At 45.5% G+C, this 144179-nt stretch overlaps 1 protein-coding gene across 1 annotated transcript; it reads left to right on the top strand.

The window, feature by feature from the left end:
* The first annotated feature begins 64111 nt into the window (after window positions 1–64111).
* WASF3 (WASP family member 3) lies at window positions 64112–119776 on the top strand. The gene is made up of 9 exons (XM_088460165.1): window positions 64112–64294; window positions 96310–96452; window positions 99271–99405; window positions 101328–101481; window positions 103422–103539; window positions 103995–104170; window positions 105834–106091; window positions 115767–116128; window positions 117956–119776. Exons 2-9 carry the CDS (start codon window positions 96320–96322, stop codon window positions 118111–118113), a joined length of 1494 nt encoding a protein of 497 aa, XP_088316291.1. The 5' UTR covers window positions 64112–64294; window positions 96310–96319; the 3' UTR covers window positions 118114–119776.
* The last annotated feature ends 24403 nt before the right edge of the window (window positions 119777–144179 follow it).

The following is a 144179-nucleotide window of genomic DNA, read 5'->3' as shown; positions in this document are numbered from 1 at the left end:
TAATTCATATGTGGATACATTTTTTCCACTTTTCATATTTTTGGATGTGCTGGCTCCTTTCTTTACATGCCTCTAGTTTTATGTGCCCTGCACTCTGAACTGTACTGATTAAGTGTGTGCTGCCGGTCTCATTGGAACATATATATATATATATATATATTATATATATATATATTAGGGGTGTGCACCGGCCACTTTTCGTGTTTTGTGTTTTGGTTTTGGATCTGGATCTTTCTTCGTGTTTTGGATCTGGATTGGTTTTGCCAAAACCACCCTTCCGTGTTTTGGGTTCTGGGTTTTGTGTTTTGGATCTGTATTTTTTTTAAAAAAAGCATAAAAACAGCTAAAATCACAGAATTTGTTGGTTTCTCTGCTCCTATGCTATTATTAACCTCAATAACCTTAATTTCCACTCATTTCCAGTCTATTCTGAACACCTCACACCTCACAATAGTGTTTTCATGTCCAAAAGGTTGCACCGAGGTAGCTGGATGACTATGCTAAGCGACACGAGTGGGCGGCACAAACACGTGACCCATCTAGGAGTGACACTGCAGTGGCAGACAGGATGGCAGTTAGAAAAACTAGGCCCCAAACTGTACATAATGCAAAGAAAAAAAAGAAGTGCAAGATGGAATTGTCCTTGGGCCCTCCCACCCACCCTTATGTTGTATAAACAGGACATGCACACTTTAACAAATCAATCATTTCAGCGCCAGGGTCTGCCACACAACTGTGGCTGAAATGATTGGTTCGTTTGGGCCCCCACAAAACAAGCTGGCAATTAATGTGTCCCTGCACAAACTGGCTCTACGGAGGCAAGATGTCATCCTCATCCTCCTCATCCACCGATTCCTCACCCTCTTCAGTGTGTACATCCTCATCCTCACAAAGTATTAATTCGTCCCTGCTGGAACCACAGGTCCCTCTGTACGTTCTGGAGGCTGGTCTCCCTGGAAGAGTTGATAATTCATTTTATGAACATCATCTTCTCCACATTTTGTGGAAGCAACCTCCTACGCCTTTCGCTGACAAGGTTCCCGGCTGCACTAAACACTCTTTCGGAGTACACACTGGAGGGGGGGCAACTCAGGTAAAATAGAGCCAGTTTGTACAGGGACCTCCAAATTGATTCTTTTTCCTGCCAGTACAGGTACGGACTGTCTGACATGCCTACTTGGATGCTGTCACCGATGTAATCCTTTAACAGACAGACGCACGCTTGTTGCTGCTGCTTTGAGGATTCAAGTGCGGCTACAGCCCACACAATTCACAAAGACAGAAAAAAAAAAAGAATATTTTTATTGTTTGTGGAGCACACTTTGAGGGTTACACCACCCTTTAACAGACAGACGCACGCTTGTCGCTGCTGCTTTGAGGATGCAAGTGCGGCTACAGCCCACACAATTCACAAAGACAGAAAAAAGAAGAAGAATATTTTAATTGTTTGTGTAGAACACTTTGAGGTGTCACCACCCTTTAACAGACAGACGCACGCTTGTCGCTGCTGCTTTAAGGATGCAGGTGCGGCTACAGCCCACACATTTCACAAAGACCGAAAAAAAAAAGAACAATATTTTAATTGTTTGTGTAGAACACTTTGAGGTGTCATCACCCTTTAACAGACAGACGCACGCTTGTCGCTGCTGCTTTAAGGATGCAGGTGCGGCTACAGCCCACACAATTCACATAGACAGAAAAAAAAGAACAATATTTTAATTGTTTGTGTAGCACACTTTGAGGGTGTCACCACCCTTTAACAGACAGACGCACGCTTGTCGCTGCTGCTTTGAGGATGCAAGTGTGGCTACATCGCACACAAGTCACAAACACATTAAAAAAATAGTTTTTTATTTTTTGGAACACTTTGAGAGTTACACCACCCTTTAACAGACAGATGCACGCTTGTCGCTGCTGCTTTAAGGATGCAGGTGCGGCTACAGCCCACACATTTCACAAAGACCGAAAAAAAAAGAACAATATTTTAATTGTTTGTGTAGAACACTTTGAGGGTGTCACCACCCTTTAACAGACAGACGCACGCTTGTCGCTGCTGCTTTAAGGATGCAGGTGCGGCTACAGCCCACACATTTCACAAAGACCAAAAAAAAAAGAACAATATTTTAATTGTTTGTGTAGCACACTTTGAGGGTGTCACCACCCTTTAACAGACAGACGCACGCTTGTCGCTGCTGCTTTAAGGATGCAGGTGCGGCTACAGCCCACACAATTCACAAAGACAGAAAAAAGAACAATATTTTAATTGTTTGTGTAGCACACTTTGAGGGTGTCACCACCCTTTAACAGACAGACGCACGCTTGTCGCTGCTGCTTTAAGGATGCAGGTGCGGCTACAGCCCACACAATTCACAAAGACAGAAAAAAGAACAATATTTTAATTGTTTGTGTAGCACACTTTGAGGGTGTCACCACCCTTTAACAGACAGACGCACGCTTGTCGCTGCTGCTTTAAGGATGCAGGTGCGGCTACAGCCCACACAATTCACAAAGACAGAAAAAAAAAGAACAATATTTTAATTGTTTGTGTAGCACACTTTGAGGGTGTCACCACCCTTTAACAGACAGACGCACGCTTGTCGCTGCTGCTTTGAGGATGCAGGTGGAATCTAGACGGGATTTGGAACCGAGGACACACTACCTCCATCAATTGTCTAAATCCCACTGCACTAATGTCGGATACCGGACGCACGTCTAACACCAACATAGCAGTCAAGGCCTCAGTTATACGTTTTGCTTCAGGATGACTGCTGTCGTACTTCATCCTCATCGCTAGGGACTGTTGGAGGGTCAATTGTTTAGTAAAAGTAGTGATGTTCCTACTTCCTCTCTGGGATGATGAACAACTCCCAGCAGCAGCAACAGCACTAGGAGGAAGAGGTTCTTGATCTTTCCCTATTTTATTTTTATCGGAGAAAGTTTGGTCCTCCATTTATGTTATATTGATATATATACGTGCGGCTAAAGCGCACACAAACACAGAAAATATTATTTTATTTTTGCTGGAGAGTAGTGCACTTTGTGGGTTACACCACCCTTTAAGAAATGAGCCAGCCGGCTCTTTACTTATGGGACACAGGCGCACGCTTGGCGCTGCTCCTTTGTTGATGCACGTGCAGCCACAGTGCACACAATTCACAAACACAGAAAATAATTTTTTTTTGGTTTGGACTGGAGTGTACTTTCGGGGGTTACAGCACCCTTAACGGTCAAGCCAGCCGGCCCTTTACTTATGACACAGGCGCACGCTTGGCACTACTTTGTTGATGCACGTGCGGCTACTGCGCACACAATTCACAAACACAGAAAATAATTTTTTTTTGGTTTGGACTGGAGTGTACTTTCGGGGGTTACAGCACCCTTTAACGGTCAAGCCAGCCGGCCCTTTACTTATGACACAGGCGCACGCTTGGCACTACTTTGTTGATGCACGTGCGGCTACTGCGCACACAATTCACAAACACAGAAAATAATTTTTTTTTAGGTTTGGACTGGAGTGTACTTTCGGGGGTTACAGCACCCTTAACGGTCAAGCCAGCCGGCCCTTTACTTATGACACAGGCGCACGCTTGGCACTACTTTGTTGATGCACGTGCGGCTACTGCGCACACAATTCACAAACACAGAAAATAATTTTTTTTTTGGTTTGGACTGGAGTGTACTTTCGGGGGTTACAGCACCCTTAACGGTCAAGCCAGCCGGCCCTTTACTTATGACACAGGCGCACGCTTGGCACTACTTTGTTGATGCACGTGCGGCTACTGCGCACACAATTCACAAACACAGAAAATATTTTTTTTTTAGGTTTGGACTGGAGTGTACTTTCGGGGGTTACAGCACCCTTAACGGTCAAGCCAGCCGGCCCTTTACTTATGACACAGGCGCACGCTTGGCACTACTTTGTTGATGCACGTGCGGCTACTGCGCACACAATTCACAAACACAGAAAATAATTTTTTTTTGGTTTGGACTGGAGTGTACTTTCGGGGGTTACAGCACCCTTTAACGGTCAAGCCAGCCGGCCCTTTACTTATGACACAGGCGCACGCTTGGCACTACTTTGTTGATGCACGTGCGGCTACTGCACACACAATTCACAAACACAGAAAATATATTATTTTTTTAGCACTTGGGGGGAGCACCCCTGATGGACAGAGCACCCCCTGGACAACACTACAGCACCTCTTTAGGACTGGGACACTGCACAGGACTTTGGAGTGGACACAGCCCCTATGGAGAACTGACTGCACAACACAGTCCAGCCAGCCCCTATGGACTTTGAAGTAGTGGACACAGCCCCTATTAACAACAGCAGCACAGCACAACACAGCCAGCCCCTATGGACTTTGAAGTAGTGGACAACAGCAGCACTACACTACACTACACAGCCCTAACTCCCACCCTCCCTCTTCACTGTCCACAGCCGAGTGAGAAAATGGCGCCGACGTGGGTACCTTATATAGGTTCCAAAACCCGCGAGACTCGGAAGGCGGGATGATGACGTTTTGCCTCGATTTCAGATCCGAGTCAGGCGGGAAAAGTCGAGCATGACTCGGATCGGACTCGGATCGGGGGGGCTCGGGGGGGTTCGGATTTCAGAAATCCGAACCCGCTCACCCCTAATATATATATATATAATCAGCTATAGTCATGACCAATTATGAGCATATTGTAAAGACAGTGTCATCCTTTACATTTTGAGTGTGAATACAGTACAGATAGACACTTTTCTTATAACACATTATGCTTATGACACATTTAGCCTGCTCTTGTGAAGCACATATAAGCCAGTTTGGGTACTGCTGGCTCGGAAGGTGTCTACTACACTCGTGGAAATGAATAGGATCAGCCTGGAGGGAGTCACACGGAGCTTTTCCTGCTTTCACAGCTTTTGAAAAGCTACAAAGGCGTTTAGTGCTAGATTAAAGGAAAGTGCTTTAGCTATTAGTGCTACTGCTCGAAATGTTATTTTGCAAAATTGGATTTCAAATTCTTCTCCTTCATTGCAGATGTTTCAAAATAAATTATTCCATATTTTCAATACGGACTGGATAGAAACCTCATTAAATAAGGAGCGTTTGTCCTCACAATTTTTTGACACATGGGGGAACTACATCTCCACTTTGCCTGGGGAACTTCAACACAGAATTGAGGATGCTTTGAAAAATACCGTGTGGTACAAGCAACGGCGACTTTTGGGAGATCTTCCATTTAGTACGTAGTGGATACGTTGACTTTCTCTTCCCATTTGAGATAAATTTTGGAGGTTGGGTCCTGTTGTCCCGCGCGGCTCATGTCTTTTTTTGTATTGTCTCTTTCTTCCCTTTTTATATAGGTAACAAATTGGTTACTGCCATATCAACTGTTTCTCTGTGCTAACTTAGGGCATGATTCACTACCAATCGCAACTACGATTGCAATAGCGATTACGCACGCTGTTCAACTGCGATAGTATGCTAATCCATTTTAATCGCTATGCCGCCGCAGCACTACATAAGGACGCCAACTTTACCTTACCCACATCCGTAATCCTTAGCAAGACTGCGAAACCATTAGTGCCATCGAGCACCATCGCAGCCTCACGCACACTTGCACAAGCTCTGACCTGACTCAGGAATTGTTAACTTCATCGCACGCTATGAGCCCTCAGGCTGCGTATGGCATCTCAGTGGCTAATTTATGCATGCCCCTGCACTGACGTTCAAACTCCCCAGCACACCTGCGTTTCCCCGACCACCCCCTCGTCACCACCCCGAAACGGCGCTTCCTGTCAATCACTCTGCGATGGGTTTGCGTGGTCATTGTGATCGCAGACCTGATCGCAGTGGCCGGCTCGCACACTGCAATGCATACACATGCGCAGTACGCAACAATCGCCCGATTGCGTGCCTAATCACAGATGCGATCGGTAATGAATCAGGCCCTTAATTATTATTATTATTATCCTTTATTTATATGGCGCCACAAGTGTTCCGCAGCGCCTTACATGGTACATAGAACTAATAGGTGAACAAAAAACAAGTAACTTACAGTACATTACAGTGCAGGACAAGGACACGACTTATATACATTGCTGAAATAGTGATTAAGGAACTCACAATAAGCAGCCGGGAGTTAGCAGTCCCGTGTTAGGTGCCCTATGGGGAGTAGAGAGTAGAAGAAAATGTAAAGAGAAGCACATGAGGGAAGAGGTCCCTGCTCATGTATTCAATCACTATTTACATTGTTTTAAATTCTACTCACCATGACCATTGATAGATGGTCAGTATTGTTTATATTAGGGGTGAGCGGGTTCGGATTTCTGAAATCCGAACCCCCCCGAGCCCCCCCGATCCGAGTCCGATCCGAATCAGGCTCGACTTTTCCCGCCTGACTCGGATCTGAAATCGAGGCAAAACGTCATCATCCCGCCTTCCGAGTCTCGCGGGTTTTGGATCCTATATAAGGTACCCACGTCGGCGCCATTTTCTCACTCGGCTGTGGACAGTGAAGAGGGAGGGTGGGAGTTAGGGCTGTGTAGTGTAGTGTAGTGTAGTGCTGCTGTTGTCCACTACTTCAAAGTCCATAGGGGCTGGCTGTGTTGTGCTGTGCTGCTGTTGTTAATAGGGGCTGTGTCCACTACTTCAAAGTCCATAGGGGCTGGCTGGACTGTGTTGTGCAGTCAGTTCTCCATAGGGGCTGTGTCCACTCCAAAGTCCTGTGCAGTGTCCCAGTCCTAAAGGAGTGCTGCAGTGTTGTCCAGGGGGTGCTCTGTCCATCAGGGGTGCTCCCCCCAAGTGCTAAAAAAATAATATATTTTCTGTGTTTGTGAATTGTGTGCGCAGTAGCCGCACGTGCATCAACAAAGTAGTGCCAAGCGTGCGCCTGTGTCATAAGTAAAGGGCCGGCTGGCTTGACCGTTAAGGGTGCTGTAACCCCCGAAAGTACACTCCAGTCCAAACCAAAAAAAAAATTATTTTCTGTGTTTGTGAATTGTGTGCGCAGTAGCCGCACGTGCATCAACAAAGTAGTGCCAAGCGTGCGCCTGTGTCATAAGTAAAGGGCCGGCTGGCTTGACCGTTAAGGGTGCTGTAACCCCCGAAAGTACACTCCAGTCCAAACCAAAAAAAAAATTATTTTCTGTGTTTGTGAATTGTGTGCGCAGTAGCCGCACGTGCATCAACAAAGTAGTGCCAAGCGTGCGCCTGTGTCATAAGTAAAGGGCCGGCTGGCTTGACCGTTAAGGGTGCTGTAACCCCCGAAAGTACACTCCAGTCCAAACCAAAAAAAAAATTATTTTCTGTGTTTGTGAATTGTGTGCGCAGTAGCCGCACGTGCATCAACAAAGTAGTGCCAAGCGTGCACCTGTGTCATAAGTAAAGGGCCGGCTGGCTTGACCGTTAAGGGTGCTGTAACCCCCGAAAGTACACTCCAGTCCAAACCAAAAAAAAAATTATTTTCTGTGTTTGTGAATTGTGTGCGCAGTAGCCGCACGTGCATCAACAAAGTAGTGCCAAGCGTGCGCCTGTGTCATAAGTAAAGGGCCGGCTGGCTTGACCGTTAAGGGTGCTGTAACCCCCGAAAGTACACTCCAGTCCAAACCAAAAAAAAAATTATTTTCTGTGTTTGTGAATTGTGTGCGCAGTAGCCGCACGTGCATCAACAAAGTAGTGCCAAGCGTGCGCCTGTGTCATAAGTAAAGGGCCGGCTGGCTTGACCGTTAAGGGTGCTGTAACCCCCGAAAGTACACTCCAGTCCAAACCAAAAAAAAAATTATTTTCTGTGTTTGTGAATTGTGTGCGCAGTAGCCGCACGTGCATCAACAAAGTAGTGCCAAGCGTGCGCCTGTGTCATAAGTAAAGGGCCGGCTGGCTTGACCGTTAAGGGTGCTGTAACCCCCGAAAGTACACTCCAGTCCAAACCAAAAAAAAAATTATTTTCTGTGTTTGTGAATTGTGTGCGCAGTAGCCGCACGTGCATCAACAAAGTAGTGCCAAGCGTGCGCCTGTGTCATAAGTAAAGGGCCGGCTGGCTTGACCGTTAAGGGTGCTGTAACCCCCGAAAGTACACTCCAGTCCAAACCAAAAAAAAAATTATTTTCTGTGTTTGTGAATTGTGTGCGCAGTAGCCGCACGTGCATCAACAAAGTAGTGCCAAGCGTGCGCCTGTGTCATAAGTAAAGGGCCGGCTGGCTTGACCGTTAAGGGTGCTGTAACCCCCGAAAGTACACTCCAGTCCAAACCAAAAAAAAAATTATTTTCTGTGTTTGTGAATTGTGTGCGCAGTAGCCGCACGTGCATCAACAAAGTAGTGCCAAGCGTGCGCCTGTGTCATAAGTAAAGGGCCGGCTGGCTTGACAATTAAAGGGTGCTGTAACCCCCAAAGTACACTCCAGTCCAAACCAAAAAAAAAATTATTTTCTGTGTTTGTGAATTGTGTGCGCAGTAGCCGCACGTGCATCAACAAAGTAGTGCCAAGAGTGCGCCTGTGTCATAAGGGCCGGCTGGCTTGACCGTTAAAGGGTGCTGTAACCCCCAAAGTACACTCCAGTCCAAACCAAAAAAAAAATTATTTTCTGTGTTTAGCCGCACGTATATATCAAATCGATATAACATAAATGGAGGACCAAACTTTCTCCGATAAAAATAAAATAGAGAAAGATCAAGAACCACTTCCTCCTAGTGCTGAAGCTGCTGCCACTAGTCATGACATAGACGATAACATGCCATCAACGTCGTCTGCCAAGGCCGATGCCCAATGTCATAGTAGAGGGCACATACAATCCCAAATGGCAAAGTTCAGGAAAATGACCTTGAAAAAGACATTTAAATCAGCTGAAGAGAAACGTAAACTTGCCAATATGCCATTTACGACACGGAGTGGCAAGGAACGGCTAAGGTCGATCCCTAGTATGTTCATGACTAGTGGTTCAGCTTCACATGACGATGGAAGCCCTCCTCCCACTAAAAAAATCAAAAGAGTTAAGCTGGCAAAAGCACAGCGAAGAACTGTGCTTTCTAAGAAGATATCACAAATCCCCAAGGAGAGTCCAAGTGTGGTGGTGGTTGCGATGCCTGACCTTCCCAGCACTGGACGGGAAGAGGTGGCTCTTTCCACCATTTGCACGCCCCCTGCAAGTGCTGAAAGGAGCACCCACAGTCCACTTGCTGATATGCAAATTGAAGATGTCACTGTTGAAGTACAACAGGATGAGGATACTGGTGTAGCTGGCGCTGAGGAGGAAGTTGGCGAGGAGGATTCTGATGGTGATGTGGTTTGTTTAAATCAGGCTCCGGGGGAGACAGTTGTTGTCCGTGGGATGAAAAAGCCCATCACGGTCATGCCTGGGCAGAAGACCAAACATTCCACCTCTTTGGTCTGGCAATATTTCTATCCAAATCCGGACAACAACTGTCTTGCCATATGTACCATATGTAAAGGTGAAATAAGTAGGGGTAGGGACGTCAACCACCTAGGAACATCCTCCCTTATACGGCACCTGCAGCGCGTTCATAAAAAGTTACTGTCAAGTTCAGAAACTTTGGCTAAGACCGTAAGCAGTCCAGGGACACCTAAATCCCGTTGTCCTGTTGTATCCAAGCGCCTGCAAACCACACCGTCAACTCCCTCCTCGTCAATTTCCTCCTTAGTCAGGATCGGAAGTAGTCCTGCAGGCCATGTCACTGGCATGACTGACTCTCCTATCCGGGATTCCTCTGGAGGATCCTGCATTGCTACGCCTACTGCTGCCGCTGCTGCTGTTGCTGCTGCTGGGAGTCGTTCATCATCCCAGAGAGGAAGTAGGAACACCACTACTTTTACTAAACAATTGACCCTCCAACAGTCCTTAGCGAGGAGGATGAAGTACGACAGCAGTCATCCTGAAGCAAAACGTATAACTGAGGCCTTGACTGCTATGTTGGTGTTAGACGTGCGTCCGGTATCCGCCATTAGTGCAGTGGGATTTAGACAATTGATGGAGGTAGTGTGTCCCCGGTTCCAAATCCCGTCTAGATTCCACTTCACTAGGCAGGCGATACCGAGACTGTACAGAAACGTCAGAAAAAGTGTCCTCAGTGTCCTGAAAAATGCCGTTGTACACAATGTCCACTTAACCACGGACATGTGGACAAGTGGAACAGGGCAGACTAAGGACTATATGACTGTGACAGCCCACTGGGTAGATGTATCACCTTACGCAGCAACAGCAGCAGCGTCACCAGTAGCAGCATCTCAGAAACGCCAGCTCGTTACAAGGCAGGCTACGCTGTGTATCACCGGTTTCAGTAAGAGGCACACCGCCGACAACCTCTTAGAGAAACTGAGGGAAATCATCGCCCAGTGGCTTACCCCACTTAGACTCTCCTGGGGATTTGTGATATCTGACAACGCCACCAATATTGTACGGGCATTACATCTGGGCAAATTCCAGCACGTCCCATGTTTTGCTCACACAATAAACTTGGTGGTGCAGAATTTTCTGAAAAGCGACAGGGGCGTGCAGGAGACGCTTTGGGTGGCCCGAAAAATTTCTGGCCACTTTCGCCATTCAGCGACTGCGTGCCGAAGACTGGAGCGCCAGCAAACACTCTTGAACCTGCCCCGCCATCACCTGAAGCAAGAGGTTGTGACGCGGTGGAACTCAACCCTCTATATGCTTCAGAGGATGGAGGAGCAGCAAAAGGCCATACAAGCCTATACATCCACCTATGACATAGGCAAAGGAGGGGGTATGCACCTGACTCAAGCGCAGTGGAGAATGATTTCCGTGTTGTGCAAGGTTCTCCAGCCCTTCGAACTTGCCACACGTGAAGTCAGTTCAGACACAGCCAGCTTGAGTCAGGTCATTCCCCTCATCAGGCTTTTGCAGAAGCAGCTGGAGAAAGTGAAGGAGGAGCTAAGACGGAGCGATTCCGCTCGGCATGTGGGACTTGTGGATGAAGCCCTTCATTCGCTTTGCCAGGATTCCAGGGTGGTCAATCTGTTGAAATCAGACCACTACATTTTGGCCACCGTGCTTGATCCTAGGTTTAAAGCCTATGTGGTGTCTCTCTTTCCGGCCGACACAAGCCTGCAGAGGTGCAAAGACCTGCTGGTGAACACACTGTCAGCTGAAGCGGAACGTGACACGTCAACAGCTCCTTCTTCATTTTCTCCCGCAACTGGGGCTGCCAGGAAAAAACTTAGGTATCCTAAGCAACCCGCTGGCGGTGATGCAGGGCAGGCAGGACCAAGTTTGGACATCTGGTCCGGACTGAAGGACCTGGCAACAATTTCTGACATGTCAACTGTCACTGCATATGATACTGTCACCATTGACAGAATGGTGGAGGATTACATCGGTGACAGCATCCAAGTAGGCATGTCAGACAGTCCATACCTGTACTGGCAGGAAAAAGAGGCAATTTGGAGGCCCCTGTACAAGCTGGCTCTATTTTACCTGAGTTGCCCCCCCTCCAGTGTGTACTCCGAAAGAGTGTTTAGTGCAGCCGGGAACCTTGTCAGCGAAAGGCGTAGGAGGTTGCTTCCACAGAATGTGGAGAAGATGATGTTCATCAAAATGAATTATCAGCTCTTCCAGGGAGACCAGCCTCCAGAAGGTACAGAGGGACCTGTGGTGGTGGATTCAAGTGGGGACGAGTTAATACTTTGTGAGGATGAGGATGTACACACTGAAGAGGGTGAGGAATCGGTGGATGAGGAGGATGAGGATGACATCTTGCCTCTGTAGAGCCAGTTTGTGCAGGGACACATTAATTGCCAGCTTGTTTTGTGGGGGCCCAAACGAACCAATCATTTCAGCCACAGTTGTGTGGCAGACCCTGGCGCTGAAATGATTGATTTGTTAAAGTGTGCATGTCCTGTTTATACAACATAAGGGTGGGTGGGAGGGCCCAAGGACAATTCCATCTTGCACTTCTTTTTTTTCTTTGCATTATATACAGTTTGGGGCCTAGTTTTTCTAACTGCCATCCTGTCTGCCACTGCAGTGTCACTCCTAGATGGGTCACGTGTTTGTGCCGCCCACTCGTGTCGCTTAGCATAGTCATCCAGCTACCTCGGTGCAACCTTTTGGACATGAAAACACTATTGTGAGGTGTGAGGTGTTCAGAATAGACTGGAAATGAGTGGAAATTAAGGTTATTGAGGTTAATAATAGCATAGGAGCAGAGAAACCAACAAATTCTGTGATTTTAGCTGTTTTTATGCTTTTTAAAAAAAAAATACAGATCCAAAACACAAAACCCAGAACCCAAAACACGGAAGGGTGGTTTTGGCAAAACCAATCCAGATCCAAAACACGAAGAAAGATCCAGATCCAAAACCAAAACACGAAAAGTGGCCGGTGCACACCCCTAGTTTATATATATATATATATATATATATATATATATATATATATATATATATATATATATGTAAGTTTTTGCTATTTTTCTCTTGTTACAAGATAATTATTTGCAAAGAGAAAAAAAAAGTGTTTTATAACAGTCTGGGATATTTTCCATACACCTGTCACATAAACAAACAGCTGAGGGAAAACTTCTTCAAGTCCTATTATCCTGCCCACAGAAAAATCCCTCTGACAGTTTTCACAAACTGTCTTTTGCAACAAGGGGACGTCCTCAAAAAGCCATTGCGGAATGTGTTTAGAAATCTTTCACCTCATCAGATGCTCCCATGCATCATATTACCTCAGGGCTTGATTCAGAGCTGTACGCTATGCACAGAGCAGCTGCGACTTTGGACGCAGCTGCTGTATGCAAATATGCTAATGCTGCAGGAGGCATCTGAGGACAAAAGACGCCTTCTGCCGGCATCGTAGATCCGAGTGACGCAGCATCGGATCAGCTTCACGACCATCGGTCACAATGGTTGCATCATCGGCACTAGAGAGCTAGATAGCTATGATGCTAGATCTAGATAGATGCTTTTGATTGGCTGATTGAAGTCATGTCTATATATTTGAATTTTTTAACTGATAGTTCTATTTATACTGCAGCAAGAATACAGATTCCTATTGTATTTCTAGGGGAAACCAACAGATGTTTGTATTTGATTGAATTTACTTTGCATTTTTATTTTGTACTTTTGTAAGTGATTAACATTTTATATTGAAAATGTGACTTGCATCTACATACTAATTCACTATGGCATGTACTGAGAAAATTCATTCTATGAGGGTAGAGAAGGAGGATTATACAGAAATGCTGCTTAGCCCTAGTTTATATTCCAAGTAAAGCGGGCCACACATCTAAAGATTATCTGTCCAACCAGCCAACTAGTTGATTGGTTGGAATTAAAATCTGGTAACGTATGGGAGTAAATGATGATCAGCAATTTGCTCCTAAATGCCAGAAAACAGATGAAAATGGTCACAGACAAGTTTGGTAAATGTTTGATCCAAACAATTTGTTCAAACAACAGTTTTTATCCATTTTCTGGCGTTTGGGAGCAACTTGCTGATTGTCATTTTCTTTCATACCTTACCAGATATTCATTCCAACCAATCAACTAGTTGGCTGGTTGGACAGATAATCTTTAGATATGTACACAGTTTATGGGTATTTAATCCTCATCTGCTAAAAGGTGGTGGGGGATCTATTCACCTGAGGAATATCTCTTATCTAATGAATTCACTATTTTATGCATTTGGGTATTGAGTGCTAACTCATTTTTTTGTTTAGTTGCAGAGAGTAGGGTGCGCTGACAGAATAACATTGTATATTATGTTAGTGTTTACATTGACCGCGTCTACCCACGAACCCTCTCACACACCCACAACGGGGGGCAATGATGTGATTCGCTCTGAAACATGTCACCATAACCCCGCCCCGTTTCACAATGTTGGTAATCTCTGCATTGTGTAACGGGGACAGGGCCACGATCACGCGAATGCGCAGTCACGCTCCCCACTCCACTCCTAATGCCGGGTAATGTCCTGGCCATGCCCCCTCTATTTCCCAGAGGGGGCAGTCAGAGTGTCGGCAAGTATGATCCATACCATGTCATAATGCTCATGTCGACATTCTGAGTGTCGACATAGTGAACTCGTATACCACACCCGACCTTGAAGTGTATCGTGTACTTGGTTGGTGGGCAAATCACTGCAATATCATCAATGAGTTTGGCTACTAAATAACTAAATCAGTGTAATTTTTCCCTCCAGGTGTGTGAATTATATGTTGTATAATATGCTTTTCTGTTTAAGCATCAACAAGCAAGGAAAGATTGTGGGATAAACTTAACTGCAGGGGTAGCCAACCTCGGTCCTCAGTACTAACAGTTCACGTTTTCCAGACCACCTATCTGGTGCACAGGTGTAGTCATTACTCACTAACACATTTGAAAAGATTCACAGGTGGAGCTAATTATTTCACTCGTGATTCTGTGAGGACAACTGGAAAACATGCACTGTTCGTAGCTCTCAATGACCAGGGTTGGGTACCCCGGTTTACTGTGACCAGAACAGCTAAACTTCAATATAATATTACATAACATAACATGGAGGATATGAACAGGATGTAAGGCAAAAGAGTGTTCACAAACACAACCATAGAGAGACTACACAGTGATAAAGTATGATACATCGCCATCTACTGTCCCTCCAATATATCTTTAAAGCAACAATCCGCCTGCAGGTGATGCTATACTCCAACAATGCACACATTGGTTGTTCCACAATTTGGCCAAACAACTGGATTGCAGCATGTGTGAGCTGTTAATTTACAGCCATGACAGCTGCAAGGCTAATAGATATAGATGCATTCCATTGCTTCACAGTGTATAAATGGACATCTATATACGGAAACATGGTTCCTTCCTGTGGAGAAAATGACCTAAGTTGTCAACTTTGAGTGATATTTATTGTTGCCAGGAGAGAGAATTGGATATTTGATGTTTAGAGCCTTTTAAAAAGAAAATGATAGGAAATAGCCCAGTAAATGCGCCCTTTGCATGAATTCATCAATTCTTAATCACTCTGCTGTGTATGTACAAACAGCTGGCAATTTAGTCTAATTACCAGCAATACCAGTTTCTTCAATTAGGATACCTAAATTTAACTCTGCTATTTAAATGGGACCTGAGCTAAATGTCAACAAGTCCTGAGTGATTGAATCTCTTCCTCTCCAATCAAGTTTTCATTGTGTGAAATCCCGCAAGATATTTTAGTGGTCTTGAGACAACTTAAAAATAGACAGAATCAGGGCTACATTTTATACACTGAATAATCTCACAATTGTAATCATATAAATTTTTTTGATTGTCTGTACGATTCCAGTTTTAAATGTTATTCTTGATTTTCTGAGTTAAAGCCTCATACTGCTTTCTGCACCCTCGATTTTTAAAAATCAAAGTAAAAGTGGAAGTAAACACTGATAAGACCTAAACCATCTACCTATGTCATTTCTCCTATAACTAGGATGGACACCTGTCAGAATCACGGCACCGGCATCCCGACCGATGGCAAACCCCATGGTAAGCACTAGGGTTAGGGGGGGGATAGGGGTAGGGAGAGGGTTAGGATACTGACCGACAAGTGTCGTTATCCTAACCCTGACCGCCGTGATCCCGAGTGCTGGAATCCCGTACCCAACCCCTATAACCTTATCACTAAAAGAAAAACTGGGTCATTAGCTATAGTTTTATATGTATATGTCCTAATCTAGATTCTAACTATAAGTTTCTATACTACAGCAAGGAATCAGTATGTAATGCCAAATACTGACAGCAGCAGCCAGATGGGACGGAATCCCGACACCATCAGGTAAGTACCCTAACCGTCCCCTCTCCCCCCCTAACCCTAACCCTCCCTTAGCGGTGCCTAACCCTAACCTCCACCTTAGTACCTAACCCTAATCTCCCCTCGTTAGTGCCCAAACCTAACCCCCCCTAAACCTAACCCTCCTGGGGGGTGCCTAACCCTAACCCCCCTAGTAGTGGAATTTAGTAGTGGGGCTAATGATAGGCGTCGGGATTTCGACGCCTATCTTTAGTCCCATGTAGAGATTTGGCTGTCGGGGCTGCAATGGTGCCTCCCCCAGGGCCTTGGGCGATGGACCTGCTTGTACGCCCATCCCTGTGAACCTGGGGCCATAACATACAATATAAAATGTTTGCTCAATTTGGTTGTTTTGTTGTTGTAGGTTTGTTGTAAAAGCGTACAGGCCAGTGCTCGAAGTGGGAATTTAGAGGAGGGGGTATGGACATTTGAATCACAATTCATTCTTTCTGCTTTTCCCACTTTTCTTTTCTAGTTTTCCTCTTTCTCTTTTCCTGTTTTTTCTAAATATACTTTTGTTAACCCCCCCCCCCACTTGAAGTGGCGGTGTGTCATACCGCCGTATATCGGCCCACTTCGAGCACTGATACAGACAGTGGCGTCCAGAGATTAAGTGGGTGTGGCCAGTGTTTAAGAACTGTAGCATCTCTCCCCGTCGCTCTCTGCTCGCACATGCGCAGTCATCATATCACGCATGTGCAGTATCATAAAGAAAAAAATATGGTGCGCTTTCTGTTTAAATAATGTCTGGTACCAACACCTGCAGCTGACACTAAAGGGATTCCTGCAGAATACCCTCCCAAAAGAGCATACCGTATATACTCGAGTATAAGCCGAGTTTTTCAGCACAAAAAATGTGCTGAAAAAGTACCCCCTCGGCTTATACTCGAGTCAAGTGTAGAGCTGACCTGACGGAGTTCGGTCAGCGCTACACACTGCCAAACACACAGCCGCCGGAGCCGGCAGCTGCGTGTTTGGTGTAATCAGCAGCCGCTGAGAGTCTGTCAGACTCTCAGCGGCTGCTGCTGCTCCCACTGTGGGAGCCATCTTCCGGCTCCCGCAGTGGGTGATGGGAGACACGTCGTCATGACGACGTCTCTCCCATGCAAAGCGGCCGGAGGAGCAGACAGCGGCGGGACCAGGAACGGGAGTTACAGGTAAGTGATTTTTTTTTTTAATTCTTGTCACGTCTCTCTCTACTAGGGGGGGGGGGGGGATTACAGGGGGCACTACCAGGGGGCGATTACTACAGGGAGCACTAAAAGGGGGGATTACCACTGGGGGAACTACCAGGGGGGATTACTACAGGGGGCACTACCAGGGGGGGATTACTACAGGGGGCACTAAAAGGGGGGATTACCACTGGGGGAACTACCAGGGGGGGATTACTACAGGGGGCACTACCAGGGGGGGATTACCACTGGGGGAACTACCAGGGGAGGATTACTACAGGGGGCACTACCAGTGGGAGATTACTACAGGGGGCACTAAAAGGGGGGATTACCCCTGGGGTACTACCAGGAGGGATTACTACTGGGAGCACAACCAGGGGGAATTACTACTGGGGGCACTGCCAGCTGCTGCTATTTCCCACACTAGGCTTATACTCGAGTCAATAAGTTTTCCCAGTTTTTTGTGGTAAAAGTAGGTACCTCAGCTTATATTCAGGTCGGCTTATACTCGAGTATATACGGTATATAGAAAGAAGGTGTCTGTGCTGATGTCAGTACAAAAACACAGTACTTATAGGTAATATGAATGGTATTTAATAGACATATAAAATGAACTGCAGTTCAATGAATAAAACAAATAGATATAATCACACAATTATACAAGCCTATGATAAATTCCTAACATCCTTGAGAGAAGAGATATTGATCTCAAGGTGAAATATCTAATTGCAAACAAATGGAAATTAGATTCCAATAGGGCAAGGTCTAAATGAAATAGCACAAATGCAGACACAAAGTATATATAGGCGACCAGATGAATATTAATCCAATGTGACAAACGCAGATGCAGTCATGAATTGTGTGATCACAAACAGTGACCCAAGTAGTAAGCAATCTCGCGGCAAATATGTCATATGGTGAATCGCTGATAATTAATCCAGTAAGACTGGACTCGATCCTGCAGGTTGGTAAGAAGAGTTGGCAAATTGCCCCCATCATGTCGTGTGTGAGGGCATTTACTGAGTATTGAATAGGGTAACGTATGCAACCAATTAGCATTCCAGTTTGATTTGCAAGTTTAGTACAGGCAATACTCCATTTAAACAGGTGATAGTCATTCGTTTAAATAGTAATGTAAATGTTTAATGTTCAACATATGCACTTGTACATGGTTTACAAATGCAATTTGTACTCCATCATCCTAATGGGTCCAACTGTTAGAACCACAACACTCAGTTTAGCAAAGTGCCACTTACATTATTACTGATTTTCTCTATGTGAGATGTAAATAGATAAACAAGATTAGTGTTAACTTCATGACTTGAGGGTTTTTAGTTTTTTTACCCTTCATGACAAAGCTGTTTCCACATTGTTATGCGTTGGATTAATTAAAAATAATAGACTAAAGGTGGGTACTACACACTATACAGATATATCTGCAGATGATGGTTGTTCGTACACACTGAACAACCATCATCTGTGCCTGCCTGCAGGTCCCAGCAAACAAGGGGAGTGTCCCGAGGGCAGGGGGCGTGTCCCACCCGAATCCTCGCGGCTGCCGCTGTGTGTGTGCGGGCGGTCTGCAGACATATCTGTCCATCGGCTGTGAAGCACAGCCAATGCGATATGTCAGTGAACGCCGACGTCCACCAACATATCGCAAGTACACACTGCCTGACGGGCAGCAGATACATTGGCCGATCAATTGATCAGCTAATATATCTGTCAGTGTGTACCCAGCTTTAGAGGGGAATTGCAACGGCAATATGCTGCATGCTAATTGATCCCCTGGGGCTACTCAATTATTCCCGAAGGCAGCTGGCAGGCTGCACTTATCGGAGATTTTTTTTCGGGTCTGATTAGACCCGAAAAAATATTCCCGATAAGTAGCCAATTAACGGTTGAAGCGAGGTGAACTTCTCACTAATTCTATGTGTTTACGCCCATTAACACGTTAATTTAACAGGCGTTAACAAGCCCCTCAAGTGAAAAAGGGACACTAATTGAATAGCTCTAAGGACCAAGGCTGTCATCCTTTTTCACCCCCGTTAACTTAACGGGGCTATTGAATGTGGCCCTAAATATCCTATTTCAAATGAATTAACTAATAAAAAAACTGGGTTATTTTAGAGAAAACAATTACACTTTTTACAAGATCTGGTTTATTTTAATTTTTTTTATTCAGTTAAGGCAGGGGTGGGGAACCTTTATTCTGCCGAGGGCCATTTTGATATATATAACATTATTCGTGGTGTCGGTGCAGACCACGCCCCCTCTGTGTGATGCCACAATCACTGGTGATTACAGCAATGTCCGGAGCATCCTGAGGATGCTCTGTGGAGCTCTAAGGGCAGTGGTGTGACCATCTGAAGCATCCTAAAGACTCATCAGGCTACACTGCTGCATAGATTCTGGCTGCAGGGTGCCATTCTAGGCACCCTGCTAGCAGTGGCGGGCTGGGCCGGGGGGCAGGGTGCCATCTGCCCCCCGGGCCGGTATAATTCTCATGTTCCAGGGCTGTCAGGCTGCGGCAGGATGCGATGCTCCTGCTCCCGTGGCCGTGCTGCTGTCCAGAGGACACATCCGATCCGATTAAAATAACAGGGGCTAAAAGAAAATGGCTGCCCCCATATCAGGCTACAAAAAAATGGCCGCTGTCGACCAATGGGGAGCCAGGTTTCCCTACCCAGAATTCCAAGAGGCTGGAGAATGTGCGAAGGGGCGTGGCTTATCGGAGGAGTTGGGAAGAGCCTAAAAGGAGTTGAATGGCACCCATGGAGGAGAGAGGGCAGAGTATGGGAGTGCCTGCCTCCTGTCTTCACCCATACCAGGTAAGTGGAAGGTGGAGTGGGGCATATATATATATATATATATATATATAAACTAGATATATCTATATATATCTCTCTCCATCTATATATATATATATATATATATATACACACATATATATATATATATAATTTATATTAGTGTGTCACAGTGGCATAAAGTTTGCATTGTTTTGTTATTTAAAATGTGTGTGCTGACTAAGTGTGCCTGTATGTGTGTGTCTGTGTGAGAGCGTGTATGTACATCGTACTTGCCTACCCTCCCGATTTGGTCGGGAGCCTCCCGAAAATTGGGTGCCGCTCCCGACCTCCCGGGAAGGCAGGCAAGTCTCCCGGCAGCTGCCGACCCCTCCTGCCCCCCACCGCAATTACAAGAAGCTCCCCAGCAGCAGGGGGCCTGTGACGCGATTCACGCCGAATCGCGTCATTTTGGCCCCGCCCCCCTGCTTCACACTGCCTGTAATATCGGCAGTGCAGCGGGGCCAAAATTACGTGATCGCGTGGCTCCGCCCCCCGCTCCGCCCACAAACTCTTGTAGTCTGGCCGGCCCCGCCCCCATTTGCTGGCTACGCCCCCCCAGTCAAACCGATCTGGCTGCTCCCTCCCGGAAGGGGCAGCCAGATAGTCGGCAAGCATGATGTACATACATATATATAGTTGAAGTGGAATCTTGAAGTGGGGGTATGGAAATATCAGGGGGGCTTTACTTAGGTAGGCCCAAATCCTGAGCCCCCTGATACTTCCATACCCCCACTTCCTCCTACCCACAGCACACCTTCCCTCACAGTCACAGCACAGCACACACCATAGCTCATAGCATACTTCACACCGCTCACTTCACCCTGCTCTGCTCTGGTGTCCGCGCTCTCTTCCCTGGACCCTTCACCAATCTTTGTCCTAGGTGGCACTGGCATTTTGAATTCAGTTCCGGCTGTGAGCAAATGACGGCTCGCGGACCAGCAGCCAATCAACGGGCGGCCACGTGACCGCTCCTGATTGGCTGCCGGTCTGCTAAACGTGATTGGCTGGCGGCCGGAGCCAAATTTAGACTTGCAGCTGCTTGGTGACCGGTGCTGAGACAATGATAGTCCCAGCGCCGGCCTCCCTTGATTGGCTGCTGCTCCACGAGCCATGATTGATTCGCGGCCGAAATCAAATTTAGACGAGCAGAGAGCAGCCGCTTGTCGACTGGCGCTGGGACAGTGACAGTCCCAGTGCCGGGCGGGTGCCGAAGTGAAGTGATGGCATGACATACCATTTCATACCAGCACACTTCAAGCACTGTAATAATAAAAAAAAAAAATTATATATATATATATATATATAGACAAGAGGTCGAAAACAAGCGCCTTAAGCTGGCCACACTAGTTGATTGGTTGGAATGAAAATCTGGTAACGTATGGGAGTAACTGATGATCAGCAATTTGCTCCTAAATGCCAGAAAACAGATGAAAATGGTCGGTCAGACAAGTTTGTTAAATGTTTGATCTAAACAATTTGCTCAAACAACAGTTTCTGTCCATTTTCCGGCGTTTGGGAGCAAATTGCTGATTGTCATTTGCTTTCATTCCTTACCAGATTTTCATTCCAACCAATCAACTAGTTGGTCTAGTGTGTGGCCAGCTTTATAGTGTAATGGTGGGTACACACTAGACGATATGCTCCATGAGCGATATCGTGTAGTGTGTCCCTGGCAGGCTGTGCTCAATGTCGTTCATGACATTGAGCACAGCCGCTGAACGATATCATTAACGATATCGTTCAGCACCGGGCTCTCTCCCCCATTCCCTGACATGCAGCAACCTGACGAGGTCGTCAGGTTGGCCTGCATGTCAGCCCGATGAACGATGATGTGGAACGACTCGCGGGAACGCGCGTCATCATTCATCTTTTTGGGGTTAAAAATGGACGATAAAGTGGACGACTGAACGATAACGATATCGTTATCGTTCAGTCGTCCACTTTATCGCCCAGTGTGTACGCACCTTTATATATTCAGTCATTGAAAAAAAAAAGGAATTATTATGTGTACCACATAGGATCAAAAATCAGGCATGTAGTAGTTTAATTTGTCATCAGGCCGTGGTGCACACTCCCAACATTATTGTCACGCCCATTTTTTAAATTGCATTTGCCAGTAGAAAAGCCGGGCCACTTGCTTTGGTTTGCCCCCCAGGCTGAAAGTTGCCAGCCAGCCCCTGCCTGCTAGCCAGATGAGGCTAGCAGAAAAAAGCTCAGAGGGCCAGACCAAATCATTCTGGGGGCCTTTTATGGCCCCCAGACCTGAGGTTCCTCATCCCTGATTTAAGGTAATCCATTAAATTACCTAAAATGGATTAGCTAGCTCTGTCTACTATATAGTGAAGCCAATATGTAAATACATTACTGTAGGTTTGAATAAATAATGGGGTTCTTTAATTTCATTTGTATTTTTTTTGTCAGTTTCTTTTTTTTCATGAGTATAATTCTATCCTGCTTAGTTTGATGTCTTATTTTTATCAACACTAAAAGATTCAGGGGCTCATGTAAAGTTCTAGAGATGAATTGAATTAAGTCCTGTGATAGCCATTCAGCTGTTTTCTCTAGAGTTTTCAATGATTGCAGGGCAACAAATATAGCCTTTATTACTAAAGGGGCGATACAGAGATGCCGGGTTGCAGGATTGGTGAAATCCAACATGTTGGATTTCACTGATTTGGCGATCACGATCAAGATATGATTGTGATTTGCAAATCGGTGAAATTTAACATGGAGAATTTCACAGAGCCTCCAACAGTTAGTGGAACATCGATGGCCGCAGGTTGGCATTTACTACCGACGAATCAGTGTTTCTGACCTGATCGCAGGATCGTGCAATCTGTTGGTAGGTGTATGGGGGCCTTAACACTGCCAAGCCAGACCTCCAGGTGCATATACTACTGTTGGCCTCTAGCCAGCATATGTTATATTAGACCAACTGGACGCATCTACAACCGACACATTTTTTTTGGGGCCTGTTTTTTTTTAATGCAAAATGCACCCAAAAAATGGCACACGTCGGAAAAAAAACAAGTTTCACATTCTGTGTTATGTTCAGTGGTTTCTCAATGCTCCTTTAAACTTTGGTCCAGGCATGTATTAAATGAGGTTGCCCAGATGCTATGGGTTCTCGGGTGTTCAGCATCATTGCTTGGCGCTGTGGATAGAGTGGAAGTGTCAGGATGCGGCCTGGGATCGGCTGCTACTCACCTGTTCAGTCGCTGGGAGTGGAGGTGAGTGGCGTCTGAGCATTCTCCCTGGGGTCTGCTAGGGCTTCCGTGCATGCGTCCTGGTTTCCGGGGTGCCGGGCATGGGTGCAGCCATGTTGGTCCATATCACCTGACTAGTCTCTCCCAATGGTAGTCCTATGGTCACTCAGATGATCCAGAAACAGGAAGCTGCTGTTCAAGTTTGCTGTTCCAGTGATTATTATGCTCTCCGGTGTTTTCCACGAAGTATCTACAATGTGTTGTTTCAGCCCTCACACTGACCACCAGTGTTACTTACATTAGCTCCCATGCTAATTCCCTGGGTATACAATTGGGAAGCCGGCTGCCTTAATACCGGCAGCCGGCTTCCCGACTGTCATATCCCGCCGAGGGTGAAATGCAGGGCGTCTAGATGTAGACCCCTGACATTTCCCCGACGCCGGGCGCCGCGAGCGGACAGCTGCGGGTTTAGGTTTAGGGCACCCGGGGGGGACTTAGGGTTAGGCACCCCCCCGGGAGGGTTAGAGTTAGGCTAGGGGGAGGGAGGGTTAGGGTTAGGCACCCCCGGGGGCTTCTTATGGTTAGGCACCCCCCCGGGGGACTTAGGTTTAGGCAGCGGGGAAGGGGGGGTTAAGGTTAGGCACTTAGAGGGGGGATTAGGGTTAGGCACTTGGGGGGCGGTTAGGGTTAGGCACCCCTAAGGAGGGTTAGGGGGTTAGGTTAGTCAATACTTACCTATCGACGATTGGGATTTCCAGCGCTGTCGGGCTTCCGCTGCCGGGAACTCTGCTGTGGTCGGCCAGGCGCTGCCGGCGGTATTTCATACCGATTCCATTCCCTGTGTATTACTTCAGCTCTCACAGAACTCTTGTGTTTCTTGTAAATTCCTATGTTGTTTTTTAGTGTGCTGCTTGGTTCTCGCAGCCTCCCTGTGTTACTGTGGTGTCAGCTTTCATGCTAATTGCTAGTTAGCTTTCAGCTGGACCTCTAGCAATTCCAGTACATTCTTCTGTGTTCAAGTATTCAGTTCATCTTCTGTGTTCAAGTATTCAGTTCATCTCCTGTGTTCAAGTATTCAGTTAATTTGCCGATTTCCTGTGTTCAAGTATTCAGTTCATTCGCTGATCTCCTGTATTCAAGTATTCAGTTCATACCCTGATCTCCTGTGCTCAAGTATTCAGTTCATGCTGATCTCCTGTGTTCAAGTATTCATTCTAATATAGTTCCGGTCTTCCTGCCACTCCCAGGTACCTGTCCAGAGGGCCGCGAAACCCATATCCCAACTGGAGGGGTCACTGGTGAAGACCACCAAGTGAGTTAGACTCCGCACCTCTGGGCAAGTCTAGCCAAACCTGGGTTTGGTTGCAATAGGGAGACCTAGCTGTCACTCACCTGTTTGTGCCCTAGCCACCCTACCCCCTGGATTTTTCCATACGGTTTGTGACAGGAAGTTCCCAGTATTGTGGTCTTCAGTGCGAAGTTGGCAGTCAGCCGAACTTATAGCTGCTCACCCTATAACAACTTTGGAATTGACAGGGCACTCAGTGCCAGTGGCATCCCTACCTGTCTTTGCACCCGGTGCAAGGAGCTTGTACTGTGCACGGCGGTGCCACGCGCCGGCAACTAAGGGGAATGGCCTCATGGGTGGGGCATGGCCTCACAGCCCAAACACCCATTGTTTTCACACCAGGGGTGCTGGAGGTGCAGGCTGCCCCCAGGGACCAGCCTGTGTGGCATTTGGAACAGCCTGTGTGAAATGCCAGCTCCCTCACCGTGCTAGGAGCCGAGTGCTGCACTTAATGCAGCACCCAGCTCCTGTCACTGAGGCTTAGCCAGCACTTTGGTGTCACCCCCCGGCTAGTGACACCTGAGTGTGGCCCACACCCCCTTTGTGACACCAGTGCTCAGTGAAGATGTTTACTTTGAACCGTGTGAACCTTGCTTGTATGTCTGACACCTGTTACCAACTCTTGGCTTTCCATTAACTTCCCCTCTGTTCTGCCATGCCAACTTGTGGATTCCTTGTGTACCAACCAAGCAACATTATGTGGACTTCTTCAGTGCTAACTTGTGGATTCCTCATGTACCAGTCCAGATGCATTATCTGGAATTCTGCAGTGCTAACTTGTGGATTCCCCATGTACTGTCCCAGTTCCATTTACCTGGACTGATATATTGTGTAACCTGGTGCTTGAATTTGACTGTCAGTGTACCCGACCTTCTATTGTATTTGCATTTACTATGCCTTCTCCTTGTTGGCTCTCACATGGCCTTCGCTGTACCAGACCAGAATAGCCTGACCACGAGGCTCACCGCACTGTCTCCCTGCAGGTGAGCAACGCACATCATCTATATATACATATACAGCGCTACCATCAGTCCTGGTTAATGCCAACAGTAAAGCATCCTGAGACCATTCAAGTGTGGGGTTGCTTCTCAGCCAAGGGAGTGGGCTCACTCACAATTTTGCCTAAGAACTTAGCCATAAATAAAGAATGGTACCAAACATCCTCAAAGAGCAACTTCTCCCAACCATCCAAGAAAAGTTTGGTGACGAATAATGCCTTTTCCAGCATGATGGAGCACCTTGGCAAAAGTGATAACTAAGTGGCCCGGGGAACAAAACATTGAAATTTTGGGTCCATGGCCAGGAAACTCCCCAGACCTTACTCCAATTGAGAACTTGTGGTCAATCCTCAAGAGGCAGGTGGACAAACAAAAAGCCGCAAATTCTGACAAAAAATGTGCGTCCATCGGTCAGTATGTAGCCCAGAATTTGATTGACAGCATGCCAGGATGAATTGCAGAGGTCTTGAAAAAGAAGGGTCAACACTGTAAGTATTTACTTTTTGCATAAACTTAATGTAATTGTCAATAAAAGCCTTCGACACTTATGAAATGCTTGTAATTTTACTTCAGTATACCATAGTAACATCTGACAAAAAGGTCTAAAAACACTGAAGCCGCAAACTTTGTGAAAACCAATACTTGTGTCATTCTCAAAACTTTTGGCCATGGCTGTATATTGTGGTAACTTAGTGTTTACTACTGATATAACATGTCTCTGCTACTGGGGTTTCACTTGTAAAACTGAAAAATAATGGACTTCGAGTGGGATCCAAGTTAGTTTTACTGAGGCAGCATTTATCAAAGCTGAACAGGCACAAAGGTGTAGCAGCATTAGAATTGATGAAGTTTAGGCTGTTCACAGGGCTGCCATCAGAAATTGTGGGGCCCAGGACTGACAGAATAGGCAGGCCCCCCCCCCCCATTATTCAATGCAGTCTGTTTGCGGCGTGCCTGCCTTTTTTTATATATATGTCACCTCACTCCCCCCCCCTTGAATGCACCTCACTCTCTCCCCCTGAATGCACCTCACTCTCTCCCCCTGAATGCACCTCACTCTCTCCTCCTCGAATGCACCTCACTCTCCCCCCTTGAATGCACCTCTCCCCCCACCCCCCCTGGCGGCCGGGCCCTCTTCCCTCTCTTCAAGGGGGTAATTCAGGCTGCAGGCTCTGCAAAGGTGTGGTAGTGGTGCAACCAGAGGCTGGGCCCAGGACTCCAGTGTCGGCAGTCCTCCCCTGATGGCGGCCCTGGCCGTTCAAGTTGCATAAACTCCAGCTGTACCTGCCATGATAGAAGCTGCATTGCCCACACAACATCAAGAGCCAGAAACAGTCATATAATCAGAATATTTAATGGAGATCTTTTATTTTCATTTATTTAATGATCAATGTGTTAGGACTCACTTGGCCATGAGCAGTGCCAGATTAAGGTCCACATGGGCCTGGAGCTGAAATTTATGAATGGCCTATTGTGTGGCGCTGCAGGGGAGTGTGATAACTTCTGTGGCAGTGTGACCAGTGATGTGGTCTACACAGGGGGCATGGCTATGTCCATGGGGGCAAAACTTGCGCCTACCTTTAACAAATTTATAGTGGAGCTATAACAAAAAAGTTTTGTTTCTTTTGTGAAAGTGCAAACACAGCTGCCATCCGCGGCCTGCGGCACCTCTGGAGGTTATGATTGATCATAATCACCCCTCATAGATGCAGCAGCTCCCTATATGCATACACACAGAGACATATATATATATATATATACACACACACTGTATATAAACACTAATATATATATCAATGGGTTGGGTATGGGTTTCCAGCGCCGGCATCCCGCCAGGGTTAGGATAACAACACTTGCTGGTCAGTATCCTGACCCTCCCCCCTAGTGCCTAATCCTATAGTGCCTAATCCTAACCTCTCCTCTCTGCACCCGTAAACCTAACCCTCTCTACTTAGTGTCCAACCCTCCCCCTAATGCTTAACCCTAAGCCCGGTACTTAGTCAGAATGCCGGCGGTCAGGATGCCGGGACCAGCATTCTGACAGGTATCAGGATTCCAGCGCTGGCATTGTAAGCACCGGAATCCCGACTGTCGGTATAATGACCGCATCCAATACCAGTGAAGGCGACACTCTGACTGCAGTTGTGGATCACACAAGACCCCCAAGATGCTTTCAATGTTTCAGAATTCTTTACTTAGGTTCTTTAATCATGAAAGAACCTAAAGCCAGGTACACACTAGGTCGATGTTGGACTGACCCGCGACCTGCTGATTTTTAAGTGTATACACACTTGCCAATCATCTGCCCGATGACCCGGCCTTGACAGCTGCACAGCAGATCGGATATGTCTGTGAACCATGTAGTTCACAGACATATCCGCTGTACACACACGGTGATGCACTATGGATATATCACCTGTTCAGTGAAATGGGGGATATATCTATCAGTGTGTACCCAGCTTAAGTAAAGAGTTATTGTATTTTGAAAGCAATTGGATGTCCTGTGTGGTCCATAATCGCCATCAGGGTCGCATTTATTGGCATAATTGTGTGGATGCCAACCTATTGCAGAAGTTGGCAATTAAGGAGGACACTGGCGCAAATTCTATTTACGAGCATGCAGGGGCGTTTTAAGAGAGGAGGGGGCCCGTGTGCACTCCTCGTGCGGGGCCCCCTCCTCTCTCCCTGGTGGCTGGCCGCCGACTGACGCGGCTGGCTAGCCACTGGAGCATTAGTCGACTCCGGGCACTAGAGTGTGCCCGGAGTCTACTACAAATGCGCAGAACGCCGAAAAATGGGCGGGGCAGCCATTTTTCCGGTGTTCTGAGCAGCAGTGACCCCCGACGCGGGACCTCGGACAGGTAAGTTTAAAAAAAATATGGGTGTAGTGTGTGCAGTGCGGGGCCCCCCTGGACCCGGGGGCCCCACACCGCACACACTGCACTCATTATAGATACACCACTGCGAGTATGGGAGTGCCAGGTTCAACAACTGATCTATATATATATATATATATATATATACCCACACATATACAAAAACATATACATATATATATTTACATACATGTGCACACATATACAAAAACATATACATATATATATACACACACACACATTTTATATATATATATATATACATACACACACACATTTGTGTATATATGCACATATATACATACACACACATACACACACTTAATAGATGCCAGACATTACACTGACCTGTGGGAAGGAACGCTGGTTATGCATGCTGGCTTCTTCTCACAGCAGCTCAGCCTCTGCACTCTGCTCAAAAGGCTAACCTTATAGTTTAATTTCATTGCGCAGGGAGGAGGGGAGTAGTGGCCCCTTGGGTGAAACGGCTGAGCTTCAGATGACCCAGGGAACCGAAGCCAATTTCACATGGTCAGGGAAGCTAGTACGACTGGGGGGCGGAGCTTCGGGCGGCATGGGGGCGGAGCTTCGGGCGGCATGGGGCGGAGCCTCAGACTGCAGGGCCAGGGAGAGAAATTGGACAGTCAGTGACGGAGCTTCGGACTGCCGATGCGCGGAGGGGGGTGAATGGACCAGACTTCGAATCCTCCATCACTGCAATGTCGGATTCAAAGTAGTGCAGACAGTGTTCACAGGGATTTTTTTTTCCTGTCTGCACTGCGTTGGGCCTATTTGAATGGTTGGCCTGGAGCTGGAGCTCCACCTGGCCCATTAGTAATCCGGCCCTGGCCATGAGTCATCTTGGATTACCTTTACAAGTGTGTATTTCAAAGTGGCGATGCAGAAGTGGAATGAAGCTGTAGCTGTTTTATTATACACTTGTGGGTAAGACAGAGACCAGGGATTACACAGGACAATGATCACAAAAAAAATCAATATGAGAAGTCCATGAATAACACAATACTGTAGGCTGGGGTAATAGCGGAGCAGAAATAACTTGTAATGCAGTATAACAGGTAGACATGACTTGAAATGCAGTTTTACAAAATAGCAGACTTGACTTGAAATGCAATATAACAGGATGACTTGCAATGTAATGTACAAGGTAGCAGACTTGACTTTAAATGCAATATACCAGGATAGCTTGCAATGTAATATACAAGGTAGCAGACTTGACTTGAAATGCAGTATATCTATGGCAATAAGGCAAAGTCCCGTAACATGACAAGTACTTGCAGTGCTAATGAGAACAGCCACAGATACTCACTGGAAGAGCAAGGCTTGCAAGAGTGCAGACTGGCCTGTGAGACAGTATGAACCTGTAATAAACTGCAGGCTCTGAACAGCATGGGAGTTAAACTGGTAGCCAGGAATATATTCAGGTAGTTAGAACTAATTATCGGGCACTGAGTGCTCAGAGAAGCAGGGTAATAAAAAAAGGTGCAGCCAGTGTCGGACTGGGGCATGAAGGGCCCACCTGGGAAATGCATCCACTGAGGCCCAATAAGGGGCGCAGCCAGTAGCTGGAAGGCTGTGACCATCCAACCAGCAAGGAGTGGCCAGCCATTATATGAGCACCATAGTATAGTAAACTATAGTGGGGACCCTCCTCTCTTTCATGCTCTTTTGCTCTTTCCCTCACAGCCAGCTTTTACACTGACATGATACACAGAGGCGTGTATGTGGGTGCATGTTATTACATATATATGTAATTTAAAATAATATAATAGAGGGGTGCACAGCGGACAGTCACATTGGGTTCAGTCTCTCCAGATGGAGTTAAGGACAGTGGGGGTCATTTAGACCCGGGCGCAAGCGCTGAGCGCTTGCAACCGGGTCGATGTTTCCCCACTGGGCATGCGCACGTCGGAGCCGGCTCCGACGTGCGCATGCGCGAGACCCGGCTAGCGACGGGCGCTCCGTCGCTATGGGTCTCGCACCAAAGGGGGCGAGCTGTCGATGCTGAGTGACAGCTCGCCCCATTTGGGAGGCGGGCAGGGGGCGTGGCCGGCCAAACGGAGGCGTTCCCGATGGAATGCTTGCCGTGTGGGGGCAGCCCCACCGACATCAGCAATGATGTCAGTGGGGAGCTTCCTGCTCGATCAGAGCAGGAAGCTCCCCGGGGCTTGCGGTTGACGAGACCCAACCTTGGGGTCTCGTCGCAAGCCCCAATGGTCGCGATGGTCTTGACCATCGCGACCATCACCCTGGTCGATCGAAAGAGCTGTGGGTGGTAACCTGCAGCCTAGCGATCGACCAGGAGGCAGCACTTAAAAAAGTAAACGGCTGCCCTCATTCAGAGCGATTGCTTGCAGCAAGTGATCGACTCTGAATGAGGTCCAGTATGTGCTCACAATGCATATAGCTTACCCCACATCCTACGCCTCTATAACATACAGTAGTGACAGTAGGGCGCAGAGACAGCTCATGTCTGCATACAGGTTGCCTTGCAATCCAGATGCCAGACCCTGCTAACTTGACCTTTCTACACAGAACCCTAACAAATTAAAAATAATACAGTGTAGGCCGACACACAGAACTGCTGACTAATATAAGTCAGGTGTCGATACAGGATACAAAAGGGATGCCGAAGGTCAGAATGCTGACTTCGGAATCCCGACACTTGTCAGAATCCCGGCGCTGGCATTCCGACCCCCAGCATCCCAAAGGTAAGTAGTTGAGTTAGGGGGAGAGTTAGGGTTAGGCACTAGGGGGAGAGTTAGGGTTAGGCACTAGTGGGAGAGTTAGGGTTAGGCACTAGTCGGAGAGTTAGGGTTAGGCACTAGTGGGAGAGTTATGGTTAGGCACTAGTGGGAGAGTTAGGGTTAGGCTCTAGTGGGAGAGTTAAGGTTAGGCACTAGTGGGAGAGTTAGGGTTAGGCACTAGAGGGAGAGTTAGGGTTAGGCACTAGTGGGAGAGTTAGGGTTAGGCACTAGTGGGAGAGTTAGGATTAGGCACTAGTGGGTGAGTTAGGGTTAGGCACTAGTGGGAGAGTTAGGGTTAGGCACAGGAGGGAGAGTTAAGGTTAGGCACTAGTAGGAGAGTTAGGGTTAGGCACTAGTGGGAGAGTTAGGGTTAGGCACTAGTGGGAGAGTTAGTGTTAGGCACTAGTGGGAGAGTTAGGGTTAGGCACTAGTGGGAGAGTTAGGGTTAGGCACTAGTGGGAGAGTTAGGGTTAGGCTCTAGTGGGAGAGTTAGGGTTAGGCTCTAGTGGGAGAGTTAAGGTTATGCACTAGTGGGAGAGTTAGGGTTAGGCACTAGTGGGAGAGTTAAGGTTAGGCACTAGTAGGAGGGTTAGGTACTAGTGGGAGAGTTAAGGTTAGGCACTAGTGGGAGGGTTAGGGTTAGGCACGATGGGGGAGGGTTAGGTTTAGGGTGCGGGGAGGGGGAGGTTAGATTTAGGCAGTGGGGTAGTGGGTTAGGGTTAAGCCCTGGTGAGGAAGGGTTAGGGGTAGGGAGAGGGTTAGGATATCGACTGACAGGTGTTGGTATCCTAACCCTGTAGGGATGCCGGCTTCGGGATTTTGACCACCTGGACCCATCCTGTCTATACTACATATAAGTGATGATACAGAGAGAGGAAATATACACAAGTACCTTACTTTCAGATTACTAGACACAAATATCATGTACATACATTACTGACTATGGGCCTGATTCATGGAAGGATTGCAAGTGCGATTACGCACGCAGATGTGCATTCTGCACATTCGCGAATAAGCCACTGCGATCGGGACTGTGACTACGCAGACCCAGAGTGATTGACAGGAAGTACCATTTGTGGGAGGTGATGAAGGGTGGTCGGTGAAACGCAGGCGTACCAGGGCGTATGAACACCGTTAGAAGCAGCTGCTGCACTGAAAATAGCCGCCGGCAACCTGCGCTAGGCAACGCCCTCCCATGAGATAGAGGGCGTGGTTATGAACCAGCAGGGCCCACCGGGGATCACCAGCGGCCCAGTCTGACCTTTGGTGCAGCTCATTAGCCAACTGTAGGGAGACAAACTACAGAGTGCTAGCACCACTGGTAATAAATTACAATGCAGGAATCAGCACTGGGAGAAGAGTGGTACTGCCATGGTTTGTAAACAGAGCCCCCCTCTTAATGAGCGGATTGCAGACGCTCACAAGAATACAAACTCTGTAGACTCATATGGCAGTAGCATCAGGCATACTTCAGAGATCACCTCCATCCAGACTTTTCCCTTTGTGTTTCTTTTTCTTGGAGGAAGTAGATCTTACTGGAGGTACTGGGACTTTCTCTCGGGAAAGGAAATGGGGAGCAAACATTGCACCCTCAATAAAATAGTTTGAATCATCCACAATTTTGCTATCGGAGTCCAAGTCTAAAAGGGCATACACACTAGACGATGTGCTGAAAGATATTGGGGAAAGATATTGGGTGTACACAATGGACCTCATTCAGAGTCTCTCGCAAGCGGCCGCTCGCTCGCATCCAGCGTATGCCCATTTTTCAAAGTGACGCCATGGGATGCGATCGCTCGCCAAGGCATAAGCACACCCACTTTGGCTGTGCAAGCGATCGCTCTCTGTATGCTGACACCCATTAGCCTATGTTGAGACGCCCACTTCCGCACATCATCTCCTGGAAGTTTATTAAAACATTGGTAGATCGAGCACCATCGGTAGCGAACGCAGCGCTTGTGGTTGCCTTACCCTGCAGCAAGCACTGCGAGGACTTCAGTGTGAAAAACAAGCATGTGACGTGTACTATGACACTGCCTGTTAATTATGCACACCTTAAAAATGGCTTTGAAACACTCAGGCACACCTGCGTTCGCAACCCCACTCCCCTGTTATTAGTGTCCTGCCCCTGTTACCACCCACAAAGGGCTTCTCCTGTCACTCATTTCACTGGGCTGTCTTTGCTGGGCGAGCGAGCGGGCTGCGCTTGCACAGAGTAGATCATGCACGTGCAGAATGAAGCGTGCGCATGCGCGTTCGCAAACCATCGGGCCGCTCGCAAGTACACAGCGCTTGCGAGAGACTCTGAATGAGATCCAATAAACGATATTGTTCAGTGAAGTCATACTGCCACATCCCTGAACAGGCAGATTGGGCTGTATGTTTGCATGACAGCAAACATCGTTAACGACCCATGGGAGATTGCATCGTTGGTCGTTTAGTGCAGAAACACTGGACAATATGAACGATATATCGTTGAACGATATTGTTATCGTTCATATCATTCACTTTTATCATCTAGTGTGTATGCCCCATAAGTCCAAAATTAAAATTGGGCACTTGATCTATGAGAAAGCCTCATGGCCATGTAGCAGACTATATGCAGGGGTGTAGCGAGGGTGGTTCCAGTGGAGAATGTGCTCCGGGGTGCCAAAATGGTCAGAGGGCGCCATCCAGGGTTCTGAAATTCATGGGGCGCTGCACAGTGTGACGGCCGCCTGTTATTTTAATTTCGGTTTGTTTGCTCTATATCCTAAATACGTTATGAATCTGAGATTTCATGCTCCCTCAAGCAGCCCAGATTGCCTCCCCTCTGGCCCTCCCTCCTCTGTGATCATCTTCTGTCACCTACCCTTAAGGTGCATATCTACTTGCCGACTGAGGAATGTTTGAACTAGGGATGTGCAGGCTCGGATAGGTTCGAATTTGCACGCAGAGTTTGGATTTTTCCCTCAAAAAACGGGACTCAGAATGAGGCAAAATGTCATCTTGCATGGACAAACATCATCATTCCTGAACTGATTTAATGAGGCATTCACAGTTTCACTGTACTGGCTGTGTGTACTTACACGTGCATGGCTTAATCTTTGAGACAAGCATATGCTACTGGCAGTATCAACCAGGTAGCTCTCAGTCCACGAATGATGATGTTTGTACATGCAAGATGACGTTTTGCCTCATTCGGCGTGAAAATTCGAACCTATCCGAGCCTGCACATCCCTAGTTTGAAAAATTACGACATCATAATCGTTCAGTCGTTCCTCATTCTGTAGGTGCCCACACTGAACGATATGTTGTTCAGTGCAGGCACCCTCCCTCATCCCCGAACATGGTCAATTTGTCGTTATCGGAAGATTGACCGTCATATTCAGGTGATGATTGATGTGGGAAACAAACAGCGGGAACTCGCATTGCTTGTCGTTTTTGACATTATACTGCCAGATTTATGCATGATTAATATGCGATTGTAATGATTACGATGTTGTAATCGTTCAGTCGTTCTGATTGATTGGCAAGTGGATACGCGGCTTTACCCGTCAGATTGATTCACTTCTCACTTCTTTCATTCCCTCCCCTCTCTACCCTGTGATTGGCTCTTAACCCCTGTTCACTCCTTTCTTATTGGCCTCTGTCACAACCCCTCTCCTCTCCTTGTTTAATTGGTTTCTGTCACCGGCCCTCTCTGATCGGCCCTTTGCCCCTCCCCTCTCATTTCATACCGGCCTCTATCACCTCCCCTCTCTGATTGGCACTTTCCTCACCCTCGCCTCTTTGATCCCCTCCCTCCTTCTCTCCTCACTGCTTTCCTATTAAAGTAATGGAGCTGTTCCCAGGCATGACCACACAGTGTTATTTTAAAGGTTTTTTAAAAAATATTAGGAGACCTGAAATAATAATAATGGTGGTAGGCAGAACATGACATGATTATTAGTAGGGGTGAGCGGGTTCGGATTTCTGAAATCCGAACCCCCCCCGATCCGAGGCCGATCCGAGTCAGGCTCGACTTTTCCCGCCTGACTCGGATCTGAAATTGAGGCAAAACGTCATCATCCGCCTTCCGGGTCTCGTGGGCTTTGGATCCTATATAAGGTACCCGCGTCAGCGCCATTTTCTCACTCGGCTGTGGACAGTGAAGAGGGAGGGTGGGAGTTAGGGCTGGCTGGGCTGTGTAGTGTAGTGTAGTGCAGTGTAGTGTTGTGCTGTGCTGTGTTGTGCTGTGCTGCTGTTGTCCATAGGGGCTGTTGTCCACTACTTCAAAGTCCATAGGGGCTGGCTGTGTTGTGCTGTGCTGCTGTTGTTAATAGGGGCTGTGTCCACTACTTCAAAGTCCATAGGGGCTGGCTGGACTGTGTTGTGCAGTCAGTTGTCCATAGGGGCTGTGTCCACTCCAAAGTCCTGTGCAGTGTCCCAGTCCTAAAGGGGTGCTGTAGTGTTGTCCAGGGGGTGCTCTGTCCGTCAGGGGTGCTCCCCCCAAGTGCTAAATAAATAATAATATTTTTTCTGTGTTTGTGAATTGTGTGCACTGTGGCTGCACGTGCATCAACAAAGGAGCAGCGCCAAGCATGCGCCTGTGTCCATAAGTAAAGGGCCCGCTGGCTCATTTCTTAAAAGGGTGGTGTAACCCACAAAGTGCACTACTCTCCAGAAAAAATAAAAAAATATTTTCTGTGTTTGTGTGCGCCTTAGCCTCACGTATATATCAATATAGGTAATTGTGGATTTCGCGCTATTGAGTAGTACCTCTAGCAGCTAAGCACCGGGAAGGTATCCCCACCTTCCTTTATTGATTGGAAATAGTAGGATATGGTGTCTGCGCTCTGAGGTGCTATTGTAGCATGGATTGTTATTAAACTTAAAGATGTTTATGAGGTATGTTTGTTGTGATCCGTGAGGGAAATTGTGGATGTTAGTTGATGTCTATGTTCGATTGGGGAACTCCCCAAATACAAGACTTGATTAGAAATGTCCTGGTGTAATCCACCTCATGAAAGCTGTAGGATGGTAGTTCTTAAAAACAGCAATCCTGGTGGTATTTGCTGGTGGGCAAAAACTTTGGGCAGCTTTTTCATCTGTATGTGAATATAGTTAATGTGGTTGTTGTTTTCAAAGTTCTTGTATACTAATTGACGTGTATACGGTAGGTGTAACCTCCCCTCTCCAATTGGTCTCTGTCCCAGGAAACAGCCACTCCACCTCAGGAATTCACAAAAAACACAAACGCAGTATCGGGTGCTGGTGGACACTATGGTGCAGAGGTAAGTGAATAGTAGGACTTACCTAGGTCCCGACGTACTCCTGCTGGTCCACCGGATGTGCCTCCTTAAGCGTAGTGCTAGAGTGATGGGTGTAAAGGGCAGCCACTGCTAGCCAATATGCCTGGACAGAACACTAGTATATGGAGTATGGGTAAAAAACTATTTATTATGACACCTAGCCCAGAAGGGCAAACAATCGGTGTCAGAAAATTGATTAAAATAACATAACATTGATAAGGCTTAGAACAAATGATGCATATGGTCTATGGAGAAATCAAAAGTCACATCAGTCAGTAGCCCCAACGCGTTTCATCCCATGTGGGGACTTTTTCAAGGGTAGGTGATCTGTTATTTCCAATAGCAGGGTTTAAATACCTTGTAAATTGAGTCCATCTGTTAATCGCTCCCTTACTTCGTTTTCACTGTGTTTGCGCCCTCTGCGTCATCCGCTAGAGCGCGATCTCCTCCTGGATATCACAATGTGTGTTGTGTCATGCGCATGCTCTGAGGACAGTGTGCAGACACAGAATAACATGGCAAGATGTTCCTAAGTGTGGCTATAGCGCTTAGGTGATCCTGATCTCCACTGTTGGTATAGGTGGAGATAATGTCTCCTATATGCGGGCGGCCATTTTTGATGAGTTTTTTTGTGAGTTTTCTCAGGCATTGTTCCAGTACAGCGTCGTGTAATGCTTGCTGTGTTTACAATAAGCTTAATGGTGTTAGCTAGACCTACTAAGCGTTGGATTTAGTAAGATGTTGTCACTTAGAGTTGTTTTCTACAGTTGTTCTTTAAACAAGGTTATAGTGAGTCTAATTGTGCATGATTAATGCATTGATGTAACCCTCTATTGATAGGTTAATTAGTCGCTGCATTTTTTCAGCGCTAGTAGTTGGATATAGATTATTATAGATTACAGTATGATCTATTTCTGAACTATTAGATAGAAATTTTGTTTGATTAGTTATTTATAATATTTTAATTCCCATCTTGAAGTCATCCCAATATACTATTCCCTCATAATATATGGATGTAATTTGATACTGATAAGCAGATGTTAAATCTGAATCCCTCGTTATTCAGAGCTGATGGATGTTTACATTGGCTCAGATGTACGGAATTCTTACAGGGATGTTAACCTAACTTCATGGGTCTATATTTAGACCTTGTGGTTGTAATGTCTTCAATTCGAAGATCCAACGACTTTCTCTGTCATCAATCTTGTTGGAATGGTCTCCCCCTCTCCAGTTGGGTTCTACTAGTTCTATTCCTATGAACTTGAGACCGGCTGGTTCACTGTTATGGGTGCACCTAAAATGATCTAACACACTATGTCCAATAAAGGATTTCTTTATGTTATTAATGTGCTCGTTTATTCTCACTTTAAGTGCCCTCGTTGTCCTTCCTACATATTGTAGTTTACAAGGGCATGTTAAGACATAGATGATATTTCGACTGTCACAGGTGATCATATTTTTGATATCATAGGTCTTTCCAGTGTTCATCTCAACTAATTTCCTCCCTAAATCTGGAGCTTTTCTGAAAACTAAATCTGGTCGTGTTGGTAAAAGTGTATTTAGTTTTTCATCCATATGTAGTAACGGCCAATGTTTTTGCAGGATTCTAAGTGCTATAGCCACACTTAGGAACATCTTGCCATGTTATTCTGTGTCTGCACACTGTCCTCAGGGCATGCGCATGACACAACACACATTGTGGTATCCAGGAGGAGATCGCGCTCTAGCGGATGACGCAGAGGGCGCAAACACAGCGAAAACCGGAAGTAAGGGAGCGATTAACAGATGGACTCAATTTACAAGGTATTTAAACCCTGCTATTGGAAATAACAGATCACCTACCTTTGAAAAAGTCCCCACATGGGATGAAACGCGTTGGGACTACTGACTGATGTGACTTTTGATTTCTCCATAGACCATATGCATCATATGTTCTAAGGCTTATCAATGTTATGCTATTTTAATCAATTTTCTGACACTGATTGTTTGCCCTTCTGGGCTAGGTGTCATAATAAATAGATTTTTACCCATACTCCATATACTAGTGTTCTGTCCAGGCATATTGGCTAGCAGTGGCTGCCCTTTACACCCATCACTCTAGCACTACGCTTAAGGAGGCACATCCGGTGGACCAGCAGGAGTACGTCGGGACCTAGGTAAGTCCTACTATTCACTTACCTCTGCACCATAGTGTCCACCAGCACCCGATACTGCGTTTGTGTTTTTTGTGAATTCCTGAGGTGGAGTGGCTGTTTCCTGGGACAGAGACCAATTGGAGAGGGGAGGTTACACCTACCGTATGCATGTCAATTAGTATACAAGAACTTTGAAAACAACAACCACATTAACTATATTCACATACAGATGAAAAAGCTGCCCAAAGTTTTTGCCCACCAGCAAATACCACCAGGATTGCTGTTTTTAAGAACTACCATCCTACAGCTTTCAAGAGGTGGATTACACCAGGACATTTCTAATCAAGTCTTGTATTTGGAGAGTTCCCCAATCGAACATAGACATCAACTAACATCCACAACATCCACAATTTCCCTCACGGATCACAACAGACATACCTCATAAACATCTTTAAGTTTAATAACAATCCATGCTACAATAGCACCTCAGAGCGCAGACACCATATCCTACTATTTCCAATCAATAAAGGAAGGTGGGGATACCTTCCCGGTGCTTAGCTGCTAGAGGTACTACTCAATAGCGCGAAACCCACAATTACCTGTACCTGTTTTAAATTCCCTGAGGTTTTGCAGCTTAGAGAAAAACTGACACCCAACCCATATGGGGATTCTAGATTCAAGAAAAACACGTTTAGATAGGGCAGACATACTACTAGTAGAACTAAATAACAGGAATACCACAGCTTCCCCTAACCACACATTTTGCCATGCATTTATGAAACTAGAGAAATTATTAGATAAAGAGAATAGAGTATGGTGGGACAAACGAACCATACAATGGTATATTGCAGAAAATATTATACCTAAGGGTTTGAGAATAAAAAAGAAACCTACACACAATAAAAACAACCCTAACTTTATGAAGCAATGGGAAGCTATATTGCATGAATGTTCGACACAATTGATGAAGCTCATCGTTAAGGAGAGAGAGCTAGAGTTAGAGGAGTTAGCAAGAGAGATCTGTACACTGGATACCACTTTGGAACCACATAAGGCTGATTTAGAATACAAAACCTTAGAAAAATTAATCAAACAAAAATTAGATAGAGAGGAAGATGCCATTATTAAAACCAAAAAATCCAAAATTCTAAGGGATAAGTACGGCATAAAGGACCTAACCAAAAGGAAAGCAAAAAAAGCGACTACAACTACATTTAAAGGCGCTAAAAAATCCACAAACATAGGACAAGGACAATCGCAGCCCGTCCCGCTAAGAATAACCAACACCATCAATCAGATACCCATCTATAAAACCTTAAATTTAACTTATCAAGAATTTATGACCAGGTTGCATACCATACAAACCGACAATGATGAAGTGATTGACTTATTGGACCCATATTGAGGAAGATTTAGACGAATTTTCCATACATTCAATCAAAGATTTGAGCCCCAACACAGACCACTACACTAACATTGTTAGACAGTCCTTCGAGAGGGGGTGGAGGGACTCTCTACACATTAGGGACACGTCAACGGAAGATCTTAACCACACTATCCCTCTCCAAATTAATATCGATACAACAGAGTCCCTAATTAGTGCAGTACAAGAGGATTTAACATCCGCAAATAAATGGGGGGAGAATTTTTTAGAATTAGGGACCCAGATACCAATACTAAAAACCAGAATACCACTAACACAAAAAAGAAAATTAAACACGGTAGAAGAGGATGTAGAGGTGGACAAAGGAAACAACAACAAAAAAAACAAACAAGAGACAACCTAGATAACCAACAACCAATAGGTATATTTAATTTAAGCAGCAAGACATTAATGCAACCTCAACTGTCAGTATTAAACAAGGGCTTGAAATTTGCACCAGATAATCATTTAGACAAATTTTCCGTTTATAAAGACCTAAAAAATTTCACAAGAAAACTCAGCCTTAAAAAGTATTTTATGGAACAGAAAATAGTGACCACATCAAATACTGAGATGGATGAGTACAAACACACATCCCTGAGACCTCAATCTCATTTCAACCCCACACACTTGAAAGGACACTATATACACACCTTCGAGAAGGCAGTAATGAGGGATATTGACAGTATTCAAATAGGACAGAAACACATTAAGACCAATATGACCAAAGCAGAAAAAACAACATTGATTAGTCTGTAAGAAGATACAAATTTGGTCATCAAACCTGCCGACAAGGGGGGGGGGAATAGTGTTACTGGACAAGGAGGATTACATCAAGGAGGCAACCAGAATCTTGGGGGACACCAACACCTACATGAAATTGAGGGGTGATCCGACAAAACAATACCATGAGGAATTACACCAATTACTAAAAGAAGGTTTCAATTCAGGGATTCTAAAGAAACATGAATTTGATTTTCTAAATACAGCCCACCTTGTAATACCAGTATTTTATTATCTCCCCAAACTGCACAAAAACAACACAACCACCGGGACAACCAATCACATCTGGGATTAACTCATTAACATCTGCACTTTCCCAATACATAGACCAGTATCTACAGATTTATGTTAAAGAGCAAAGATCATACTTGAGGGACACCACTCAAGTTTTGAACATATTGCAGAGCATCAATTGGGCTGATGATTACTGGCTAGCGACAAGCAATGTTACATCACTTTACACTATAATAGATCACAACCAGGGCCTGTCCAGCATTAAGTACTTCCTGGACCAGGATCCAGAAATAGGAACTGCCCAATCAGACTTCTTACTCCGGGGAATAGACTTCATCCTCAAGCATAACTACATGTGGTTTCAGGATGAATTCTATTTACAGCAATGTGGGACAGCGATGGGGACCAAGTTTGCCCCGAGCTACGCGAATCTCTTCATGAGTCATTGGGAGGATAGTAACATCTGGTCCTCCAATGAGCTTGGGGCAAACTTGGTCCTATGGAGGCGCTATATAGATGACGTGCTCTTTATTTGGCAAGGTAGTGAAACATCTTTACAGGTCTTTCTGGAGCACATTAATACCAACAACTGCAATTTAGTGTTCACCACACAATATAGCAAAGAACGGGTACAATTCTTAGATCTCGACATCTTCATTCAAGACAATGAGATACACACGAAAACACACCACAAAAAAGTAGATGTGAATAGCTATATTAGGGCTGATAGTAACCACCATCCCAATTGGCTGAACAGTGTACCCCTCAGCCAGTTCATACGAGTGAGGAAGAACTGTTCTAATATAGAGGATTTTAAAGAACAAGATAAAGATCTAATACAACTGTTCCATGAAAAGAATTATGACATGGCTAAGGTGGAAAAAGCTTTCACCAAAACACTTGAGAACCCACGAGCCCCACTCCTAGAATACAAAGATAAAACATCTAAAGCGGATAATGAGAAAGTATTCTTCATCACGAATTATACGAAATCTGCTAACCAATTTAAAAGAATCCTGCAAAAACATTGGCCGTTACTACATATGGATGAAAAACTAAATACACTTTTACCAACACGACAAGATTTAGTTTTCAGAAAAGCTGCAGATTTAGGGAGGAAATTCATGGTGAACCACATAAAAAACAAACATCATTCTAAACAATCCACCTTAGACAATAAGATAGTGAAGGCGGGGTTCTACCACTGTGGATGGTGTAAAGCCTGTCGACAATTAAGTTACAGAAGTACAACACCAACACAACAATTAGTTGCGTTGAACACTGGAAAGACCTACGATATCAAAAATATGATCACCTGTGACAGTCGAAATATCATCTATGTCTTAACATGCCCTTGTAAACTACAATATGTAGGAAGGACAACGAGGGCACTTAAAGTGAGAATAAACGAGCACATTAATAACATAGAGAAATCCTTTATTGGACATAGTGTGTCAGATCATTTTCGGTGCACCCATAACAGTGAACCAGCCGGTCTCAAGTTCATAGGAATAGAACTAGTAGAACCCAACTGGAGAGGGGGAGACCATTCCAACAAGATTGACGACAGAGAAAGTCGTTGGATCTTCGAATTGAAGACATTACAACCACAAGGTCTAAATATAGACCCATGAAGTTAGGTTAACATCCCTGTAAGAATTCTGTACATCTGAGCCAATGTAAACATCCATCAGCTCTGAATAATGAGGGATTCAGATTTAACATCTGCTTATCAGTATCAAATTACATCCATATATTATGAGGGAATAGTATATTGGGATGACTTCAAGATGGGAATTAAAATATTATAAATAACTAATCAAACAAAATTTCTATCTAATAGTTCAGAAATAGATCATACTGTAATCTATAATAATCTATATCCAACTACTAGCGCTGAAAAAATGCAGCGACTAATTAACCTATCAATAGAGGGTTACATCAATGCATTAATCATGCACAATTAGACTCACTATAACCTTGTTTAAAGAACAACTGTAGAAAACAACTCTAAGTGATAACATCTTACTAAATCCAGCGCTTAGTAGGTCTAGCTACTTGTTTAACACCATTAAGCTTATTGTAAACACAGCAAGCATTACACGACGCTGTACTGGAACAATGCCTGAGAAACTCTCCAAAAAACTCATCAAAAATGGCCGCCCGCATATAGGAGACATTATCTCTCCCTATACCAACAGTGGAGATCAGGATCACCTAAGCGCTATAGCCACACTTAGGAACATCTTGCCATGTTATTCTGTGTCTGCACACTGTCCTCAGAGCATGCGCATGACACAACACACATTGTGATATCCAGGAGGAGATCGCGGTCTAGCGGATGACGCAGAGGGCGTGAACACAGCAAAAACCGGAAGTAAGGGAGCGATTAACAGATGGACTCAATTTACAAGGTATTTAAACCCTGCTATTGGAAATAACAGATCACCTACCCTTGAAAAAGTCCCCACATGGGATGAAACGCGTTGGAAACTACTGACTGATGTGACTTTTAATTTTTGATTTCTCCATATACCATATGCATCATATGTTCTAAGCCTTATCAATGTTATGTTATTTTAATCAATTTTCTGACACCGATTGTTTGCCCTTCTAGGCTAGGTGTCATAATAAATAGTTTTTTACCCATACTCCATATACTAGTGTTCTGTCCAGGCATATTGGTTAGCAGTGGCTGCCCTTTACACCCATCACTCTAGCACTACGCTTAAGGAGGCACATCCGGTGGACCAGCAGGAGTACGTCGGGACCTAGGTAAGTCCTACTATTCACTTACCTCTGCAACATAGTGTCCACCAGCACCTGATACTGCGTTTGTGTTTTTTGTGAATTCCTGAGGTGGAGTGGCTGTTTCCTGGGACAGAGACCAATTGGAGAGGGGAGGTTACACCTACTGTATACACGTCAATTAGTATACAAGAACTTTGAAAACAACAACCACATTAACTATATTCACATACAGATGAAAAAGCTGCCCTCAAAGCGCGCTCCACAAAAAATAAAAAATTATTTTTTTTCTGTCTTTGTGAATTGTGTGCGCTGTAGCTGCACGTGCATCAACAAAGGAGCAGCGCCAACCGTGCGCCTGTGTCCCATAAGTCTGTTAAAGGGTGGTGTAACCCCCAAAGTGCTCCAAAAAATAAAAAAATGGGATTTTGGTACCTACCGGTAAATCCTTTTCTCTGATTCCACAGGGGACACTGGAGGTGCTTACGCTGGGGTATAGAGGCATGGATAACTGGAGCCGGCACTTTAAATAATTTAGAAGTGTGAAGCTCCTCCCCCTCAATGCCCCATCAGCCCTCAGTTTAGAAAATGAAGACCGAGAGGAGATGGAGAACAAGCGGAGTAAGAAAAGGAGAGAAGAACACACAATAACTGTATCACACAACATACGGAACAAGCCGAACAGGCAGGCTAAGAGCGCAGAGGTGGGTGTCCAGTGTCCCCTGTGGAATCAGAGAAAAGGATTTACCGGTAGGTACCAAAATCCCATTTTCTCTTTCATCCACTAGGGGACACTGGAGGTGCTTACGCTGGGGATGTCCCAAAGTTTTTTCCCCACGGGCGGGAGCGCTCTGAGGCACCTGCAGAACTAGGCTGCCAAACCGGGATGCCGAAGAAGGAAACATATCCACTTTGTAAAACTTGACAAACGTGTGAACTGAAGACCAAGAGGCCGCACGGCACAATTGTGACGAGGAGGCTCCTCTACCGGCTGCCCATGACGCACCCACAGAACGTGTGGAATGAGCCGAAATGGACGAAGGAGGCAGACGGTCGGCACTAACATAAGCCAGATGAATAGTCAGCCGAATCCAATGTGCCAAAGTCTGCTTAGACGATGGACAACCCCTCAGAACAGCATCATAGAGGACAAAAAAAAACGACTCAAACTTAAGGAGGGACGCTGTCCTGGCAACATAGTTGCGGAAAGCCGTAACCACATCCAAGGCAGAAGAGCCACCAGAGTCCTCCACCAACGACGGTACCACAATAGGCTGATAGATATGAAAAGCCGACACAATATTGGGAAGGAAAGCGGCTACCATCCGGAGTTCCGCCCTATCAGCATGAAACACAAGGTAAGGTGCTTATCAGATATAGCCCCCCCATTCTGAAACTCTACGAGTCGAAGCAAGAGCCAGGAGGAGGACCGTCTTCCAAGACAGGTATCAACATCCTCCAAAGGTTCAAACATGGACGACTGAAGAAACAGAAGCACTAAGATTAGATCCCAGGGAGCTATTGGAGGTACGAAACGGTGCTGCGCGCGCAAAACCCCTTACAGAATGTCAGCATCTCAGGAAAGAAGGCCAAGTTCCCTTGAAAGGAAAATGGAAAGGTCAGAGACTTGCACCTTTAAGGTTCCTAGACGAAGGTCAGAATCCAGACCTGTCTAAAGGAAAGCAGAAACCGTGGATAAACGAAAAGTCCTAGACAGAAGACCCCGACCGGAACACCATAAGATATAAGCACGCCAGAAGCGATGATCATGAGAAGCCGAAACTGGCTTCCTGGCACGTATCATGGTGGGGATAACCGCGTGTGGGATGCCACTGCGTCTTAGGATATCGGTTTAAAGAGCCACCCCTTAAACGCAGTTGCGCTAAGATGGGGTGTATGAAAACAAAACCTGCTGTAGAGGATCAGGGCGCATAGGATAGGACCACGGATCTTCTGTCAATAGAGACCGAAGGTCCGAGAACCAACTTCTCCGAGGCCAGTTGTGAGCCCCGAGAATTACAGAGGCTGTCTCTTGTTTATTCCCTTTTTAGAAGTCAAGGAAGACGCGGAATCGGAGGAAAAAGATAAACAAAGTTGTAGATCCACTGACTTGTCAGAGCGGCTACTGCTTCCGCCTGCGGATCTCGAGTTCTTGACATGTATACTCTGAGCTGACAATTCAGTCGTGATGCCATGAGGTTCACCTGAGGACATCCCCATCGACGTATCAGTGCGCTGAACACGTCTGGATGAAGCTTACATTCTGGACCTCCTGTCGATTTAGGTAATCTGCTTCCCAGTTGTCCACACCTGGGATGAATACCGCCGACAGGATTACTTACTGGTTCTTGGCCCACCGGAAGATCTCAGTTACTTCTCGCATAGCCATGCGACTCAGGCCGTTGATGAAAACGACTGCCGTCGCGCTGTCGGACTGAACTCTTACCTGATGAGCCCTTTAGAAACTCTGTTGCATATCAGAGCATTGTTCGCTCCGAGTTCCAACGCCTTTAAGGCCCACTTCCGTTCTAGAGGGGACTCTTGAACCTGAAAGTGGTAATCGAGGACTACTGCTCTCCATCCTCGGAGGCTGGCATCCGTAGTTACGATGATCCAGTTCCACGCTCCGAATCTCTGGCCCGCTAAAAGATTTGGTGGATTGCGTCCATCAGAGAAGGCCACTCTGGTAACCGGGCTCAGACTGATCTGTCGTTGTAGAAGCAGATGAGACCCTGACCCCTGGAGTGAAACCAGCCGAACTGTAGTGCCTCGAAAGCAGCTACCATCTTTCCTAAGAGACGCAGACAAAGAAGCATTGACACCTTCTTTGGTCTGAGGACCAGCTGGACTAACCTCTGTGCTTGATCTGATAGAAGAGATACTGAAAAAACAGATCGTCCAAATAATGGATTATGTTCACTCCTGATGACCGATGGAGAGCGATCATGACTGCTATGAATTTGCTGAATATGCGGGGAGCCGAGGATATGATCTTTCAATATGGCAAAATGCAGAAAATCTTGGTGTGGTTCCCATGGGAAAATGGAGGCAATTATCCCTGATATCCAGGGATAATAGGAACTCCCCTGGTTCCAAGCTCGCAACAACAGACTGCAGATTCCATTTTGAAATGATACATCTATAGATACAGGTTTAAGGACTTGAGGTTCAAGATGGCCCTGACCGCACCCTCCGGTCTGAGCACTACAAACAGGCTTGAGTAAAGCCCCTACCTCGCTGATGCTCCGGAACCGGAACCAACACAGATGACACTACTAGAGACCTGATAGCCTCCTGTAGAACTTGAAATTCTTGCAAGTGGGCTCCCACCGCAGGAGACCCCAGGTGGGACGGAAAACCGTCATACCACCTGTTTCTCAGCTGAATTAGACTCTGGTCTACGTGCAACCATGTGTGGACGACCTCTACCTCCTCTCAGTTGCGTAGGAGCACCTCTGGCTCTACCATGAAAGGAATGAGGTCCAGTATAAGGTCTTCTGGGAACCGGAGCAGTAGACGGGAGGAAAGAGAACTTACCGCCCCGTGGCTTGGGATATCCACTTGTCCAATTCCGGGCTAAAAAGCATGTCACCCGTGAATGGTAAACCCTCAACTGCATGCTTGGACTCAGCGTCCGCCTGCCAAGCGCGCAACCACAGAGCTCTAATCTGACTAATATCCTTTGAAGCTTCTCCCAAGTAAACTGCAGACTCATGGATGTGTTCTGCTAATAGACGTAATTCTGCTCTGGAAGTACCTGAGTCCAAACCTGAAATCAGCTGGTCAGCCCAGCAAACCACAGCCTTGTTAACCCCGGCGGTAACAAGGTTAGGACTAAGTTGAGCTCCCATTGCGGTATATATAGATCTTAGTGTTGTCTCCAACTTACGATCCGAAGTGTCCTTTAAAACAGTAGCTCCCGGCACCGGAAGTGCTGTTTTTTTAGTGAGATGGGAAACAGACATCTACAGAAGGAGTTTCCCACTTCTCCATCATGGATGATGGAAAAGGGAAGCTAGACGGAAAACTACGCCCAGATGCAGAACAGGTGCTTTACCCTCTGCACCATCTCTGGATACACATTAAATAGTCAGTGGACGTGGGATCTGAACCCAGGTCTTGTTAATTTCTTGTAAAACTTCCTCCAATTCACCCTCTACGGTATCCTCTGTGGCGAGGAAATCTATGTCCGTCTCTTCTGACTGGAGAACCGTCATTAGAGTACGCTTGTGAGACGGGCTTTGGTAGGAAGTGGAGGGTGTAGGCATCTGAACCAGGGTGTCTAGAGACTTGGTGAAGTCAGCTACCCCAGGAGATTGAGACCTGCACGCCTCATGCCAACTCCGATGTTAAATTTGACATAACTCCTACCATGTCAGTGACCCATGGCGGAGCAGGAGAGGTAGTAATCGCCATCTGTGAATCCATTGTTATACAAGCATCACATAACGTGGACCCCGTGGCATGTGGCTTGGTCTGTTTGTTGTTACACTTGCAACAGACAAACAGCCTTTGAGAAGCCTTGGTTCTGTTGGACATGGTACACACAGTCACTCAGAGAAACACAGCATAAAACAGAAAAGACACAGACAGATAAAAACAAGAAGGCTGCGGGACACAGAGGAAGAGGAGAAACCCCCCTCCCACAGATCAGATTCCCCTGAACTTACACGCCAGTTACTTACAGCCTCTTTACCAGAGATGTAATCAGGGGATGTTGTCCTGCAGCACAGGAATGGCAGCAGAGGAATCCAGCCTTCTGTGTCTTACACTGCAATCTCCTATATAGAGATGCAGTATGTGCTGCTGTGTAATGAAGAACGGCAGCCCTGCTGTTATACAGCCGCTTGCCGTGTAGGGGAGAGAGACCCGCGCTGCCTTTAAGCTCCGCCCCCTTCTTTATGCCCTAAAGGGCTTTACAAGATGGCTTCTGTGGCCATTAACCTCCCCCCCGCGCGCCACACCGCGTGTACAGCGGTCCGCTTTACCGCCTCTCTGCCCCGCGTGTAACAGCGGGGAGAGGGAGAGCCGGGCGGAAGGAGGGAGAGCAGGCGCCTGGTCACGCTTGTAGCGCACATATCCCCTGTCCTGCGCTACTGTAACAGCGGGGAGAGAGCCGGGCTGAAGGAGGGAGAGCAGGCGCCTGTCAGCTGTCCCGCGCGGGTAGGAGGGAGAGCAGGCGCCTGGTCGCGCACATATCCCCTGTCCCACGCTACTGTAACAGCGGGGAGAGGGAGAGCCGGGCTGAAGGAGGGAGAGCAGGCGCCTGTCAGCAGCCCGCGTGTAGCAGCGGGGAGAGGGAGAGCCTGGCGGGTAGGTGAGCAGGCGCCTGGTCGTGTAGTCCCACGCTCGCACTTATCCCCTGCCCCGCGCTAGAAACAGCGAGGAGAGGGATAGCCTCGGGAGGAAGCAGGTGCTCGCGCTTGTAGCGCACTTTATCAGCCCCGCACCAGGCTGAGCCGGGTGCCGCGCTACCAGCGGGAGGAGGGAGAGCATAGTGCTCTGCATTAGCTGCCCAGCATTCTACTGGAGCCGGGGGATGTGCAGGTGATTACTCACTGCGTGGTCCCCGATGGAGTCTCTCTGCATTCAGCGCTTCTCTCTTCTTCCATGTGAGAATGTGCTGTGGCGATAAGGAGCTGTCAGTGCTTTTCATATAAGCGCTGCGCACTCCTTCCTGCCTTCTATAAGGACAGGGCGCCAGGTACCCGGACCCCACCTTTAGAGAGGTGGCGAAGGGTACCTAATGTAGTGTAAAAAGTGTACAAAATAAATAAACCTAAATAAAAGAAAATATATGTGCTGCTGGATCACAGCAGATTGTGACCAGCTCCATGAGGCACATTTTCTAAACTGGGGGCTGATAGGGCATTGAGGGGGAGGAGCTTCACACTTCTAAATTATTTAAAGTGCCGGCTCCAGTTATCCACGCCTCTATACCCCAGCGTAAGCACCTCCAGTGTCCCCTAGTGGATGAAAGAGAAATATTTTTTTTCTGTCTTTGTGACTTGTGTGCGATGTAGCCGCACGTGCATCAACACAGTAGCAGCACCAAGCGTGCGCCTGTGTCATAAGTCAAGGGCCGGTTTGGACATCTGGCCGGACTGAAGGACGTGCCAACAATTTCTGACAAGTCTACTGTCACTGCATATGATACTGTCCTCAAAGCAGCAGCGACAAGCGTGCGTCTGTCTGTTAAAGGGTGGTGTTACCCCCAAAGTTCGCTCCAACAAAATAAAATAATCTTTTTTTCTGTGTTTGTGTGTGAAATGTATGCGCAGTAGCCGCATCTGCATCCTCAAAGCAGCAGCGCCAAGCGTGCGTCTGTCTGTTAAAGGGTGGTGAACCCCCAAAGTGCGCTCCAACCAAAATAAAATAATCTTTTTTTCTGTGTTTGTGTGTGAAATGTATGCGCAGTAGCCGCACCTGCATCCTCAAAGCAGCAGCGACAAGCGTGCGTCTGTCTGTTAAAGGGTGGTGTAACCCTCAAAGTGCGCTCCACAAACAATAAGAAAATTCTTCTTTTTTTTTCTGTCTTTGTGAATTGTGTGGGCTATAGCCACACCTGCATCCTCAAAGCAGCAGCGACAAGCATGCGTCTGTCTGTTAAAGGATTACATCGGTGACAGCATCCAAGTAGGCATGTCAGACAGTCCGTACCTGTACTGGCAGGAAAAAGAGGCAATTTGGAGGCCCCTGTACAAACTGGCTCTATTTTACCTGAGTTGCCCCCCCTCCAGTGTGTACTCCGAAAGAGTGGTTAGTGCAGCCGGGAACCTTGTCAGTGAAAGGCGTAGGAGGTTGCTTCCACAAAATGTGGAGAAGATGATGTTCATAAAAATGAATTATCAACTCTTCCAGGGAGACCAGCCTCCAGAACGTACAGAGGGACCTGTGGTTGTGGATTCCAGCGGGTACGAATTAATACTCTGTGAGGATGAGGATGTACACAACACTGAAGAGGGTGAGGAATCGGTGGATGAGGAGGATGAGGATGACATCTTGCCTCCGTAGAGCCAGTTTGTGCAGGGACAGATTAATTTCCAGCTTGTTTTGTGGGGGCCCAAACGAACCAATCATTTCAGCCACAGTCGTGTGGCAGACCCTGGCGCTGAAATGATTGGTTTGTTAAAGTGTGCATGTCCTGTTTATACAACATAAGGGTGGGTGGGAGGGCCCAAGGACAATTCCATCTTGCACCTCTTTTTTTTCTTTGCATTATGTACAGTTTGGGGCCTAGTTTTTCAAACTGCCATCCTGTCTGCCACTGCAGTGTCACTCCTAGATGGGTCACTTGTTTGTGCCGCCCACTCGTGTCGCTTAGCATAGTCATCCAGCTACCTCGGTGCAACCTTTTGGACATAAAAACACTATTGTGAGGTGTGAGGTGTTCAGAATAGACTGGAAATGAGTGGAAATTAAGGTTATTGAGGTTAATAATAGCATAGGAGCAGAAAAAACCCACAAATTCTGTGATTTTAGCTGTTTTTATGCTTTTTAAAAAAAAAAAAATACAGATCCAAAACCCAGAACCCATAACACGGAAGGGTGGTTTTGGCAAAAACAATCCAGATCCAAAACACGAAGAAAGATCCAAAACCAAAACACAAAACACGAAAAGTGGCCGGTGCACACCCCTAATTATTAGTAGTACTACCATTAATATAGGTGCAATGTATATTTATGAAGTAGGAGCATAGCTGAGAACGGAGCCTCCCATAGGTGTTCCCACTCCAGTGATAGCTGCTTGGGGCAGTAATTGCAGTAATAAGCTGGGCACCCTGTGGAATCTTACTCTAGCACATGTACTCTGTCAATCTAAGTAAAATTATCAGAATATATAATACAATCTCCTCTATTAACTAATAATGATTCAAAGGAGATAAAAGTCAGTTCCTAGGAGCTATACATAAATAAAGCAGTTCCAAAGGAGCTATTGCTTAATGTCAGATCACCAAAGCATTCTATTCCCCCAAAAATCCAGTGTGATACTGCCACTGTTTGCTGCTTTTCTCTTCACTTCAGTATTCCCTCACAGGCTGGCCATACCCCACTGGCACAGTTCAGTACAGGGGGGCACTATGACATGCACTTGCTCCAGGCGCCATGGTTCCACGCTACTCCTCTGACTATACGCAGAGGGAGAACTTAGAGAGACTCAACTCTCAGGGAAAATTGTGAGTGCGGTTAAGGCTCTGCAGACTCTTGAAACACCTTCAGTGATGGCAGGCCAAATTCATGGAAAACTTCTCTATAGAAAGCATTGCCCAATGCCTTCACTCTAAAGCACATCAGCAAATATCCCATCACATTAGCTTGGGTTGCAGGGACACCAGTTACAGGGCTGAAATCAAGGAGGCATTGTCCAAGTAGAGCCTGAAATTGTTGGAGCTCTCCATAAAAATAGATGGGTGGATGATTTGTGGGTACAGATTCAGCTTGGATCGCAGTTGCTAATAAACATGCAACTGGCCGGTTGTCGCAGTGTGTGTTCACGAAGCAGCCACTGCAATTGGGACTGCGATCGCAGTGACTATGCAGACCAATCGCAGAGTGATGGACAGGAAGTGCCGTTTGTGAGTGGTGACAGGGGGGAGGGTCGGCGAAACGCAGGCATGCCGGTGCGTTTGAACGCCATTGCATGGGCATGCATAAGTTATCCACTGCAATGCCCTACGCAGCCTGAGGTCTCATAGTGTTCGCTAAAGTTAGCAATTTCTGAGTAAGTGTGCGTAATGCTGTGGTAGTACTCGATTGTACCGATGTTTTCGGGGTCTTGCTATACATTAGAGATGTGTGTAAAGTAAAGTGGGCGTCCTTGTGTTGTGCTATGGCGGCATAGTAATCGCAATGAATTAGCATACTATCGCAGTTGAACTGTGGGCCTGATTCAGACCCGCTCGCGAGGCGGCTCCGTCGTGCGCATGCGCAAGACCCGGACAGAGATGGGCCAACCGTCGCTCCGGATCTCACTACAAAGGGGGCGTGCTGTCGATGGTGAGCGACAACACACCCCCTTTGATGGGTGTGCCGGGGGTGTGGGAATGCCTACCATCTGGGGCTGGCCCCACTGACATCACAAGTGATGTCAGTGGGAGTGCTTTCAGCTCTGATAGAGCCAAAAGCACTCCAGGGCTTGCGGCAACGAGACCCTACCACAAGGGTCTCGTCGCAAGCCCGATGGTCGAGATGGTCTTTACCATCGCAACCATCTTCCTGGCCGCTCACTATAGCTGTGGGTGGTCACCCACAGCTATATGAGCGGCCAGGAGGTCGCTCTAAAAATACAATAGGTGGGCACTGATTCAGAGCGAACGCTCTGAAAGAGCGTCCGGCTCTGAATCAGGCCCTGTGTGCATAATTGCGGCTGCGATCACAATAGCGATCCTTGCTGAAAAAGGCCCAGAGTCAGAAACGGGAGTCTCCTCTGGACACCGGACTGGAAAGAAGTCATCACAGGAACCTAAGACTGGACAGCAGATGCAGAAACCTCCGAACTGGTGGCAGACAACTCTCAAACCTCTGGCAAGGGGACAGACACCTCTCGGGCCTCTGGCAGGATGACAGACACCTCTCAGGCCTCTGGCGGGATGATAGATACTACAGAAAAAAGGAATTTGCCCTGCAGCACACTGCAGCTAAATCAAAAATACTTGAATCCTACATGATAATAGAAATTCAGAGGTATTGGTTACATACATTTGCAAATATATGAATAAGCACTGGGCCGACGTCAAGGCTCCTCTATACCAGCGTCCCTAACATTAAGGGGTTCACGTCCGAGAAGCAAGGCATCCCAAAAAATTCCAGCCAAGGACCATCCCCAGGGCATCACACGAAAAGGGGAAAAAAGGTGATAGTGAAGTGTAAAGGATAGATGTGTAAAGATAAATCAATAAGTGTTAATGAAATGTGAAAGAATTAAAATGACATAAATAATATACAAACGATTAGCGAAGTGAAAAAATATTCTATGTGAATTAAGTGGTGACAGACACCTCTCGGGCTTTTAGCAGGATGACAGACACCTTTCAGGCCTCTGGCAGGATGACAGACACCTCTCGGGCCTCTGGCAAGGTGATCATATCTCGGACCTCTAGCAAGGCAATCACTTCTCGGACCTCTGGCAAGGCGGGCACCTCTCAGACCTCAAGCAAGGTGGGCACCTCTCAGACCTCAGGTAAGGCAGGCACCTCTCGGGCCTTAGGCAAGGCAGGCCCCTCTCAGACTTCAGGAAAGGTAAACATCTCCCATGCCTCAGGCACTGGAGGATCAGAGCTAGCGGTCTGGTGACCGGCGGGGTGGCACACAGAGCTATGGTGGCCAGCAGGGTGGCACTTGGAGTGATAAGAGACACAGTGGTATTTTTCTCATGCCCTAAGGAAAGGACAGACGAGTCTTCATGCCCGAAGGCAAGGGTAGACATGTCCACATGCCCGAAAGCAAAGGAAGATAGGTCCTCAAGCCCGACGGTAAGGGAAGATTGGTCCTCATGCCCAGAGGCAAGAGCAGATGTAGCACACATCTCCGAAGTTTAGGAGCCGTACTATGCATGCGCAGATCTGGGGCAGCAATTTTGCTCCCAGTGGTCCAAAAGCTGTAGCATGATTGACATGCTGCTGGCATTTGGGGGCATCGACGGTGCAGCAGTTTTTACAGAAGACGGGGGCGTGCCAGCTGTAGTTTTTTCCCATTTAACATTGTTACCAATAGACAGAGTGGAATGTTCTCCTCTCTTCCATGAAGGCTGCTTTGGAGAAAGCGTATCACTTGGCCAATCGCAGGGGCCTCGAAATCTAAGAGATAGAGATGTTATCACAAGACATCTTCTCCAGGGGCTGGCTTTTCCTTTTGGCCTAGAATGCGATCCAGAGTTAGGCAGCCAGACCCATGGGGCAGCATTCTCTCTGTTACTGAGGCTAAAGCCCTTAGGGTTCCATGTAGCAGTTAACTTTCTGGAATCTCCAGCTCACCCTGCACCTTCTCAGTGCATTCAAATTGAGGAGGCTGCAGGGTAAGATCCCACAGCACCTCATTTATTGCATCTGCTGGCTGGGTCACTTTATGGGTTGAGGCTGTTGGAGCAGCCCCCCCACTGAGCTACCTGTAATAAGGCATTCCACATCAGTACTACTAGTGCTCCTGTTCCCTGGGATTGGGACCAGAGCACCCAACAGCTGCAGGGCAGGGAAAGGTAGGACATACTTTATTTAAATATTCATTAATACAGAGAGCATCAGAGCATCCCAGTGACCACTATACAACATATATAAAATGCTAGTGACTAATAATAAGAACATTTTAGTGAGTGACACAAAGGGTCTTCCAAAAAGATAGACAAGAATTTTGATACAAAATAAAGACTGTAAGGATACTTCCCTTATGTGTCTATATGAAGACTGTCAGGATACATCCCTTATGTGTCTACATGAAGACTGTCAGGATACTTCCCTTATGTATCTACATGAAGACTGTCAGGATACTTTCCTTATGTGTCTACATGAAGACTGTCAGGATACATCCCTTATGTGTCTACATGAAGACTGTCAGGATACATCCCTTATGTGTCTACATGAAGACTGCCAGGATACATCCCTTATGTGTCTACATGAAGACTGTCAGGATACATCCCTTATGTGTCTACATGAAGACTGCCAGGATACATCCCTTATGTGTCTACATGAAGACTGTCAGGATACATCCCTTATGTGTCTACATGAAGACTGCCAGAATACATCCCTTATGTGTCTACATGAAGACTGTCAGGATACATCCCTTATGTGTCTACATGAAGACTGTCAGGATACATCCCTTATGTGTCTACATGAAGACTTTCAGGATACTTCCCTTATGTGTCTACATGAAGACTGTCAGGATACATCCCCTATGTGTCTACATGAAGACTGTCAGGATACATCCATTATATGTCTACATGAAGACTGTCAGGATACTTCCCTTACGTGTCTACATGAAGACTGTCGGGATACATCCCTTATGTGTCTACATGAAGACTGTCAGGATGCATCCCTTATGTGTCTACATGAAGACTGTCAGGATGCATCCCTTATGTGTCTACATGAAGACTGTCAGGATGCATCCCTTATGTGTCTACATGAAGACTGCCAGAATACATCCCTTATGTGTCTACATGAAGACTGTAAGGATACATCCCTTATGTGTCTACATGAAGACTGTCGGGATACATCCCTTATGTGTCTATATGAAGACTGTCAGGATACATCCCTTATGTGTCTACATGAAGACTGTCAGGATACTTCCCTTATGTATCTACATGAAGACTGTCAGGATACTTTCCTTATGTGTCTACATGAAGACTGTCAGGATACATCCCTTATGTGTCTACATGAAGACTGCCAGAATACATCCCTTATGTGTCTACATGAAGACTGTCAGGATACATCCATTATATGTCTACATGAAGACTGTCAGGATACTTCCCTTACGTGTCTACATGAAGACTGTCGGGATACATCCCTTATGTGTTTACATGAAGACTGTCAGGATGCATCCCTTATGTGTCTACATGAAGACTGTCAGGATGCATCCCTTATGTGTCTACATGAAGATTGTCAGGATGCATCCCTTATGTGTCTACATGAAGACTGCCAGAATACATCCCTTATGTGTCTACATGAAGACTGTAAGGATACATCCCTTATGTGTCTACATGAAGACTGTCGGGATACATCCCTTATGTGTCTATATGAAGACTGTCAGGATACATCCCTTATGTGTCTACATGAAGACTGTCAGGATACTTCCCTTATGTATCTACATGAAGACTGTCAGGATACTTTCCTTATGTGTCTACATGAAGACTGTCAGGATACATCCCTTATGTGTCTACATGAAGACTGCCAGAATACATCCCTTATGTGTCTACATGAAGACTGTCAGGATACATCCCTTATGTGTCTACATGAAGACTGTCAGGATACATCCCTTATGTGTCTACATGAAGACTGTCAGGATACATCCCTTATGTGTCTACATGAAGACTGTCAGGATACATCCCTTATGTGTCTACATGAAGACTGCCAGGATACATCCCTTATGTGTCTACATGAAGACTGTCAGGATACATCCCTTATGTGTCTACATGAAGACTGCCAGAATACATCCCTTATGTGTCTACATGAAGACTGTCAGGATACATCCCTTATGTGTCTACATGAAGACTGTCAGGATACATCCCTTATGTGTCTACATGAAGACTTTCAGGATACTTCCCTTATGTGTCTACATGAAGACTGTCAGGATACATCCCCTATGTGTCTACATGAAGACTGTCAGGATACTTCCCTTATGTGTCTACATGAAGAGTGTCAGGATACATCCCCTATGTGTCTACATGAAGACTGTCAGGATACATCCATTATATGTCTACATGAAGACTGTCAGGATACTTCCCTTACGTGTCTACATGAAGACTGTCGGGATACATCCCTTATGTGTCTACATGAAGACTGTCGGGATGCATCCCTTATGTGTCTACATGAAGACTGTCAGGATGCATCCCTTATGTGTCTACATGAAGACTGTCAGGATGCATCCCTTATGTGTCTACATGAAGACTGCCAGAATACATCCCTTATGTGTCTACATGAAGACTGTAAGGATACATCCCTTATGTGTCTACTTGAAGACTGTCAGGATACTTCCCTTATGTGTCTACATGAAGACTGCCAGAATACATCCCTTCACAAGTGTCAGTGGGGCCATCACAAGTGATGTCAGTGGGAATGCTCTCGGCTCTGATAGAGCCGAAAGCACTACAGGGCTTGCGGCAACGAGACCCTACCACAAGGGTCTCGTCGCAAGCCCGATGGTCTTGACCATCGCGACCATCTTTTTGGCCGCTCGCTATAGCTGTGACTGGTCACCCACAGCTATGCGAGCGGCCAGGAGCCCGCTCTAAAAAAAGAGAAGGACGGCCCTGATTCAGAGCGTTCGGCTCTGAATCAGGGCCCCTGTCTACCCAGGGAGGATTAATTGCTTCAGAGGTTCCCCATCGCAGAGAAACCACCATATAGGTAAGGTCAGGTGTATTTTTTATTTCGTATTCACATGCTGTGCCTGTGCCAAATATATTAGAATTGCACATAGTACATGTGCCGGTATTTTGGAGTTGCAGAGAAAGAGTCCAATGAGCTGCAAAACAAAAGATGTGGAAAAGCAATTCCACAGATGACATCTTTTGTGTTGCAGATCATTGCTGCATTCTCTCTCTGCGATTCCAAAACCCCAGTACATGTACCATGAGCAATTCTATTTGGCGCAGGTACTATGGAAACAGTCCAGACACAGTGATCCCCCTTCTCATCCTGTCCAGTGCTTCCCCATCCTATCCAGTGCCTAGTGATCCCCTCTTCCACCACCATCTCACTGCCCTCTTTCCATCCAGCCCAGTGCCCCCCTTATATGTCACCCACTGCCTCTGCCCATTATCCTCTACCTGTCATCCACTGCCTTTCACCCTCTACCTGGCATCACCCACTGCCTCTCCTTTTCTCCATCTACCTGGCATCGCCCACAGCCTGTCACCCTATCCCCGGCATCACCCACTACCTCTCCCTGACACTCTATCCCTGGTGCCACCCACTGCTTACCCCTGTCACCCTCTCCCTCTCCCCTGCGTCACTATCTCCCTATCACTCTCTCTCTCTTGTCACCCTCTCCCCTGCATCATTATCTCCCCATCACCCTCTCTCTCCTGACCCTCTGCCCTCTACAAGGCATCACCCTCTCCCCATCACTCTCTGCTTCTCCCTATCAACCACTGCCTCTTCCGGTCAACTTCTCCCCGTCACCCACTGCCTCTTCCTGTCATCCTCTCCCTGTCACTTACTGCTTCCCCCCGTCACTCTTACCTGTTACCCAATGCCTCTCCGTCTCCCACTATCTCTACCCGTCACTCATCTCTCGTATCACGCACTGCCTCTCCCCGTCATCCTCTATGTTACCCACTGCCACCCCCTGGTGTCACCCTCTGACTCCACTTGTCACCCATTCCCTTGCATCACCCACTGCCTCTCCCTGGCGTCACCCATTGCCTCTTCAACAAGGGTGTGGCTTGTGGATACAGCATTCCCTTTGAGGCTATGCCCCTTGTTTTGAGGCCACACCCCCTCCCCTTCCGTCATTGTACCCTCCCTGTCATTTTGTTTTGAAACCGCCCCTGCCAAGACGTCCATCACTGTATAAAGCATATGTAACATCGGAACCATTCACACAGTTGTGGTTGACTTGACCCTACCTAACAAACTGCTAAACTTCCTGTTGCCATCTAGACCTCTGCCAGCGTAGCAATCACAGGGGCTTAATTATTAGAAATGTGCACTGACCCCCGTGTTTTGGTTTTGGATCTGGATCTCCCCTGGTTTTGGATCTGAATCTGGTTTTGGATTTTTTTGCTTAGTGTTAAGGCAGCCGGCTTCCCGATTGTATACCCTCACCAACATAGACATAGCCCAAACCAACTCACAAGTACGTTCAATAGAAAGTAACAATGCAACACAGAAATTTACTAAAAATCGACATTGTGCATGGAATATTCTTGCTCAAAACAATTAGTTGCCGCCAGGACATGCCTATTCTCACTGCCCAATCTGTATTTTCCTCACGGGGGGTGCCGGGCCACCAATGATTGACCTTTGTAAAGCCCCGATCAATCAGACTTTTTCTAGAACAATTCCCCAAAATCTCCCTGACCATTAAAAACAGTGCTCCGTACCTTCCGTACCTGTAAGAGTGCAGTTCAGATACAGTGTGGGTTACAGTGCGGGTCTAATATATTGCGGGATACGGTGTGGGTTGGATACAGTGCGGGTCTGATATAGTGCGGGATACGGTGTGGGTTGGATACAGTGCGGGTCTGATATAGTGCGGGATACGGTGTGGATTGGATACAGTGCGGGTCTGATATAGTGCGGGATACGGTGTGGGTTGAATACAGTGCGGGTCTGATATAGTGCGGGATACGATGATGGTTGGATACAGTGCGGGGTGGTAGTGAGGGGGTTGCTGACGGTGTAATCAGTACATGGAATGGCAGTGCTGCAGTGCTGCCAGTGTCCTCAGTGAAGGGTACCAGTGGTGTTGGCAGTGCGGGGGTGCCAACGGTGTGTCTTCAGTGCAGGTTTGCTGACTGTGTCAGCAGTGCGGGGGTTGCTGGCGGTGTCCTCAGTACATCGAATGGCAGTGTGGGAGTGCTGGCAGTGTCCTCAGTGCAGGGTACCGGTGGTATCGGCAGAGCGAGGGTGCCAGCGATGTCCTAAGTGCAGGTTTGCTGACTGTGTCGGTAGTGCAGGGGTTTTCTCAATGCAGGGTGCCATCGGTGTTGGCAGCATGGGGGAGCCAGCGGTGTCAGCAGCGGTGCTGCTGGTGGTGTCAGTAGTGAGGGTGCCGACAGCTGGTGTGTCGGCAGCAGGGGGGGCCGGCAACAGGTGTGTCGGCAGCGGGGGTGCCGGCCTCAGGAACCAGCACCATCTTCTTTTAGTTGTTTTCTCCCTGCATTCAATGTGTTTTAAGCTGATTGGCTGAGAGCCGTGACAGACGGCTCTGTCAGCCAATCAGCGCTTTGCCCATTGAAGGCAAAGGGATTTTCAAAAATGGCCGCTCGAGGCAAAACCTCAAGATCCGACAGCAGATTGCGAGGTTTTGCCTCGGGAGAGGGATCCAGGGCAGGCAGGGAGATTCGAGCTTTACTCGGATCGCCCCGGATCCCCAAAATTCGGGTGGGTTCGATTCTCTGAGAACCGAACCCGTTCATCCCTATTAATTATGCACGCCCCTGTAATGGTGTTCAAACGCACAGGCACGCCTGCATTCTGCCGACCACCCCCCCTACCCACCCCCAGTCACTTCATGTCAATCACTGGGACTGCTGCCTACTGAGAATTCTTCCTCATGCATGCGCACAAACATCGCCCGGCTGCGTGCGAACGCGGCCTTGTGATTCAACCTGAATAAGGCTCTATGACCCGTTCCCCATATCTGAAATGTTGGTCTTCATGGCCCCCTAGTCTTAAGTGCCCCCCAAATCTGTCTAAATCATTAAACATCCAATTCTGGCTAAATCCAATTCTGGCCGTATCGGGAGAGTAGGCAAGTCTTAACTGATGTTTTTTGTTGTTGGGTGTTTTAAGGCAATGTATATGGGGCCCCATTTTTGTTAACAGAATACTATATATTTTAAGAGTAATAAATATTTTGTAGTGCACTTTATGTTATGCCACCAAATTAGTTTAACGTTATATGAGGTCTATGATCTGAATCTATCATAATCTAGACAAAACACTTTCTAACCATACTCACTGACGATAGTATTAGATCCTAATTCAGACCAATATGGGGGGAATTCAATTAGGTGTGATCATCTCGCACCAGCGAGTTACAGTGAGTGTGGCTATATGCCAAGCTTATCATACCTCTGGACTTGCTAATCTTTACTCATAGGGCTGCGAGCAAAATTGTGCGAGTCCAATGAGAGTCCAAAACACGAAGAAAGCGAGTACCGATGCTGTTGCCGACATTTGCACGCTGTTGCTCGCTTGCGTGCGAGATAATTGCAGCTAATTGAATTCTCACCACGTGTCCATCAGGAGTTTTAATTAAAGGATAATGAAAAGAAAAGTTTGTAACTTTAAATAAAAGGGAAAAGTGGGAAGCATGCCCTATCCAATACGCCACAGAGAGAAAACACCGGGGTCGTAACTAAGGGTGTGTGACTGGTGCCGCCACACACAGGGCCTGATTTAGGGGCCTATTCTTCATTACATAATTATCACTAGTGATAATTATGTTTTAAACTCGCTGCAAGTTTAAAAAACCTTTCAGAGGCATTCATCATTCCTCATTAACAAAAGTAACATTTCTGAAAAGTAGGGATGTGCGATTCGGTTTTACTCAGATATGTTTGGATCTCAAAAACGGCATTATATTGGCTATCCGGCTGTCACGTGTTTTGGATAGCCAATAGGATAAATCCAAACTAATCCGAACTTGCGATAAGTTGGCGATAAAAATCGAATAAAACCGAACCCGCGCATCTCTACTGAAAAGCTGCTCTTTTTACAGAGTTAGCTTTTCGGAATTGTGATACTTTTCCGCCTACAGCTGAGTTGTCCATAAGGATTTCCTCACACTTCGTCTATCCACCCCCCCTCTAACCCGGCCGCTGTCTGTAAACACCTAACCCCTGCGGAGGGTGTCTGTCCCGCCACCCCGCTCGCGCAGCCGATGTGTGTAACCAGCTGCAGGCCCCTTCCCCCCCGGTGTCTGTCCCATCGTTTTCCCCTCCACTGTGTGTAACCATAGCCGCTGTTTGTCCCAGCTCCGCCCGCCGCCGCGGGTTTCCACCTCCCTTCCCCCGCCACCTCCAGCTGCTTGGGGAGTCTGGAGGAAAATAGTGACAGCACAGAGACGCCGGAGGTAAGGAGACACAGCTGGGGGGATCCGAAAAGATCCCTCTGCTTCGCAAGCTGCTGTGTAAACGGCAGCTTGTGCAACTATCAGGGCTATACAGAATGGCGTACAATAACACTCACAAGTTCCGAAAAAAATGCTTTTTCAGAACTTGATGAATTACATAATTTCTACGTCCCCATACTAAAGTATACTATACCATACTAAAGTATTGGGACTGTGGAAATTATCGGGGGAGAATTGTAACCAGAACCTTCATTTTACAAAAGTAAATAAAATGTTAATTTTCACCAACTTTTGCAGAATTTAGGGATGATGAATAGACCCCTCAGAGATTCGCAGTTTCTAAAATATGCTGATGCCTTCCAAAGCACAGCCAAGCATAGGGACACTCACTGCTGCCTTCTCATATCCGTCCGATGACGTACAATAGAGTAAATATAGGTAACATCGACGCATTGTGTAAACTCTAAATCAGTCCCAGAGTGCAGCGTTCTGTATGGCGGCACTGCCGCTGCCCCATTCATCTGGCTAGCAGGGTGCCAGGAACAGCACCCTACAGCCAGTAATGCTGCGGCAGTGCCGCCCGTTGCTTCCCTCTAGACTTTCCGTGCACTGCAGCGCTTCTGGGTGCTGGTCCTGCCCCCTGTGCATATCATGATGTCATGCACAAAGGGGTGGGGCGGGCACAGGGAGCATTAAGCCCTGTTATGACACTGAAAAACACTATGGGGGGAATTCAACTACTGGTGATCTGACATGTTGGTCAATTATGGTACTGCCGACATTGCATGGGCACCTATATAGGGTGCAAAGCAAAACTTGCAATGTGCTTGGATGCAATGTGCTGTTCTGGAATCACATGATTGTAAGCTCTCACGAGCAGGGCCCTATTTCCTCATGTGCTTTTCCTTCCCTTACTTATACAGTACAATCATCTATACCCCACGGCCTACAATGACAACAAAGAACAAACCTTTGTGTTTTGCCGCCATGCTGCTTATTTGGATACTATGCAGCGCTGTTTATAAACCTTGTCCATGTCCTGCAATGTTTTGTTCTGCAAGTCACTTTTTTCTTGTTTTGTTCATACTGTTTCTGTTTCTGTACTTTGGACCTGATTCAGCATAGAGACGCCCACTACTGCTTTCTCACCTCCGTAATACCCATATACATCGGTAATATCGCCCCGTCACACATAATTACAGCAGGTCTGACCTGTCTCAGAAATTGCAAGTCTCGTTGCACGCAGTGAGTACACAAGCTGCATAGGCAATCACAGTGGCTAATTTATGCACGACCATTCACCGGCGTTCAAACGGACAAGCTCGCCCTGCGATTCTCCAACCACTCTCCCATCACCACCCCCAAACGCACACAGCCCCTGCGAGGGATTCCTATCTGCGCCCGTAATTGTAGTGCGATCACCGCACAGGTGGATATACAGTACGCAACAAAAGGCCGATCTGTGTACACAGTTGCAATTGCGATCCATGCTGAATGAGGCCCTTTGTACGAACCCCTCATGGCACCATATAAATTAAGGGTCATAATAATATTATTATTATATAAATGAAGGGCAATGTGCGGTCCACTTGCCGATAAGGAGGCCGGGGAATGCCCATGCATGAGGTGTATCAGTTTGCCTGCCAGCTATGTCTTCTTTGTTGTCTAGTTGTAGAAGAATGAAAATATAATTCAGATTTCTTGACCAAGAAGCTGACACTTTAATGTGCATATTTAATAATGGATATGTGGTGTTTGATTTGTACATTAGCGTGAGGGATCGGGCACTACTCCCTGGCCCTGCCTGCCTCCTCCCTCTCTACTGATATAATGATAAATTACATTGATTGAATCACAAAAAAAACGCTATTCACAATCACAATCACACATAACAACACAGTGTGTCGAGGCTCTCTCACGCCATTGGCCAGTACGCGCCTCAGACGTCATCTCCATTCGTTGTTGTAGGCGTCAATCACATTCCGGGGTCGGGCATGGAAAGCGAAGTCCCGCCTACGACAGTGATTGGAAGGTGACGTCTCCCAGCCGGAGAGGCCCCGCCCCCGTCGCCTTGTGTGATCAGCCGTCAGCAGCAGCAGAAGCCGCCGTGTGCTGGGGACAGTGATGATGGGGAGAGCTGGGATTATCCGGGGGGCGGACACCGCTGCTGTCTCCTCCGACCAGCTGCTGGACCGCTAGCCCTGACTGGGAGCGAGAGAGGCCGGGGACGGAGCAGCTGCATGTACGGTGCGTTCTCACCTTACCCCCTATCATCAGCAGCATAGAGCTAGGGAGAGGGGCGCCCTCCATCCATAGCAAGGTCGCCTGTCCATTAATCCCCCCCCTCTCCATGGGGACCAGCTGGGGGTGGGACTGTTCCTAATGCTGCTCCACTAAGGCCTCTGGCTAGCAGCATCCCTCTTCTTGCACAGCCCTGTTGTGTGGTACAATGCCCCAAAGTAGCCTCTCATCATTGTTCTGCACCCGTGCTGGATGTGCTGTAGTATCATCATATCATAACATGCCACTACTTGTACAATGTTATGTGTATAATATACATGCACTATATATATATATATTTCACACTCACTGGTCATCGTATTGTACATAGTGGTAGATTGCATGCTCTCATCGTCTAGTGAAATGCTGAGATTTAAGTATATCTCTAGAATTTGTTATATATCTGTTTGCAAATGAAATGTGTGTATCTAGCACACTGCTTGTAAGAGTTAGCTGGCTTCATGTGGCGGGACAGGCTGCTATTGGGAATAAAAGGCAGACAGCAAGCACACTGTGTCACTATTCCAAGGAAATGATCCACCGTCTGTCCTTATGCTGTCACAGGGACCATGGTCACTTCTCCGCAATGTGTCCTCAGGAATGCATCTGTCCCCTCACCCTGCTGTGCATTGTTGCAGTTCAATGTAGTTGTTCAGCTGTCTGATCTGTCAGCATTTTTAGCAAAGATCAAGTCTTGCCCTAAACCCCCCTGTAGAGTCTTATGGTCCTCTGGCCAGAGACCGGATGCTGGATAGCTCTCTGTGTTGCTGAGCTGGGGAGTGAGAAGCTACACTTATTGTCTTGTTCTTGGTTTTTTGGCAGGATAAAGATGACTTTTTGTCTAAAGCTGAAGCTATGTTGATAATTCTATATGCTGTACTCCCATATTTATGTTCTTGTGTTGTTTGCACTATGTGGTGTAGGTCACCCCTTATGGGGACCACACCACCGAAGAGAACCAGAGATTGTAGTTTTGTGGCAAATGAGAGCATGGTCCCTTATCCCAGAAAGTGCCTAATGGGGTGAGAGAAAAGCGCCTTGTGGCGATGGGAGTCTTATTTATTAATATATATATTATACAGTTTACAGAAAATATTTCATTCATTCACATCAGTTCATGCCCCAGTAGAGTCTACAATCTTTGGGGGCGATTCAATTGTTAGCGCCAGCGGCGGCTGTCAGTGCCGGGCGCCCAACAGAGCATTTCAAATGTTGCACCGTACAGGTGCGAACAGCTGCCGCTGGCATTTCTGCGCGCCTCTCCTGAGATGATGAGCAGAAATGTGCGAAAAGTCTGTAGTTTGGGCACCCTAACCAGGACTTTAGACTGATTTATGCTAAATCTGATCTAATTGGGCACGACAAGTACAATAACTAATGGGTGCCCAAAGACAACTGAATTGCAACATTAATTAGCGTGACTTAATGAACAGTTGCATCGGCCCCTATATTCCTCAACACAAAGACACACACCCAGTTGCTATTATTTTGTCAGATGTCAATTAACCTACCAGTATGTTTTTGGAGTATGGGAGGAATCCTATGCAAACTCCACACAGATCTCAGTGCTGTGAGTCAGTAATGCTAACCACTATGCCACCATGCCGATGACCTGTGCTCTCCAAAGGGTCATTGTGGCTCAGAGGATTAGGTATTAAAGGGGTCTTTATAGAAAGGGCCTGAAGTTCTGATACCAAATACACACAGGTTGTTTTTTGTGTGCCCTTTTTCTTTTTTGGCACTGACACACGTGGGAAAGAGGACACAGATGTTGGGCTTAAAATTAAATTAAAATAAATTAAAGACATTAGCCTGATCTTTGTGCGATGGCCTGCTGAGTTTCTGGAAGGATGTTCTGCCTGAGGCCATGTGTTGTGTGTGTGCTTTTTTTTTTTTGAGGAATAGATATCCTGGCTGATCTCCTATTGTCAGCAGAGTATGAAATATTCAGCAGTTTAGAGGTTAAAGTGGGAAAGGCTATTCCTGCCAGCAGGACTTGCATGGGATTCTGGGACATCTGGAATGGAAAGGGGTTCTGCATCACTTCATGTATGTGAGCAATGTGTGAAGCAGGCTGGAATCCTTCTAGTCACTGTGTGGTGGGCAGGTGCACTCCATGGTTTGTGCATTGATCCCTCCCACAGAGTATCATCGCTGCTCCAACCTCACAAATCAGGGGAATTGAACTGAACACCGCAGATAAATCTGCCAAAATGCAACTTGTCACAATGCCGGAATCAGTGGTGTGCTATGAATATTTAATTTCAAATCCATTACATTCATGCTTCAAAGTGATTCTCGTATAGAGAAACTTAAAATGAGACTGGTTAATGCATTTATTTAAACATTGCAGTTTGAAGGTTTTATGGTACTATTTTTCTTCCTTAGGGAAAGTGAAAATCTTGAGGCTTATTCTTAAATTATTCTCCATAGAGAATAGAGAGTGAGAAGAATATAAACACTTCCTAGTGTTTTGATGATGTGATTAACTTTCATTATTAGCAGAACGCGTATAGAAGCATTTTTATGGACAGATCTCACACTGGAACATATTTGAATCCGCCTATAGAAGAAAAACTGTTATTATTTGTTACAGTTCTAGTTTGCAAATAAAAGTTGGAGATGACTGATTCAGGAAGATGCAACCCATATTAAAAGTATAACAAGAGTAAAGCTAAGTGCAAACTATGTAATAATCGGCCTGATCAGACCATTTTTGGCTGCTCGGTCCAATAACCTGAGTGTGTAATGGCTGATTAGCGTTCCAATACTGATTGGATCTGACCTGCTGTGCAATATTTCTCCGAAATGATCAGCTGATATCGTGCACGTTTTTAAGCATACACCAGTGGTTCCCAAACTGTGTGCTGTGGCACCCTGGGGTGCCTCTGAACACTTGCAGGGGTGCCTCAGGTTGGTGGTCCAGCACCAAATCAAATAATTTATGGTCAGTGTAATGTAAATATGAGGACATACAGAAGTGCAAACCTGTCCACCATATAACTGAGCCTAATGGGGGGCATCCACTACAAGATCTGAAAACGACTGCACGATTACGACATTGTAACCGTGCAGTCGTTTGTCAGTCGTGTGATGTGCCTGCACTGAACGAGCAGACGTTCAGTGCAGAGTCATCCATCATCTGGAAATATGCTGAGCCTGACGATATCGTCAGGTTGACCAGCATGTTTGCACGATGATAGATGTCTAAAAGACCAAATTTTCAAACGATGTTTGAATGATTATCGAACGATTATCAAACGATTTTATCGTTATCGTTCAACTTTATCATCTAGTGGATACCCCCCTTTAGGATGACAGCTGAGCACAATTTAGTTATCAATTTTTTTTTCTCTGAATTTTTCATGAACAAACTTTTGGCCTAGGGGTGCCTTGAAAACCATGCTGATGCTCTAGGGCAGGGGTTCCCAACCACGGTCCTCAAGGCACACTAACAGTCCAGATTTTAAGGATAGCCTTACTTGAGCACAGGTGATTTAATTAGTATCTCAGTTATTTTAATTATCCATCTGTGCTCAACTATGGATATCACTAAAACCAGAACTGTTAGTGTACCTTGAGGACCGAGGTTGGGAATCACTGCTCTAGGGTGCCGTGATTGAAAAAAGTTTGGGAACCACTGGCATACAGTGTATGAATTTCCGATTATCTGTCCCACATTTCTGTTGATAATACATTTTAAACAACCTTTGTGAGGACCTAAGGACAGATAATCATTTGGAGTAGAACGGCAAATCACTATTGTGTACATATCACAAGATCATGCAATCGTAAAGCTGATCAGATGGTGAGTGATATCATTCAGGTGTGTATCTAGCATTACTTGCTAGGTATCACCTAGAATCATCCTTATTATGACTATGAAAAATGAGTGTAGCTTTATATATGGATAATGTAGCGTTGCCACTAGACTTTTTAGCAGGGCGCCACGCCCTGCATGACTTAGCAGGGGAGCAGTGTCCTGTGAGGGGGGTGGGGGGAGGAATAGCGGTGCAGCGCTCACCGCCGGTGAAGGGAGAGCTAGGGGGGAAGCCCAGCATGTCCGTAAGTGCTGGGCACACCCCCACGAGTGATTAAAAAAAAGGGCATGTCTTAAGGATAAGCCCCTTTTCTCGTGGCCATGCCACCTTTTTTGGGGTGAGAGTGCCCTATTTACGGTCTAGGTCCGGCGCGAGGCAGGGCGCCTGAAGAAACACTAGATAACTTATAAATGTGCTATGAAAGGTAGCAGCTTTGGGTTTCCTTATAATACAAGCATATTGTCTAGATCACAGGTTCTCAAACTCTGTCCTCAGGACCCCAAACAGTGCATGTTTTCCAGGTCTCCTCACAGCATCACAAGTGAAATAATTAGCTCCACCTGTGGATCTTTTAAAATATGAGTAATGACTAAACCTGTGCACCTGCTGGGTGACCTGAAAAATGTGACCTGTGTGGGGTCCTGAGGGCCGCGTTTGAGAACCACTGCTCTAGATGATTGTTGAGCAGCAAATAATATTTTTATTTCTCTTAATTTGAAATAAAATGTAATTAAACACAGATTTTATTGCAGTTCTTTGTTACTCTTTGTGTGTTTGGTGGCACCTAAGGCATCACCCGCATCTATTTGGCCATGCCACGTGGACGTCCTGCAGCTGGCCCACTGCTGTTACACTACTCCCCACATCTGATAATATACCTGTAACTGCCAATGTGGCATCCAGTAGATGTTTCTAGCTCAGATATATACACCGCTACCTTGCTAGGCAAGTAAATATATGCAATAAAGTTCTACTTGCTGTCACACAAGGTAATTTCTTTATTATTACCAAGTATTTATATAACAGCAAGGTATTCGCAGTGCTGCACCAACAGATCTTCATTGAGGCACATCTGAGTTGAGTTTACAATATAATTTCCCCTACACGAGCATACAGACGCATGAAAAGAAGGGGTAAGAAACCAGTTGACCTTTAGGTATCCAGTCATGATGTCTACAGTACACTTTAGTTTTTGGGCTTAAATAGTGAAATAACACTATGTTGACATGCCAATTGTTGACATTGTATATTTCAGCATGTTGACACAGTCGAAATTCAGAATGGCGACATAACATTCCACACCCAGCCTACCAGAATGGCCTTGGGCCATGCACCCCGAAACCGTTGAAACCTGAGCACGTACAAACTCAATGCAGATGCCACCCTGGTTTTGAACATAACCCAAACACAAGTGTTTCTATGTGGCACCGTGAAGACCATTATATAATAAGTCATTGTACTCAGTCATGTGTTGTCATGAGCAGGGTTGGAGAAAATTTGAAGCCAGGTCACAAATGCGACAACACAAATTACTGCCTGCAATCTGTGAGTCATTTCTGTTGATGTCAATGCATCCACACCGTGTTAGCTCTTTTTTTAAAACGTTAATCGGACACCCCCTTGTAGGGAGTGCTTCTAGCTAGTGCCTCTTTAGACTATAGTGGGCACAGGTATATACAACTTTGTGTTACCCAGACCCCTCCGCTGTGTCACATCAGCAGTTTGAACTCTGCAATGTGACACTTTGGGTCAGTTTTGCCGATGTATCCCCAACCCTTGTGAAAAACAAACAGAACTCTACAAAAAGTACTTTTATCATGGAAAAAAAACGAATAGTCTTGCAGTGATGTCACTTCTGATAATAGAGGTCCCATGTGCTCCGATTTTCCCACGGCATTCCTGTTTTGTTTTTGCTGCTGCAAATGCTAAACTCCGAATGCTTGTTGTCATAGTATTCAGGCTCATGCATCTTAATAGGAACAGACAAAAGTGACCGTTTTATTGCATTTGACACACACAAGTGCCTGTTTTATCCCAAGCAAACTTCTTGTCGGGCTCACTGTGCTGAGATGGCGGCAGGATGTTCTTGGTTTGGATCTGTCTGGTCTGATAGTTTCCAAAAACTGCTATAAAGGAACAATAGCAAAAGGCCTTTATTATACTGCAAAATAATGTGATCTTATGGAGGGCGTTTATGAAAACTAGTACAAAGAAAATTCTCCATCAAAATTAATTGGATCTTTTTCTTTAAATTTCTCAACGGTGCCATACAATTTGTGGCTATGGGCAAGACCACTATTTTTCCATTGCTGAAGTTTTTATAGATGTCCCCAAATGATTTAAAGTGCAAGGGGCGTAGTTATGCAAATTAATATCATTTTGGTGCAGCTGACCATGACGTAGCCGGAAGCTTTGGAAATCTCATCAAGGCCCAACACACTTCTCAAGAAAAGCAGTGGTAGGATGCTGGAAGTGCCACCGGGCATCGCAAACTTCTGGCCAGTAATGGTCAACCTGCATAGCTTGTCAATGTCCACCAATCCAGCAGGACCTTGACCATGTATGACATTACTGCAGTGGTATCCTACGCTAAGCTATTTCAGTGTAGGCAGTGGTTTAAGTGCAGTCATTATATAATTGGTAGATGGTTGCTGGATTACACGCTCTGGAAAGTGCAATGTAGAGTTGCCCATGTAAGTATCTAGGCCAGGCTTCTGGCAATACCAGCTCCAATAGGGGCTCGGCATTGTGATTTGTGTATTCATATTGTCATACTGAATAATGATGATTTATTCCAAAATTATATTCTTCAAAATTAGGTGTAGAAGTCTGTTGGAATATGGGCGTTTTCTTTACATGCGTAGTTGCATAATACTAGGTCCATGTTGTAGTAGTTGTAAATCTGGGGGATGGGACGTTTAATAAGAATATAACATGCTACAACTTATACCCCTTTCAGACATCTCGAGAATCCCGGGAATTTGGCCTGCCTCGAGTCTGTCTGAAAGGTACTTACCCGGGAACATGTTCCCGGGGTAGCCGCCCCTGCAATCGACCAGGGTTTTTCCCGGGACTTAAGTCCCGGGAAATTACCCTGCTTCTGTCTGAATGGTGCTACCCGGGAATTTACTACTCCCGGGCAGCACCAAGCAGCTTTTACATTGACAGCGCAGAGCGTCCTATAGGACGCTCTGCGCTGCTGCTCATTACAATGAGTTGGCAGTGCAGAGCGTCCTGTAGGACGCTCTGCGCTGCTGCTCATCACCCCCCGCACCGGTGGCTCTGGCGCTGACAAACTGCCCTGGCTAAAAACTAAGGGGGTTGGTGTAAGTATAAAGGTAGTGTTTGTAAATCACCAGATAGAAGTGGTGTGTATCATGGGTTTTCTCTGTGAGTGGTATTAATATACTAATGATTGTATAGTTCCAGATACTGCAATGTCCATTTTATTTCTTTATTTTTTGTGAATTTAATGTAACAGATACAAATGGTCTCGGGTCTCCTGTAGCATCGTCCGTGTTTGTATATGTGGCTACACTGATATTGTGACAAATCTGTTCTTCATTGTTGAAAGTTACTCTCAAGACAAGTGTCGTATTGTCTACAAATAAATTTCCCTGTTCTCGCATGGAACTCTTTTTGGGGGAATTCAATTGTTTTATGCGCGTACGAATTAGTGGGCGCCTGACTGAGCAGTGAAGTTGTTGCTCCATTTGGGAGTGAATGCTACGGCTGCACACATTTATTAGGGTGCGATATTAATAGATGTCCGTTCTAGTCCCGCAATGCATAATATAACTAAACCCCAAAACTTTCTATTTATTGGCAAAATTTGCTTCTTAATCCATTTTTATTTTATTTTGTTTGTATTGTCAAACCAGCTCAATAATAGTTAACTCGCAACTTACAGCTACGTTACTTGTTACTAAAATACCATCCTAGGTGCTTCCCTCGTCCTCCAGACTGAGCCCCACGGGCTTCTCCATGCACCCATTTTTTCCAGGGGTCCTTAGTTTCTCTAGAAGAGGTGGAGCATGATATATGTGGGCGGGCCAATAGCTCTGCAGTTTAGAAGCGGTAGAGGGAAGAACTGCTTCCGTGATCACCATTTTGCTTAATGGACAGAGCTGGTGCAATGATGGTTACTCCATTCTGCTGTGTGATTAGGATGGAGCTGGGAACACTTAAGGCCAAACCCACTTGGCGAAATAAGCAAAAGTTTACAGCTGTATGCGGAACACGGTGACTATTTCATGGGTAGTTTTGAAAGCTTCACTCATGTGAAGGGATATATTTACGTAGCGGCGGGTTTGACATCAAAATTTAAAATGGTACAAATAAGTGCAGAACACGCCCGGATGTGCACTCCATCAATATTAAATTTTGAGCTCCACTTATTGAGAATTGACAGCTTGCAAAAGCCTCCATTTTGCAACTTTGCCTCCAAATGTTTCTTCCTCCAGTTCCTTTAGTTTAGAGGAACATTGTTAAATTAAAGAGGGTAAATGCCAGTAATTTTGAACTAGTGTGGTTATTTTTTTACATTTTTGTATTCAGGCCTATATTGAAATTTTGCATAGCAAAAGTGTGTGTGTGTATATACCTGGAGAGAGAGGGGTAGTATGCATTTATCACCCACATATGTATCCTATATCATATGGAGCACAGATACCCTGGTATACAGAGCCGTAACTAGACTTTTTTGGTGCCCTGTGCCAGAAAGAGCATTGGCGCCCCCCTACCCCCTCATCATTTTTTAAATAGAGACATAAGACACTCACCCGAAAAATGACCATGGCCTCATGGGGAAGAGATAGGGGAGGCCAGGAGCTGCTGGGGATAAAATAAGAAGAGGAAGCTACAAGTGAGAATTATAATAAACAGAAATTTTCAGGCCCAAACAGCGCCCCCTGCCTTGCGATGCCCTGTGCCATGGCAAAGGTCGCACAACCCTAGTTACGGCCCTGTTGGTATCAGTTGGCGGCGCTATGGTGTATATAGAGCAGTAAAGTTATCTACATAAGGTTTTTAGGCCAGGCAAAAAGTTGAATTGTGCTTTAGATTTTGCACATGGACCCTGGTATTGAAGAGTACAGGGTGCACAATGTGGTATAATATTGCGCTGTTCATTTGACTTATTTTGTAAACCTGCACCCACTACAGTGCATAGAACAACCACAATTCACACGCAGAACTCCTGGCTCCTAACATTTGGTCCTGAATCCTAAATCTTGGAGGGTATTCTATCAGACTAGTAAAGGGTTTGGTAGCGGGTAGGTTTCTAGTTACAGAGTATGTGCATGGCCGGGTCTCAGCTGTACGCGGTACACTTCTGACTCCTCCCCTTTCCCAAGAAGCAGTGATTGATTTTTATTTCCTTTTTTGAATTGCTAGGTTTCCGGATGGCTCATAAATTATTTTTCACTAGGGCTGTTAATAATTCAGCAGCGGTGACTGTTCCATCTTCTGACTCTTGCTCTGTCTTTTATTCTTAAAGGGAAAACTGATCTGAAGTCTGTCTTTGATTTAAACAGTATATTGAAAACTGTGTGTGTGCACGTGACGTTTTCAGGTATTTCCAAATTTAGATAAAATGTTTTGGCTTATTTTTTTAGGCACTTTTGGGTACTAAACGATGTGTGTACCCAGCGTTGCGATGAACGGGCAATGCGTTAACATAGTGGGTACACATTAGCTGTTTTTGACAATATGTTTGCCCGATTCGCTGTACCTATCTTAATTTTGTCAAAGTCTGGAAGAGCCACTTGTAACTGAGCTTGAATGCAGGTTATAATGGCATGAGAGTAATCGCCTAACAGAATATTAGGTATGTGTAAAGTTTTGAGAATAATGTAGGGCTATGCTAGCGATTTTACTGCGCCAATTGTGGGTGACCAATCATATGATCTATAAACTATCACAATGCACTTTGCAGTCTGCTGAGATTAAGTACATCCTGACCTAATTTATATGAGGGGTATTCAATTCCATTCAATGGCCTCACGGTGCCAGCTCTCCAACTATTTTGCAAGTACTTTGTGCTCTTGGACATAAAACAATCAGTCTGGCAGTACTTTTCAGGTGCATGAAAGGGAGGGGTCATACCAAGTAGACAACTACTCGCACACATCTATACTTTACACTGCACTGTCACCCTTTTTCCATTTTTCGTGTTATGTCCTGGGCTGGATGTTTTTTGGGGTGCCCTGTGCCACGGACGTGAACCCCTTAGTGTTAGGGACTGCTAGTGACAGAGAAGCCGTGACGTGGCCTAGCAGCTTCCCATGTATTTGCAAATGCATGCAACTAATATCTCTGAATTTCTATTACCATATAGTCTTCATATATTGTTGCAAGTATAATTCAGTGTGCTGAGGAACAATAGGGGGTTAAACACACACACTTTTTTTTTTTTTTTCTACTCTGTCCTTGGACATAGCCACTAATTGAATACCCCTCATAAAGCCCAGGGGGAGAGGCTATCCTCCTCAAATTTCCTCTGCCTAACTGTGCAGAGAATCAGGATATGTATGTTTGGTCATAGGTGCTTTATATGTGCAAGTAACAGACCATCTTATTTGTGTTTGCTTCTTTTTTTACCTATTGTCCGATACTACCCCCAGGCACACTAAAATAGCGTTGCCACCTCATCCCTTTAATTCGGGCACACACCAGAATTACACAGGTTCTGTGGCTGGTTGACTACAAGTCTCCACTTCACCTGGGTTTAATCAGCCACAGAACCTGTGTAATTCATGTGTCCCTAATTAAAGGGATGATCTGCCAACCCTAGGCACATACCTTCCCTGGATGCCACTTTCCCAACCCATGTATGATGATAGGTTTATAGCTCTTCTGTTGATTGACGGCAGAGCACTGGGGAACACTTGCCTACTTTCTGGACTTCCAAGCCCAAGCGGCAAGTATGAAGGAGATGGGTGGTGATGTGTCATCATGGCCTTACCAACTTCTGTGAAAGGGAAACTCGAGGGGGGGGACGCGCTTACATTTCTGAGAGCCTGGGAGGAGAGCGAGGTGTTCTGAGGAAGATTAGACAATGGAACTGTGCTAAATGTTGAGCTTTGCAAGACTGACAAAGAATAACGTCATAAAAACTAGTAAAAGTAATCACAACACTGTTTAAAACTATAACCTTTTTAAAATGAGACATGAGTAGTGTAATAGCCCTTAGTATTAATTGCAGCACTGAGCTATTTTCTTTTGTTTAAGCAATGCTGCGCACCAGTTGGAAATTGCTCAGTGGAAACCATTACAAATCAAGCATTTACTGTTATGAGACCTGTCCTAATTAAGCGTTGCCCATGTAGCTTGCCCTTTGGGTTGTAACATGGGTTTAAGGCACTATGCCAGGTGGTGGTTAAACACTGGAAGTTCAAATACCAGCAGCAGCTTATATCAATCATGAATGCACTTGTATGTGTATTGCGGCGGATCAGTGGAGGAGGGAAGTAGTTTGTATCCCGACCGCCAGCATCCTGACTGTAAGTCTTGGGGTTGTGGTTAGGCACTAGAGAGAGGGTTAAGGATTTGGCGGGGGAGTCGGGTTTAGGCTGCGGAAAGGGTCAGGTTTAGAGTTGGGCTACTTACCGGTCGGAGTCTGTATTTTAAGTCAGGGTGCCGGTGTATGGATTCTCGCCGCTTAGGTTCTGAGTGCCGTCATTCTGTACCCAGCCCGTGGAGGACAGTCCATGAACATCAATACGTTTGACTTGTGTTAAACTCAAATAAAATAAAATTGGAGCCAGCAGTAGACACACAAACTCAGCGCAAGATCCAACGAGAGTGGGTGTCGTGCAAGGAAAATTAGAAGTCCACATGCACTGTCTACCAATCACTATAATTACAAAGGGTTAGTATTTATTCGTAGGAAGTATACTAGGATATAGACAGGGTTTCATGTACTTTTGTCACAGACCAGTTAATTAGTAACTTGTGCTGTCAGCTTTTTTTTTTTCCTTCACCCCGTGAACCATGTGTTAGGCTCTTGCTGGATGTCTATCTATAATTAGACTCATTTACAGCTGGTTCAGCAATAGCAGAGCTTGATAAAATGTATTTACAAAATTCTGTGGCATAACCTCCACCTACTCCATAGCCAGATTGTGATTAGTGCAACACTATAAATACTATATTGCTTTTATGGTCCCTTGCTTGTAATCTGATACAGACCCATTTGCATTGTCTTGCAGCCGTAGATTTGGCCGCTTCCCAGAAAAGAACCTCTGGTTTTTGTGACTTTCAAACGTAAACTTCATTATTTCCAAAGCTCAACATTTTAAATTGTGAATTGTATTGGGAATACATTGTTCAGTATTAACATTATTTTTTATTAGAAATGTTCAAATTATAAGGGGGATAAATAAAAAAGAAACAGGAAAAACATAGGGCGATATAGGCATGCGATACGCATCAAAAGTTTTTAAGTTACATCTTAAGCTGGGCATACACGTCCAGATAAAATGTCTGTCAGACCGACAGACCTTTTATCTGGCAGCCTGCCAGCCGCAGATGTCCACGGCATACACTGTGAGATTTCTCAGTGTATATGGCCGACATCTGCACTCCACCCCCGGCGGGAGGAGACATTTCCCTGTTCCTTTCATGGGAAGGAACACAGGAAATGTTAGTCTGTCGGCCGCGGCTGGGCATACACTGCCCGATGCAGCCGACAGGTTACCCCCTAAATATCACATCGGACAGGCATGCTGGACAATCCGGCATGCCCGACCGAGCAATATTTAACCCTCGGTCAGCCGCACACACACTACAATTATTGGGGCGATCCGTGGATATCGGGCGGATCGCCCCGATAATTGTAGCGTGTATGCTGGTGCATAACATTTATAAGTGCATAATTTTAAAAGTGCACATTTCTAACCAAATTCGGCGTTAAACAGAAGAACACTCTAACTTCAAACCATTCTGAACCCAGAACATTTGGACAAAGTATAATCAAGAAATATAAGTTCACAATCTATTCACTACAAGCAACTGCTGTCTGCATAACCTGGACATTCATCACTGGACTCTGGCCTTGATTCAGAGCCGGACGCTCTGACAGAGCGCTCGCTCTGAATCAGGGCCGTCCCTCTGAATTTAAGAGCGGCCTCCTGGCCGCTCACATAGCTGTGGGTGACCACCCACAGCTATAGCGAGCGGCCAAAATGATGGTCGCGATGGTCTAGACCAGGGGTCTTCAAACTTGGCCCTCCAGCTGCTGTGGAACTACACATCCCAGCATGCACTGCCACCTTTTTGATATAACAGCATGCTAAAACTATGTGCAGTGCATGCTGGGATGTGTAGTTCCACAGCATCTGGAGGGCCAAGTTTGAAGACCCCTGGTCTAGACCATCGCGACCATCGGGCTTGCGACGAGACCCTTGTGGTAGGGTCTCGTCTTCCGCAAGCCCTGGAGTGCTTTTGGCTCTATCAGAGCCAAAAGCACTCCCACTGACATCACTTGTGTTGTCAGTGGGGCCGGCCCCAGATGGTAGGCGCCTCCGTCTGGGCAGCACGCCCCCGACACGCCCACCAAAGGGGGCGTGCTGTCAATCACCATCGACAGCACGCCCCCTTTGGTACGAGACCCATAGCGACGGCTTGGCCGTCGTCATTCGGTTCTCGCGCATGCGCACGACGGAGCCGCCTCCGTCATGCGCACTTGGCCAACATTGACCCGCTTGATAGAGCCAAAAGCACTCCTGGGCTTGTGGCAGCGAGACCCTACCGCAGAGTCTCGTCGCAATCCCGATGGTCGCGATGGTCTTGACCATCATTTTGCCCACTCGCTATAGCTGTGGGTGGTCACCCACAGCTATGTGAGCGGCCAGGAGGCTGCTCCAAAAGGTAGGAGGGACGGCCCTGATTCAGAGCGAGCGCTCTGTCAGAGCGTCCGGCTCTGAATCAAGGCCTCTGTGCCAATTTCTGTTTAAGGAAGAAATAATGTCTTCCTACCTTAGTTCTTTGCCTAGCCTGTCATCTATCCTATAATACAGTTTACTTTCATTTTTAATTTCTTCCCCAGTAAATCTCCACTTTTCCACAGTTTAATAATAAACTTTGGTAATTGTGCAGACACCTTTTCCTCCACTGTACTTTTACTTGCTTCTCTGCTACACTCCTGTACTTTCTCTCACATTCATACTTTATTCCTACGTCTAGTTTTTCTCTCCCCCTATTCAACTCATCCACACCATTACCATGTGTTCTTCCATTTCCCCCTCCACTCAGTGTCTACATAATCCTCTGCTCTACCCCCTTCTTCCACCTTTATCATTTCCCCATTATCTCCTCCACCTCCTCCTTCCTTTATCTCCCCTCCCTCTCCTCTCCCATTACACTTTAATTCTCTTCTACTTCTCCTGGGTCCTACCACTCCCACCGCTAATCCCTCCAAACCTCTCCATGTCACCCCACCGCTTCATTTAAACTGCCTCCCTGCCCACCACATATAAGTACCCTTCCCAGCACTGGTGCCTGCACACTCTCCACTACATTTATCTCGGTAACCCAAATTAATCTCACCTCCTCGTTACAGCAACCCTGATAATATCATTCACATTTCTTCCACAAACCCTGTCCCTCTGTCCTGTGCTCGCTGGAATGCCACATCAGTCTGTAATAAACTCACTCCCACCCATGACCTTTTCATCTCCAAAAACTTGCATCTCCTAGCCATTACTGAAACCTGGTTTTCACCCTCTGACTCCACTTCCCCTGCAGTTCTCTCCTCAGGGGGCCTCACCTTCTCTCACACCCCCGGCCCAGGGGACCTTCTATCCCCAGGTTTCTCCTACCAACTCCACTTTCTCTACATTTGAGGTTCATGCCATACGCTTTCCAACCAGTACACCTGAGAGTAGCTGTCATTTACCGTCCCCCTGGCCCTCCTTCCAAATTCCTTGACAACTTTGCTTCCTGGCTCTCACTTTCTCTCCTCTGACCTTCCCTCCATTACCCTAGGTGACTTCAATATTCCAATTCATATCCCCACGAATCCTCTGCCTCCAAACTCCTTACCCTCACATCTTCATTTGGTCTCTCCCAATGGACCTCCTCACCCTCCCATGCGAGTGGGCATTCGCTTGACCTGGTCTTCACTCACCATTGTGATATTTCTGATTACTCCAAATCCCCATTCCCCCTCTCTGACTATCACCATCTCTTTGAACCTATCCCTCTCTCCTTCCCCCTCCTCTACCTCCTAAAGCCACCATCACTAAGCGTAACATTGAGGCTATCGACATGGTTTCTTTTTCTTCCCTGCTTGTCTCCCTCTCCGTCTCCCCCTCCCCCTCCCTCCCTCCTCTGCCCTCTGCCCTGAACAAGCTGCTTCCCTATACAATGCCTCCCTCCTGCTCTGGACTCTGTTGCTCTGGCGATCACTACTTACCCTCGCAGATCCACACCTCAACCCTGGCATTCCAAATGCACCAGATACCTGCAAAAGTGCTCCTGAACTGCCGAACGACAGTGGAGATTTTCTCCATTTAAAATTTATGCTCTCATCCTACAGTGCTGCCCTTTCCCTCTCTAAACAGTCATATTTCAAGAACCTCATCTCCTCCCAGTCCTCAGATCCCCAGCACCTCTTTACCAGCTTCAACTCCCTCCTCCGTCCACCCCCTCCTCGCCTACCCTCCTCGCTCTCTGCCCTTAACTTTGCTACCTACTTTACATCTAAAATTGATTACATACGTCAGGACATCATATCCCACCAGTCCCCCAGCTCTCCACCTCCTCCTTTCCCGGATCCACTACCCCTCCTCATCCATTTTACCGACTCTGACATCCTTCCTGCCCCCCCCCCTCCCCTCTGTATCTGGAGAGGAGAAGTCATGTCTCTCTTCCGGTCCGAATCCTCCCTCCCCCCCTACGGCCCTTGTCTCCCCATTCTTAAAAAACCTACCATTGATCCTAACACCGTCCCATCTCTCTCCTCCCTTTTTGCCTCCAAGCTCCTTGAGTGCGTCGTTTACAACTGCCTTACCACTTTCTTAGCTCCCACTCCCTCCTTGACCCTTTTCAGTCTGGCTTCCGTTCTCTCCACTGGTAATTACTCTCTGCTCATTCTCCTTGGTCTCTCTGCTGCTTTCGACACTGTGGACCACCCTCTCCTGCTGCAAAGCCTTTACTCCCTTGGTCTACGTGACACTGCCCTCTCCTGGCTATCACCCCTACCTATATGACCGATCCTTCTCTGTCTCCTCTAATTACTCTTCTTTCACCACCCCCCACCTGCAGCCTCTTACAGTAGATGTTCCCCAAGGTTCTGTTTTTGGACCTCTCCTATTCTCATCCTATACGTCGTCACTTGGTGAACTCATCAGCTCTTTTGACCTCCATTATCATCTCTATACTGATGATACTCAGATCTACCTTTCTTCCCCTGCCCCCTCTCCCTCTCCTCACTCGTAACTCCAATTGTCTCTCTGTTATCTTTTCCTGGATGTCCCAGGGATTTCTTAAACTTAATATGTCTAAGACTGAGCAGATAATTTTCCCACCCTCCAACATAACCGCACTTCCCACCATTTCTTTATCAATTGATGGCACAACTATCTCCTATAGTCCCGAAGTACGCTGTCTTGGAGTTATCCTGGACTCCTCCCTCTCCTTCAAACTGCATATCCAGAACCTCTCACTATCCTGTCGTTTCCATCTCAAAAATATTTCCAGGATGAGACCATTTCTCACCCAGGATGCTACTAAGACCCTAATACACTCACTGGTCATCTCCAGATTGGATTACTGTAACCTCCTCCTATCTGGCCTCCCCAACTCCCATCTCTCTCCTCTCCAGTCTGTCATCAATGCTGTCGCTCAACTCGTATTTCTATCCAAATGCTCTACATCTGCCTCCCCTCTCTTACAAGCCCTCCACTGGCTCCCCTTCCCTTTCAGAACCCAAGCTTACGAGCGGCTATGAATCAGGGCCTTGGTTGCTTTGCTCTGTTGCTTATGTGGGTGTTATAGTAGCTAATGTATCAATATATATTCTTGTCCTCGTCCTGCATTGTACTGTAAGTCACTGGTCAACCTATTTTTTATGTACTTTGTAAGGTGCTGCGGAACACTTGTGGCGCCATATACATAATTATGATAATAATAAAATCACAAACCTAAAGTAAATAAAAGAAAATAAAAAATCAATATCCGTGTGCAATAGAGGTAATTGGAAATAGAGACCATGGTAACTGGCTATAAAAGATAATCAGAATAAAAATACAATGGAGAGACTCATTATGTAGCTAGTGGAAGACAAGACACTCTGTGGAGAACTCATGCCAGCTAAATTACTTCATAGGAACATATTCAATTACAGGCGCAAACCCGTTATCGGCGATAATTTATTGCTGATGACGTAATTTTCGCCTATTGTAATTATCCCCGTATTCAATTACAAAGACTTTTCGCCGGTGTGAAAAGTCTTTGTAAAAGAAACGGGGATAAGTTTTCTCCAGTGTTTAGCTGGTGACAAAAAGTGCAGAATTTGGGTTTAGGGGTGCAGGCTTAAAAAAAAATAGCCTGCACCCCTGGGAATGCCCCCTAAAAATGTGTTTAAAAAAAAATAAAAATCTGGACACGCCAAAATTTATTTATTTATTTTTTTCATTTTGGGGGTTAAAAAAAATAAATAAAATGGTAGGGAACACACTTCTAAAAAAGCTAAATTTAATCCAGAGGAGCTCCAAATTATGCGGGCATTTTTTTAGAATGTAAAAAAATTATTTTAGGGACTTAAAAATATGCTTCCATCCATTTTCAAGTACCTCAAATTTGATGGGCATAGTTATTTTTCCGAGAAAAATTGCTAAATGCTCTTCTGCATCACCTTCTTCAAAGCCGCATTTATGCACCTGCCGCGTTTTTATAAAAACCTGACTTCCCTTCAGCATGCAAAAACGGGGGTACCCATAGTGATCCCCCATGTCTGGACATCTTTAGGGGGAGTCCAAGGATGATTTCCCGAAAATTTACAATTTTTTTTCGCCGCTTCCAGTTTCTCCGGGTCCCGTTTTCGCGTCCATGGAAATTGAATACCGGGATAAGTGGCACGCGCGTGATACTTTTCCACCTGGAAAACAGGTGAAAAGTCTGGACTTTTCACCTCAAATTGAATTGTCCTTATTCCTCCTCAGCTAACTCTCCGATTATGGTCCGTATTCAAAGTCTCCATCAGAAAACTAATTAATTTTGGTCTTTATCTGTGTGAGAGGTGGAGCCTTGTCTTGTTTCCAGAACTGTGCAATAGCTGCTTTTGTAGAAATAACATGACATATCTATGGTACACTGGAACCTCAATGGGGAAAATATGTAGAAGTACAGTGGAAAGGGACAGAGACAGCTGTAGTAACCTGCAGGATCAAGTCCTCAACCTCAGACCAAAGGGGTCGTATGATAGGGCATTATCTAACTTGACCACAGGAGCGCCAACACAATCTAGATTGGGAGGGCAATATTTTATGCAGTCTGTCAGGAGTTAAATCTAGACGATAGAACAACTTCATATACATTTCAATATGTGAAAAACACCTAGACATTTTGAAAATGGGGAAAAAAAAATGTTGGGCCCATGAATAAGGTTCTAAGCAAATATCTAAGTTTTTTTGTTCCCATTTCAAAGTGGGTTGAGTTTTATCAAGCTATCCTGAAACCAACAGATGGGGGTACCAAAAAGATATTCCTCCTCTGCGAAAATTGGAGGTTATAGAGAGAATATGGGAGGGGATAGTATCATTCAAACCAACCAGGGAAGGATTGGATCCAATGTTGTCTTTGAAGAACTTTATAAAAATCTCTGGAGGGTAGAGAGAAGTGAGATTGTAGCTGAGAGAATGAAAAGAGAATATTATTAAACAAATCACGGAGAGACTGAATACCTTTAGTGCACCAGAGGGAAAGGTCCAGGTTAGGAATTAAATGTGACAGACTTTGAATAGAGATGGTTGGTAGTTGGTAAATTAAACTGTAGAAGAACAGATAAGCTGAGGCTTTAAGGGATGCAAGTGTCGACCTGGAAATAGATTTAGGGAAAACTCTGGAGCTAGATGGAATCCACAAAAATCAATAAGGGAAAATTTGCCCAACATGTCACCCAAGATTTAGGACAGGGGATCATAGTCCAAACAAAGATTTGGTTGGTCAAACATGCTGCTTTATAAAGTTTCAGATTAGGATAAACAGAGGCCCCTACCAATCCTTTTTTTTTTTTAAATATTCTAAATCTAAACAAATGTAGAATTTTTTTTAATTGCGAACAAAACTTTTCCTGGTTGAGTGTATGTACCAATTATCTATTGTGCTTAACTTGTGCTTTTATGTTACTTTGTAATGTTTTTATGTACACCATAGGGGGTGTGGCATAGGCTTTCTCCCAACCCGCCTCCAGAAATACCATTTTGATTGTGATGCAATGCCCCCTAACATCCAATGAGTCAAAATCAGGATAATTTTTTTGGTGTGGAATAATTGCTAGCATATTACAGTAGGATCTGAGAGCACCACCACCAACAGTACTCACTCATTTCTGTGTGTGTGTGTGTGTGTGTGTGTGTGTGTGTGTGTGTGTGTGTGTGTGTGTGTACAGGGCATCCGGATAGTATTCACAGCGTTCCCTTTTTCCACATTTTATGTTACAGCCTTATTCCAAAATGGAATAAATTCATTTTTGTCCTTGAGATGTTCCTACAACTTACTTGGAGTCCGCCTGTGGTAAATTCAATTGATTGGACATGATTTTGAAAGTCATACACCTGTCCATATTAGGTCCCACACTTGACAGTGCATGTCAGAGCACAAACCAAGCATGAAGTCCAAGGAATTGTTTTTAGACCTCCGAGACAGGATTGTCTCGAGGCACAAATCTGGGGAAGGGTACAGAAAAATATCTGCTGCTTTGAAGGTCCCAATGAGCACAGTGGTCTCCATCATCCGTAAATGGAAGAAGTTCGGAACCACCAGGACTCTTCCTAGAGTTGGCCAGCCGTCTAAACTGAGCGATTGTGGGAGAAGGGCCCTAGTGAGGGAGGTGACCAAGAACCCGATGGTCACTCTGTCAGAGCTACAGCATTCTTCTGTGAAGAGAGGAGAACCTTCCAGAAGGACAACCATCTCTACCATAGAGGCCTGATTGCTGCAGAGTGGCCAGACGGAAGCCACTCCTTAGTAAAAAGCAGATGGCAGCCCGTCTGGAGTTTGCCAAAATGCACCTGAAGGACTCTCAGAGCATGAGAAACAAAATTCTCTGGTCTGATGAGACAAAGATTGAACTCTTTGGCGTTAATGCCAGGTGTTATGTTTGGAGGAAACCAGGCATCGCTCATCACCAGGCCAATACCATCCCTACAGTCAAGCATGGTGGTGGCAGCATCATGCTGTGGGGATGTTTTTCACCGGCAGGAACTGGGAGACTAGTCAGGATAGAGGTAAAGATGAATGCAGCAATGTACAGAGACATCCTGGATGAAAACCTGCTCCAGAGTGCTCTTGACCTCAGACTGGGGTGACTGTTCATCTTTCAGCAGGACAACCACCCTAAGCACACAGCCAAGATATCAAAGGAGTGGCTTCAGGACAACTCTGTGAATGTCCTTGAGTGGCCCAGCCAGAGCCCAGACTTGAATCCAATTGAATATCTCTGGAGAAATCTGAAAATGGCTGTGCACCAATGCTTCCCATCCAACCTGATGCAGCTTGAGAGGTGCTGCAAAGAGGAGTGGGCGAAACTGCCCAAAGATAGGTGTGCCAGGCTTGTGGCATCATATTCAAAAAGACTTGAGGCTGTAATTGTTGCCAAAGGTGCAACAACAAAGTATTGAGCAAAGGCTGTGAATACTTATGTACATGAGATTTTTTTTTTTTTTTAATTTTTTTTTTAATCAAATTTGCAAAAATGTCAAACTTTTTACACATTGTCATTATGGGGTATTGTGTGTAGAATTTTGAGGACAAAAATGAATTTATTCCAATCTGGAATAATGCTGTATCATAACAATGTGGAAAAAGTGAAGCGCTGTGAATCCTTTCCGTATACTGCATGTGTGTGTGTATATATAATATTAGTACATACAGTGTTTTAGTTTGTTTGCAATCTGTCTTCAGGGGGTCCCTGAAAACAGTTTATAAATTTACTGAAACGTTGGATTAAACATTTTGCTATCTTTTTTTTTTTGTTTGATTTGAAAGTTCATGGAGCGCTGCCTGGAGGAGAGGTATGTGCATTATGCTACTTAGCCTTGGATAGTCACACTGGCTAGTTTATCACTTTAGAGGAGTGCCAGACCCCGCGCATGACTTAGACAGACCATATATTTATGTGTGTGTCAGTTATTGCATCTCAGACACTGAACTACGGTAGTATGCATGACAATTTTTACTTTTAAAATGTTTTGTTCATTAGAGTGACTTGTAAAGTGTTGTTCTGTCTTTGTTCATGAACAGGTGTGCTCTCTTGAGTCCAAATTATATTTTCTAAAGTATTTTCCTTACATCACCATGGTAACCAATAGTTTTCAGCACAGCTGCTATCAAAATGGCCGTGTCTCTGTTAGGGAATTTAGATTGTAAGCTCCAATGAGGCAGGGTCTTATGTGAATGACTACATATCCTCTGTACAGAGCTGAAATAAACAATAACATTAGTAATATGTACTCTCCCCTCTATCCTGACTATGGTCGTTTATCTACATCTAAATATTTCTTATCCTAATGTCTGTACTTAATCTTAATGCAGAGTATATTCATGGAAGTAATACATATGTTTCTAAGTACAACTGTATGTTTGCGGTTAAAAAAAAAAAAAAAGGAATAAAGAAAAAAAAAAATACCTGAGGAAAACCATATACCCCCAATTTTTTTTTTTTCTCTAATGAACCAGTCTTTATAACAAATATTACTATTTTACTGTTGCACTAAACCGTCCCCAAGGAGTATGTGTCCCAGTCATGGTGATGTTGGTGTAGCTACATACGTATGGCTGAAGAGCCGAAGACTGGTCCTTATCGTCCTCTCAATGGGATATTGGGTTTTCAAAAGGCAATGGCAGAATGTTATTGTAAATGGGTGTTTGATCAGCAGTGAAATAACAGCACTAGTTGATTCAGAGGCGGAATCTCCTATAACTGCTCCAAAACAGGAAACAGGAAGCAGCCATTGTATTCACTCTATTAGAGAGTGGATCTCGCCGAGCGTTAATGGCCTTATCTGTCTTGGACAGCTTGCTGGTTATTTGGCCATTTCTGTCCTCTAACCTTGTGATTTAAATATATTTTAAATCTTTTTCTTTTGGCGGCAGCTTGACTAGAATGAGCAGAGCACTGTCATTTTAATCAAGCTACTTTTGTGAGCGTACACCTCTTGCCATCTGTATCTCTAAGATCAGAGGATTAGCATGTCAGCAGCTTCTCTTACTAATACTTTAATCTAGTTGGTGTTTGCAGGAAGAGAACAAGTCCACAAACAGGCCTAAAAATATATCTGGCCTAAAAAACAATGTAACCCGCATATAATGCGTTATCCAGTACGCTGGACACATTGCAGAGACTTGTGTGGACACTCAACAAATGGTGTGTTGTATCCTTATCATGATATATAAACTGCGGACATTACCTTCTTCTTTAGCCGTATGAGGACACTTTTACACTGGAGAGAAAAAAATAAATCTGCAGAGCAATAATAACATGTATTACATAATGTGAACTTATTGCAAAGCACTCTACCGAGAATGTTTAGTCATTCACCTCCATCCCTGCCCAGTGCGGCTCAGTCTAAGGGGGGAATTCCATTAGCCCCGATAACTCAACGGGGGTGAAAAAGGGAGGTAGCCTCAGCCTTTATCGTCTGAGGCTATTCAATTAGGCTCCCTTCCCCCCCCCCCCCCCCCGATGCCTTTATGAACGGCAGTTAAATTGGCGTGTTAACAGGCGTTAAAGCACAGAATCCGTGAAAAGTTCACGGATACGCGCATTAACAGGGTTACGGCACCCGTTATCTTAGTTATCAGGGACTTTCTTTTCACTGCCCATGCTGTGGTGAAGGAAAATCCCTCATAAGTTCTGTCAGTGGCCTCTCTTCAAGGCTAATTGAATTGGCCAGTGATAAATTACTGCAGCTAGTTGAATTCTCCCCCACCCCCCTCTATTCTTTCGTACATTAAATTACCAACCTCCCCTTTTTTTTTTTTTTTGGCCAGTGGGAGGAAATCGGAGCTTCTAGATGAAATCCACTAAAGCAATGTGGTAGCCCTACACAGATCGTACTCTGGTTGGAATAGAATCACTATCTCCAGCACTGGGAGGCAGTAATGCTAAGCTCTGCATAGGAGCTGTTGTGCAGGTATAAGGGAATCATTTTTTGCTGTTTAGGTACCATTGAGTAAATCAAGCAGCCCATATCATCTGTCTAAGAAGTTTAGGTTCAATCTTGGGGGTCAATCCTATTCGCCATGAGTGGGCCTGCCTTTTTTGTTTTGTTTTTTAGGCCCAAAGGTTGTGCACAAAAATCTGCGAGTCCAGGGTGAGATTGAGTTGCGGTGCCAATGCTGGTGTTTCCAAGCCGTTGCAACGGCAACTTGCCCCCCTTGCACCTAATAGGATTGACCCCTTGTTATGCATTTGTAACTGCAGCACAGGAGCATTTGCCATTTGATTTTCATGTGGATTAAATTTTTTTTTTTAATAAACTGAAACAGTTGTATTTACCTTTTACCTATTATGTTGCTGTGCTTTATATTATGTCACTGACTTGGTACATGTCATGTTGGCGATTTATAGTGTTGACATACAATATGTCGACTACCAAATATTGAAATGTAGGATGTCTATAATGGCATAATGTCAAAATGTTAACTGTCCTTATCTAAGCCTAGCACTACCCATACGTCAGCGTTCACTATGTTGACTTGTCATGTCAGCATTATCTACATGTAAACATTTTAACCTTGTCAACATCATAACATTCAACATTGTGTTGACATTATGAATGTCGTCTTGGTGAATTCATACCGTCACTGACAGAGAAGCTTCTGTAATGGAGGCTTGTCTGGTGGAAAGGCCCGGATTTGTGTATGTCCCCCTGGTTGCGCCAAAACCGCTCTGACCTGTTGAGGCATGGACTCGCCACAGGACACCTTCACAGGTTTTGTTATCTGGCACCTAGACGTTAGCAGCAGATTCATTACCTGTAAATTATGAGGTGGGGCCTCCATGGCTCGGACTTGTTCTATCCAGCACTTCCCACAGATGCTCTAACTGATTGAGAACTGGAGAATTTGGAGGCCAAGTTAACATCTTGAATCTTCATGTTCCTCAAAACATTCCTGAACAATTTTGCAGTGTGGCAGGCGCATTATGCTGCCGAAAGAGGCCACTGCCATCAGGGAATAGCATTGCTATGAAGTGTACTTAGTCTGCACCAGTGTTTGGGTCCGGCCATTTATGTGAATGTTACTTTGACACAAACCTAAAGTTTCCCAGCAGAACATTGCTCAGAGCATTACACTGCCTCCCCTGGCTTGCCTACTTCCCATAGTGCATCCTGGTACGATCTCTTCCAGGGACATGCAGGCAGGGGAAGCAGCGCCCCTATCATACTCCTGAGATTTTAGATATAAATATTTTTTGTATTATTATAATTTTAACTTCTAAACATCTTCTTTGTTTATTGTAATAATTTTTATAGTTAACACTCGCCAGCTTTGTGGAGCTACCTGGGACTGCAGGGAGACAAGAGATGAGGCAGCGACAGCTCAGCTTCTCTTCTGTATAGTCAGACACTGCTTGCATTAATGGGGGTGGGACCATACCACAGGCAGTAAGCTGGCCCAATAAGAGCTAATAGATGCATGCCTCTGAGTTTGGGGGAGGGGGGCGTGTCTTGAGCACTGGACACCTTGGATGTGTCGAGTGACCAGGAAGTATGCTGCAGTGTTTAAGAACAGAACTCAGTCAGCAGCAGCAAGAGAAAACACAGTGATGCAGGTAGGAGAATCCGTGGACATTGAAGTTTAGTGTAGTGAGGGGAGAGTTAGTGAGTAGGGGGTGAGACCTGCTTCCAGCACTCAGACCCATCTCCATGTGTCCCTCACCTCTATGTGTGCCTTTGACCTCCCCACACATCACTTCCCCAGGTAAATGAAACCCAAGCACCCGGGCGACCACAAAATGTAAAAGAAAACATGATTCAACAGACCAGGTCACCTTCTTCCATTGCTCCATGGTCCAGTTCTGATGCTCATGCACCCATTGTAGGTGCTTTTGGTGGTGGACAGGGGTCAGCATGGGCACTGTCACCGGCCTGCGGCTATGCAGCCCCATTTGCAGCAAGCTGCTATGCACTGTGTTCTGACCTCTTTCTATTATAACAAGTATTAACTTTTTGTGCAATTAGTGCGACAGTAGCTCTTCTGTAGGATAGGACCAGATGTGCTAGCCTTCACTCCTCGCGCTCATCAGTCAGCCTTGGACTCCCATGACCCTGTCTTTGGTTAGCCGGTTGTCCTTCCTTGGACCTCTTTTGGTAGGCACTAACCACTGCATATCGGGAACACCTCACAAGACCCGACGTGTTTTAGTTGCTCTGACCCAGTTGTTTAACCATCACAATTTGTTCCTTGTCGATTCTCTCATCCTTACGCTGGCCCATATTTCCTGCTTTCAACACATTTACTTCAAGAACGGACTGTTCACTTGCTGCCTAATATACCCTACCTCATGACCGGTGCCATTGTAATGAGGTAATCTATGTTATTCACTTCATCTGCCAGTGGTTTTAATGTTCTGGCTGATGGCTGTATACGGCTTGGGTCACCACCATTTTGTTTACAACTTTTTAAAGTTTTAAAGCTTTTTTGGCAAACTGTGTTTATAGGCTTGATCGGGTACTTGTGTCATTTTTGGTTTATCTTATTTCTGTAACTGAGACCTCTTCTTAAATTTACAAGCTATAGGTAATGTACATGGGGGTGTCACGGTGTTCCGGATCTGCTATTGGCTAATCACTAGCAGATTAGTCCTGCTTCCATCATACTTGGTTTGTCTGTCCAATACGTGTTCACTTTCTTCCAGCACCCAGGGTTCATCAGTCATATGGAGGAGCAACAAGTAATCCTGCTTGTAAAAGCTATTGTTAATGGATGCAATAGGAACAATAAGAAACTTTAATATTATTATGTCACTAATTTATCCAAAGTATTTTTTTTTTTTTTTTGTTAAATCCTAAGCACATTTACTTGTACTTCAAAGTGTATTGGAATCAACGTAGATCAGGTTGTCAGCTTGATTAAATTTTTTATTAAACTACTGTTCTGCAGATACGGCTAATCAAACTAATTAAAGCCTGAATGTGTCTTCCACAATGCTTCTGACAGAGCTTAAGATCTGAAAGTGCATTTGTTTTTTGTTTAGTTTTGTTTGGCTCATTTAAAGCCGATCGATGCTACAATCTAGGGCACCCGTCAAACTGTGTGCGCTTGGTAAAAGTGAATCCTGCTATATGAGGATGAGGGCTTCTCACAGCTGATGTAGTTGAATTGTCTGAAACAGTTATCTAGTGTCATCGCATATTACGGTCTATGACAGAGAAAATTATCCTTACATGGAAATACATCTCTATTTTTTTTTTTCTAGGTTTCTTAGTAAGATTCACTCTATTGATGGTTTAGGTCGATTTAGGGATATTTGTATTTTTTAAATTTTTGCACAAATAAGTGCTGAAACAAAGTGTGTGTGTGTGTGCATATGTATGTGTGTGTATATGTATGTATTTATGTATAATCTATCTCTATCATGAGATGTAGTTATATTGCCGCCGGTCGCAATTGCGACAGCGGAATGCCTGCTAGGGATTTATGATGGGCGTTGAAATACCGGCGCCTATCATCCCAACGCCGAGGACGCCATCCAGAACTAAGGAAAGTCTGGGGTGCCCGTAGCGTTAGCTGTGAGGGGGGGGGTTAGGGGAGGCAATCGGGAAGCCGACTGCCTAAATACCGGCAGCCGGCTTCCCGACTGCCAATTCCCGGCAAGGGTGAAATGCCGGGCGTCTAGATGTAGATGCCCGCATTTCCCCGACGCCGGGAGACCGGCACCCGGCATCCCGATCGTAGGGATGCCGGGCGTCGTGAGCGGACAGCCGTGGGGGGGGAGGGTTAGGTTTAGGGCCCGGGGGGGACTTAGGGGTAGGCACCCCCACGGGAGGGTAAGGGTTAGGCTAGGGGGAGGGAGGGTTAGGGTTAGGCACCCCCGGCGGGGACTTAGGGTTAGGCACCCCCTCCCGGGAGGGTAAGTGTTAGGCTAGGGGGAGGGAGGGTTAGGCACCCCCGGGGGGGACTTAGGTGTAGGCAGCGGGGAAGGGGGGTGGTTAGGGTTAGGCACTTGGGGGGGGGGGAGTTAGGGTTAGGCACCCCTAAGGAGGGTTAGGTTAGTAAATACTTACCTATCCACGATCGGGATTTCCAGCGCTGTCGGGCTTCCGCTGCATAGCACTCTGCTCCTGTCGGGCTGCCGCTGACGGGAATCGAACCGCCGGCCATGCGGCCGACGGTATTTCATACCAATTCCGGGGTTAGGATTGGGGAGTCTAGCTGGGTCAGGTTTGGGGGGGTGGGAAGATTAGGGTTAGGCACCCCTAGGGGGGAGGGTTAGGGTTAGTCACCCCGGGAGTGCTAGGTTAAGGGAGCTGCAAGGGGGGTGGTTGGTTGAGGGCACCTCTGGGGTGAGGTTAGGGTTAGGCACCCCCCTTCCGGGAGCTGTAAGGGGGGGGGAGGGCACCTCTGGGGGGAGGTTAGGGTTAGGCACCACTAAGGCAGGGTTAGGGGAGGTTAGGGTACTTACCTGCCCCTGTCAGGCATCTGCTGTCGGGATTTGAACAGCCGCTGGCATTTCAATCCCATTCCTACATGATCTGTTGTACGGCGACACAATATATCGTTATATGCTTCACGTAACCCCATGTCCGTGGAATCGTCCCATTGGACATGCAGAACATCCAGTGGGACGATGCAATGAACGATGTGTGAATGATGGATTAGGGGTACACACTATACGATGGTCATGCTGATTGGTCTGAAGTACAAAGATCGCACAATATATCATATAGTGTGTATTCAGCTTAGAGGGGTATTCAATATGAAACGTTAACCTCGCCAGCGAGGTTTTCGCCGCACATCGGAGGTTTTGCCAGTGAAAAAGTATCGCGCGCGCTCCTGCGTATCCCCATATTCAATTTGAAATCGTCGAAAACGGGACCCGGCGATACTTGGATCGGCGAAAAAAACCTGGAATTTTCTGGAAATAATTGTAGGAGCCCCCTAAAGATGTCCAGACCTTGGGGATCACTATGGGTACCCCCGTTTTTGCCTGCAGAAGAAAGTCTGGGTTTTTAAATAGCCGCGCAGGTGTTTTTTTCCCCGACATTGAAGAAGTGATGCAGAAGAGCACTTAGGTTTTTTTTTTAGTTTTTTTAAGTGGTCCCATCAAATTTGGGGTACATGAAAATGGGTACTAGCATATTTTTATGTCCCTAAAGGTAATTTTTAAAAATTCAGCAAAAATGCACCTGCCGCTACTTTGCGCAATTAATAAAACACCTGCCCCATACTTGGGGACCCCACCAGAAATAATTTTGTTAGTTTGGCAATTTTGTTACCTAATTTTTTTTTTTTTTTTTTATGGTGTCCCGATTTTTTTGGGGGGACTTTTTTTTTTCTTTTTTTTTTTTAACATTTCCTTTTAAGGGGACATTCCCAAAACTACAGGCTATATTTTATAAGCCTACACCCCCAAAACCCTATTCTGCATTTTTTTTCACTTGCTATAGTGATTTGAAAAATTATCCCTGTTTTTTTAAAAAAGACCCCTGACCCCATTTAAGGAAAAAAAACGGGAATTTTCGGGAAATATGCCTGGGACCCCCCTAAAGATGTCCAGACATGGGGGATCACTATGGGTAACCCCGTTTTTGCCTGCATAAGAAAGTCTTGTTTTTAAATAGCTTTGCCAGGTGTTTTTTCCTGCCACGGCTATTAGAAACCCCGACTTCCTTCAGTAGTTAAAAATGGGGGTACCCATAGTGATCCCCCATGTCTAGACATCATTAGGGGGGTCCCTAGAATATTTCCCGAAAATTCCCGTTTTTGTTAACCTGTAAAAAATTTGTAAAAATTTACAAAAAAAATGACATAAGGTCCCCCCCCAATAGCCAAACCAGCCCCAGGCTTGCCAGCCAGTAGTGGTTTCTAAAAATATGGGGAACAAAATGTGTAGGGTTCCACCGTATTTTAGAAACCAACACCAGGCTGCAGGGACTAGTGCTGGTTTTAAATATAGGGGGCAAAAACGACGTGGGGTACCCCCTATATTTAAGACCAGCACCAGACCCAACCGACCGGGGTGGAATGCCACAGCCCGGAGACCCAATCACCGGGGCTCCAGGTCCAAAGCATTTCACCCCAAGTCGGTCAGCGCAAGCCGGTGATCTCGGGGGAGTTGGGGACCCCCCAAAAAAGGGTTCCCCCTCTCCGAGCACCACAGACTTACGCTGAATCCTGGGGCTCAGCCCCATACCCCTGGAGCGGTGGGTATGGGGGTAATAGGGGGGCCAAATAATGTAACACTATTGTACTTGACAGTGGAACTACAAGTGCCAGCATACCTGCCATTTTGCACTTGTGGAGCTACAAGTGCCAGCAGACATGGGCTGACTCACCCACGTGGGATCTGTCAGTTGCCGGAGCCAATCAGCGGGCGCTCTACAGTCAGCACTGCCGCTGATTGGCTGACTGGACTGCAATGCCCCGTGAAGCTCCGGCTGCGTCCATTCGGGAGCTATCTGTATGTGTGACAACACACATACAGATAGCTGTGTTGCGTGGCTCGGCTAAATGCGTTTTTTTTTTTTTTATTTAAATCCCATAGATTACTACGGAGACCAGCGTTGGATGTAGGTGAGTATGAAATCTTCCTTGCAGGGCCAAGTTGTAAGGATCTACTGGAGAAGGGGACCGAAACTTCTGGTATAGGTAAGTATGTGTGAATGGGTAGGTGTATGTAATAAACTTATACTGGGCACGGTGTGTGTGTGTTTTGTCTTTTTTTAACTATTTATTTTACAGTGAAATTACAGGTGCCGCATGTCTGCTGGCACTTGTAGTTCCACAAGTGCAAAATGGCAGGCATGCTGGCACTTGTAGTTCCACTGTAAAGTACAATAGTGTTACATTATTTGGCCCCCCTATTACCCCCATACCCACCGCTCCAGGGGTATGGGGATGAGCCCCAGGATTCAGCGTAAGCCTGTGCTGCTCTGGAGAGGGGGGAACCTTTTTTGGGGGGTCCCCAACTCCCCCGAGATCACCGGCTTGCGCTGACTGACTTGGGGTGTAATGCTTTGGACCTGGAGCCCAGGTGATTGGGTCTCCGGGCTGTGGCATTACACCCCGGTCGGTTGGGTCTGGTGCTGGTCTTAAATATAGGTTGTACCACACGTCGTTTTTGCCCCCTATATTTAAAACCAGCACTAGTCCCTGCAGCCTGGTGTCTGTTTCTAAAATACGGTGGAACCCTACACATTTTGTTCCCTGTGTTTTTAGAAACCACCACTGGCTGGCAAGCCTGGGGCTGGTTTGGCTTTTGGGGGGGGGGGGGGGGACCTTATGTCATTTTTTTTTTTTTTTGGAAATTTTTACAAATTTTTTTTACAGGATAACAAAAACGGGAATTTTCGGAAAATATTCTAGGGACCCCCTAAAGATGTCTACACATGGGGGATCACTATGGGTACCCCCATTTTTAACTCCTGAAGGAAGTCGGGGTTTCTAATAGCCGTGGCAAGTGCATAAATGCGACTTTGAAGAAAGTGGTGCAGAAGAGCATTTAGTTTTTTGTGGGGGGGAAAATATCTATGCCCAGCAAATTTGGGGTACTTGAAAATGGGGGTCAGCATATTTTAAAGTTGCTAAAGAGACTTGAAAAAATCATGAAAAACCCACCTGCCACAAGGAGCTGCAATGAATAAAACACCTGGGGCATACTTGGGGACCCCCCCAGAGTCAAGCTCGCTATTTCTTAACTTTGTTCCCCAACATATTTTTTTTTTTGGCACCCAAAATTCAAAGTGCTTTTTTTGGGGTGTCCCGATTTTTTTTTTTTTTACACAGATCGTTTCAAGGGGTCATTCTGAAGGGTGCAGGCTATATTTTTAAGCCTGCACCCCTAAACCCCAATTCTGCACTTTTTTTCGCCACCTATTCAGTGGTGAAAAGTTATCCCCGTTTTTTATCAAAAACTTTTCGAACCTGCGAAAAGTCTTTGAAATTGAACAGTGTAAAACTAAAACCTGTGATAATGACGTCATAGGTGCGATATTAACGCAAAAAACTGACTTATCGCTCCATATTGAATTCCCATATTAGTGTTGTAAAAGTAGGTTTGCAGAGAAGGTAACATCCGACTACTAGTCTGACACCTGCCTTACACCTTCATTCCCCAGGTGCCTTCACCCCCAGTTTGCTGCATTTTTCCCTGCATTCCGATGTAATGATAGAGTGATCCCAGGAGAGGAGAGCCCAGTTGATTTCTAACTGGAAAGGAGTACACACTTGGGGGTGGGAGGTGGAGGAGTACTCAACTTGAGCTCAGTTCTCCGTTGACAAATGGCCAAGCGTATGCTATGTATTAAAAGACTCTTCATTAAAAAAAACAGTTTGACTGCCTTTTTTTTTTTTTTTTTTCTTATTGTGTAGATCATTCTTATTAATGGCACCTCCTCTCTGTAATGTGACTGTGTTAGATTGTAGGCAGACTGTTGCTGCAGTGGTATTGATGAATCTGACTAATGATTCACTGAAGCCTTCCCCCTCTAGTCAGACACCACAGAATGAAAAATCTGATTTCTGTAGCGATCTATACACTGCATGCTGAGATCCAAAGGGAACTATTTCTGGCAGTGGCAATGGCTTTGTCAGAGATGGTACTTTCAGTCTACGCTGGCCACTATCGCTGATTACAGCAAACCATTTAGTGGATAAGAATCACTATGTAAAGGACTTGCGCAGAGGTCCGTAATATGCGACCTGTCCTTTTTCATGACTGTTCCTGGCTTTTGTTTAGTCTGACGTTGGTTTTGCTCCCTGTTATTGCAGTTACTGAGCCATGCCGCTGGTAAAGAGGAACATAGAGCCTAGGCACCTCTGCCGGGAAACTGTGCCGGATGGGATCACCAGTGAACTGGAATGTGTAACCAATAGTACACTTGCTGCAATCATCCGACAACTGAGCAGTCTAAGTAAACACTATTCTTATTCTTCAGTTAATAAACGTACAAATCATGGAATAAGGTTTTGTTGTGTTTTTGGGTAACTTCTCTGCTATGTTAGGCAGGCTTACATGCTGTGCACTTAATGTGTAAACCTCCTTCTCCTTCTGAGTGCACGTTCTTCTTCTCTCTATATCTCTATCTCCTTTTCTTCTATCACCCTCCTCTCCCCTGTAATTCATTCCAGCCACTGGCACCCATACCAATGCCCCTCCCTTCTAATGAACTTTTCTCCTCAGCCCTATAGTATACTTCCCCCTGATTCTCCCCCCCCCAATGTTGACCATGTCGACTCTGAAGTGGCGAAGAGCTAAGAATGTCGAGAAAACGGTAGGTCCCGGAGGTGCGGTGATCACTTTACCTCCGTTCAGCTGTGACTGTGCAGTGATGTCAGGTGATGGAGAGTTCCGGTACGCTGACCCCTAACCCACCCGCCGCAGCCTAACCCTAATGTCTGCAAAATGTCAGTGTTTTAGATGTTGACATGATGACTGCATCCTCTATGGGACGCCATCTGCCCCTTCTATGGGACTCCATCTGCCCTTGCAACCCGTTCTTCTTCCCTTTTTTTTTTTCTCACCTCCCCTTGTAACCATTCTTCTCACATCTGAAAAATTGCTGTTAGATTTCTTATGCCACATACATGAATAGCTACTTTGAAGAAGTTTTGGGGGCAATTCAATTAAGAGCTATGTGCCGCCGGGCATGTCTGCCTGGATACATTACTTTTAGATACATTAGGCAATCGTCACTCGTTTTCCTGTGCTCCTGTGTTGGGTGGGAGAAGAAAGGCGCAAAGATATTGGGGAAGAGTATATCCAGCGCCGGATCAGAGGTATCTAATTATGAAGAGTACAGAACCATTTATTATCTCAATAAATCAGCTGTGTGCACAAATAAGATAATGACTAAAATGGGGAATGTTATGTAGAAGTTATTTTGGTTTTTACTGAAGTAACACTACTGTATATGGTGCCCTGGAGTTCTTACATCTCCTATAACAGGCATCAAAACATACTGTATTATAGTAAAATGATAAATAATACAACAGTAGTATCCTTCAATAGGTTATACTCCTGACGATACTAAATTGTAAATCTAATAGGTACAGATTTTAAAACCACTCTGGATTTGAAAAATAATGATTAAAAAACATGGAACATAGCATAAAAGTAAAAATAAAGCCTAAAATAAATAGTGGTCTACCTTACATTGTCTCCTGGTGCTACGCGTTTCGCTGAGTGATCTGCTTCATCCGGCATTTATTGCCCGGTGAGTGCCTCCGCCCGACCAGCCCGGCAGCAATCCACACACATTGCTCTGAACTGGAGTGCCCTGTGTAAGTTTAAATGATGACAAAACATGCAGAATATATTTTTGATAGTAAAATCAGGATTTATAGCATGATGAGCAATTATCTAATGCTAGTTAAGTGGGGTCTTTATCACAGCCTATAGCTGCATCACACAAACAGATGTAGTAAGCCTCTCATTTTTTTACATTTTTTTTTCTTACTAAATTATGCTGGAACGCTCAGACTGTGGGTCTAAATTAGTAATTCAATGTCCTATCACGAATGATTGAGTGATAATCACATTAATTTCAACTGACCTCTGACCAAATTTTCCAGCGACTGGCTGCACTACTTTAGCCTGTCCTGATGCTGCTGTGTGGGCCTGATGAAGGGCATGGATTTAATTATGGCCATTTGCCCATAACTGGCAGATGTCTGGTCCTTTGGAGGCCTAAATGAGAGCTTTGCCCATGGGTGGGACAGATGATCAATAGAATATTTTTTGATAGACTGCACTGCCATATTTAACCAGAATGTAAGCTCTCACGAGCAGGGCCCTCTTCCCTCATGTGCTTCTCCTTCCCTCACTCATATGATCATCTACTCCAAACTCCCCACAAGGGCACCAAATACTTGGTAGCTGACGCCCTACTGCTTATTCTGGGTGTTATGATCGCTGTTGCAGCAATGTTTATAAACTATGTTCTTCTCCTGTATTGTTTTGTACTGTAAGTCGCTGTTTTCGTGTTTGCTCATTTGTTTATGTACTTTGTGAGGCGCTGCGGAAGCCTCGTGGCGCCATATAAATAAAGCATAATAATATATGCCGGAGCATTTACTGTAAATAAGCCGTCCAGTTGAGTCATTTGCTGATTGTCATTTGCTTTCATACCTTACCAGATTTTCATTCCAACCAATCAACTAGTTGGATGGTTGGACAGATAATCTTTACGTGTGTATGCAGCTGAACTCTTAGAAACCTGTTTTGGTTTAATAAGTTGTACACTGGTATGTTCTGTCAGGAACGCGATTTCCATGGCAGACATCTGTAAGATGGCATCTGTACCCCGGGCAGCTAGTTGGACAGGGTATACGTTCAGAATGTCGACTGTTGATTTTAGAATTGGGCTGCAGTCAGGGTTATTAAAGCGTCTATGTTAAAGTGCATGATCGGCATTCAGTGTTTTTGACATGTTGACACAGTTAATGTTACCATTCTATACTATACACATTGCACATCCATATGGACTCTTGCAATGTGTTCCAGCTTTTTGTTGAGATAAGAAATGCAATATTTACATCGTTACAATACATAAAACCAATATCATGGAGCCTGTAAGTTACTACCGCACAGCCTTTTCACGCTCCTAGTTAGGACGGTAAAGCGCACTGTGTTGTAGAGCCGTATATCTGTGGTGACGTGATAAAAGCCGCGGCAGTCATGTAAACGCACTTTGAGAGTGTATGTGTTGACATCTTTTCTCCATTTGGCAGGCAAACATGCAGAAGACATATTTGGAGAGTTGTTTAATGAGGCGAATACTTTCTACATCAGAGCAAATTCTCTTCAAGACAGAATTGATCGTCTCGCTGTCAAAGTCACCCAGCTGGATTCAACGGTGGAAGAGGGTGGGTGCCCTAGCAAGGAGCCGCTCTATTACAATACATACAAATGCTATTAAGGCAGGAGCTCGCCACTGTGCCCCTGGAAGCTGAGCATGCCGTTGCTATATAAAACGTTAATTGGCCAGCAACATATTGTCAGGGACAGGAGCTCCCATAATTTGTATGACAACTTGGTTCAGACTTTGCAAAACAGCCAAGTTTACTCCCACACAAATGTCTTTAATGACTCTTTATGGATTGTAATTTCATTGGGAAGCATTATAGCTGTATGTAATTGCTCTGGCTCGGTGAATTACATTTTTCATTAGTATTTTAGATTCGGGAGAGAGTGAGCAGGGGATAAATGGGGATAGATGTACTCCGCCTCAGAGAGAGAGAGATAAAGTACCAACCAATCAGCTCCTATCTTTTCAAACAGCCTGTAAAGTGACAGGAGCTGATTGGTTTGCACTTTATCTAGTGTTCATACTAGCACCTTTCACCTATCACAAGTCGTGCAGTTCCTCCCTGGGGTGTTGCTACCCTGCTCTGGTGCTTCTAGCACACTCTGCTGATGCAACAGACTGCTGGTATACAGAGACCAGAGTGTGCTAGAAGCTGCAGAGCGGGGAGCGACACCCCAGGCAGGACAGAGGTACTGCTTTCTCTCTATCCAAGGCTTAGTACATCTCCCTCTATAGAGAGTATTTCATGCATGGTATGAGGCAGGCTACTGACCTGAGCCTGGGCACATAAATACTTTTCTGTTTTGCATTTGTCTCGATGTTTTAAAAAAAAATTCGGAGGAGCGCAAGTTAAAAAAAAAAAAAACACACACACTTTGCATACATGAAACCAGAAAGCGTTGCTTGTAAAAACTTTTCTAAACACACATTGTGAAGTGGTGATGGGGTATAGGGCAGTGGAGAAGCCATGCATGCATTGGTTCATCATCAAGGTGATGGGGGGTGTGATTTAAGCACTGGGCCTACAGTGTGTTATTCCTATATGTCTATGATTGCAATGATCTTGGCTATAGGTGAGGCGTCGATCTTTCTGCTAATGTAACATGGAGAAGAGAAATTGTGCCTGCGCTCTTGCAGGGTTTGAACAGAAGTGAGTCAGGTTGGACAACAATATATATTATATATGTGTTTTATGTCTGGGAGCAAGTGCATTGTAGCACCCCGCAGGTGATCCTAAAAGGTATCGTCTCTGAACCGCTTGTCTGCTAGATGATGTCCGTGAATGCAGAGCGCAGATTAGCAGCAGGGTGCGCTCACATCTGCAGGGAGGTAGTACTAGAAGCTTTCAACAGCAACTTCAAGCTGTGAAATGAAATTAGGAGGTGAAAGAAACCCTGCTGGCAAGTCTGGCTTATTCGCTATGTACAAAAGACAGGCGGCTGGAGAAAAAGGAAGCTGGGGGAGGATGGATGGAAGAAAATTACAGCATATATAATAAGTGTAAGACGGTAGTAGATGGTGTTTAATCATTGGAGTCAGATCCTGAGGCCCTGAAAAGGCAGTTCTCGACAGGCTTTGTACATTTCCTGTGCCCCAGAAGAAGACAGCGGGTGACTAGTACATTTTCTCTTACAGCCGTTTTTATGCAACACGTGCAAAACCTGGTGATTAAAAAAACATTAAAAAAAACCCACCCAAAAACCCACTTTTATATAATTTTGTACATTACCTCTCCTTAACTCCAGATCTGTAGGGGGACCCATATCCAGCACCCCAATAGTAGTCTAAATAACCCTCGTTGCTGACACCAAGCTGTGTACCCTAGCAGAGCTATAATTTACAACTGTCACAGGAAACGTGTTTTTACATTAGAACCTGTGTATTGTATGTTTATATTGTACATTTTCTTTTTTGTCTTTTTTTTGTTTTTGTTTTTTTCCTAACCTCTTTGTTGTGTTTTTTTTTTTTATTCAACTTTAGTTTCACTTCAAGACATTAACATGAGGAAAGCTTTTAAAAGTTCCACCACCCAAGACCAGCAAGTGGTTTCAAAGAGCAGCATTCCCCATCCGATCACCGACCTCTACAACACCTGTGATAAACCACCGCCCCTCAATATACTCTCGCCATACAGGTTAGAAACATCGGGACACTGTTCCCATGCAGGATGATGTTGCGCGGGAGGACTCTCTGATGTCTAACCCGTGTGGGCTGTGTATTAGACCTTGTATTGCAATCTCTCGCTGTCCCATCACTTTCTGGAGGAAGAACTGAGTAGTAAACAGACGGGATGCTGGAAACTATAGGAGTGGCTGTCTTATAGGGAGCAATGGGGGAGTTGACTGAACAAAAGCGTATTATGTTTTCACTGCTGCCTATCACAGGGCATTCAGAGGAGACTGTTGTACCCGGGGAGATGACCACTAATACAAATTTTAATTTAGCATTATGTGAAGTCTTTAGATGTCTTTGCAACATACATTAGGGGGAACGTCCCTTTATCATTTTAAATCCTGACATTTTGCAACTCATGTAATGGGGTCATTTCAGAGTTGCACACAGGCCAGCTGCAACTGCATTGCCTGCACGCCCCCCCCCACCCCCTTTATCTGCTTTTCTAAATCCTTCTTAGCACCAGCCATACCTGGTGTAAGAAATGTGCCTGGAATCAGACAGATGTCTGTGTATGCACAACTCTGCGTAGGCCTGAAATGCCATCTAAAGGCCCAAGACACCCCCCCCAGAACACTTACCCTTCGTGCAAACACCCTGTTGCCACCTAGTTACACCCATTAAGCGTCAAGTGGAGATGCGACTGGGCTACTCACAGCTCTGAGTCACCCGTTATTGCGCTAAGGTCTGATTCATTATGGAGCTGCGATTATGCACGCTGGTCTGCTGTGAAAATCTGCTAATGACTGCAATCGCAAAGCTATTATAGAGAAACCCAAAGCCAGCATAGAGACGCCCACTATCGCTTTCCCACATCCGTAGTACTTTGCAGTCCTGTGTATACATCGGGAGTAACATCGGCCCCTCAGGCACAATTACAACAGGTCTGACCTTACTCAGAAATTGAGTACTCCAGCTACGTATACAGCCGTCGCAGCGGCTAATTTATGCACGCCCATGCAGCGGCATTCAAGCGGACCGACACGCCTGCGTTTCTCCAACCACTCCCCCGTCACCACCCCCCAAACGCTGACGTCCCGTCACTCTGCGATGGCTTTGTATCTACGTAGGTGAACGCAGTGCTAACTGGCGCACTGCGATGCATGCGCAGTGTGTAACAATCGTCCATTTGGGTACACTATCGCAATATCGATCAATGCTGAATCAGAATCCTAGTCAAGATTTGTCCACAAAAGGGAGGTGCTTGCAACTCTGAGATCATCCCAATGTCTTCTAGCGAAATTCCAAATTGGATGTGTTTGTATATTTACATAAGTGAGGTGTAGTGTAAAGTAGGGAGCCCCATAGTACAGCCATATGAATATATCTAGGTTTGTATATTTACATAAGTGAGGTGTAGTGTAAAGTAGGGAGCCCCATAGTACAGCCATATGAATATATCTAGGTTTGTATATTTACATAAGTGAGGTGTAGTGTAAAGTAGGGAGCCCCATAGTACAGCCATATGAATATATCTAGGTTTGTATATTTACATACGTGAGGTGTAGTGTAAAGTAGGGAGCCCCATAGTACAGCCATATGAATATATCTAGGTTTGTATATTTACATAAGTGAGGTGTAGTGTAAAGTAGGGAGCCCTATAGTACAGCCATATGAATATATCTAGGTTTGTATATTTACATAAGTGAGGTGTAGTGTAAAGTAGGGAGCCCCATCGTACAGCCATATGAATATATCTAGGTTTGTATATTTACATAAGTGAGGTGTAGTGTAAAGTAGGGAGCCCCATCGTACAGCCATATGAATATATCTAGGTTTGTATATTTACATAAGTGAGGTGTAGTGTAAAGTAGGGAGCCCCATAGTACAGCCATATGAATATATCTAGGTTACCCCAAACAGTCTGGTTGTAAATATAAAATTCTGTTCTCATGTTCTCAGAGATGACAAAAAGGACGGCTTGAAGTTTTACACAGATCCTTCCTATTTCTTTGACCTCTGGAAAGAAAAAATGTTACAAGATACAGAAGATAAAAGGAAAGAGAGAAGACGGCAGAAGGTAATAGTTATTTATATACATTTTTATTAATCTGCAGTAGTTGTGTAGCCTGCATGCTGGGTTTTATAGTTAATCAATTTTACAATGTCCGTTCTCTCAAGAGAGACCTAAATACATTGTTTCTCTAAAGCATACCAACTCCAGTGAGCTTTTTTGCTGTGTTTTACTTATTTAATGTGTCACATTGAAGGTATGAATGTAATTTATTTATTTTTAAATATAATCTTCTGATTCTTTTTGATTAGTTCTTTTGGATGCACTGTACTATGTGGTGATTATTGTACTTAACACAAATAAGACTCAGGTTTGAGTACAGAGCCATCACATGTTGTAGCTTCCACTATGACTCCCCTGAGCCTTCTGTGACATATGTATCCTGGCGGTTCAGCAGACTATCTCCCCTTCCTCTCTGACCTCTTACTTATCATTGCATGGTTCTATTTTTGTTGCTGTAGGAACAGAAGCGTGTAGACGGCACCACTCGCGAAGTGAAAAAAGTCAGGAAAGCCAGGAACAGACGTCAGGAGTGGAATATGATGGCCTACGACAAAGAACTCCGACCTGACAGCAGGTTGTCTCCTAGCCTATACCAAGGAGCTTCATCCGAGGGATCCATGTCCCCTGATACTAGGTCGGTCTTTCCCTCTGTCCCATCTGCTGAATGGAAACTTTGTAGCACAGTATGCTGTTTTGAATCCATCACAGTAGCGACAACTATTCAGTGACTTTCTACTACAGAGTTTTTTTTGTTTTGTTTTTTTTCTTTTTTATTATTTTTATTTATTTTCTTTTTATGCCCATTTTTACATTTTTGTTTTTTATTCATTTTTTTTTTAATACACTATTTATAATTGGAGAATAGAAAATACTGAACTTTACTTTTATAGAATATAATCTTTAATAGTCTTCTAAAATGTTCCACAATATTTTACTGATATTATACAAAGACTTTATTATGAAAATTAAATATAAGACCTGGCTGTAAAAGTTCCTGGTTTCGCTTGGAGAAGTGACCCATTGCAGCCTTATATAGAAGGAAATTAGTACAATGTTTACACAAACTAAAAATCTATTACTGTGTTTATTTATATTAATCCGTTAAACATTGGCACCAGTACTGCAGTCTTGTCTTTTTTGATAGTGATGAATATAAAATATACATAAATAATAACCCTATTATAAATAATGGTTAATAACTGTTATGAAAATCGGAAGCTCATTTGTATTTTAGGCCTCATACTAATGGTATTTACATGCATTTTACAAAAGTTTTTGAGTCTAGTTAAAGAGAAAGTAAATAGATCTAAAAAAAATAGAAGCCACTGTTTGTAACTACCCCATGCCCTCTATGATATTAGCAGCATCTGGGTGCTCATGCATTTTCCCCCAAACGCATTGTGTGGTGTTTCAGCATTCTGAAAATCTGGGAGTGCTGCTTGTAGAAGGATGTCTTATATGTAGGAGTGTGGTGGCTTTGGTACTAGCTATGCCTCCCATTGAACCTCTTTAACAAAAAGTTCATTTGATAATCACATTTGAGGTTGTTTCAGAGGAACTGGATGAGGCAGGGAACATTACAGAAGACCCAATGATAGACGGGTTGGTTACATTTGTTTTATGTGCATTGTAAGTGTTAGTGTAAATGGGGGGTATTCTCCAACTGTGGTGGGGAAGATGTGGGGAGATAACAACACCATATTCTGTAGTAATGTACATCTTTACCTCCCAGTTTCACCTGAAAAATGGTGGAATGTTTTGGAAAATCCGGAGTACCTCTTTACCGCCACCTTCCGCTATTGGCACTGCTGGAGAATGTCCCGCAGAGCATGTAGAATATGCATGGTTTGCACCGAATACAGAAAGTGTTTGAACTTATTTTATTTTAGTTGCACTAATTTAGACTCCTTTTTGAATACTGGTCTGTTTTTATACTGACCGATAACTGCTCTAAATTGGCATTTTAAAGAAATAAGTAATCGCTTAATGCATATTTAAGACCATTTCTGATTAAATTGAGTTCTGTCTTTTCCCCATCCTCATAGTATCACCAAGTAATAGTATTTTCTTGGAGCTGCATGTTTTAAACTTTACTAATTTTACTATGGTAACTTCCTAGAAGATTGTGAACTTGGAATATATTACGTGTGTGTGTGTGTTTTACTTGCTAAATCACTTACATTCTTTATTACAGTGTGGAATTGACAATGTTTTGTATTTGTTAGTGTGGAGGGGAGAAAGGGTGAGTAAAACTGTTAATTAATGAATACATTTGTTTTATTTTCTCTTCTCATAAGGTCTCACGTGTCTGACCTGACTGAATATTCCTATCCTGCAACCCCAAACCACCACCAACATTCCATGACGCCAACGTATGTTGGGTCCGGAGAGTCCCTGCATCATGTAGGTACTAATCAAATTCATGAACATGACTACAGGTCTTCTACTGGAACACTAAGGCACGGCACTCTAAACAGGCCGCAACAGCCGCCACCGCCGCCTCCGCAAACGATGGATGGGCCACACCAACCGCCTTTAGTATCTTCTGAGTGCAGGTAACCTAATTGCTGCAAATCTTGTTCTACAACTCTTTAAGGAATTTACAATGTTGCTTCCGATTTGTGTAAATTCATGTGCCCAGTTCTACTTGGTTCGTCAACTCATCTCTGTATCCCTTGGAGTTGACTGACGTGGATTAAAAAATCGACACTATTTAGATAGACGGCCAAAAGATCGACACCAATTGGTAGACAAGCAGTAGGTTGACGGGTACAAATGGCCAACATGGTCAAACAGTTGACACACAAAAGGTTGACAGGGATGAAGGTTGACATTGTAAAAAAGGTCGACATTGGAATGATTGACACAAAAATGACTGCCATCCGGAGCAGACGGGTAGACTGTATTGACAGGACCTCCTCGTTACATACTGCTGTGAGTCTGGCTACACTGTATGAGAAGGCAGGAGAGGGGTATTTTGGATAACGGAATATTCCATATTTTGGAATATTTGCATTTAATAATTAGATATTTGGGAATAGGACCCAAATATACACACAGACACACAGAATGCATTTAAATATTATATACACCTTATACCCACAGCCTGCAGGTAATTTTATACAATATTTTCAATAATTTTGTTTCATATACACCTTATACACACAGCCTGTAGGTCATTTTATACATTATATTTAATAATTTGTGCCTTAGACAAAGTTTGTGTACAACGAACCATCAAAAATCAAGTTTAATTATCACAGTCAAGCCAAAAAAATTCCGTATTTCGGAATATTTGGATATGGGAGACATTATATATAATATAATATAATATAATATGGGGTGTGCACCGGCCATGTTTTGGATCTGGATCTTTCTTCGTGTTTTGGATCTGGATTGGTTTTGCCAAAACCACCCTTCCGTGTTCTGGGTTTTGTGTTTTGGATCTGTGTTTTTAAAAAAAAAAAACAGCTAAAATCACAGAATTTGTGGGTTTTTCTGCTCCTATGCTATTATTAACCTCAATAACATTAATTTCCAGTCTATTCTGAACACCTCACAATTGTTTTTAGTCCAAAAGGTTGCACCGAGGTAGCTGGATGACTATGCTAAGTGACACGAGTGGGTGGCACAAACACGTGGCCCATCTAGGAGTGGCACTGCAGTGGCAGACAGGATGGCAGTTTGAAAAACTAGGCCCCAAACAGTACATAATGCAAAGAAAAAAAAGAGGTGCAAGATGGAATTGTCCTTGGGCCCTCCCACCCACCCTTATGTTGTATAAACAGGACATGCACACTTTAACAAACCAATCATTTCAGTACCAGGGTCTGCCACATGACTGTGGCTGAAATGATTGGTTCATTTGGGCCCCCACAAAACAAGCTGGCAATTAATCTGTCCCTGCACAAACTGGCTCTACGGAGGCAAGATGTAGTCCTCATCCTCCTCAACCACCGATTCTTCACCCTCTTCAGTGTTGTGTACATCCTCATCCTCACAGAGTATTAATTAGTCCCCGCTGGAATCCACCACCACAGGTCCCTCTGTACGTTCTGGAGGCTGGTCTCCCTAGAAGAGTTCATAATTCATTTTTATGAACATAATCTTCTCCACATTTTGTGGAAGCAACCTGCTACGCCTTTCGCTGACAAGGTTCCCGGCTGCACTAAACACTCTTTCGGAGTACACACTGGAGGGGGGGCAACTCAGATAAAATAGAGCCAGTTTGTACAGGGGCCTCCAAATTGCCTCTTTTCTGCTTCAGGGTCCATAGGGTATCCACAGGATACCTTGGGGTATAGGTGATGACGTCAGGCATCGGGCACCATAGAGTTAAAGCTTTCAGCCTCCCAGGATGCACTAGGGTCCCCCTCCTATACCCCGCCCCCGAGCCAAGGCATCTCAGTTTAGTTTGGTGCCCGGCCGGAGTCGGATGCACCTGTTAGAGGGGGGCCATGAAGAGCCCCTGAAGTTTTCGTCTTTGCAGCTGTGGCTGCACATCTGGAAGTACAGCATGGACAGTCAGTCCTGACGTCCATGCGGTCTTCCCTACACCCCCGCCGGTACCAGAACGCTGGTACCGATCCGGGGATGCTGGTAAGCATCTGGGGTCACAGCTAGTGGTGACCCCAGATGTTTGGGACCATGGCCGGATCCAAGGGGGACTACAAGGTAAGCAGCAGGGTCCCGCGGTGGGACCCTGCTGAACATGGTCCTAAGTCCCCAGGCGGGGGCTCCCTGTGGACTGGCTGCAGTGTGGAGCCAGGTACTAACCTGCGCTTCCACTACCCCCCTGGGACAGCGGACCGCGGCAGAGCGGTAGCGCTGCGGCGTCCCAGGGGTTAAATGCATGCCAGGGGAGCACGCCTTCCCTGTCTCACAGCCGGCGCCTCCCCCGCTGCACACAGCCCTCTCTGCTCTAGCTGACTGGTCCTGTGTCAGCGCTCCTCCCCCAGGCCGGCCTCCTCTCTGCTCCTCGGTGGCCATCTTTGGAAGAAGCATGGTGAGCGCTGCTGGACGCTGATGAACGGTGGCATCGCGGTCTGGGTCCCCCTGCATACCTCTCCTCCGTTGGATTAAGGTCTGTGTATGCAGCGCTGTGTCCTACCAGGCTCTGAGTCTGCGTAGTTGAGGATCAGCGCTGATAGTGCAGGAATTGATTTCTTTGCATTGTATGTGACCTATGCTAGCGTCTGCTGCCTGTACTTTCATTTTCTTCTGTCAGCATTTCACTGTCCCTGATCTTTCTGCTAAAGCCCTTGCGGTGCGGTGCTTGCAGGGTGGTCTCACACTATACTAACGAGTATCAGTGAGAGGGGTTACATATCTACCATTATGTCTGAAAGTGACTTTCCTCTCCAGCTTTTATGTACTACATGCAAGGTACCTATAGCGGAGGGGGACGGTAGCGTGGAGGGGCTATGTCGGCAGTGTTATTCATTGATGCGGCCGATTACGGTCACGGCTCCGGTACAGGAGCCGCCCTGGGTTTGTTTCGCCAAAGCGCTTACAACCCTCGTGGGCCAGTTAGCTCCGCAGCCTGCCTTCACTCAGATGGGATTGTCCCAGCAGTCAGTGGTGTCGTCACCCATGCAGGGTTTCCCGAGACAATTGATGGTACCCCACAGTCTCCCTATTCCCCTCCTCAGGTCTCTCATGAGCCTGAGTGGGTTAATTCATTAACAAGCTCTGTACAGCATTTGTCAGAAGTGTTGCAAAGGGAGTCTGTGTTGCGGCCTCACAAGCGGCCGGTGGCGTCTCTGTCTGCTCCTTATGAGGATGACGACGGACGTCCGATGATGGGGAGACTCTGGATCGTTCTGACCAGGAACCTCCCCGTCCTAAAGAGTCGGATGCTAAGTCTAAGGTTTATATACCTGGCCTTATTCGTGCAGTCCGTACTGCTTTAGTTATTGAGGATGAGGAGCCTCCGGTATCAAAATCCAAATACGCCTTTTTCAAGGATGTTAAGGGAGATGACAGTGTTTCCTCTTTCGGGGCAATTAGTGGACCACCTAGAGGAAGCGTGGAAACAGCCAGGCAAACGGTATCAGCCTCAAAGGCGTTTAGCAGTGGCGTATCAGTTTGCGGACGATTATTTTGCTAAGTGGGAATCCCCTCCTCAGGTGGATTCTCATGTGACACGCCTAGTCCGAAGTGCCACGTTGCCCATGCCCTCCATGTCCTCCTTAAAGGATGCCACGGACCGTAAGGTGGAAATCTGCCTAAAGTCCGTTTTATTCCTTTGCGGGGGGGGCAGCTAGGCCGGCTATGGCCATTTGTTGGGTTGCCAGAGCTATGGAGCGCTGGGCAGATACGTTAGAGGCGTCCTTCGATTCCGACTGTTCGGCTGAACAGACCGAGTTGATAGGCAATCTCAGGGATTCGGCCACTTACATTAATGAAGCGGCTTTGGATATCAGTACCCTGACCTCACGGATTTCTTCGGCTGCTGTGGCGGCTCGTCGCACGTTATGGTTGCGATCTTGGAAGGCGGACGCTGATTCCAAAAAGGGCCTGGAAGCCTTGCCCTTTAATGGAGAAGTCCTATTTGGTCCAGATCTGAACAAAATTGTGGCCACGCTGGCGGCAGCCAAATCAGCATGTCTCCCGTCTGCTGCAGTTCCGTCCAGCTCAGGTACGTCGTCCTTTCGGCCTTACAGGGCCCAGGGTAGGCCTAAAGCACAATCTTTTCCCCGACAGGCTGGCCCCAAAAAATCGGCCAAGCCCCGGAAGCAGGCCTGGAGTACCAGGCGTCCGGCTCCTAAGCCAGATGACAAGCCTGCGGCCTGACGGTCCGGGCCTCCCTTTGGGGGATCCCAAAGGGGGAGTCCGCCTGCTGCAGTTCGCCCAGTGTTGGTCGGTCACCACGAGGGACACTTGGGTTCTCGAGGTGGTTTCTCACGGGTACGCCCTCTCCTTCCGGCACAGACCCCCGTCTCGATTCTTCACCACGGGTCTACCATCAGACCGGAACAAAGCCTTGGAACTGCGGAAAGTTTTGCACACTATGCTCCAGGCTGGAGTTATAGTGCCTGTTCCATTCTCCCAGAAGGGCCAGGGTTTCTATTCCAATCTCTTTTTGGTGCAGAAACCCAATGGGTCGTATCGTCCGATACTCAACCTCAAAGCTCTCAACAAGTCTTTGCGGGTGCCGAAGTTTCGGATGGAGACCCTGTGGTCCATCATTCTGGCACTGGAACCTGGGGACTATATGGTGTAGTTGGACATACAGGACGCTTACCTGCATGTCCCTATTCTTTTGCGCCATCAACAGTTCCTCAGGTTTGCAATCCGCAATGACCACTTTCAGTTCCGGGCATTGCCTTTTGGCCTGGCGACAGCACCACGTGTTTTCACCAAGGTGATGGCGGTCACGGCGGCTTTCCTGCGGCTGCAGGGAGTCCGCATGTTACCATACTTGGACTACCTTCTCTTGGTGGCAGGATCTCCAGAGCTCCTTCTGCGCCACTTGGACCTGACCATTGCGGTACTGCAACAGCACGGCTGGTTGATAAACTGGCAGAAGTCCACACTGATCCCGTCTCAGCGGATTCTGCACCTCGGAGCCTTATTGGACTCCGGACAGCAGAGGATCTTTGTGACGGGGGAAAAGATCTCTGCCTTGCAGTCGAGGGTGCGCAGTTGTCTGCAGAGCCGCCGGGTGTCTCTGCACTCGACGATGAGGTTACTGGGCTCCATGGTGTCGGTATTCGACATGGTGGAATATGCCCAGTTTCACTCCAGACCTCTACAGCACCGGATCTTGTCCAAATGGAATGGACTGCCTCAATCTCTAAAATCCCAGACGATAGTGCTCACTCCGGAGGTTCGCCTGTCCCTAGCCTGGTGGTTGCAGACGACCCATCTCAACAAGGGTCGTCCGTTCTGGGTGGCGAATTGGGTCCTGTTAACAACGGACGCCAGTCTTCGGGGCTGGGGAGCATTTTCGGGTCCACACTTGTTCCAGGGCAGGTGGACTCAGGCAGAGGCAGAGCTTCCCATAAACATTTTGGAGCTCCGCGCGGTATTCAATGCTTTCCAGCAGGCACATCTGGTTCTCCGAGGTCACCCAGTGCAGGTCCAGTCAGACAACGCTACCACCGTGGCCTACATAAATCGGCAGGGAGGAACCCATAGTCGGGCGGCTCTCGTAGAGGTGTCCCGAATCCTGGTATGGGCGGAGCGCAATCTCCTGGCCATATCAGCGGTATTCATCCCGGGAGTGCTGAATTGGGAGGCGGACTTTCTGAGTCGCCATGACGTTCATCCGGGGGAATGGTCCCTGCACCCGGATGTTTTTCAACTGCTGGTGGACAGGTGGGGTCTTCCAGAGATCGACCTCATGGCGTCCCGGCACAACAACAAGTTGCCGGTGTACGGGTCTCGCACAAGAGACGAAAAGGTGTCTCTGGTGGATGCTCTGTCCATCCAGTGGACGTTCCGGTTCGCTTATCTTTTTCCTCCGGTTTCCCTTCTTCCGCGAGTAATCCGGAAATTCAAACAGGAAGGAGGGACGCTCCTGTTGATAGCTCCCGCATGGCCCAGACGGCACTGGTTCTCAGACCTTCAGGGTCTGTCCGTGGACAGTCCTCTGCGGTTGCCTGCGGCGACCGGACCTTCTGTCTCAGGGTCCCTGTCTTCATCCGGACCTGACTCGGCTGTCTTTGACGGCGTGGCTGTTGAGACGGCCATCTTAAGGTCCAGGGGTTTCTCCAGCTCTGTAGTGCGAACCATGCTCAGAGCTCGGAAACCGTCTTCCGCGAGAATATACCATCGCGTGTGGCATACATTCTTCCAGTGGTGTAGACCGAGAGTTTATGCACCTAGGAAATTTCGTCTGTCTAGAGTGCTAGCCTTCCTACAAGCGGGACTGGACCATGGGCTTCGCCTTGCTTCTTTGAACGTGCAGGTTTCTGCCCTGTCTGGTTCCATCGTAGGATTGCTACAATCCCTGATGTGCGCACCTTTATGCAGGGTGTTTTGCACATTCAGCCACCCTTTGTTCCACCTGTGGCACCTTGGGATTTGGCTGTGGTCCTGAGGGCTCTCCCGGGACCGCCGTTTGAACCACTGGGCTCAGTGGACCTTAAATGGCTAACAGCTAAGACTGTTTTCCTTCTGGCCATCGCTTCGGCCAGATGTGTTTCTGATTTAGGGGCTCTTTCTTGTAGACCCCCTTTCTTGATTTTTCATGGGAACAGGGCAGTGCTGCGCACTCGTCCTGAATTTTTGCCCAAAGTTGGATCCCGGTTTCACATTAACGAAGAAATCGTTGTGCCGGCTTTTAACTCACCTGGTCTTTCAGTAGGTGAGACCACTTTGGATGTGGTGCGGGCCTTAAGAACTTATGTTGACCGCACTTCTTCATTTAGGAAGTCGGACGCCTTGTTTGTCCTCTATGGCTTACGTAAAAAGGGTTGGCCTGCTTCCAAACAAACTTTGGCAGCTTGGATCCGTATGGCCATTTCAGAAGCTTATCTTCATAAAGGCCTGCCGGTTCCATCCTCTGTGAGGGCTTATTCCACTAGGTCTGTGGGTCCTTCGTGGGCAGCTCGACGTGGTGCCTCTGCAGTCCAGATCTGCAAGGCTGCTACGTGGTCCTCTGTCCATACCTTTTGTGAGGTATTATGCGTTTGACACCTTTGCCTCTCAGGATGCTTCCTTCGGGCGGCGGATTCTTCTTTCAGCACAGGAGCGTCCCCACCCTTAAAGGATACTGCTTTGGGACATCCCCAAGGTATCCTGTGGATACCCTATGGACCCTGAAGTAGAAAATATGAGATATGGTAAGAACTTACCCTTGTTATCTCTATTTCTACGAAGTCCATAGGGTTCCACAGGACTGTGCTGCAGATGGGCTTTACTCTGGTCACCGGTTTTTCCGTCTCCCTCTGGTGAGAATGTGATTCTTGTGTGTGTCCAGATCTTTTTTCTCTCTTCCTTCTCCTCCTCCGGCCTATGGCTTGGTACGTAACTGAGATGCCTTGGCTTGGGGGCGGGGTATAGGAGGGGGACCCTAGTGCATCCTGGGAGGCTGAAAGCTTTAACTCTATGGTGCCCGATGCCTGACGTCATCACCTATACCCCAAGGTATCCTGTGGAGCCCTATGGACTTCGTAGAAATAGAGATAACAAGGGTAAGTTCTTACCATATTTCATATTTTTCCTGCCAGTACAGGTACGGACTGTCTGACATCCCTACTTGGATGCTGTCACCAATGTAATCCTCCACCATTCTGACAGTATCATATGCAGTGACAGTAGACATGTCAGAAATTGTTGGCACGTCCTTCAGTCAGGACCAGATGTCCAAACCGGCCCTTGACTTATGACACAGGCGCACGCTTGGCGCCGCTACTGTGTTGATGCACGTGCAGCTACAGCGCACACAAGACACAAACACAGAAAAAAAAGAATTGTTTATTTTTTGGAGCACTTTGGGGGTTACACCACCCTTTAACAGACTTATGGGACACAGACGCACGCTTGGTGCTGCTCCTTTGTTGATGCACGTGCAGCTACAGTGCACACAGGGCCTGATTCAGAGCCGGACGCTATTTGCGTTCGCTCGTTCAGAAAAAGGGGCCAGCTATTTAAATTGAGCGCTCGCTCTTTGCGGTCTGTTGATGCCTCTATGTGTGAGCGAGCGAACGAAACATGCGCTCGCTATTTTGTAAAGACTCCCCCTGGCAGCTCGCATCCTACGTCATCTCCGCTATTTATTAGATTAACCGAGTACATCGAAAGGCATCTGAACTGCTCGCAGTGCTTGTGGTAGGATTTTCCTACCGCATTCATGCGAACAGTTCAGGCTAAGAGACAACCAAGTGACGTGGCCGATGACGCTGCTTTGTTAATTATGCACACCCTTAAAACGCCCGTTTTGGCACGCCTGCGTTTGGATCACCACTCCCCGTTTTCAAGCACCTTCCCCTGTTACCACCCACAAACGCCTCATCCTGTCACTCAAATTAGCAGGCACTCGCTATTTTGTGAGCGCTCGATTTCCGACCGCACTGACTGGTTGGCACATGCGCATTACGACCCATACGCATGCGCAGTTGTGCGAAAATCGCTCGGAGCGAACGAGCGGCCACTTACGAACGGCTCTGAATCAGGCAAACAATTCACAAAGACAGAACAAAAAGAAGAATTGTTTATTTTTTGTGGAGCGCACTTTGGGGGTTACACCACCCTTTAACAGACAGACGCACGCTTGGCGCTGCTGCTTTGAGGATGCACGTACAGTGCACACAATTCACAAACACAGAAGAAATTTTTATTTTTGTTGGAGTGCACTTTGGGGGTTACAGCACCTTTAACGGTCAAGCCAGCCGGCCCTTGATTTATGACACAGGCGCACGCTTGGCGCTACTTTGTTGATGCGCGTGCGGCTACTGCGCACACAATTCACAAACACAGAAAAAAATTTTTTTTTTTGGAGTGCACTTTGGGGGAGCACCCCTGATGCACAGATCACCCCCTGGACAACACTACAGCACCCCTCTAGGACTACAGCCTTTATGGAACACTGCACAACACAGTCCAGCCAGTCCAACAGCAGCACAACATTATAGAATCCAAAACCCACGAGATCCGGAAGGCGGGATGATGACTTTTTTTACCTTGATTTCAGATCCGAGTAAGGCGGGAAAAGTCGAGCCTGACTCGGATACGACTCTGAGGGGGGAGGCTCTGATTTCATAAATCCGAACTATATATATTCTATATATAATATATTAGTGTGTGTGTGTGTGTGTAGATTGTTAAAGGGGAATTTATACATCCTATAGGTAATTGCAATGAGTAGTAAAGACAAACACACAGTTCTTTAGCGCATTGGATTTCACTATTGTTTAGTGATAGCACAGTACAGTTTACAGCAAATGGGGGCTGAATTCCTGCCCTGTTCTCAGCCTTGAAACTTTAGTGAATGGAATATAGTAGTCTGCTCCTGTTTTACCATGGTACCAGGTACCATAAATGTTCTGCCATGGAAGCTGCTCGGAAAATATTGTCCTAAAACATAATTCATCAATTCTGTCAGTAACCATTAAAAAGGATTTTCTGTTCTGCAGACTTCATCTAATTTTTGGTTTCTATTCTGTAAACTTTGTTGTTTTTTGTTTGTTTTTTTAGCACTGATTAAATGTACATTTTCTTTACTACAGTAAAAAACGCCTGTATAGTGTAACATTACTAATTCTTTGAAATCTTTCTTTAAGGAGGGTGCTACCATCTCAGATGGCGGAATACTACCCCATTGGATCACCACCCCCACCTCCACCGGTCATTCCTTCAGCTCAGACTGCTTTTGTTAGTCCTCTTCAGCACCTGCTCCCTGGATCTCCAGGTGGACTGTTATCTGGGTTTTCATATACGCCTTCTCCATCTCCTATTGGCGTAGCTGCTTCAGCTGCTCCAGGGCCTCCACCTCCTCCACCGGGGCCTCCAGCATCGGCCTTGTCTCTCTCCTCCTCTCCAATGCACTTTTCTAAAGTGTTAGAAGCCAAACGACTTGATGGAGCACATCTGCTTGGCCTGACTAGTGATGCTCGAAGTGATCTTCTCTCTGCCATTAGGATGGGTGAGTGAAACCGTAGAATGTGCATGATGCCTAATGTTTAAAGTGGGTAAGGGGCCAATTTATTTTACCCCCAAAACAGCAGTTTCCACATGATTTAAGTATCTTTGCTATTTACCAAAAGCTGAATGCAGGAGATTTTAGAGATCTCTCATGCGTTTAGCTAAGGGACTGATTCAGAGCCGAACGCAAGCCAGGTGGTCTGCGTAAATCTCCGATTGTTACTGATCTGCGCATGCGCAGGATCTGTACCGCACGTGCCAATCAGTGTCTGCGAGATCGCACGCAGTGCCTGTGCAGGAGTGGGACGTCTCGTGGTCAGTTTCCCAGTTTTGTAGGTAAGGCCCAGGGTCTGCGTTTTCTGACTTAGAATTCCTGACCCCAGTAGAGGAGTTCTGGCGGCCAGTCTGAGTAAGCTTAGGCTTGCTCAGAAAGCTGATGGTCGCGATGGGGATCTGCGATTTAGGCAGGAGTCGTCTCTTGTCCTGAGATGCCTCCTATCGCAGTAGCATATTAGCTGTTTGGTATTGAACAGCTGCTATGTACAAAGACTCTGCGCCTCTGCAATACCGTTCAACTGGAATCGGACCCTAAGTTATGCCAGATAACTTAGTCCCCATTTTTTTTCTCTACAGCTACTGTATCCTATAGGTCTCCAATTCCTCCTCCGGCTGCAATAAGTAAGCGGTGGAGAAGCTTCTGATAGAGGAGAGTCATTGCTGGGACTCCTGTCATATGTGTGCTGTCCCTGCATGGCAAATAGCATGTTGATCTAATATGTTACCGCTGAAAATAGTGGCAATAACAGATGTTAATTAACGTGGCAGAAATGTGATTCTTAATCAATAGCCTAAATGTATCGGCTTTCAGATATAGGGTATGGGTGAGACCGGGAGAAATGTGAAGCTTCTAGGCCTACGTACAGGTGTTTGCTGTGCTTGGAGACTGAATCTGTGCGCACACAGTAATCGGTAATGTGGGTAATATCGGTAATATGGATAATGTGGCTGTGCATCCACACCAAAGAGTAGAACTTGAGATAGGAGTTTCTAGATAAGTGTGGAAATGGTTTGGGGTAAATGCTAGAGGTGCCACAACAGGGGACACAATGGTTATTGGATGATTATTGAGAATTACTGCAGTGACACCAGTGACTTTTATATAGGTTGGTTACATATTGAGAGGACAGAGAAGGACCTAAAGAGGGGAAAAGTTAAACCTCCTAAATATGTTATTTGGTTTACTATTGATAGGGGGGAGTGGTAAAAATATTGGAATTGAAGACATTTGATGGGGGTAGTGTTTTTAGTATTTCATCTCTTGTCCAAAATGTAGACCGATCAAAGGTGAATTAAAAAGGTGTTTGTAATGTAAGGTTTTTGGCCAAAGGATTTTTTATGTACATGTTTGTATAGTTTGTGGCTTTTAGAAGATATTGTGGTGTTTTGGATATGACCTTGTATATAGTTAACTTGAAGGATGGGCCTCTGTCCCTAAATCTTGCAGTATATATGACTATTTGAATATTTAAATATATAATTTACATATAACGATTGCTATTTTCAAATGCTAAATGGATCCTGCGTATGTGTCCACTCTGAACCATTGTGTATCCGCTGCCTATATACACACTGGGCTGAACCCATATTCCAGAACCACTGTCATCCGCTAATGGCTGAGCTTCATCCCTGTGATTGGTTGCTCCCATTGGGTGTAGGTAATGGGCATCCTTCAGTCTTCCCTACCTACTGCTTAATCGTCAAAACTCTTCTTTTAAACCTAAAGCTTGTGGTTTTTTTTTTTTTGTAATTATTTATGTTATGTCACCAGGAATCCAACTGAAAAAAGTACAAGAGCAGCGTGAACAGGAAGCCAAGCGTGAGCCGGTGGGAAATGACGTAGCCACGATCCTGTCCAGGCGCATCGCAGTAGAGTATAGCGATTCTGAGGATGACTCGGAATTAGAGGAGAATGACTGGTCTGACTGAAAACCAATCGTGGGAAACGGATGTAACTGATTTGCTTCCAAGTTCGTACTAATGAGAGAGTACCTGTTGGGATCAGCCAGTGACAGCCTCCAATAGATGAGCCTTTCCCGGCTTCTCCACGTCCCAGGCTCAAGCAATGTGGATATACAAAGGGGGAACTCCTAGATCTTGGCTTACAGGACAACCCCGCCCCCCCCAACGTTAATCTAGTTTGCATGTGTCAGCCAGTCAGCTATAGGTAAAGAGGACAGAGCACACTTTAGCTAACTATAGGTTATGTGCTGAAGAATTTGTAAATGTAATGGGCATTATGGAATTTTGTAGCCACTTTGAAGTTTATAAGATTAGTTATACCGCCACAGTGCAAAATACTATTGAAACTCAGGGACACTTTAAGATAGTAATTGGTTGTGCTAGAACTTGTAGTATTACGGTACGTAACACTCCTGTGTACCTCCAAGTTGTATATTACAGTTTTGCAGGCTTAAAATGAGCTCATCACCCGCACACCGAGGCAGTTTTAAGTATTCACAATGCAGCTTATCGACTCGCTAACCGTTAATGACAAAGACTTGGATCAATCCTAGTGAATTGATGGACTAAATGAGCACAATTTTTCATTGCCTCCCCCCACAACGCGGCAGCTTCCACTGTCTATAGGCTACTGGGATATTTAGTATAAATAAGTTATAAAGCCAATCGTTATTACCTTGCAAATAAACACATCTATTTAGAACTATTCCCTATGTATTACATTGTACAGAAGATCCACAAAATAAGCAAAACGTCAAACACACCAAAATAGATATTGTATGTGTCTTCATCCGGAATTAGTATTTTTAACGTCAGCTGAGCGTGATAGAAATGTATTGTTTTCAGTGACGTAATATTTGGACTTTTGAGAAACGGACTGTAAAACACTGATGGGGTTTTTTTTTTTTTATCTTTAATATTCTGAAATATGATATGCTGTGGAGTGTCTGAGTATACCAATGCATCGCTGTATTCAGTTAGTGATGGAGTTTTTTAATTTTAGTTTTTCTAATCTGTACTTATAGTACTTTTTTATGCAGATTTACAATCATGGATTTTAAGTAAATCCATGTTCTGTGTTTTTAATAGGTTTTCTAATCTGTTTACAGTATAGAGAAACTTAGTGTCCGCTACACAAAACTGCCTTTGGTGTCCGCAGAAGCTGGTGAAAATATAGGCGCATAGCTCCCAGCTGTCCCCATTATAAGCAGGACATGGCCACTATCCCCACAGCACTGATGATCTCCCGCCTGCTTGCTACACTACACCTCCACAGAGATGGCCACACACCGTCATGATTCTTAAAATAGGAATACTGGGAAGTATGTATGCTGAGAAAATGGTCCTAGTAACGTGATGGGCTCCACTCTTGTGAGTTGGTTCATTTCACCAAATGTCTGCAATCACTGTGTCTCTAGGCGATCTGTGTATTTAAGCTCCTTTTTCTGAATTTTTTTTTTTTTTTAACAAAAAATGAAGAAAAAAGCCTGCAGTCTCCAGATGTCTGCCCAATGTGCTGAAGATGCTACTGATTTCTGTCCCATGATTTTATTAGGTTGTATAAAAAGGGCTAATTTGTACTGTACTTAGGCTCTTAGTAACATCCTATGAAATGGTAAATCATGTTTCCGTAGACTATTCATTTTTAAATAAATTTGTTTTAGTTAAAGAGAAATGTTCCTTCTCATGTATTTTAGTTTGTGGGAATTTTTACAGTTTTTTTTTTTTTTTTCAGTCTTTGAAGAGATGCATTACTTTATCACTGATGCTCCGGACTATGGCCCTGATTCAGAGCCGCTCGCAAGCGGCGCGATGTTGAGGCGCGGCGCATGCGCCGCGTCTGGTGTGCGTGAGCCCTGCCGAGCGACCGAAGTTCAGTCGCTACGGGGCTCTCAACAAGACTGGGCGGCTGTCGATGGCAAGTGACAGCTCGCCCCGTTTTGTGGGCAGGTAGGGGGGGGTGGCTGGACAAATGCAGGTGTTCCCTTAGGAACGCCTGGCGTTTGTAGGGAGGTCTTACTGACATCACTACTGATGTCAGTAGTGGACTTCCTGCTCTGTTAGAGCAGGGAGCCCACTCAGCCTTGCGGCAGCCTAGACCCTGCCGCAGGGTCTCGTCACAAGGTTGCGATTATCGCGATGGTCTCCTGGCCGCTCGCACAAACTGTGGGTGGTCTCCCACAGCTTTGCGAGCGGCCGGAGATACAATTTTTTTTTTTTAAAACGCCCACAATCCCAGAGTGCGGGCAGCGAGCAGCTCTGAATCAGGGCCCATGTGCAAGGTGATGACAGTGACAATGTGACAATAAAATTTTACCTACTACCACATTAACACCACTGCTTTTTATTATAAACATTTCTGTTTCTGCGTTTTTGCTCCATTTAACATTAATAATCCTAACACCTTTTAATATCTTTACTAGACCTTCGCATACAATCAGTGACAGAGTTTTGACCAGGTTTTTGTTTTTGCATTGACAGTTTTTTGACTGTTTATGTAAAAGTTCCCCATGTCATGAACTCTCGTCATGAATTGTATTCTACTTATTTTGAACAAACTATCACAATTTTCAGTTTCTAGCATATTTAGAGAGGGAGATCTTAAGACTAAAACCCTGGTATACATAAAGAACATGCTTTGAGCTCCACAAAGCCCCTGAAACGTTGGTCAGAAACTTAGTTTCTGAAACACTCCTACGTTTGAATAATGGGTGGATAGAAGTCAGTGGCGGGCAAGCAGGGCTATTGCCCGGTGACACTGAGTGTGGCCACAGTCTACCTGCCGGCGCTGTCTACTTAGACGATGCCCACCCACTCTTGTCCACCATGGCACCAACGTCTGAGCCGTAAATCCGGCGGCGCCATGAGGACTATCCTTCCTCCCTCCTACTGTCTCCCAGAATGCCTGAGCAGCGCACCACGTTGTTGCGTCCGCGCCTGGTCTTCTGGGACACCGGAGAGAACTGAAGACCGGCACACGGAGGAGCAGCCTTAGCCTGGAGGGACACAGGAGGAGGTTAGTTGCTGGGGGGATTAGGAGGTGAGTCGCTGGAGGGGGAGAGGGGGGTATTACAGTGTGGCATAAGTGTAAAGGGCTATACAGTGTGTCATAATGTGTAAAGGGCATTACAGTGTGGCATTATGAGTAAGGGGCATTACGGTATGTGGCATAATGTATTATAAAGGGCATTACTGTGTGCGGCATACTGTGTAAGTGGTGTTACTGAGTGCGGCATATTGTGTAAGGTGCATTACTGTGTGCGGCCTACCTTGTAAGGGGCATTGCTGCGTGGTATAATGTGTTTTTATAAGGGGCACTACTTCAGTGTGGCAAATAATACAAACTGTGCTGCTGTTCCCAAACCCTCCCAGAATGCTGGTGGTGCCGGGCGTGACTTCATCGTGCATGGCAATCTGGGTGCGGGAGAAGATGGGGGGGAAAGGCGGGGAACGCCAAAGGGAACAAAAAGCATTATGAGGTGTTAATACTGTTGCAGATGGAAGTTGTTCTAATTGACAACTCATAGTTTTGTTTGTTTAGAGCACTGTTGCATTAGTTGCCATGGAAACCTCAGTAAAGGCAGTGACCGGAAAGGAGAGCTCAGAGAGTTTTGCTGAGGAAAAGTAGAGTGAAAAATAAGTAATAGGGGGCAGATTTATCAAACCTGCTAAAGAAGACTAGTGATGTAGGAACCAAGCAGATTCTAGCTATCATTTTATAGAATGTACTAGGTAATTGATAGTGAGGTGTAGATTTACTGTATCTTCTAAACCAGACAAGTGGGGGTGTTGCCCATAGCAACCAGTCAGATTCTGTCTATCATTTTCTAGAATGCAATAGAGATGATAGACCGAATCTGATTGGATGCTATGTGCAACATTACCACTTGTCTGTTAGAAGCTTTAGTAAATCTATCCCTGAGAGTCTGGTTGCTATGGGCAACATCTCTAGTTATCCTATGTAGGAGGTTTGTACCATCTCCCCCCTAAAGCTGGGTACACACGTGCCAATGTGTGTACCCAGAGTTGCGATGCCCAGCCGCACAATATATCGGAATGGCGCTACACACTGCGGCGGCTGGCCGCTTGATGGGTCGGGCAACCGGCTCCATCCACAAGCATGGGGGTCGTTCATCAAATTGACAGATTGATCAGCATCTAGGCTCGATCTGTTGATGCGACGATCCCAGCGGGAGTGTGCATGGTCCTACTTAGTGGGTACACACTTGCCAATGTGGACGATATGTCTATATGCCGAATCGGCCAACATATCTTCTACTGTGTACACACCTTAATGGGGATATGTAATAAGCTCTGGAAAGTGATTAAATTGGAGAGTGATAAACTACCAGCCACTCAGCTCCCAACTTTCAAGGTACAGGCTGTTTTGAAAAATGACAGTTAGCAGCTGATTGGCTGGTAATTTATCACTCTCCAGTTTATCACTTTCCAGAGCTTCGTACATCTGCCCCTTAGTGAGGAAAGATAAAGCAAGAAGAACAGTGTCCAGAGAAACCTCCTGTCTATATTGGATCCTGAGGTAAATTGGATCTCCTCTGAAGAAGGGAATAGAAGATGACTATCTCCCAACAAAATGAAGATTTTATAATATCCTACTACATTTTGTACTACTACAGCAGTATATAAATTGTGGACAGTTGCTTATGCTCAGCATTATTTACCATTCGTTACACAGGGCATTGTGAAGTTTGAGGTAAAATTTAAAAAGGAATTGTGATTGTCTGTAATGAAGGTCAAAACTGATATAGCTTTTAAGAATAACAATTCATATTACATTGGTTGTTAGATTATTGCCTGACAAGTGTTAGTTGTGTGTATATATGTATGTATGTATATATATGTATATGTGTGTATATATATGTATGTATGTGTGTGTGTATATATATATATATATCTCTCTCTGACCCTTGCTGCATACCCAAACAGCTTCACCCCGTTGCACTACGTGGATTTGTACAAACAATGTTCACTTGATTTATGGTCGCGATCGGCAGCACTCATGGATTTTGAAAATAAACGACAGGACCACCTGTTTTACCAGGTTTCAATGCACTAAAAATGTTGGTAAAACAGGTGGACCTGTCGTTTAGTCTCAATATCCATGAGTGCTGCCCGATCCTGACCCTTATAAATGGATGAGGCAGCACTCAGAGGCTAGCAATGAAGTAAGTCACTTTTCTCAAGGAACACGAGTACACGTGTGTAGTATTTAGGTAAGCTAATTGTATTTGTAAAGGACTGCCCTTCCTGTGTCGTGTGGGCTCCCAGGGCTGCTTCAACGCCTGTGCTATTGCGTCTAGTGCACCGAGCCACTGTGGTGCCCAGCCAATGACGTGAGTGCAGTGCGCCCAGGATGTGCACCTGATTGGGCTGGGTTGTCACGGCAACTGAATAACAACAATGTATTTAAAATGCTCATTAGTGTACGAAAAAAGGAGTAAAGAGAAAATATAACAATAAAAGACTCTTGGCTGAATGTAAATTGCATAATACTCTACAGCATATATAGAGTACCCACAGAGAGAGTACCAAATGGTTTGATTTATAACTACTGCACTGTTTAATGGATTGTAAATATTTAAATAATTGTGACCTATAAGTAAAACATGAAGATTTAACACCGTGTGAGCATAAACCATATAAAGCAGTATAGTCACTGACACCTTCTGAGCCTAAATTGTATTGTACAAAAAGGCAGTAAAGTCGCCGACACCAATCTATATACTTGCCTACTCTCCCGCAACCTGCGGGAGGTTCCCGAATTTTTCAGGTAGCCCTCTGCACCCCAGGAAGCAGGGCAGGACTGGCTATCGGGCACTTCTGGCAAATGCCAGAAGGGCAGATGGGCCGATGTGGCTGCCGCTGAGCGCAGGCTTACCCGGCCGGCACTGCAGTTTTCAGCGTTTACCTTTTCCGCGGCTGCATCAGTGCGTAATGACGTAATTACACGCCTTTCGGCCATGCAGCTGGAGGCTCCTGCGCAGCCCGGTGTTAAGTGAGTTCTATGCGCGGGTATGGGCGGGACTCAGCCATATGCAGGGGGGCTGACTGGTGCTTGACAGGCTGGCCCACTCTGCTGCTCCGACCCCAGCCTGCTCGATTTCGGGACCAGTGTACCCCCCCTTCTCCCGCTGCTGACTCCCGCCCTGATGCAGAGACCCGACGGACCAAGTCCCTACTACTGCAGGACACACTCTGCCAGGTCCTTCAGCTGCTCTGCACTTCTCCAGCATTTTGCCAGGGATTCCAGGCTGATAGGTCTGCGAGCCAATTAGAGCTTGCGGAGCTGTCAGCCTGGGAGCCCTGGCAGAGCGCAGGAGGAGAAGTGCAGCGCAGCAGCTGCTTACCTCGGAGCGGCTTGTTGGCCTTCCCCTGGATTTCTAGTTGTAGATTCTGTGCCAAAATGTATCCTCCCCTCACTATCCCCGCGGCTCACTGGCTCCGCCAATCCCCCTTATTGCCACCAGGATCGAGACCAGCATCTATCACCCGGCTGCTGCCTCCTGCTCTCCAGTACCACGTGGGCTCCTGCTGCTTCAGGGCAAAGGAGCAGGGGTCCTGCTATCAATACTACCTGTCTCTTGCATATTATCTGCTTTCCTGCCTACTACCTACATACCTATCTACCTGCCTCCTTTCTACTTACCTACCTACCACCTGCCTACATACTACCTACTTACCAGCTGCCCACCTTCCTACATACCTATCTACCTACTCTCTACTTACCTACCTCCTGCCTACATATTACCTACCTGCTATCTACTTACCAACTGTTCACCTTCCTACTACCTACATACCTACCTGCCTACTCTCTACTTACCTACCTCCTGCCTATATACTACCTACCTGCCATTTGTCCAATCTGTCTGGTGGGAAGGATAATCTGGTCCATTTTCCAGCATCTGGGAGCAAATTTCTATTGTTTGCTCCCATACATTCCCAGATTTTCTGTCCCACCACACGAATTGGACAGATATATCTATAGGTATGTACATAGCTTAACAGAACCAACACAATACCAAATTTTTGACTCCCCTGCAGGATGTGCTCTGTTGTATGCATTTTAATAGAGAATGATGGTACTGGTCTGTTGTTCTAATATTATATATGTAAGAGTATAGACTAAGAAGTGGGACGGGTCAGGAATAGTAAGGGGAGGAGTCTATGCCAGATGCTGACGCAAGGTGGGCCTGTGTGCTCTTTAAATGCCAGGGCCTATTTTTAGTCCCAGTCCGGCCATGCCAGGAAGAATAGACACTTTTCCCGCATCCTGCCCACTTCCTAGTGGAATGGAGAGAATCTTATCGGCAATCCATGGTCTCGGAGTAGGGTATGGGGCCTAATAACACAATTCTATGATAATCACAATTTGGTCCTGCCCCCTATTTAAATATTCATGATTTGCGGATTTTTTCCACAAGGGGGCAGGGTCTAATGATGCAAAAAAGTCTGGCCCCGCCCCCATCACTGCCCACTTGGAAGTACTCTCCAGCCCTCACCAGGAGAGGTAAAAAAAAATATATATATAAGATCATATAATCCTTCTGGCGTAATAACCAAAACCAAATGAATAAGGGGTTTGGAAGATTTTACAAAAAAACAACTTAATCCTAAACTTTCATTGAGCCCCTTTAGGGGCTAGGGCAGAGGTTCCCAAACGCGGTCCTCAAGGCACTCTTAACAGTCCAGGTTTTAAGGATATCTATGCTTGACCACAGGTAAAGTAATTTAGTACCTCTGTCAATTTGATTTAAACACCTGTGCTCAACTATGGATATCCCTAAACCCTGAACTGTTGGGGTGCCTTGAGGATAGCGTTTGGGGACCTCTGGGCTAGGGTATATAACAAGATCCACCTTTTGACTGGGGAACTTAATCTATAATACGGCATCTTACAGAAGCCACTCCGTGTTGTGCTTGGGCAAAGTGCCTCGCTACCGGTTGTTCGCTATTCCCAGTAGAAATTGCAGCTCTTGACATGCACTCTTTAAATTGCCATGTAGTTTAAACCACATGGGCAAGACACAAGATAGACTACAAATGTAGTGCTACAAGAAAGAGAGAGAGTGGTTTTAAACCTTTTGCCTAAATATGGGTAAATTAAAATAACGGTCACCAGCTACTATCAAGTAGCGACGTTAAACAGCCTGAAATTTTGAACCATCACAGCCTGTCTTTTAAAAGACCTGTGATTGCTGCTGCCATCAAACATTATGGGGTTTATGTAATAGGGTGCGACTTGCAGGTCACAGAAAAGCTGTTGTGCTCTGTGAGTGACTGACTGCTGCTGCAGTTCCGTGGGCTGTGGTCTGATTGGCTCTCTGAGACAGTGAGAGCTAACCAGAGATTGCAATGTGCTCTTTTGCTTTGCAGCAGCCTAGAGAGCGGAGGGAGTCGATGCACTGAGCAGTGTCATGTCTGAGGCAGACAGTGAGACATACCGTGTTACGTAGGTGAGTGTCTATTTAGGTGGGGAAACGGGATCTGGATAGCACCCTGGTCCAGACACTCACAGGCATAAAGGATGTGATCCTGCAGACTAGCGCCGACGCGTTTCGAGCTGGAAGCTCTTTATCAAGGCTGTCTGCAGGATCACATCCTTTAAGCCAGTGAGCAAACGCGTCGGAGCTAGTCTGCAGGATCGCATCCTTTAAGCCTGTGAGTGTCTGGACCAGGGTGCTATCCAGATCCCCTGTTTCCCCACCTAAATAGACACTCGCATACGTCAAACGGTATGCATTGTATCACATATGGGACTTAAGTTTATGGACTACTTCGTTCCTAACATTCATTGCATAATCTGCTGCTTTATCTACATGCACTGTACATTCACTGTATACTCTGCTGCTATTTGTTTTTTATTCGTTTTTCCTTAAGCAATTTGGGAAATTTTGTCTTATTTATTCTATATTCATTTAATATATTTTTTAACCTTAAGCGCTAGTGTCACTTTAAATAATTTTATATTGTGTTTTCTATTCCTGGGGAAAGGGATTACCCCATTTTAAAGTGTCTAAGCTGCTGAGGTTTTTTGCGCTAAGAGATCCACCTTCTCACCTACTATAAGACAGTGAGACAGCCTCCAATAAACCCATGAAGATGCCCTGATGCAGACGCAGTAGCCGGGAAGGAGCCAGTGTAGGTATAACTATCAGGAATTTAAAAAAACAAAAACACCATCAAGTGATTTCCATTTGACGATGGCAAACATCGGACCGCCACCATGAAATGGTAAAAACATTACCATCAGAACAAAAACATCGAAGGTTAGTAATCATCAGATTCCGATGTCCATCCCTATGCTGAACCTGCAGATGGACTTCGGCCACCACCACTCCCCCGTGAAGTGCTCCCTCTTCAGCGTGATGTTCCCGCACAGCCACATGCTCTCTGTGAACAGGAGGCACCTCCCATGGAAGTACATGGTACATTGTGCAAGGAAGACATCACAGGGTACATTGTCCAAGGAGGACATTGCTCATCGCCATGTTCTGCAGCTGGGACGGGGGGTGCACATGGAGGCTGCGGAAATAAGCACAGGTGCCCCAGCCTTGGGGGCATGCTGCTGATAATACATACTCTCATCCATGCTCCTCCTGCCTTTCCCAGCACATCCCAGTGGCCAGGCCCCAGCCAGCAGTAGTGTGTGTTATGGTAGCACTGCAAGGGGCAGGATTTAGAAGCAGGGGGCTGTGGTGAGATGCAGGTGACTGTGGTGACATTGTGTAGGTTGTTATGGGATGCAGGGGGCTTTGGCGAGATGAAATTTCTCCCGTTTGAAGCCGGGGTTGGATCACATGATATCTTCAAACTTGTCAGGGTGTTAATAGGAATAAACTTCTATATTTAAGCCCCCAAAAAAACCCAATAAACTAATAAGTTACAAGGGGACGGGGCATAATCTTAATCACATTTTATTGTATTTTTTTTGTACAGAATTTCTAATCATTCTCCCACAGTTTTGTTTAGCAAGATCACCAAATGGTAAACCACAGTCTTATGATGACCTTAGCCAATGCCATTTAGGTAGCCAGTTACTGTATTGAGATTTAGACAAAGGTGAAGTTTTTATCTTTCATAATGGTATTTTTAGTTTCAATAACTTGAAACAGTAGATTTTTCTAATGTTTCTCTTTTTTAAAGATTGGATTGATAACTTGAAACAGTAGATTTTTCTAATGTTTCTCTTTTTTAAAGATTGGATTGATCAGAAGACGAGTTTTAAGAATGCAGTCTTCTTTATGATCTTGCCTTTTGAAAAAACCTCTGTTACTGAGGAGAAACGCGTCAAGGTCTACAGGTTTCCCTACTGAACTGCCACTTTCTGGACTATCAGCTTATTATCAGTTTACCTCCTACTGTTCTGCTGGGAACCTCCTTTCTGGGTATGGAACACATTGGAGTGTGGGAGCACAGATGTTCCTGCCGTCCTTGTCCTTCTGGTACAGTCACTTTCAAACAGCCGAGGCACGGCATCTGTGCTGCACGCCCCCTGCAATTACCTGTACCACATTTCTGTGGCGACACTCAGGACCAGCAGCCGCGGCATCTACTCCGGCTGACATCCACTCGCCAGCCAATTCCCAGCTGTCTCCCAATATTGGCTAGGACAGACAGCTGGGCTCTACCTACAGTCAGGTGCATAAATATTGGGACATTGACAGAATTTTCATATTTTGGCCTCTATTCACCACCACAATGGCTTTGAAATGAAACAAACAAGATGTGCTTTAACTGCAGACTTTCAGATTTAATTAGAGGGTAATTACATCCAAATCAGGTGAACGGTGTAGGAATTACAACGGTTTCTATATGTGCCTCCCACTTTTTAAGGGGCCAAAAGTAATGGGACAAACTAAACAATCCTAAATCTAACTTTCACTTTTTAATACTTTGTTGCAAATCCTTTGCAGGCAATTATAGCCTGAAGTCTGGAACGCATAGACATCACCAGACGCTGGGTTTGATCCTTGGTGATGCTCTGCCAGGCCTCTACTGCAAATGTCTTCAGTTCCTGCTTGTTCTTAGGGCATTTTCCCTTCAGTTTTGTCTTCATCAAGTGAAATGCATGCTCATTCGGATTCAGGTCAGGGGATTGACTTGACCATTGCATAACATTCCACTTTTTAGCCTTAAAAAACTCTTTTTGGTTGCTTTTGCAGTATGCTTCGGGTCATTGTCCATCTGCACTGTGAAGCGGCGTCCAATGAGTTCTGAAGCATTTGACTGAATATGAGCATATAATATTGCCCGAAACACTTCAGAATTCATTCTGCTGCTTTTGTCAGCAGTCACATCAATAAATACAAGGGAACCAGTTCCATTGGCAGCCATGCATGCCCACGCCATGACACTACCACCACCATGCTTCACTGATGAGGTGGTATGTTTTGGATCATGAGCAGTTCCTTTCCTTCTCCATACTCTTCTCTTCCCACTCTGCACTCTGGTACAAGTTGATCTTTGTCTCATCTGTCCATAGGATGTTGATCCAGAACTGTAATGGCTTTTTTAGATGTTGTTTGGCAAATTCTAATCTGGTCTTTCTGTTTTTGAGGCTCACCAATGGTTTGCATCTTGTGGTGAACCCTCTATATTCACTTTTGTGAAGTCTTCTCTTGATTGTTGACTTTGACACATATACACCTACCTCCTGGAGAGTGTTCTTAATTTGGCCAACTGTTGTGAAGGGGTTTTTCTTCACCAGGGAAATAATTCTTCTGTCATCCACCACAGTTGTTTTCCGTGGTCTTCCGGGTCTTTTGGTGTTGCTGAGCTCTCCGGTGCGTTCTTTCTTTTTAAGAATGTTCCAAACAGTTGATTTGGCCGCACCTAATGTTTTTGCTATCTCTCTGATGGGTTTATTTTGATTTTTCAGCCTAATGATGGCTTGCTTCACTGATAGTGACAGCTCTTTGGATCTCATATTGAGAGTCGACAGCAACTGATTCCAAATGCAAATGTCACACCTAGAATCAACTCCAGACCTTTTACCTGCTTAATTGATAATGAAATAATGAGGGAATAGCCCACACCTGACCATGAAATAGCTTTTGAGTTGATAGTCCCATTACTTTTGGCGCCTTAAAAAGTGGGAGGCACATATAGAAACCGTTGTAATTCCTACACCGTTCACCTGATTTGGGTGTAATTACCCACAAATTAAATCTGAAAGACTGCAGTTAAAGCACAACTTGTTTGTTTCATTTCAAAGCCATTGTGGTGGTGAATAGAGGCCAAAATATGAAAATTCTGTCAATGTCCCAATATTTATGCACCTGACTGTACATTCCGGGACTTTGATTTATACCCAGGACTGATTCCATTTGAGTGGTGAGTGGCCGCAACACTATTGTGGTTTCACGGGGAGAGAGACACTTTATGTTTCAATTTGAGCAAATAAGTATTCAATTTCCATTTTTTAATGGGATTTATATGTTGAATTATCTACTCTTGCAATATTATAGACAATTTATCATTTTGACCCCCATGGAACAGCACAAAATCTTCAGCACTGGTGCTTATATGCAGAATGTTACATTGTTTCCGGTATGTGATTTTATGTTGATTTTAGGAACTGCAGTTCTATTAGTAAAATTCACTGTTGCTATTGTGATAATAAATCTATTTTTAGCTATTACCATTGGTTTGTTGTACATGTTTCAGTGATTTCAGGTGCAGACACATTTCTATTCTATTTTCTTTATAATGGTAATTTTCTTTTCAATATCTTAATTTTTTTTTAGAATTTTTAAATTTAGAGGTAAACACTAGGGGGTAAATTTACTAAAGTGGGAGTTTTTAGAAGTGATGTTGCCCATAGCAACCAATCAGATTCTACTTAACATTTAACTAGCACCTCCTAGCTAGAATCTGATTGGTTGCTATGGGCAACATCACTTTTAAAACTCACTTCTAGAAACTCTCACTTTAGTAAATTTACCCCTTGTTTGTGTACAGTCGTTTGTTTTTCCTTGTATCTGTATAAGGTAAGCTGACCTCCTTTATAAGCCTTATTCAGAAAGTCCAATTTAGAGAATAACCTATCCTTTCATGAACTAAAATCTGTGACAACAATTTATTTTTCATCACATCAGCTGTCCTTTCAGAATATTTAATAACCATGGCTTATCAGAGCACTTTTCAAATATAAAGAATTGTTCATATCTGGTAGTTATAATTCTAGAATCTGACACTGAGATTTTACTAATCATATGGGTGCATGTTATACTGAAATTATTGATGTTCAGAAACAAAACAATTAGTTGTATCAGTCTCAATCCCGAAAAACAAAAAGATTTCAAATCAATGTAACCTGTAGCAGGTTTTCCCAAATAGTGGGATTTAATCTCACCCATGCATAGGGTGGCATAACTTAGGGCAAATCAGGTGGCGGTATTAAACATACTTCTTGACTTTAATGGACTTGCAGCTTTCTTCTGTGATTAAATTTTTTTTCCTTCCTCCTTTTTCCTTTTGCTCTCAAACACATTGGGCTCCATAGACACTAAAAATAACTGCTCTCTGAAACACCTAAAAAAAAAAAAAATTTTTTTTGCAACATTACTAAATTAATTTGTATTTTTTAGTCTATCACCTAGATCTCATTTTTCATTCTGCTGGTTGGTGAGTCCCCTATTCACCATAAATAAGTCTCTTCTAAGCCTAATACCATTCTTTGAGGTCATTCTCTATTTCTTTCTAAATTGCTTTAGGATTGAGTAATGTAAAAATATCTACTTTCTATTCATACTGTAGTTCAAAAAGAGTCACTAACTTTTTTTTTGAAGGAAACACATGACTCTTTATTAGTCCTCGAAACCAGTTTAAAATCTAAAAGTTTCTACTACTGGAATTATCTTATTTTAAGGCAGGTACACACTAGACGATGTGCTCACTATGCGATATCGTGAGCTATTTCCCTTGAACTCTCCCCAGCAGCTCCCTGGCACTCCAGGACACGATCTGGTGCTAAAAAGTGTCCAATCTGACTTGAGATCTATTGTGCACAATATCTATCTATTGCACAAAATCATGTATGAGATTGGCAAATCTTGCCTTGCGTAGCCAAGTTCTGAAGATGCGTTATACGACCAGCAGGTACGCGCATAGCATCGTGAGTGGACACAAAATATCGTATAGTGTGTATGCACACCCACTGGCGGAACTAAGGGGGTTTGAGCAGGGCTCGTGCCCTGGGCACCATTGGACCAGCGGTATAAGGACCAATACTGGGAGCACTGCATAGTGGGGACCACTACTGGGGGCACTGCATAAGGGGAACCACTACTGGGGGCACTGCATAGGGGGACCACTACTAGCGGCACAGTATAAGGGGCACTGTATAGGGGGGGAACTGTTGCTAGGGACATTGTATAAGGGGCACTACTACAGTGGGCATTGCAAGATGGGCACTACTACTTGGGGCAGTAAGGTGCATATGGAATGGAAATTAATGTTCCCAGAGTGACGGGAAACGGTGGTGTGTCATGTTACCACTTCCCATTTTCTGGGGCCCACTTTTTCCGTGTGCGTACCTACTTAGGGGGGGGGGGGGTCTCTCAGTTTTTTAACTTGCCCTTGGCTCCAAATACCCTAGTTACTCCACTGTAAGCACCTTAACTGTTTAAAGCACATACACTTTAAATGGAATGGGATTGAAAAACCGCAGGTTCAAATCCCGACAGTGGCTACCCGACAGGATCAAGATCCCGCCAGAGGCAGGTAAGTACCTTAACCTCCCCTGCCCCCCCCCAACCCTCTCTTAGTGGTGCCTAACCCTAACCTACCCCCAGGGGTGTCTAACCCCCCACCTACCGCTCCCTAAACCTAACCCTCCCGGGGGGGATGCCTAACCCTGACCCCGCTAGGCTCTCTGTACTAACCTCCCCCCCCCCCGGCTAATGCCGCACATCCACTAGCAGACCTAAAAACGACTGCATGATTAAGACATTGTAATCGTGCAGTCGTTTCGCAGTCTGTGCTGTGCCTACAATGAACGAGCAGTCATTCAGTGCAGGCACCCTCCATCATCTGTGAACATGCCCAATCTGTCGTTATAGGCAGATTGACTGGCATGTTCATCCGATGATTGATGACGGAAACTACCAGCGGGAGCGCGCATCTCTGGTCGTTTCCGACATAAAGGTGCAAGATTTGGGCATGATTTCTGAGCGATTGAACAATTACGAAGTCGCTCAGTAATATCGGTAGGTGGATGTGTGCCTTAAGGGCACACCGGACTAACCTTCGTTTGGAATGTCGTCCTCGGCGTTCCGGTGTCGGGATTGTGACCACTACATCCCCTTTAAATTACTGCAATATAGAGCTGTATATTTCCACTTTCAACAATTTATCAATATTTTACAAAATGATCTATATAGACACCCTGTGCACCTGATTCCAATCATCTTAAGAATTTGGGATCATCATCCAAAATTAACATGAGGGGGTATATGTATCAGTCTGCAAGTTGCAGGCACTGAAAACCTAGCTGCTAAATCGTCAAAAACTTCTAAGTGGCAATAATGTAAAAGGCAAAACCAGATTATTTTTGCCTTTTTAAATTATTGCCACTTGAAATCAGTCGGCTAAATAGTTGAAAACTCACGGGTGCCTTCAAATCGCAGGCTATTACATAGAAGAGTTCTGATCCTAATTGCAGATCTTAATATTAGATATACCTTTTAGGTTATTGCTTTCTCTGGATGTAAAGAAGGTACTTACAAGTTTGGCTTTAAAAGTAGTTTTCTGCAAACTATTCTAGCCTTGTTCAATTGCCCATATCTTTAGTTATGGGCTTCTGCCCCCCACAAATGGCATCAGCCAGGGATATCCCTTGTCCTAGCAATGGAACCGCTTGCAGAAAAAATTAAAGGGCTAACGCTGGACAATTTCCTATTGTTTATAACAAGCCCTGAAAATGTATTACCAGCTCTTCAGGATTGCTCTAAGGCCTCCTACTATAAACATAATATGCTATGATGCAAGCTTTTCATGTTATGATGCAGCTTCTGAGCCCCAGCTCAGCTTCCCATGGTGTGTTCTTCATCCCATTGGTTCCCAATTCCCCGTTCAAGTGATCTCAGCAGCCAATCAGTGACATCCCAGCACCTGGTGCCCTATTTATACCTGTTTGGCAATCATTTCTGTGTCAGATCCTCGTCTGCTGACGTCCTGACTGCCCAGCTGCTTCTTGTTGCTGTGGCTCCTCTCTGTGCTCCCTACTCCTTTGGCTACAGTATTGCTTGGATTCATTGCGGCTCCCAGTTGCTGATTATTTCTGTGCTGTCTCTTCTAGGGGTATATTTACTAAAGTGCTGGTTTTTAGAAGTGGAGATGTTGCCCATAGCAACCAATCAGATTCTACTTATATTTTTTCTAGCATCTTCAAGAAGATAATGGCTAGAATCTGATTGGTTGCTATGGGCAACATCTCCACATCTAAAAACTCTCACTTTATTAAATATACACCCTTAGTGCCTGCATTGTCTTCATTATACCCTTTACCCTGATTTTGCTAAATTGAAGTAGTAGTAATGTTCACACTTTTGAGATGAGAAAGACCCCACAATTTGTATTTATATATTTAATATTTATTTAACTTTGAGTGATCCAAGCAGCCATCAGAGGTGACTAAATTTTTTATTTTCATTTATTTATTTATTTTTTTAGGACCTTTTGTAAAACCACAGTAAGATAAATCTGTTTTTATTTATATTTTTTGTTGTAAACAATAAAAAAAAAATTGGGATGGTGATTTCCATTCCAAACATGGGTTTGGTAGCGGTTTTATCCTTAGCAAGGATAAAACACATCTCATGTTGTGCCTGTTACCATCCCCCTCAAGAGGAATTCAGGTGTAATCTGTCCCAGCCTCTTCGCTCATTAGCGGCTTGCCTGCACAACCTCCATCCCCACATGTCTGCAACAGATGGGCATTCAGTTCAAATAAAAATAAAATTTACTTAGCATTTCTATGTTGGTGGGTGGAAGTCGCGCCCCCTGGGTACCACTGATCTCTAGACGACTGTCTGTATTTCCTTGTCCATAACCCGGCCCTGACTAGGTGCCCTGTGTCTAGTTTATAGGTACGGGGGCAGTGGGATGACTTGTCGGATGCTGGTCAGCACTTATTTCAACATTTTTTCTAGTACACGGACTGACACCAGAGTAATATATTACAATACATGAGCATGACCTGGTATGTGGTTCAGCAACAGACTACACGTTGCATTTTTAGAGTGAAAAGAAACTTCACATTACAGTCAAGCTTATATCGTAATATCAGTAAGTATTTCAGTTTATGATTATCTGCTTTAGTCAGCCCACTATGAATTTATTTGCTGCTGGAACTGTATGTACATACCCCAACCATTGTGAGTTAGTGGAAGTGGTAAGTGCACTACTGTATTATCATACAAAAATAATAATTTCACAAGCAAGTTTCACCTAAACTGCTGGATAGCTATTCCAGGGAGGGCTCCAAAACTAGGTTATGGGTTTCCTGTGGAAATATATGTACAGCCCAGGAAGAATGCTGAATCCGCGATTATTCCTTCACCTATGCATTGCAATGCCTTTAAATACATGAAAGGATCCCAAAAGGTTTGTCCTGAATTTTAAACTGTTTTTAGAAAACGTTGCTGCATCTATTTTCCTGTGCAAATATAAAGAAGAAATAAATCTAAAGAAGTGGTTCTGACACCGCTCTTCAAGCCTCTCCAACATGTGCATGTCTTGTGGGTCTTCTCCCAGAATAACTGTTGGAATAATTAGAAACCTAGAATTTGATGGACTATTAGGGGTAAATTTACTAAGAATCGTGTTTGAAGTCGAACCCAAAACGCTGGACATCGCCGGAACGTTTTTGCGATCAAAAACCGAAAGTTACTAACCAGCATATTTGACTATTTACATTCGATGGTGATACTTAGCGATCTCTGTCATGTGTCGATTTGCCCCGTTTACCATATACTCTGCTGACAAATCAAAGCATGAATCTGTTGACATTCTGCAGCGGATTCCGAGCACTGCACAGATCAGTAGAAATCCAGTCTTGGTAAAATAAAATAAAAAACGCCTTGTCCCTGAGCCCACGGACACGCTGTACTGTCTACAGTATATACAGGACAGAACCCAAGTAATAGTTCCCACGTGGTTCTCTGCACAAGAAATTGTGTAGTAATGGCGCCAATCTAACTAATTCACACAGAACTGAGACGTTTGCTGCTTTCAAAACCAGGGGGATTACTCGGTCCCCATATATACAAACTACAAAAAGGGAAAATAGAAAGCGCTAACACACAGGGCCTAATTCAGACCTGCTCGCGAGCGTAGGACGCTCGCAAGCGGGTCGATGGTGCCCTAATGCGCATGCGCACGACGGAGGGAGCTCCGTCGTGCACATGCGCGAGACCCGCATAGCGACAGCCAAGCTGTCACTCCGTGTCTCGCACCAAAGGGGACGTGCTGTCGATGGTGACTGACAGCACGCACCCTTTGGTGGGCGTGCCGGGGGCGTGGCTGCCAGACGGAGGCGTTCCCATGGGAACGCCTACCGTCTGGGTCCGGCCCTACTGACATCACTAGTGATGTCAGTGGGAGTGATTTTGGCTCTGATAGAGCCAAAATCACTCCAGGGCTTGCGGCCACGAGACACTACCGCAAGGGTCTCGTAGCAAGCCCGATGGTCTTGACCATCACGACCATCATCATGGATGCTCACTATAGCTGTGGGTGGTAACCCACAGCTATGCGAGCATCCAAGAGGCCGCTCCAAGTTGAGGTAGGAGGGCCCTGATTCAGAGCGAGCGCTCTGGTCAGAGTGTCCGGCTCTGAATCAGCCCCACTGTTCTATAATGAAAAATAATGATTTATTATTCTCTTTTTATAGAGAAATTACCAGCTACTTAGCACATATTAATAACCATTGTTTTTAAACCAATAAATATTCATCAATAAATAAAACATTTTTAAATTATTACAAGATCTGTGTTGTGTAATCAGTAAAGCTGCATATACACACACGATTTGTTACCAACGATTTTATGAACGATTTTCTGTCAGATTATCTGTCAGATTTTTTAAAGTGTAATGAACGATTTTTTTGAACTACAAACGATTTTTGCATATTCCCTTAATGAAAATCGTTCAGTTGACAAGTCTGGCTGAACTACAAACGTGAACGCGCATGAATGATAATCGTTCATCATTTGACTCAGAAAGTGAATGATTTTTTCAAACAATTATCGTTAAACGATATCGTTTAATGATAATCGTTCAAAAAATCGTTGTGTGTGCATGCAGCTTTAGAAATAATCTAAATTTTCACGGCCACATATATCTCTATTCAACTAAGTAAAAACCCTTACTAAACTATTACATCTAGATATTTATCACAGCTGTGTTTACAGATTAAGTGCCATAACACCCAGTTAAGTTACAACTCTGTTTCACAGTAATTTTACTATAGTTGTTTCTCTGGTAACAATATAAAGAGAATCAGATACTTATGTGTCAGTTTGTTTTGACACTGCAGGATTTTCTTGATGTTTTTAAACAACACAACTCCCCACAGTCAATTAAGGACACAGGGCCTGATTCAGACCCGGTTGCTATGCTGCGCTCTCTCGCAGCAAAACAGAGGCCGTGTATGCAAATATGTGATCACACTGTCTGGCTGAAGGACGCCCTCTGTCTTAGAGTGCGACGGCAGAGCGAACGCACGCTGTAGTATAAAGCTGCCCACCTCTCACTCGTAGCACACGTCATCTCCAGGAAGTGAGTGATTAATCAAGTACATCGAATGGCTTTATTGCTGCACGCAGCTCTTGTGGTAGACCTTACCCCGCCTCAACAGTGCGATCAGTTCAGCCTGAAATACACCCAAGTCACGTGTACAATGATGCTACTTTCATAGCCAAACGCAGAGGGGGGGGGGGGGGTTCCGGCTGCCTGGACACCCCCCTCCCCACCGCACACCATGACCACAGTAGAAATAGTAATATAATAAAATTTTACTAGTGCTGAATGTTCAGCCAGTAATAAATAACCTATGCACCAACTAGGAGATCTGGAAAACATGCACTGTTAGGGATGTACTGCTATAGAGCCTAATATGTACATATATGTCTAGGGCAGTGCTAGGTTCTTCTGCTGCTCCTCCAGGCTCCAGGACTTGCTCCAATAATCTAGAATGGTGCCCACATCTAAAATAAATACATTCAGCTCAGACAGGATAGCCCTACTGGCGCATCTAATGGCTTACTGTGATCTCTGGTCCTGTATATGCTGGAATTATGACACACAATATGCTATGTACAGTATGAGGCATATAATGGGTTACTGTGATCACTTGTCGCTGGAATTATGACACACTATATACTTTGTATGACGCATATTAAAGCTGGATAAGTACTAATGATGCCCTCTTCATTGACAGGCCACACTCGCTCTAAAATCAGGCATTTGGAAACCCCCCTCTAGAAATCCTGTGTTTGCCACTGACTTTGCTAATTATGCACTCCCATTAAACTCCGTTTTGACACTCAGGCATGCCTGCGCTCGCAGCACCACTCCCCCGTTTTTACTGGACTGCCCGTTACCACCCACACATGGCCTCTCCTGTCACTCATTATTATACTGGGCTGTCTTTGCCAGGCGAGCGAGCACTTCCCGATCGCTATGAGTAGTTCGCGCATGTGCACTGCGATGCATGCGCAGATTAGAAAACATCGGCGAGAGAACGACTGATAGCGACCGAGTCTGAATCAAGCCCACAGACACTTATTTGTGCAAAAAAAAAAAAAAAAAGGGGGCAGGTTCTTGGTATTCAGCAATTTATATTCCCACAGTCAGTAAAATAAATCCTTATTGCTCGCATTTGGTTAGTGCATGAATACTTTTTAAAAAATCATGGCCATGAAAACATATATATATAGATATTATTTACCACGTCCTCCTTCTGGTTTACCAGGGTTAGTAGTTATGCCAATTACAGCTCTTTCTCCCTCTTCTGTTATCCGCTCCGTAGCTTTTGTACTGCGGCTGTCTCCACCGTTCAGCAGCCGAAACACTGGAGGACAGAGAGGTCCAAGGAAGCAAAAGGAACGGCCAACTGATTTCCCTGTAGTGGGTACAAGGAGCAGGTGCGGTACGCCACTTAATGGCTCTCTCCTCCTTCTCCTTGCTGTCGGCTCCGTAGCCGCTATGCAATTAGCGGTTGCTTCTCAGATTAGATAGCCGGATCACCGGGGGAGACAGGGTTCTCAGAGACGTGAGTGTAGTCAGCTGGTCTCTCAGTGGCAAGTAGGTTAGTGAGTAAAAAACGCGTTTCTCCGCCTCTGTGAAATATCGGCGGCTTCCTCAGTCAACATGTTCATTGTATTCTCTCACCAGCCTCTTTATTTGTGCCTACATAATCAGCACATGTGCAGGCAATCTACTGATCAGGTTTCTTTTTTATTTGGATAGCTGTGTAAAATTAACCCTTAGGTAGATGATGTCTGTCCAGGATTTCTTTGAAATTGCTGAATACCAAGAACCTGTCGTCGTCCCCCCCCTTTTTTTTTTTGCACAAATAAGTGTCTGTTCTTAAAGGAACCGTAAAGAGTTCAAAGACCGTGGGGTCTAGTTACTAAGCAGTGTTAGGAGACAGAGTGAAAAATTATAAGGTGCCAGCCAATCAGCTCCTAACTGTCATTTTTCAAACACAGCCTGGGAGCTGATTGGCTGGCACCATATCACTTTCTTATCACTTTTCACTCTGTCTCCTAACACTGCTTAGTAACCAGACCCCTGTGTCCTTAATTGACTGTGGGGAGTTGTGTTGTTTAAAAACACCAAGAAAATCCTGCAGTGTCAAAACAAACTGACACACAAGTATCTGCTTCTCTTTATATTGTTACCGTAGAAACAACTATAGTAAAATTACTGTGAAACAGAGTTGTAACTTAACTGGGTGTTATGGCACTTAGGCCCTCATTCAGAGCCGTACGCTCTGAGCAGAGCGCACGCTCTGAATGAGGGCCGGCCTCCATGAAAATGGAGCGTCCTCCTGGACGCTCGTATAGCTGTGGGTCACCACCCACAGGCTATACGAGCGTGCATTTTGATGGCCGCGATGGTCGAGACCATCGCGACCATCGAAATTGCGAGCCGGAGCCTGCGGTTGAGGTTTTCAACCGCAAGCTCCGGAGTGATTTTGGCTCTATCAGAGCTAAAATCACTCCCACTGACATCACTAGTGATGTCAGTGGGCCGGCTTTTGACGGGAGGCGTTCCCGTGGGAACGCCCCCGTCAGGGAGGCAAGCCCCCGGCACGCCTACCAAAGGGGGCGTGCTGTCAATCAACATTTACAGCACGCCCCCTTTGATCGGACACAACGAGCGAAGGACTTTCCTTCGCTTGTCGCGTCTGGCGCATGCGCACAACGGAGCTCCCTCCGTCGTGCGCATGCTCAGTCCAGAACATCGACCCACTTGCGAGCGGACAGCCGCTCGCGAGTGGGTCTGAATCAGGCCCTTAATCTCTAAACACAGCTGTGATAAATATCTAGATGTAATAGTTTACTAAGGGTTTTTTACTTACTTGAATAGAGATATATGTGGCCGTGAGAATTTAGATGTCTTTAGCTGCATACACACACAACGATTTTTTTAATGAACGATTTGAGTAAACGATTTTTTTCCCTTGAAAAAATTTACTAAAATCGTTTACTAAAGTTGTTCATTTACTAAATGTCATGAACGATTTTTATGAACTACAAACGATTTTTGCCTATTCCCTTAATGAAAATCGTTGAGTTGACAAGTCTGACTGAACGACAAACTACAAACGAAAAACTACAAACGTGAACGCGCATGAACGATAATCGTTCATCGTTTGACTCAGAAAGTGAACGATTTTTGCATTCAATTATCGTTAAACGATATCGTTTAACGATAATCATTAAAAAAATCGTTGTGTGTGTATGCAGCTTTTCTAATTAATTACACAACACAGATCTTGCAATAATTTTAAATTGTTTTATTTATTGATGCATATTTATCGAGGGGGGGGGGGTTGTGTGTATGTGTGAAGAAGGGAAGACACCTGTTAGTGTTTGGACAAACACACACACACACACACACACAAACGTGCACGCGTCAGAGAAACACAGAGGGGCATGAGACTGGAGAGACACTGGGTGGTATGAGACTAAAGAGACATGGGGGAACATGAGGCTGGAGGGACATTGGGTGGTATGAGGCTGGGGGTACACAAGGCTGGAGAGACACGATGGGGGAGGGGGGGGGGGCTTGAGCCTGTAGAGAACATTTCGAAGTGTAGTTGGAGAGGGGTTGAGGCTACAGTAATAAGCAGCCACAATAGCTAGCTAACTGGCAAATGATAGATCAAAAATACTGCTGACTTCATGGCCTGGATCTTGCATGGGTGATTTCTGTTTAATTCTCAAGAATGTAGGAATTCCCGAGCATGGGAACGCACTGCCGCCTTCTCAGATTCATCCGATGGCGTGCAACCACGTGACCATCGGGAACATCGACACAGATCTGGCAGCCGCACAACTTCTGAGTAGGTCTAAGCTGCCACACACATAACTGATTTCCAGACACACAAAGTTGTCCTGCTGTGAGCAACAACGCAGTGGCTAATTTATGCACACTTAGAAAACAGTATTTAAACATTCCCGCCACCCCCGTTATGTCCCCCAAACACTGACTGCTTGTCACTCACTTTGCGAATTAATCCTCTGTGTGAGTGTAACCGCAAATCAATTGTCGCGCATGCGCAGTGCGGCTTACACACATCCGCAATGGCTAACAATCGCTCAATATGCGTAAACATCGCCATTTGCATGCAAATATGAATCAGGCCCTGAGAGCTGCACGCAAAGCAGCTGTAATTGAGGACGGCTGTGGCATCCAGGTTTACTGGCTTATGCAAATGTGAAAGTGTCACTGCCCCACATTGTCCCCTTCGCATCCACAAATGTCATCATAGGTCAGAACTTATACCTGACCCATACTGGGTGCAAAAGATGTGTCAGAAATAGACTTCCCTTCACTGTTCCAGTGCCTCAGAATACCATGGAAACATCTGCGTATTTATAATGGGTGCGGAGTGTGCGGTGCCCATGGGCCCCTTGTCCCAGTTGACATGGTCAGTAAGATAGCGCCACGCTCTGAAAGCAAAAACTCTGGGACCGTGTGCAGAGCCTTTGCTCTCTTGTGCGCCTGCTCCATCTTCCCGAATATCACTGGGAAGTTCTTAGGGCCTGATTCAGAGCCGCTCGCAAGCGGCCGCTCATTCGCTCCGAGCGATGTTCACACAACTGCGCATGCATTGTAATATGCATGCGCGAACCAGTCATTGCGGTCGGAAATTGTGTGCTCGCAAAATAGCGAATGCCTGCTAATTTGAGTGACAGAATGAGGCGTTTGTGGGTGGTAACGGGAAGGTGCTTGAAAACGGGGAGTGGAGATCCGAACGCAGGCGTGCCAAAAGGTCAAAACGGGCGTTTTAAGGGTGTGCATAATTAACAAAGCAGCGTCATCGACCACGTCACTTGGTTGTCTTTTAGCCTGAACTGCTCGCATGATTGCGGTAGGAAAATCCAACCACAAGCACTGCGAGCAGTTCATACGCCTTTCGATGTACTCGATTAATCTAATAAATAGCGGAGATGATGTAGGATGCAAGCGGCCAGGGGACATTTTTTTAAAAATAGTGAGCGCATGTTTCGTTCGCTCGTTCAGACATAGAGTGTCAACAGCCCGCAAAGAGTGAGTGCTCTATTTAAATATCCGGCCCCTTTTTCTAAACGAGCGAGCGCAAATAGCGTCCGGCTCTGAAACAGGCCCTTAGTCCCTACATGGAACTCTGGCTACACACCCATGACACTCCCACGAGACGGATCTCTTTTGAGCATCCGCAATGTTGCCTCCAATTTTTTTGCCACCCAGAAACCACCATTTCACGGACTGAGAGATCTGTCCAAGATCCGTCGACAGGCGATACGGCAAAAAATGCGTAAATTCACTATGGCATATGCGCAGTTTGTAAAAAATTTCCTATTTGCGGCCATATACAGAACTGTGCTCAGCTCAGTATCAGAAATGATTTTTTTAATTTAACCACTCATACTCCTGCAGAATAATCTAAATGTGATACACTTCATATAATGAGCAATGTGTAGAAAAGAGACAGCTTAAGTGTGATCCTCCTATACACAGCAGCTTCACTAGCGCGATGTGGACCGCACCAGGTGACACCAAAATGCTGGAGCCGGGCTGCACACTAACATCACAGTACAGTCACCAAGGAAAGCCGGCAGTGCAGGGAGAATCTTTGGGGGCATTCCCGTATCTCCAGGAGTTCTGGGCACGCTCCCAGCGCAATAAACCCGGACGCTGGGGCGCGTTCCCTGCAATTAAACCTGTGGATTTAAAGCGGCAATAATTCAAAAGGCAAAAACAACTTGGGTTTGCTTTTTAAATTATTGCTACTTTAAATCTACAGGTTTAATTACCAAGATTGCGTCAGTACACTTAAATCGCACCCTATTACATATACCCCTATGTGTTAGATCTCCCATGCTAGGTGGACCCTGATACTGAAGGTGATTGGCTGTGGACTTATCTATATAGAGAATATGGGTCCAATGGGAGGGAACCACACTAAAGTATTGCTATTGGGAATAGAGATTACTTAAGATAGAAAATATTTTTAATTGATATGAGACCAATTTTTCAAACATCAATGAATTCATCCCAGGTTACTGCGCTGGGAGAAAAATAAAAATTTAGTAGTTAAGTTCCATTGACGTGTGTTGTACGATTAAGGTATTAAATACTGACATTGAGTTCTATGGTCTGTGGTGATTTAGTGACATCTAGTGGACAAACATAACAATAATAAGGTCCAAAACTATTTATTTTTTAAATTTTTTTTAATTGTACAGGGCTGGACACATCTCACCGGACTGTTCCCAGCGGCGGGTGACATT

This window comes from Taudactylus pleione, unplaced genomic scaffold (assembly GCF_031769625.1).
Source record: "Taudactylus pleione unplaced genomic scaffold, aTauple2 ptg000043l, whole genome shotgun sequence".
Classification (NCBI taxonomy): domain Eukaryota; kingdom Metazoa; phylum Chordata; class Amphibia; order Anura; family Myobatrachidae; genus Taudactylus; species Taudactylus pleione.
The sequence above is the reverse complement of the archived record's forward strand: the minus strand, read 5'-3'. Positions and strand labels throughout refer to the sequence as shown.

Excerpts from the sequence above, each read along its gene's own strand:
- WASF3 (XM_088460165.1), top strand. The coding sequence starts at position 96,320 with ATGCCGCTGGTAAAGAGGAACATAGAGCCTAGGCACCTCTGCCGGGAA. Across the intron at positions 96,453-99,270 it reads CCGACAACTGAGCAGTCTAA|GCAAACATGCAGAAGACATA; the intron begins GTAAACACTATT and ends TCCATTTGGCAG. Across the intron at positions 106,092-115,766 it reads TTAGTATCTTCTGAGTGCAG|GAGGGTGCTACCATCTCAGA; the intron begins GTAACCTAATTG and ends TCTTTCTTTAAG.